This window comes from Carlito syrichta, unplaced genomic scaffold (genome assembly GCF_000164805.1).
Source record: "Carlito syrichta isolate Samal-C Ts95f unplaced genomic scaffold, Tarsius_syrichta-2.0.1 Scaffold309624, whole genome shotgun sequence".
NCBI classification, from domain to species: Eukaryota; Metazoa; Chordata; class Mammalia; order Primates; family Tarsiidae; genus Carlito; species Carlito syrichta.
The window spans coordinates 1,280,765-1,424,943 of record NW_007253720.1 but is presented as its reverse complement, the minus strand read 5'-3'; the positions used below and the strand labels follow the sequence as shown (position 1 = coordinate 1,424,943).

The following is a 144,179-nucleotide window of genomic DNA, read 5'->3' as shown; positions in this document are numbered from 1 at the left end:
GATAACCTGGTTACATTGCCCATCCAGAGGGTTCTAATCTGTACCTCCTGGGGTCAAAATGTGGAGTTCCCCAGCATGGGTGACTGCTGACTCTGGCACAGAGGCTCAAGCAGGTTTTCTTAAACCCAGTCACTGCTGGGGAAGATAATAACAGCTAGCAATGGAACCTGGCCACAGAAGCACTTCCCAGAGCTGGAGTTTGGCCTGAGAGAAAGAGAGAGATGAAAAATAATATTGAAAAAAAAGTTCTATGTTCTATATTATTTGAACTTCTCTTTAATTTCCCAGAGGTTGAAAAAACCTTCTGGAAATGCCTTTTGGACACAAAGGTAAAGTTTTCCTTGGAGTGAAGAGAACTCTTTCAGATCATTTGCAAAAGGTTTTCTTTCAGTTTACCAAGCATTTAACTGCTGAACTTGTTTTTCCAGCTCTCAGCCTCAAACTTCCCTCCAAGTCAGTGTAAAGATACCTAACAGGAGATAAACAGTATGCCATTCAGTCTTATCCTGCTTCCCATGAAACATGGCTCACCTTCTGCTCTGGAAATGCAGGTCCAGAGGGAGCAGACACATGTAAGTGAGGCCAGGACTTTTTATAGGCCAGGACTTTTTAATGGCAGAGGTATTCTGAGAGCAAAACCATATCCCGCTAGCCTCTGAATTTCAACCTTCAGGATCATCTGTGAAAGCTCCCACCCACCCCATTTTATTGGCATTTTGTTATCTTTTTCTTCAAGAAGTATGAATAAAGCAATAATATTCCCCAGCAGAGAAGGCTTATAGAAACCCCTGAAAGTCGAGAAATTTCATCCCCAGTGATAGGTACCCACCTCTGCCTTCTAGCCCTTCTGCTTTCTCTCCAAATTGCCATTTTTAGTCCTTTCATTCACCTAGAAAAGTTCAATGATATTTAAAGAGGGAAAACAACTGCATAATTAATTTAATGAATGCTCATTAGACTCGTTTTGATTAAAAATAAAAGTTTGGGGTCTTAAAGAATGTCTCAATTCCCCAGGTAACTTTCCCATAATTCCTGAATGTGTTTACCGATGTTGTACCTCTGGCCACCATTTCCTAGGCCCCTTTGTACTTCAAGTACCATCTTTCCCTTATTTTAAGAAAGCGTAGTTTAAGATATTGTTTTAATAATAGATTGATAAAACTTCAATATAAGATGCATTTTTATTTCAGAAATACCAGAAAGAAAAACTGTTGTCTTAGTATTAAGGAAATATGGTATCATCTTTCTGCTGATATTCCTGAACTTTTATCTGCACCTCTGATCCTTCTCATGAAGTATTTATCTAAGTGTCCACTGTAAGTCTTCATTTACCAATTATTTACCAAGGACTTATTATGAGCCCAGGCACTGTTCAAACCACTGGGGACACAAGAAGAAATACGACACATAAAATCACTACTCTTCTGAAATTTATATTCTAATGGAGAAGACAAATAATACATAAATGCATGAATCAACCAATAATAGTAATAATAGTAAGTTATATAAAGAAAATGAGCCCTGCTACTAAAATGGACAGTAAGAGGAAGAGGGGGATGTCATAGCTAGGGTACATAGTGAAGACTTTTCTGATGAGGAAACATTTGAGCAGAGATCTGAATCATACAAAGAGGCTAGCTGTAAGGAGATTTGGGGAAGAACATTCCATGCAGAAGAAATAACAAATATAAAGGTTCTGAAGTGGGAATATGCCTTGGTATGTTTGAGAAACAAAAAGAAAGTGACTGAAGGGCGGTGGGTAATGGTGGTCATAGAAGAGGTAGAAGAATTAAGTAATAACCTTATAGGTCAGGGAAGGAAGTTTGTATTTTATTCTAAGTATTATTCATATCAGCATTATTAATAATAGCCAGAAGGTAGTAATGACTGAAATGTCCATCAGCTGTTGAATGGGGTAAATAAAATGTAGTATATCCATGCAATGGTATATTATACAGCTATAAAAAGGAATAAAGTTCTGATAGATGCTACAACTTGGATGGACCTTGGAAACATTATACTAAGTGAAAGAAGCCAGACACATATCACACAATTCACCCATTTAAAATATGCAATTTAATGGTTTGTAGTATATTCGTAGAGTTTTTAAACTACCACCACAATAAATTTCAGAACATTTTTATCACCTCAAAAAGAAACCATGTGTGTGGTGTATTTTATTTAACAATAAGACCAGTAAAGAGTTGGTTTGGGGACATGTTAAGTTTGAGGGACAAGTAGAGATGTTGGGTGGAGATGTCTAGGTTGCGGAAATACGTATCATAAGGTTTTGTTTGTTTGTTTTCCTTTAGCTATATTTCTTTTCTTACCCATTCCTAATGAAAACGGAGTTTTAGTGTAGTGATGCATCAATTAAGAACTCAATATTGGCAAGAGGAAAGGTTTTAAGACTAATTCATGCTGAAGATTATGAAAGACATCAAGGAGGACTCTAATGAATGAAAGGATTCACCATAATACAACAAGAGTGATGATTTCTCAGCACCAACCTGTACTAATTGTTTCTTAAGATTCAATTCACAAGTTCCATTGTGGATTTGCTACATATACCTCTTTGTTTTCATTATAGGGGTTGCTCTAAGGTTTACCATCTGCTTCTTTAACGTATTAGACTTTCCTTTCAAACAATGCTATATCGATTCACATATAATATATTTCTATTTCCCTTCTCTTGCCCTTTGCACTATTGTTGGCTTAAATTTACATCTACATATTTGTAAACTTCTCCTTAAAGTTAACTATCTTTTAAAGAAATTTAAAATGATAAATAATTAAAAATATCTGTTCACATATTTACCACTCTGGAACTCTTTATTCCTTTGTCTATGTGGTATAACATTTCCTTAGGATGAAGAACTTTTAAAAATATTTCTTGTATTAAAAGCTTATTGAATGAAGCCTCTTAACTTTTGTGTGTTAGGTAAAGTCTTCATTTTGCTTCTATTTTTGAATAATATATTCTTTTTTTTTTTTTTTGAATTGAAGTCTCACTCTGTTGCCCAGGCTGAAGTGCAGTGGCACACTCATGGCCACCCCAGCGTCAACCTGCTGGGCTCTGGCGATCCTTTCACCAGGTAGCCAGAACTACAGGCATGTGCTACCATGGAAGGCTAAGAAAAATATTTTCTTAAAGGATATTTGGAATTTTAAAGATAAATTCCTTTCTGGCTTGCATTGTTTCTGCTGAGAAGTCTACAGTCATTCTTATCTTAGTTGTCCTATATATGTTATGTGCCTTTTTTCCCTCTGGTTTCTATTGAGATTATTTTCTTTAGTCATGGGTTTTCAACATTTGTATTATGATGTGTATTTGTGTCGTTTGCTTGCTGTTTATCCTACATGGGCTCGTTGGAATTACTGGATCTGTGAGTTTATAATTTTCATCAAGTTTAAAAACAATTTGGCAGTTATTTCTTCAAATACATTTTATGACTTTCTCTGTTGATTCTTTCTGGAACTTCAATTGCACATTTGTTATATTACTTGACATAGTCCATCAGATCTCTATTCTTTGTTGTTTTGCCATTCTTTTTCCTTTCTGTGTTTCGTTGTAGTTAGATTATCTTGTTATGTCATCAAGTCACTGATATTGTCTTCTAAACTATCTAATGTGCTATTAAAGTATAAACCTTTTAACAGTGTACTTTCATTTGTGATTGTTTTTCATATTAGAAGTTGTAGTTCTTGGATTTGGAAATTGCATTTGTTTCTTTTTTAGATCTTCATTTTTTCCCTCATTATATTCTATATTCATATGTTGTCCTTTATTTTCTTGAGCATGTTTAAAATAGCTTTTTTAAAAGTTATTGTCTACTAAGTCCATCAATGTCCTCATTCTTTTGTTTTATTTTTATTGGCTGACTTTCCTCCTAGTTGTGGGTTTCATCTTCCTGTTTCTTTGCATATCTAATACTTTTTGAATTGAGAGTAGTATGTTCTTTAGTGTCTGAACTTTGTTATATTCCTTAAGAGAATGGGTTTTTTTGTTTGTTTGTTTGATAGACAGTTATGTTAGTTACTGTAAGTAGTTCATTATGGTACTTTTGAGTCTATTTTTGAAGTTTTATTATAGAGGATCTATTGGTATACTTTACTCAGGGCCTGTTTAGACCCAACAGAAGATATGCTCCTTCTTAGCCCTCTACTAAATTCTCTGGGTGTTCAAGATGTTTTATTTCCTCTACCTGGCTGAAATTCAAATATCTCCTATATTTAAGCGCTGTAAATTTTTCAGCTTACTGAACCCTGGTGTTTGCTTTTCTCTGACCACATATAATTTCACCATACATGTATATGTAGGTTAGTATTCATCAACAGACTCAGGGGTACTCCTATGCAGGCTTATGAAGGTTTTTTCCTGCAATTCTCCCTTCTTTCTTGTGCTTTTCTCAATACAGTGCACTCACCTCAGCTTCCCTAAACTCCAGTCCCTGTCTTCTGAATGTAATGTGTTTGCTGTGTTCTGTTCAAGTTTCCTGCGCTTGCAACATAGACAAAAAAAGTAGGACTTACCTTGATTGTTTTGTTCTTTTATGGATCAGAATCTTGTGCTTGAAAACAGTTGTTTCACATATTTTTTCCAGTTTTCTAAATGAATACATTGGGGCAACAAGTTTGGTACCAATTATTTCACCATACTAGAAGCAGAAGCCCTCTCAAAGCATTATTTTTCAAAGTATTATTTTTAAAGTACATTCCTGACCTGGTTCTTTCTGGGTTCTGTACCGTTGCTCTTATCCAAATCATATTCATTCTCCAAGACCCAGTATATGCTATCTCCCTCATGCAAACTTTCATATATCCCTATCAGAAGCAATCTCTCTTTACTTTGTTCTCCAGAGCACATTTATGTTTTCCTTCACTTACTCATTAACAAAATTAAACAATCATATAGTGAGCACTTTCCATGTTCCAAGCAGTGTGGAAGGCTCTGAAAATACAGAAATGCCAAATCCTTTCAAAACTCATACTTAATTGAGGGTGGAGGCCATACATTGTGAAAATATTGTGGTCAAAGGATGCCAACTCTATCACGTGAGCATAGTGAAGGGACACAGAGTCCACTGGCAGAATTAAGATAGGGAAGGTTTCTCAGAGGTGATAATTGCTGGGAGAGATGGGGGGAATGTTCCAGATAGAAGGAATAGCATGTGTTCTTAGCACTTTCTGCTTTATATTCATCATGTTTGTGTAAGTCTAAGTCACACCATTACTCTCAGCTCTCACTACACTGTAAACTCCTGGAGTCCAGAGATTGTGTTTTATTTATCACCTCCCTACTCCCAATGTACATAGCATTTATAGCACAGTGCACAACACATAGTTAGTATTTGGGGTACAATATTTGGAAGTATAAAATTGGAATTGGAATAGTTTATTTTTCTATGATACAGTTACAGTCAGAATATAACTTTAAAATGCCAAATTCTCTCACATAAGGAACACTCACCAAAGTGAAAAGAAGTGTTCCCCTGAGCCTCATTGATCCCTGAGACATAGAGACACACTCTTTTTGAGCATTATAGAAGGAAGAGTCTCCTATACATAGTTGAGAAATGATATCCACATTTGGCTACTGAAAATTTTTCAGTGGCTTCAGAGCTTTCCCCAAACATCTAGAAACCATGTCTTAAGAGACGTTCTCATTCTGGCATATTATCTTAGATCAAAATGAATCAATTGTACAGGACAGATAATCTGGCTAATTCAGCTAAAATACTATGCTTCTATCTTTATCACTTGGGTGGTTGCCTGAATCCTTTTATTGTATTCTGACATGATGAATTTCATGTGTACCATTCATGTCTGTCAGCTTCTTATTGATAACCAACATTCTGATTGGTGTGTTGCACCAGAAAAGGGTCTGTACACCTGGATTCTATTTTCAGCTCTGCAAGTCACACCATGTCTCTGAGTCTCTCTCAGAGGGATGATAATAATACTAAGAAGATTATTAGTATGATCATGCTTCATATTTGATATGAAAATATTTTTAATCACATAAAATACTTTAAGATGTTTGGAGAATGATTGTGCATATATACGTGCATGCATCACTCAATGACAGTTATATGGTCTGAGAAATGCATTGTTAGGCAATTTCATCATTGTGTGAACATCATAGAGAGTACTTACACAAACCTAGATGGTGTAGCCTACTACACACTGAGGCTACATGCTATAGACTATTGCTCTTAGGCTACAAATATGTACAACATGTTACTATACTAAATAAATACTTTAGACAATTGTAACACAGTTGTACATATTTGTATATCCAAACATAAAAAAAGGTAAAGTAAAAATACCATAGTATAATCTTATGTAACTATCATCATATACGAGGTTCATCATGGCCTGAAACATTGTTATGTGGCCCACAGCTGTATGTGTATTCTGGCATTAGAGTCACTGTGGTATGATAGTAAAATTGGTAGCCCTTGGGTGTGACTCTGTAGAAATGGACTTTTTGTCCTTGAGCAAGTAATTTTTCTCCTTGGAACCCTAGTTTTTCATCTTTTCTTTGGATCATTTCTGGGTCCCTTAACTGAAATGCTTCTCAGCCTATCAAATACATAATGCTGTTAAGATACTATCTAGTCTGTTCTTGCTGCTATAACAAAACACCTGTGACTAGGTAATGCATAAACAATAGAAATCTATTTTTCATAGTGTTGAAAACTGGAGAGTTCAAGATCGAAGTGCTGGCACGTTCAGTGTTTAGGAAGGGTTTACTCTTTGCTTCCAAGATGGCCCCTTCTCACTACATCCTCACGTGGAAGAAGGGAGAAGAGATAAATGCTGAGTCCTCATGTGGTAGAAGGAGCAGAAGAGCAAAAGGGACAAACTCATTTCTTCAAGCTCTTTTATAAGGTTTCTATTCCCATCCACGAGAGTTGAGCCCTCATGGCCTAACAAATTTCTAAAGGTCTACCTCTTAATATTATTGAACTGGGGATTAGGTTTTAACATGAATTTCAGAGGGGTACAGATATTCAAACCATAGTATTTCACACCTGATCCTCCAAAATTCATGTCCTTCTCACAGACAAGATACACTTATTATATCCCCATAGCCCTAGAAGTCTTAACTCATTCCAGCATCAACTTTAAGCCCAAAGTCTTATCTAAATATCATCTAAATCAGATATGGGTGAGATACTCAAGGTATTATTCATACTGAGGCAATTCCCCCTTTAGCTGTGAGCCTGTGAAATCAAACATGCCACATACTTCCAAAATGAAATGGTAGGACAGACACAGGTTAAACATTATTATTCCAAAAGGGAGAAGAGGAAAAAAAGAAAGGGATAATAGGTCCAATCTAAGTCTAAACCCCAACAGGACAAGCAACGTTACATTTTAATGGTGGAAAATAATCTTTGATTCGATGCTCTGCCTTCTGGACACACTAATGTGGGAGTTGGGCACACAGGGCTCCAGACAGCCCTGCTCCCATAACTTTGCTGGACACAACCATATAGCAGCTCTCACAGGCTGGTGTCTTGTGTCTGTGCCACACTAATGGTTCTCAAGTTCTGGGCTTCTGGGGGTGCCCCTGCTCCCATGGCTCCAATAGACATTGCCCTAGTGGTGGCTCTCTGTGGTAGCCTTAGCCCCATAAAGCTGCTGGGAATTGCCCTAGTGGGGACTGTACAGTGGTCCCAACACCATGGTTCTACTAGACATCACCCAAGTGGAGGCTCTCCAAGGTGACTTTTTTCCTTATGGCAGTTCTCTGCTTGGGCCCTGAAGCTCTGCCCCCACAGCTCTTGTACTCTTTGTGCCTGCAGAGTTAGCACTACATGGATGTTGTCAAAGTTTACCACATATGCTTCCTTCAGAGATGACCCAAGCTGCACCTGGGCCCACTTGAGCCGCACCTGGAATGGACAGAAGTGTGCTGCACCAGAATACATGGAGCAGAAATTGAAGGCAACCCTACCTAGGCAGCCCTGAAGACCTAGGGATGTTCTGAGCCCTTCTTTTGAAACCATTTTGCCCGTGACAACCTTAAATATTTTTGAAATGCCTTTGGGATCATTTTTCCATTGTCTTAATGAATAGCATTTGAATTCCTTCTATCCATACTATTCTCCTTATCAAAATTTTGCTTTACCACACCTTTGATGTGCTTTCCCAGACATGCTTTTTCATTCTTTACAACTTGGCCAGACGGAGAACTTTCTAACTCTTTAAGTTCTACTTCATCTTTAATTTGTTTCTCTCTTCTCACAATTTACTATAAGCAGTCAAAGAAGTCATGCCACACCCTCAACACTCTGCTTAGATATTTCTTCTGCCAAATATCCTAGTTTGTGGAAGTTATGCCTTCTGCAAAGCACTAGGACACAGGTACAATTAAACCAAGGTTTTTTCTTTGGTCACATTGTAGCAAGGATGACTTTTCCTCCAGTTTCCAAAAACCATCAGAATTGCCTTTATTGTCCATAATTCTATGAACATTTTGTCTACAACCACTTAGATTATTTCTAAGATTTAGGTTCTATCTATAGCTCCCTTCTTCTAAGCCCTCATCAGAATCAGTCTTAATGCTCTATTCATGGCAATCTAGGATTTTTCCAGCATACACCTCTAAACTCTTCCAGTCTCTATCCATTACCCAGTTCCAAATCCACTTTTAGGTATTTTTAGGTATTTTTTTATTGCAGCATCTCACTTCTTGGTTCCAATTTCTTAGTTCATGCCTGGTGCTATAACAAAATACCCAAGATGGGGTAATTTATAAATAATAGAAATTTATTTCTCATAGTTTTGTAGGCTGAGATGTCCAAGATCAAGGTCCTGGTAGGTTTGGTGTCTGGTGAGCGTTTACTCTGCTTTCCACATGGTATCTTCTTATTGTATCCTCACTTGACAGAAGGATGGAAGGGACAAACTCTGTGACTTAATTTGGGAGAAGAGATGGAAGAGATGTATGCATGCTCACATAGTGGAAGGGACAAAAGAGCAAAAGGAATGGTCTTAATTTTCTCATGTCCTTTTATAAGGGCACTAATCCTACCTATGGGGGTGGAATCCTCATGACATAATCACCTCCTAAAGGCCGCACATTTTAATACTGTTGCAATGGAAATTAAGTTTCAACATGAATTTTGGAGAAACACAAACATGCAAATCTTGGCAGATGCTCAAGTGCCCTAGTTGAAGTCTAGTATGTTTAGAGGTCCAGATTAAACATTTAGATCTTGAGGTCAGTATTTTAGCCTTTGGATGTTAACAAAGGTTCCAAAAAGGAAGAGGCAAAAATGAGAAGTTGAGATAAATAGGATGAAATCTGTTGACCCAGAACCCAAAGACCCAACTGAGAATGCCAAGACAGGAATGTCTAGAGAAAACAAAGGAGTGTGATTTTGAGGATTAGGTTTGGAAGCTAGATTTTATTTCTTTTGGAAAGTAGGGCACAATATCCAAAATGGAGGACAGAAATACTTATGCTCAGCCTTGCCCATAAAAGCATAAGCTTTACATTAGGCCAAAAGAATAATAGGAAAATTATTTCTGGGGGCTTTCCCACATGTATGTGAATAACCCAGTGCTACCATTTTGAGGAATACCAAAAGGATCAGCTAGCATCAGTCTATGTAACAGCCTTCCTGGAGATAGCACTTCTCAGAGGGGGTGGCTATTGGAAATTTTGATGGTGGCAGCAGGCATTGGAAGGTTTGGTGACAGTTGGTATCAGCAGCAACAACTAAAATAAAACAATTCAAGCTAAACAGGCAATAAACATTGCACAGCAATGTGTGAACTCCTTAGAACAGGATTTCTCAACCTTGGCACTATTATCATTTGGGGCCAAGCCATTCCTTGTTGTAGGGAACTGTTCTGTGCATTGTAAGATGCTAAGTGCATACTTGGCTTCTATTCACTAGATGACAGTAGCATTCTCCCAATTGTCACAACCAAAAATCTGTTCAGATATGAACAGTTATCCCCTGGGAGGCAAAAATCTTTGGTTGAGAAGCTGTGCTCTAAAGAATGACAGAACACTGAGGGCAGATTGAATTTCAGAGCATCAGGTAAACCCATAAGTTCCTTGGGGCACTTCTTTTTGCACCTTTTTTTGTAGGAACAATTGAGAGGAGAACTGATCAACCTGAGAGTCAACTTTCAGGTGCAAAATGGAGAAGAAAGTAGTGAGTAAGGCAGTTTGGGTTTCTGCTCTCCCTGTAAGCCAAATAGGAAAAATACTGGCTTCAGATTCAGACAGGTCTGTTTCTGATCATCACTGTCACTTTCTAGTTGTTGAGTCCTTTCCAAGTGGTATCACCTCTCAAATTTCAGTTTCCTCAACTATATCTACACAAATTTCATTTTTATTTTGATATTTATAATCACAATTTCCTTCTTTTTTATTTTTTATCTTAATTATTTTTATTTTAAAGATATGGGGTACAATCATAACTTCTTTCTAAGGAGGGTAGAATATCCTTTTAAAGTAGAATATCCTTTTATCTGCTGAGCACCTTGATAGAATTGGCAAAGCAAGAGTGGGGGTGAGAGCCAGTGAGAGATAAAATGCATAAGAAGATTTGGAGTTCCCAAGGGTTTTCTGTAGGAGAGGAAAGAAGGACCTGGAAAGAAAGGGGAAGAAGGGATCGAGTAATATGTAGTGTACAACATGGTCTCATTCTCATGATTATCAGAGCTGCATTACAGCTACGTACTTTCAAATATTTTATGTAAGAGAGCTGTATGTGTACATGAGTGTGTACATGTGTGTGTTTGTGGAAACTGAACAAGAAACTGTATTTTACTTTGGAGTTATAGCTGTAGGGACAAAAACCATGTGAGAAGAAGCAGGAGCCCAGGTGACAGAGGAAGCCCCAGGAGTCACAGAAAATGTAGGTTGACCCTGCAACATCTACAGGTAACAGATATTGAGGTTTGGAGTCCATTTTACCTGGAGTCAAGAGTTATGGGGGCAAAAATACCTCACGAGGCTGTATGACTGTGAGAGATAATGTAAGTAAAAAGAGCACCTGAAACCAGGCCTGGCAAATATGCTGAATTCTATAAAGGCTGACCATTGTTAAGTTGAATATTTGTGATATTTAGTTGATGGTGGTTTAATCAGATACACTGTTTTGCCACCTTTTTTGGTAGTGCTATTTGACTCCCTATTACATTAATAATTTTTCTTCCTTTAATCCCCACTTCCATCTGCCAGCCACATCTACAGAGGGTTATCAGTCTGTGGCCTTTAGACACTAGCAGAATAACCTTGAGGTCTCAGGGTTTCTCTTATCTCAATCTTGTTCCCTTGCTTGCCGTGGCATTTCTTTGATGTGTACCTTCTTGATGACTGTACCTGTAAGATTTTACCCATTGTGTCCTTCTTTGCCTCTTCTCTAAGCCCCCAGCCACCTGGAAGTATTATTGCTTAATCTTTGTGTTCCACCATCAGTTAAAATTAGAAACCTTTGATCTGTCCTGTTCACTAGACACTATATCTTGATATATAAAACTGCTGTCAACTACATTGTTATTAAATTTGCTTTCCTGGGTTTTAGTCATAGAATTAACATTCAATCCCAATACACCACTACATTTTTTTTTTCGAAAAAAATCTATCATCATAGATAATAGCAGTAAAATTTGCACTCAACAGCATTATTACAATTTAGAGAGTGTATTTGATTCATGTTCTAAAATCAACATGAAAAAAACAAACAAAAGTATTGCTATCAACACTACTGCAATTTTTTCTATCCTTAAGACTTACACCGGTGATACATATAACAACAGATTGCCTGTAAACACATAAAAGCCCTTCTCGGAAAAAGTAGGCTTTTTATTTCCATCATGGTGAAACCCAGGTCCTTTGATAGGATGATTGATGGCAAAGATGATAAGAAAGGGTAAGAAGGCTTACCTTTCTGCAGTCTACACCAGTACCCTGTGGACACATTAGGATAAACAGTGGCCCAACTCCTCTTAGCTTCCAAAGATCGAATGACCCAGACAATAATTTGCTACTGATGGATGGAGCAGCCCTGGGCTCTAGCAGGAGCAAGCGGATGATGGAATCTTGCCCACTGTTAATGAATTTTCCATTCTTCAAAGTGATGCTTTGGGTTGGAAGTTTAACGGGATAGTGGACAGTCTCAATGGTTTTCATGCCTGCTACATATACTTGCCAGCCTCAGTTTCCGTGGCTCCTGAGCAGTTGGGTGTCTGAACCTCACCTACTCTCCTTTATCTATAGGGGAGCAGGATCAGCTGTATGGAGGTGGCTAGTTTGGAAGTTGGTTTCTGGGGGATCCAAGCTAGAACTGGGGTATCTGATCTGAAGCAGTACAGAGAACATCAAACAAGAAGATCAAGTACACACTGAAAAAAAGGTCCAAAGGGCCACTGGCAGCATGTGGCAACTTGAGGGTTGTGGGTTTGTATCAGTGTGACACAGCAACAGAGTGGCAGCCAATTAAAAAAAAAAAGTAGTCAGTGAATTCTGTTGGGTCTTTTCTCATAACTTGTAAGGTAGATAGATGCAAGGTGTGTGGATAGATTGGGTTGGCTGTAGTCCCTCAGCATCTAAATGCATAATGACTTCAATTCTGTATATGAGGAAGTCCACTCAAAACCAGGATTTTATTTATTAAAAAATTGTGCATTTATTCTTACATGTTTAAACTTCCTCCATTTGATACAATACACTTACCAAGATGCTTTATTCACAGCTCAATGTTTCCACTTGTCAATTTTCATGCCTTTTAGTGCTTCTGCTGTTTTTTTTTGTTTGTTTGTTTGCTTGTTTGTTTGTTTGATCTCTTCCGTATTGGCAAAACATTTCCCTTTGAGGACTTTTTTCATCGGGAAACAAAAAAAAAGTCTCTTGGGGTGAGATCAGGTGAAAAGGGAGGGTGGAGCATGGGAATCACGCCATTTTTGGCCCAAAACTGCTGAACACTCAGCACAGTGTTGGCAGATATGTCATCATGGTGGAAGAGCCACTCACCTGTTTGCCATAACTTGCAATGTTTCTTCCTCAAATCGTGATACAACCATCTCAAAACTTCCAAATAAAGACTTTGGTTGGCCATTTCATCCAGAGGAATAAATTCTGGGTACACTACAAGGGGCCTGCCCTCCAAAAGTTAATTCCAGCTTTGGGGGATTCCCCTTCATACTGTTGAGTATTAATAAGGGAGGTAATTTTGACATGTGCTACAACATGGATGAAGCCTGAGAACATTATGCTAAGTGAAATAAGCTAACCACAAAAGACAAATACTGTATAATTTTACTTATATGAGATAGTAAGTGTAGTCAATCTCATAGAAAAATAAAATAGAATGCTAGTTGCAAGGAACGGGAGATGGTGGGAAATGGAAAGTTGTTTAATGGGTACAGGTTTAGTTCTGCAAGATGGGAAAGTTCTGGAGTTTGGTTGCACAAAGATGTAAATAACTTAATATTAATGAACTGTACATTTAAAGTGGCCATGAGGATACATTTTATGTCATGTGTATTTTAGTACATCTAAAACTTTTAAAGAAGAGTTTGTTTTTAGAGCTGCAAAATGACTGATCTATTTGGGAGAACTATATTCATATAAAAATACTGGTGAATGATTAGAGGAGAGATAAACTACAAGATGAAAATAAAGCAATGATAATGAACATGGAGAAAAGATTAAAGGAAAAAAAGAATTAGACATGAGATTAAGAATTTAGGCCAGGCACAGTAGCTCAGCCTGTAATCCCAACACTTTTGGGAGGCTGAGATGAAAGGATTGCCTGAGCTGGAGGTTTCGAGACCATCCTCGACAACTTGGTGAGACCTCGTCTCTATGATAAATCACAAAAACTAGCCGGGCATGGTGGCATACGTCTATAGTTCCAGCTACTTGGAAGGCTGAGGCGGAAGGATTGCCTGAGCCCAGCAGGTCGAGGCTGCAGTGGCCGTGAGCATGCTATTGCACTCCAGCCTGCGCAACAAGGATGAGACCCCAACTCAAAAAAAAAAAAAAAAAAAGAAGAAGAATTTTTTAAAAAGTAGTGCAAAAACATTTTCAGTTTGATAAGGTCCCACCTATATATGTTAGCTTTTGTTACATTTGCTTCTGAGGACTTGGCCATGAATTTAGTGCCTACTCTGATGTCCCAAATGGTGTTCCCTACATTTTCTGCTAAGATTCTTATAGTTTGAGGTTTCACATTAAAGTTCTTGATCCATTTTGAGTTAATTTTTGTATACGGTGATAGGTAAAGGTCCAGTTTCACTCTTTTGCATGTGGCTAACCAGTTTTCCCAGAAGCATTTGCTAAATATGGTTTCCTTTCCCCCAATGTTGGATGGTTTTGTTAAAGAGGAGTTGTTTGAGGGATTGTGTTTTTATTTCTGGATTCTCCGTCCTGTTCCATTAGTCTGTGTGTCTATTTCTGTACCAAAACCATGCCATCTTGGTTACTGTAGCCTTGCAATAAAGTTTGTAGCCTGGCAGCTCGATACCACCAAGCTTTCTTCCTTTTGCTGAGGATTGCTTTGGCTATTTGTGCTTTCTTTTTTCTTTCTTTTTTTTCACTTCCATATGAAGTTCTGTATTGTCTTTTCTAGGTCTGTGAAAAATAATGTTGGCAATTTGATAGGAATTGCACTGAATCTGTAGATTGCCTTGGGTAGGGTGAACACCTTGACAATATTGATTCTTCCAATTCATGAGCATGAAATGTTTTTTCCAGGTGTTTGTATCACCCTCAATTTCTTTGAGCAGTGTTTTGTAGTTCTCATTGTAAAGGTCTTTCAATTCTCTGATTAGGTGAATGCCAAGGTATTTCTTTTCTTTCCTTTTTCTTTTTTTGGTGCTTATTGTTAATGGAATTGTGCTTTTTATTTGTTTCTCAGCCTACTTATTGTTGGTGTATAGAAATGCAACTGTCTTTTGCACACTGATTTTTTGGATCCCAAGACTTTACCATCATTTATTAGTGAGAGGAGGTTTTTGACAGATTATCTAAACCATCAAGAGAGTATACAACCTATGGAATGGGAAAAAAATATTTGGCAGGTATGCATCTGACAAAGGCCTAACATGTAGGATCTATAAGGAAATCAAACAAATTGAAAGAAAAAAAAACATTAAAAAGTGGGAAGAGGACATGAACAGATACTTCTCAAAGGATGAAATGCAAGCAGCCAAAAAACACATGAAAAATGCTCAACCTTACTAATCATCAGAGAAATACTAATCATCAGAGAAATGCAAATCAAAAGTTCAGTGAGATACCATCTAATACCAGTAGGAAGGCTATCATTAATAAGTCAAAAACAACAGGTACTTGTGCAGCTGAGGAGGAAAGGGAATGCTTCTACACTGTTGGTGGGAATGTGAACTAGTAAACCTCTATAGAAAGCAGTGTGGCAATTTCTCAAAGAACTAAAAATTAAGCTTCCATACAATCCAGCAATCCCTCTCTTGGGAATATACCCAGAGGAACATAAATTGCTCTACCAAAAAGATGCCTGCATGTGCATGTTTATTGCAGCACTATTCACAATAGCAAAAACATGGAGCCAACCTAGATGTCCATCAAAAGTGAACTGAATAAAGAAAATGTGGTACATATACATGATGGAATAATATGCAGTCTCAAAGAAGAACAAAATCATGGGCTTTGCAGCAACTTACATGCAACTAGAGACCATCATACTAAGTAAACTATCACAGAAACAAAGAACTGAATACTTTATGTTTTTACAAGCAGGCCCTGAACACTGGTCATAGTAACACAAGAGTGAGATTGGCAGACGCTGGACACTGCTAGGAGAGGGAGGGAGATAGCAGGGCACACTGGATACCTGGTCCACTATTGAGGGGAGAGAGGGCCAGTTAGAAACCCAAACTTCACCTGCATGCAACTTACTTATATAGTAAATCCTCACTTGTACCCTTAACCCTGAAATTTAAAAAGATAAAAAATAGAAGTTTTATGTGTGAATAAACAATAGCAATAATAACTTGTGAGGGTATAATATAGACAATATGTATTCAACTGTGAGCCATGAAATACAAGGTATCAGAGACAAAAGTGAAATAAATACACACACACACACACACACACACACACACACACACACACACACACACTAAATGATGTCCCCATGAGAAAGGTATCTGAGATCTGAGGTATCTACTCTATTCCAAGAACAGAAAATACACTGAAAACAACAGCAAATATATATATAAAAGAAAGAAAGAAAGAAAAAGAAAAATAGAGAATATACACAAGAATACAGTTCAGCAGCAGCATTTAGGTATTTGCAGAGTATATACAAGAATACAGTTCAGCAGCAGCATTTGGTAGGTACCAAGATAAAAATCAATTTATATTTACTCACAAAAAATATATCCTCCTCTCAAGTTTTCATTTAACTCATTAAATATTGCATCTACCAAAAAACTAAGATTAATAATTGTGTTCACAATAAAATTAGCAAATCAATCATAAATATTTTATCATAATTATTAAGGTCTACTATATTAGTGTGTTCTATGTGGGGTTATTTTAAAATTTCAGATTCCTGTTGTGAAACAGGTCTATACACAGCTTTTTAGCAGGCTGACTTAATCTGCTGAGTTACTAGCAATGTGAAGGTTAAGGAAAAGTAAAATGTTATTTCTGGCATCAAAGTATTTGCAAACTAACTAGGAAGGGCAATGTATGCATTGAAAATAATCAGACAGTAAGAGAATGGAAAGAAGGGACTAATTTGTGTCATCCCATTGCTAACTTAAATTGAGCTTAAGATGGACAAAGACAGTGTGAGTCAGAAAACCACAAGTGTGAGATGGATGATTCTAGATTTATCAAAAGAAAAGGTATTTTTATCAATAACTTTTTGGTTATGATATAAACCCCACTCCAATTGGCTAAAACTTGTGTGGAAAGAGGAGTGTATTTGCTCACATAGTTTAAAAGTCTGGGGGTCAATCTGGCTTAAGGAATAACTTGGTACTGGTACACAGTGATCTCATCAGGATTTCCCCCGTGTTTCTCCATCTCCATTGCCCTCATCTCACCTCTGCTTTTCTTTATGCTTGCTTTGTTATTCAGCAAACTCTTTGCATATGGTGACAAAGATGACTCCAAGCTTACTTTCTCTTGGTTTAACCCCAGCAGAATGATAGCAGCATCTCTTTTCTAATATTTTCAGCAAAAGTCTCAGGTTTTACTCATATTGGTGCAGTTTGTGTCACCTGCCCATCTCTGAAGCTACCGCTGTGTTCATTTGGCCTGATCTGGGTCACATATTCACCCATGGAACTGGATGGAAGATGTGGTAGGGGTATGAGCTCTGTACAACTTCATTGATTAAGTTTAGGAGAGTTGTGTTTTCCCAAAGCAAATCTGGTTTTGCTACTTAAAGAAGGGGAGGAAGCTGTTGGGCAGGTATAAATAACTGTTGTTTGTTTACAGTATCTATTGACAAGCATATCTCCAGATTTGAGCCACTTATAAACTAATTGGAAATATAAGAAATATAAGAGGAAACCATTTTCTTCCTTATGTCTTCTTTCCAACCTGGGTCTGTAAAAGAGGGGTTTTCATCTTTTCACAGATATTGGATAGAGTTTCTGCTCTTTTTAAAAAACACTTCTCACTGCTTCTATCCAAGAGATGGAGTGACTTATATGTTTGGGGAAATGAGAAAAAAAGAAAGATTGAATATGTGTAGCTCAGACCTGCCTTCTCCTACCACTATCTTGCCATGTGGGAAATGTTCTGTATCTTGATAACAAGTCAGTACAGTTTGTTAGTGTGAAGGGGGATGGTTACTGGTTTCAAGAAGCTCATTTGTGGCCACAGACCCAGGACACATTACTCAATGTAGCCTAATCAGCAATAAAGTGTATATTTTTCTTTCCGACTCCAGTGTCTATTTTTCAAATGTTTCTAAACGTAGATGGGGAAAAGGTTATGACTGGTACCTTCTGAGCTGGGGTGAAAGGGTTAGAAATGCACCAAGCTGGGAATCAGGTAGGCTAGGTTTCAGAACCAGCAGGTAGACCACTTTCCTTTTCTGGAATTCAGTTCTCTCATTTATAAAATGAATGTGTGAGGTTTGGAAGGCTCTAAGGATACTTTCAGATCTAACTCTTGAAGGAAATATATACTTCAGATTTTTAAAGAGGAGGAGAAAAACAGCTGGGGTGAGGTCAGCAGGGATGGAGCATCAAAGGAAGAGTTAGAATGGTGCATATGAAGAATAGAAAGAGGCAAAGATGATTGTCTAGCACAGATATTGTAGACTGAATCACTTTGACAATCATTTAAGATGATGCACATAAAGGAATATAGAGGATTTAGACCTAATCACAGGTAGGAGGAGTTTCACTAGTGTATGTCTTGAAAAATTCTCTACTATTTCTGACAAGATCCTAGGCAGAAAGATGAAAAATATCACTAAATATTAATTTTTTAAAAATCCTATATTCTGATCTTTAAGAACAACAAATGATGGGATCATTAATTAATCACTTATGATTATTTTATTTGCCTGGGCTTTTAATCATAGCAGCTTTTCCCCTTAGACTCCATTTCATGAGTTTAACATTACTTATGCCTGGCTTTTCTAAACTTGGCCTATTTTTAAAAAATTTTAAAATTGTGGCGTACAACTCAGGGCTAGGTATACAAATATTCATTGTGCAGATACCCTTGTTGATGAGGTGTGCCCCCCCTTCCCCAGGCAGATATTGACTGTTGTTAATCCTACCTCCCTGCCCCTCCCTGCCCCCCCAAAGTTTCCCGCCACTGTCAATCCTTTTCTTATAGTATTCTGGTAGTTGTTCAAGGTCACTTATGAGTGAGAACATGTGATACTCAGAGCTTTGTTTCTGTGAAAGATCACTCAGTATTATAAACTCTAATTCCATCCAGGTTTCTGTGAAGTTCATGATTTTGTTCTTCTTTGTGGCTGTGTAATATTCCATTGTGCATATGTACCACATTTTTAAAATCCAGTCTTCTTTTGATGGGCAGCATAGTTGGTTTCATGTTCTTGCTATTGTGAACAATGCTGTGATAAACATATGTGTTCAGGTATCTTTTTTATAGAAATACAAAAGATTACCAGAGACTTCTATGTACACTTGTATGGAAACAAACTTAAAAACCTAAAGGTAATGGAGGACTTTCTGACATCACACAACCTCCCTAGGTTGAAGAAATTGAGACCCTAAATAGACCAATAACAATCCAGGAAATTGACTATGTCATAAGAAAACTACCTACAAAAAAAGCCCTGGACCAGATGGCTTTCCAGCAGAATTCTACAAGACATACAAGGAGGAACTGATACCAATCCTACTGAAAGTATTCTAGGCGATTGAGAAAGATGGAACTTCCCCCAAATCATTTTATGAAGCTAACATCACATTGACACCCAAGCCAGGTAAAGATCCAACAAAGAAAGAGAACAGGCCAATATCTTTGATGAATATAGATGCTAAAATCCTCAACAAGATCCTAGCAAACCAGATTCAGCAACACATCTCAAAAACATCCATCACGACCAAGTAGGCTTCATCCTTGGAATGTAAGACTGGCTCAACATTTGTAAGACCATAAATGTAATGAAATATATGGAATACTATGCAGTCATAAAAAAAGAACAAAATATGAATTTCGCAGCAACTTGGATGGAGCTAGAGTCTATAATACTGAGTGACCTCTCACAGAAACAAAGATCTGAGTATCACATAGTCTCACTCATATAGTGGACCTTGATCATCCAATGCACTACCATAAGAAAATGACTGACAGTGGTGGGAAACCATGGGAGTGGTGGGACTAATGGTAGTAAACATCTGTCTGGGGACGGGGAGACACCTGTTATCAACAAGGGAGCCTAAATGAAGCATGTTTGTATACCTAACCCTTAACTGTACCCCACAATATCAAAATAAAAAATATTGATTAAAAAAAAAGAAGAGAGGACACAAATTGCTAATATCAAAAATGAAAGAGCAGACATCATTACAGTTTTCACTGGCATTAAAAGATAATAAAGGAATACTATGGAAAAAAAGAAATATATCAACAGACATAAAAATAAAAAACACATGATTATATCATTAGATGCAGAAAAAGTTTTTGGTAAAATCTTCTTGATAAAAACCCTCGAACATCTATGCATACGTGGAACATACTTCAAAATAGTAAAATCCACCTACTAGAAACCCACAGCCAGCATACTGCTAAACAGACAAAAATTGGAACCATTTCCCCTGAAAACTGGAACAAGACAAGGATGCCCACTTTCACCCCTCCTGTTCAACATAGTTTTGGAAGTCCTGGCTAGAACAATCAGAGAAGAGGAGGCAATCAGGGGTATCCAAATAGGAAAAGAGGAAGTCAAGTTATCTCCTTTTGCAGGCAACATGATTGTATACCTTGAAAACCCAAGAGAATCTGTCAAAAACCTCCTTGCACTGATAAAAGACTTTGGCAATGTTTCAGGATATAAAATAAATGTGCAAAAGACAGTTGCATTTCTATACACCAATAATAAACCAACATAAACCCAAATAAAAGGCCTATTTTTATTTATTTTTTTATTTTAAAGATGTGGGATACAATTCAGGGTTAGGTATACAAATGTTCATTATGCAGGTATCCTTGTTGATGAGGTGTGTTCCCCCATCCCGGCAGATTCCCACTACTGCCCATCCCATCCCTCTCCCCTGGCAGTTTTCCACTACTGCCAATCCCTTTCTTACAGTATTGCGATAATTGTTCAAGGTCCACTTATGAGTGAGAACATGGTAATCTGTTCTTTGTTTCTGTGATAGATTACTGAGTATGACAGACTCTAAATCTATCCAAGTTACTGTGAAGTCCATATGTTTGTCCTTCTTTATGGCTGCATACTATTCCATTGTGTATATGTATCACATTTTTTTATCCAGTCCAGTTTCAAAGGGCAGCATGGTTGGTTCCATGTTTTTGCTATTGTGAATAGAGCTGCAACAAACATGCATGTACAGGTTTTTTTTTTGTAGAATGATTTGAGTTCCTCCAGGTATATTCCCAATAGGAGGATTGCTGGATCATATGGAAGGTCAATTTCCAGTTCTTTCAGAAATCACTGTTCTAGAAAACACTGTTTTCCAAAGAGGTTGCACTAGATTGCATTCCCACCAGCAGTGTAGAAGCATTCCTTTTTCTTAATCTGATTCCAGATCTAACATGCCATGATTATCCTTGGACAATGGTAAGGAAGCAGAATCAAAGACTGTGTGTGTGTGTGTGTGTGTGTGTGTGTGTGTGTGTGTGTGTGTGTGTGTGTGTGTGGTGCACGTGCACATGTGTGTGTATTCGTCAGCTTATATTTCTTGCTTAATGACTCCAGTTCTGCACCTAATGGCTCTAAGGGACCCATGTGAGGGGGACTACATTTATGCACCAGAAAAGTTATGAGTGTGTTGATTATACCTCTTCATGTCTTCAGGAAAAACTCTTGATTTCTTAATCTAGAATTCTACACTTCTGTCATAGGATGAAAAGAGGACACTAAAGGACAGGGCTACTCAGCTACCTCCAAACCCATGTCCCATGCATTCTATTTTTCCTGTGTAATTGGGGAAATTTGGGGGGATCATACTGGTATCTCCCAGCCCTCAGCACCAGTTGTTCATCTAGGTAGCTGGAATGTGTACACCCCAAAGAGAAGCCATGAGAACCTCTACATTTCCCTTTAGTCTAATGACAGCCTTCCATCACTTTTGGAAGCTTCTTTCCTCCCCTCCCTCAAAGTGAGGAGAATTGGTGTTATATGAGCATTCTAAGGATAGTGGCCTTAAAACAAGCCAAGGAAAGCCCAGAGGGACTGAAATCACTCACCTTCAAAAGAGGTTCAAGTATGCAGTTGGTGTCCACAAATGCCTCTGAAGCTGTAGTATACGATTTCTCCTTCACTAGCCTGTCCCTTTTCTTTAGCAAATATTGCTTGTCGAGTGCTGAGTACTGAGAATGTGGAGTAAATAGACATAGTCCTGCTCTCGTAGAGCTTGGATCTTAGCCGAGGAGAAAAATATGAAAGAAGTAACTGTTACTTGGTGTGATGATAAAAGCAATATGGAAGTAAATAGAAGGGGTGCCTAACCTAGTTTAGAATATCAGAGAAGTTTCTACTAAGAGAATGAAACTTACATTGAAACTCGAAGGCTGAGTAAGATCTAGGTAATCCTGAGTGGGATGAGGTAAAGAAAAGTATTCCACAGAAACATAATAGTATGGGCAAAGATCCAGAGGCATAGTGCTTTCTAGGATTTGAAGGAAATCCAGGCTGGTTTAGAATGATGTTAGAATATAGACTATGGGACTGAATTGTAACTGCTTGGAGTAGAGTAAAAATCGACAAATGTAAGAGAGAAGATTTGCTGTGGGACATGGAGAAAGAGGGAGCATCAAGTATGACTTTCAGGTTTCCATTCTGAACAAATAAGTAAACAGTGGTATCATTTATTAAAATAGAGGGCCAGGTGTAGTGGCTCTTGCCTTGTATTCCCAGCACTTTGGGAGGTGGAGTGAAAGAATTGCCTGAACCCTGGGGTTTGAGACCAGCCTGGGCAACTTGGTGACACCTTTTCTCTACATTAAATCATAATTTAAAAAATAGCAGGCATGGTGGCGCATGCCTGTAGTTCCAGCTACTTGGAAGGCTGAGATGGAAGGATCACCTGAGCCTAGCAGTTTGAGGCAGCAGTGGCTGTAATTGTGCCACTGCACTCTAGCCTGGGTGACAGAGTGAGACTCTGACTGTAAATAAGTAAGTAGGTGAGTAAGTAAACAAATAAAATAAAATAAGGAAGATTGGGATAGAAGCATGGCTGAGGGGGGAGATGTAAAATTCTGTTTTAGACATGTAGAGTTTGAGATGTTTGTAAGACATCCAAGTGAATCAGAAGGTCTGAAGTTCAGAAGTATTTGGGTTAGATATATATTACTGGACTGGATGAGACTGCCTTTGAGTAAAGTGTAGAACAAAGAAGAAAAGAGCAGGTGACCTTGTACTAAACCTCAAAGATTCTTATTTTCTAAGTAGAGGAGGATGAATCATAAAAGTAACGAGGAAAATGAGAAGTGCTGTCATGAAAGCCAAAGGAAGAAGTTTCCATTGATCAATTTTTAATTTATGTATATTTTCATTCTTTGTGCTGTACAGTTCTATGTGTTTTGGCAAATGCATAGTATAGTGCCACCACACCCCCATTAAGAAACTGAATAGTTCCATCACCACCAAAAATTTCCTTGTGATATCCCTTTTTAGTTAATCCCTTGCCCATCCTTGACAACCACTGATTTGTTTTTCATTGCCATAGTTTTTGCTTTTCCAGGATGACATATAATGGAATCATAAAATATGTAGCCTTTTTAGTCTGTCTAATTTCACTTAGTATAATGCCTTTGAGAATCATCCACGTTGTTATACGTATCAGTAATTTGTTTCTCTTTATTGATGAGTAGTGTTCCATTGTATGACTGTGCCACAGTCTGTCCATTCACCAGTTGAAAAGCATTTGGGCTGTTTCCAGTTTGTGGAAACTTTGAATTTTTAACTATAAACATTCATAGTCAGATTTTTCTGTGACTTTAACTTTTCATTTATCTGTGAAAAATACCTAGAAGTGGGATGGCTGGGTGGTATGATAGGTCTATGCTTAGTATTATGAGAAACTGATAAGCTGTTTTCTAACATAGTGATACATTTTTGCATTCATACCAAGAATCTGTGAAAGTTTCAATTGCATTATATTCTTACCAACATTTAATGTAGAAAAAATTTTTATTAGCCATTCTAGTAGGTATGTGGTGGTATTTCATTGAGGTTTTAATTTGCATTTCCATGATGGCTATTGATTTTGAGCATATTTTCTTATGTATATTTGCCAAACACATGTCCTCTTTGACGAAGTGTGTTCATATATTTTACCCATTTTATTTTATTTTTCTCTCCCGCCCCTCCCCCCTATTTTACCCATTTTAAAATCTTGTTTTGTGTTGTCTTATTGTTGAGTTTGAAGGCTTCTTTTGAATACAAGTCCTTTATCAGGTATGTGACTTGCAATTTTTCCCCCAGTCTCTGGCCTATCTTTTCACTCTCTTAACAATATCTTTCACCTAATATAAGTTTTTGATTTTTTCATAAATTTTTAATGCACAATATGGTATTGTTAAGAAGTTTTAAGTTTTAATGAAGAAGTCCAACTTATCAAGTTTTCCTTTTATGCATCGTGCTTTTGGTCTTATATTTAAGAACTCTGTATAAACCAAAGGAAGTTTTTTAAGTCCAAAAATGTTCAAGAAAACTGCTAGTGTCCTTGTTGAGGGAAGTTTTATGAAAGGATGGGGGCAGAAGATAGATAAGTGGGTTAAAAAGTGAATGAAGGGTAAATAAATGAAGGCAGCAAGTATAGACAGCTTCTCCAGGAAACTGGGTAATAAATGAGGAGGGAAATGTAATAAATAGTGGGTCATGTTAGGGTTGAGAGTTTCAAGTTGGAAAAGACTTGGAACTATGCATTTTAATGAGAAGGAACCATCAAGTGGCTGAAGTTTTATCCTTTGTGGCTTTGGTTTATTTATTTATTTATTTATTTATTTTTATTTTAAAGATGTGCGGTACAATTCAGGATTAGTTATACAAGTGGTTATTGTACAGGTTAAAGGGCCTCCCTTTGGTCCTCACTTCGCCTGGCTTGAGATCAGGTATGCTTATTGATGTTGTGTCCCTCACCTCCCTCCTTTGTCAGTATCCTGCTACTGCCAATCCCTTTCTTATAGTATTATGATAAATGTTCAGGGTCTGCTTATGAGTGAGAATATGTGGCACTCAGTTCTTTGTTTCTGTAATAGGTCACTGAGTATGATGGACTCTAAATCCATCCAAATTGCTGTGAAATCCATAATTTTGTCCTTCTTTATGGCTGCATAATATTCCACCATGTATGTGTACCACATTTTTAAAAATCCAGTCTAGTTTCAATGGGCAGCATGGTTGGTTCCATATTTTTGCTATTGTGAATAGTGCTGCAATAAATATGCATGTGCAGGTATCTTTTTGGTAGAGTGATTTAAATTCCTCTAGGTATATTCTCAGAAGGGGGGTTGCTGGGTCATACGGATGGTCAATTTCTAGTTCCTTTAGGAATCGCCACACTGTTTTCCATAGAGGTTGCACTAGTTTGCATTCCCACCAACAGTGTAGAAGCGTTCCCTTTTCTTTGCATCCTTGCCAGCATCTGCTGTTTTTTGTTGTATTAATGATGGACCTTCTTACTGGAGTTACGTGGTATCTCAAAGTGGTTTTGATTTGCATTTCTCTGATGGTTAGTGAAGCTGAGCAAATTTTCATGTGTCTGTTGGCTGCTTGTATATCTTCTTTTGAGACGTGTCTATTCATGTCTTTGCTCACTTTTTAATGGGGCTGTTTGTTTTTTTTTTCCTTTTGGCATGTTTGAGTACCTTGTAGATCCTTGATGTTAGGGCTTTGTCAGATATGCAGTTGGCAAATACTTTTTCCCATTCTGTGGGCTGTCTCCCCAGTCTCTTGATGATCTCTTTTGTTTTGCAGAAGCTATTCAGTTTAATGAGGTCCCATTTGTCTATCTTATCTCTTATGGCATGGACATCTGTGATTTTGATCAGGAATTGGTTGCCTACTCTGATGTCTGTAAGAATGTCTCCTGCGTTTTCGAAGATTCTTATAGTTTGAAGTTTTATGTTTAGGTCTTTGATCCATTTAGAGTTGATTTTTTTAACTTTTAAGTTTTTTAATTCAAAATTGTGGGGTACAATTCAGGGTTAGGTATACAAATATTCATTGTGCAGATACCCCTGTTGATGAGGTATGCCCCCCTTCCCCAGGCAGATTTCAACTACTGTCAATCCCACCTCCCTGCGCCTCCCACACTGCAGTTTCTCTGCTATTGACAATCCTTTTCTTTTCTTTTCTTTTTGAATTGGAGTCTCACTCTGTCACCCAGACTGGAGTGCAGTGGCACGCTCCCGGCCACCGCAGCCTTGACCTGCTGGGCTTCGGTGAGCCTTCTGACTCAGTCTTCCAAGTAGCTGGAACTACAGGCACGCACTTCCATCCCTGGTTATTTTTTAAATTTATTGTAGAGATGAGGTCTCACCAAGTTGCCTGGCCTGGTCTCGAACCCGCGGGCTCAGGCAATCCATTCACCTCAGCCTCCCAAAGTGCTGGGATTACAGGTTGAGCCACGGAGCTCGGCCTCAATTCTTTTCTTATAGTATTACTGTAGTTGTTCAAGGTCCACTTATGAGTGAGAACATGTGACACTCACTTCTTTGATTCTGTGAAAGATCACTCAGTATTATAGACTCTAATTCCATCCAGGTTGCTGCAAAGTTCATGATTTTGTTCTTCTTTATGGCTGCATAATATTCCATTGTGTATATGTACCACATTTTTAAAATCCAGTCCTCTTTTGATGGGCAGCACGGTTGCTTCCATATTCTTGCTATTGTGAACAATGCTGCGATCAACATACGTGTGCAGGTATCTTTTTTATAGAGTGATTTGAGTTCTTCCAGGTATATTCCCAGTAGGGAGATTGCAGGGTCATATGGAAGGTCAATTTTTAGAACTTTTAGGAATCGCCACACTGTTTTCCACAGAGGTTGTACTAGTTTACACTCCCACCGACAGTGTAGAAGTGTTTCCTTTTCCCCACATCCTCTCCAGCACCTGTCATTTTTTTGAGTTATTGATGATGGCCATTCTGACTGGAGTTAGGTGGTATCTCGGTGTAGTTTTAATTTGCATTTCCTTGATGACTAGTGAGGCTGAACATTTTTTAATGTATCTGTTGACTGCTCGTATATCTCTCTTGAGAACTGTCTATTCACAAACAAGTGGAAAAATATTCCATGCTCATGGATTGGGAGAAACAACATTGTTAAGATGTCCATTCTACCTCAGACAATCTACAGATTTAACGCAATACCCATCAAATTACCAGCAACATTCTTCTCAGATCAAGAAACAACAATACAGGAATTCATATGAAAACATAAATGACCAAGAATAGCCAAAACAATCCTCAGAAAAAAAACCAGGAGGTATTACACTCCCAACTTTAAACTTTATTATAAAGCTACAATAATCAAAACAGCCTGGTATTGGTACAAGAACAGGCCTATAGACCAATGGAATAGAATTGAGATTCCACAAGCAAAACCTCAATTTCTCAACCATCTCATCTTTGACAAAATCTCCACCATCAACCAGTGGGGAGATGAGAACCTATTCAGTAAATGGTGCTGGGAAAACTGGCTGACCACATGCAGAAGATTGAAACAGGACCCCTACCTATCCTCATACACAAAAATTAACTCTAAATGGATCAGAGTCCTAAACGTAAAACCTCAAACTATAAGAACCTTAGAAAATGCAGGAGACACCCTTATGGAAATTGGAACTGGCAACCAATTCCTGATCAAAACCCTAAGGGCCCAGGCCATAAGAGATAAGATAGACAAGTGGGACCTCATCAAATGGACAAGCTTCTGCAAAGCCAAAGAAACCATCAAGAGAGCAGGGAGACAGCCCACAGACTGGGAAAAAATATTTGCCAACTCCATGTCTGACAAAGCCCTAACATTTAGGATCTACAAGGAACTCAAATGTGCTGAATAGAGTTGATTTTTGTGTATGGTGATAGGTAGGAGTCTTGTTACATTTTTTTGCACATGGTTAGCCAGTTTTCCCAGCACCATTTACTGAATAGCTTCTCCTCTCCCCAGTGGTTTTTGGTGGAGGCTTTGTGGAAGATGAGTTGGTTGGGAAAGTGAGTTTTTGCTTCTCGAATCTCTATCCTGTTCCATTGGTCATTATGCCTGTTCTTGTACCAATATCAGGCTGTTTTGATTATTGTAGCTTTATAATAAAGTTTAAAGTCTGGAATTGTGATACCTCCTGTTTTGTTTCTTTTGCTAAGAATTGTTTTGGTTATTCGTGCACCTAATGACTATCTTACCTTTGGTGGCTTATTGGAAACCCAGCTCCTAGAGCTCTTATAAATGTAGAAGAGGTAGGGAAGGAGGAAGTGTTTCTAAGGTTCTGAATGTTTACTCCTAAATAATGTTAAGCTATTATTATCATTTTTCTTAAAGCCCGATGACCATCCAAGTCTAGGAATGCCTGAGATCCAAAATACTTGTGTAGATAAGAAGGTAATACGTTCCACTGTGAGGCAGAAGAGCATTAAGATTGGATGCAGGGTCTGGAGCCAAACTGCCTATGGCTCTGCCACTCAGCAGCTATGTGACTTTATGCCACTGGCATAATGTCTGTGTGCCTTAGTTTCTCTGTCTGTAAAATAGGGATAATTATACCTGGCACATTAAATTGTGAGGTTGAAATGAATTAATATATGTTAAACACTTAGAAAAATGACTGATACAAGTATGTGCTCAAAAATATATAGTCTAAGTATTATTTTATCTTGGTACTAAGTGGGGCAAGGTAATTGTTGAGATACTGAGTTTATTTTTCCTCTAGTTTTCCTTTCTTGCATTCCAAAGAGAAATTCGGGCCCTCTGTGCATTCTTTTTTGAGAAGAGAGTGAGATGTGTTTCAGGGCCCAAAGTCTGTCTTTCTAGCTGTTATTTACCTGGAATCCTTAGCACAATGTAGGACTATGCTCAAAGAAAGGGGAGGAAGTGGTTGCTTTTAGAGCAAGCTGAAGGAGAGAGATTTCTCCAAGCCTTGGGAAAGACATCTGTCAGTTTGGGAGTAGTAAAAAACTGGAGCCGCTCCCTTGCAGAATCACTGGCAGTAATGTATCTTTGGTCAACCTTAGAAGGCTAGCTAGATTTTATATGCTGCGGCTTTCACCTAGGAATGGAGAGTTGCAGCTGCTTGCTTTCACAGTATCATCAGACTTGGACTAGAAATCACAATGGCCTGAAGTTTAGACATACTCTCCCTAATTGGCAGTTGACACATAATTGTTATTTTTGTTTTTTACATTTTAGGAAGCTAAATTTAATACTAAGTGATGTACCTACTAAATTGTTAAGAAAGTTGTATTGCCAGAGAAAACTCAAGCCTGGCAAAAATAAAATAAACAACAACAACAAAAAACACCCTGTGATTTTTCAACCCTGAAAGCAAACGGTAAACTACTAAATTCACATCTACACTAAGTAGATTGCTGAAATGGTGGTATCCCCAGAAGCATAAACTTTCGCAATGTCCCTTCAGGAAAACAGACAAGGAAGATGCCACCCGGTTACTAAGTCAGGGAGTTCTTGCTATTTATGTATATGATACATGAATTGATATAAAATTGACTGGTAATATTTATATATTGTTTCTATTTCTTACATTTTCTAATGGTTGGTTTTACTTACTTCATCCTGTTTTCCCTCCAATATTGGACATTGGATGTTTTAGATGGAGTCAAATGTATCATTTAGATGTGGTAGGAAAACTACATCAAGATCTGTCCCAGATGACTGTGAATCACTGAAAGATCTTGCACTTAAAGTTGGATATACTTGGGATATGTGAATTTGGGTTCTATATAGAGGGCACAAGTTCACTTTCATCTGGATATGGTGTAGCTGCATTACATAGTTCAAGTTTCTTTTGTAAACAGGGTAGGCTACCATATAGTGAAATGTAGTGTTCATATGTTGTTTTTGTCTGCCCAACATACATTCTCAATCGTTATGGAAAAAGAACTGTGGTTTTCTTTAAGGAATCAGCTCTCACACGTTCCCTCTTTCCCTCTCACTCTATATTTCATTTTTGATCCACAAGGTTTGAGTGAGGATGTCCCACTGCCTAGTTAAAACAGTAGGCACATAAACTCAAACCTGGCCAATCAGAATGTTCTATCCTCTGGCTTCAGGAATGGACACATGACCTCAAACTGGTATACGCATCTGGCTAAAATTATATGAATCAGCCCTAGAAATTATACTGGAACTATTGGGAACAATTAACTCTTCTTTTGAGTTGCTAGTCTGGTCAGATGCAAGGGTTAACCTCCCAATGAAAAACACAGCTGAAGTTACAGCTGAGAAATGGAGAGAGGCTGTTTCCTAATGTCAGTTTGTACAGCAGCGTGTGCAGTTGTGCCTAAAGTCAAACCACCCATGAATCTTTAAACTGTTTGACCTAGTATATGTCCCCCCTTTCTTAAGTCAACATTTTTTGAATTTTGCCCCTTATGACAGAAGAACCCTGACAAATAGGCTCCCATATTCTTATAATGTACCACTCCCCAATTTGCTTATGCTAAGAATCCTTTACTAACAACAGGCTGTGTTTGATTTCTCTTCTCGGTGCTTTAGGAATTTTTCCCTCCTGTATCACAAGAGTAACCAAGACTTTGTTCTCCCTTTTCTGATCTACTTTGACCCAGGCATGAGAAGCCAAGTGCCATCCTGTTTGTTCTTGCTGTTAATTTGCTGGTTGGTTGTTGCTTTTTAAAGCATTACCATATTTAGAGAATTATTCTGGATTGTTCCAGAGGGGGAGGGAAAAAAGGTGAAGGCTTAGGGATGGGGACAGACAGAAAAGACAAAATGGGAGAGAGGTTTGAAAGACTTTCTGAAAGATCTAGAAAACCAGGAGGGGAGTTTATTGTGTTGTGTATCATGTACCTTCCTAGTGCTCTGGGAGACGTGGCAGAACCTCCAAGGAAATGACTGGGTGATTCAATGAGGGAGGCTGACCCTTCCCAGTCCTGGAAGTGGAATTCTTGTTTCCAAACTTAGCATAGAAGCATTGGAATCATATGCTTTTATTTTTTTACTTGTGAAAAAGTACAAATAAAATGTACCATCTTAACTAGTTTTAAGAGTACAGTTCAGTGCTATTAAGTATATTCCCATTGTGCAACCATCACTACCACTCACCTCCAGCACTCTACATCTTGCAAGGCTGACACTCAGTATTCATTAAAAACTAACTCCACATTCCTCCTCCCTCTAGTCCCTGGCAACCACCGTTCTACTTTCATGAATTTGATTACTTCAGGTACCTCATGTAAGTGAAAACATACAGTATTTGTCCTTCTGTGACTGGCTTATTTCACATGATTAATGTTCTCAACGTTCAACCATGGTGTCAGATATGACAGGATGTCCATCTTTTTTTAAAGCCAGAACTATTCCATTATATTTATATCTCATAGTATATTAATTTGTCAATGGACACTTGGATTGCTTGAACATTTTAGCTATTGTGAATAATGCTGCTATGAACTTGTATATACAAGTGTCTACTCAAGATCTTGCTTTCAATTCTTTTGGGTATATACTCAGGAGTGGAATTGATTCATATAGTAATTCTCTGTTTAGCTTTATGAGGAACCACCAAACTGTTTTCCACAATGGCTATATCATTTTACATTCTGAGCAGCAAAGCACAAGGGTTCCAATTTTTACATCCTTTCTGACACTTGTTATTTTTCTGTTTCTTTTCATTATAGCCATCCTAGTGAGTGTGAAGTAATAGCTCATTGTGATTGTGATTTGCATTTACCTAATGATTAATGATGTTGAATGTCTTTTTATGTTCTTGTTGACCATTCATTTATCTTCTTTGGAAAAAATATCTGTTATAGTTATTTGCCCATTTTCCAGTTGGGTTTTGTTGTTGTTGTTGAGTTGTACAATACTACTTTTTAATCACTATGCCAGGTGCTGGAAATGCAGCAATGAATAAGACACAGACCTTGTTTTCAAGAAACTCACAGGGTAGTGGGAGAGGCAGAGAAAATATTTTAACACAGTGTGGTAAAGTCCAGTGACAATCATATGCTCAAAGTATTGGGAGAGTTTCAAAGACAAATACGTCAGTGGAGGTGGAAAGCAGATGTGGAAGCTTTTTGGGAGGAATATGGTATTTAAACAGATTCTCAAAGGATGCTAACCAGGGAAATAGAGAAAAGGTAGACATTCCAGGCAGAAAGAAAATCACAAGCAATGGCTTGCAGGCATGAAACAGCAGGGTGTGTGCTGGAAACTACAAGCATTTACCTGCTGTTGAAGCAAACCCAAGGCAGGTAATGGCAAATGATGAGGCTAAAGAGGCAGACAGAGACTGGATCGTGCCAGATGTTATAGGCCGTCATAAAGTTTGTTTAGACTTTATCCTGAGACCCATGGGGTATCCCTGAAAAGTTTTAAGCAGAGGAGTTACATACTTTTGTTTTAGATCTGAGCTTCTCAGTCCTCTTTTCATATTACATCTTAGTATACATAGCATGATCATTTTTGTATGGCACTGAGGGAAGTAGACTTGCAGCTGCATGCTGCCGAAGATGACAGGCCCAGGCTTCAGTTGCCCCAGGCCCCATACAGTTATCCCAAGGACTAAGGTTGGGAAGCTTTTTCAGATATACATGACTCTGACAGTCACATGAAGAACAGTTTGGAGAAAAACAGCTCTGGAGGCAGAGTGTCAAGTTAAACTAACCAGGCACAGTAGGGATAGAGAAAATAATTAGATGAAATTGACAGGACTTGATAGGTTGGATGTAAGGGCAAGGGAGGAGAAGTCAAACCTGTTTCTGGGTTGCACAACTGGGTGAAGAAACAGCATATTTGAGAGGGAAGATTAGGAATTTAGGGCTGAACATAAAGTTTTGATTCACTTTGAGATGATTGGCTGGAGATACCCAATGGAAGATTATGTTTCTATTGGCTCCATTGGCACTGGAGAATTGAGCTGCATGGATCAAGGACCTAATTCAGTGTGGAAATTCTAATGGCTTTGAAAACAGCCATGGCAGTGACTGTACTAGGTATCTACCTTCTTTGAAAAGTTTCCCAACTCACAGCCTCAAAGAGGCAACCTGTTTTATGTACCATGTGACTCCAACCTCTTGACCACAACTGACCGTAATAGGAATCACATATGACTTAAGTTGGGTCAATCAGATTCTCTCTCATGAGACTCAGGCATTGGAGCCCAGTGACTGAGTCAATTCTTTGTGGGGAATCAAGCTTGAAGATCATATAGATCAGTGGTTCTCAAAGTGTGATCTTCAGATGTTAGAATCAATCACCTGAGAACTTGTTAGAAATGCAAATTCTCATTACTTACCATATCTGCTAAATCAGAGACTCTAGTGTGAGTTCTCCCACAATCTTTGTTTTTTGTTGTTGTTGTTTTAAAGTGAGAAAGCAGGATTTATTGAGAGGACAGAAAAGCTCCACAGTGGGAGGGGACCCGAGAGGGTTGCCCAATCTTTGCTTTACAAGCCTTCCAGATGCTTCTGGTGCAGGCTATCATTAGTGTAGACTCTTGACCATGAAGCTACCATTCTGGGAGTAGCCCTGATCAATCACTGGTAAGTGATTATCAGTGCTGATAAGTAAGCAGAGAAAGACAGACAAAGACAGAGAGACCGAGGCACAGAGACAGAGAGAGGAGAAACAAACTGACAACCTTCCAATTTCATGAGGCCCAGTTGCTCTTCTTGCAATTGGAATTTGCGAGATTTTCCTGTACTGTTACATAAAATCCCTTTTATTTGAATGGATTTGTTTTTCTTTACAATAAAAGTGCCCCAACTCCTTAGTTATTTCTCCCAACATTTTTATTGTGTTTTTACTGTGTGGCTACTGTTCCAGGTATCATAAATGATATCAAGATCAACTAGACCTGGCTCTTGCTTTTGAGAAGCCCAATTTAATAGAGGAGGCATAGAGACAATGTTAGAAGCACTCTAGGGAAGGTGGGTACTGAGCGTTGAGATCACCTGGTAAGCACTAAAGAAATATTAGTTGCATCTCAGTGGTAGCAGGCAAGGTCAGAGAAGACCTCAAGGAACAGTTGTTAGTTGGTATATACCTTGAAGGATGAGTTTGCAAAACAGAGGACGGAGAGGGGAAGGTGTTCCAAGGAAATTGCAGAGATATGGGAAACTATGGTATGTATCTGGGAAACAGGGTGTTGGTCAAGGGCAAACACAAATTAAAAATAAGAAGCTCAATTCTCTGTTGAACACAAGGGAAGAGGCTTCTCTCCATACCATGCCTGTTCCCTTTTCTTTTAAAATTTCTTTCTCTGTCCTTTTCAAATGTATGCAAATCTTCGTAATGGCTACATAAGTAAGTCTCTCAATCTCACAACTCCTGGGATTCATCTTTTTGGAATGCAAAAATCAAGAGAGCTAACACCTCTATCTTCCAGTTTCTGTAGGAGGGTAGGAGCCTAACTTCCAACTGGGCCTTGCTCCAATCTGAAAAAAACTACCTCCTGCCTAGAAGATAAGAGAAATTTGTTTCTTCTCCAAACAGAGCCAACACAGGTGGTCTTTCCAACTATCATCATGAAATTAGGCCAAAATTTTGTGTGACAAAATTTTCCCTCAAATTATCTTTTGCTGCCGGGCGTGGTGGCTCATGCCTGTAATTCCAGCACTTTGGGAGGCGGAGGTGAAAGGATTGCCTGAGTCCGGGGGTTCAAGGTCAGCCTGGGCAACCCGGCGAGACCTCATCCCTACAATAAAATTTTTAAAATGAGGTGGGCGTGGTGGCATGTGCCAGTAGTTCCAGCTATTTGGAAGGCTGGGGCAGGAGGATTGCCTGAGCCCAGCAGGTCAAGGCTGAGGTGGTCATGAGCGTGTCACTGCACTCCAGCTTGGGCGATAGAGCAAGACTCCTACTCAAAAAAAAAAAAAAAATTACCTTTTGCTTTTCTTGAAAACACATATGGAATGGGTTGTATCTATGTAATGGGCTACATTAGAAAATGAGATTCCTTTTTGTCATTGCAATCTTTTAGCTGGTCACCTGTGATGTGCACCATATTCTGATATAACATTTATTCAATAATAAGAGTGTTTTCTTTCTCTAGTGTCTTTGGATTGGGAGACTTTTTGTTTAATTATATTTCCCCAGCCATGCTTTGATTTGTCTGGAGTGAACGGTGACGAAGTTTCTCCTTGACCCAACTTGAATCAGCTTTCTCTGAATCCTCTTCCCAAATAGGCCTCCATGTTTGTACTTTCATGTTTGTCTTTGCATTCACTGCCCAATTTTAGAAAGAATCTTGCTAAGTTGGTTTAGCCAAAATCCCCCACCCTTGATATCTGATCAGGTTCCTCATCCCCCACAACCCCCTAAGTGATGCCGATCATTCTAGCCTGACTTCGGCAAGAATCCTTTTAGGTTTAGCCAGAATCTTCCCCTACCCCTGATGTTTTTTGTTAGTAATTTTCCATCCACCAGTTCCCCACCCTGCTGCATGGCTGTAAATTCCCACTTTTCCTTGTTGTATTTATAATTTAGCTCAGTTCAGTACTGAGGGCTTATTTCCCCTATGGCAATAGTCTTGAATAGAATGTTTTTGCTGTTTTAACTGCTGTCCAGCCCTGGTTTGCTTTGACAACAGGTTACAGAAGGCAGAGGGGAAAGATAAAGTAAAAGGGTAAGCCTAAGGCCAGAGCATGAAACAGTGCTGTGTGGGAGTTTAAACATTATTCCATAGGTATTGAGGGACTGTGGAAGATTTTTAGTCAGGGAAGTAAAATAATCAGCATTTGACTTTAGAAAAATGACTCTGGCAGTAATGTGGAGGATGGACTTGAAGGGAGAAGAGTCAAATGGCACAGCACTGAATGCATACACAATCATCATTTTCAAATATATTCTATTGTTACTCAGAAAGTTATTCCTGGACTGACTTTTCCCTAAGCCACCAAAACAATATCTGGAACAGTACGTTTTTTAAACCACAGGGATAACATTTCTCCAGGATGTGGAGAGTAGAAGATGAAATATCTGGATGTTGGACACTCCTTGGACATACTTCCTGAATTGTTTGGGTGTTCCTCTGGCCCCAGAATCTCATCCCAATGACTCTTGAGATTCCAAGCATCCTTAGGATCTGGAAGTTTTCTGATGGAGAAATCAGGAGAAGGGAGTTGCTTATTACAGTGTTCTCTACTGTTGACTGGTGGTTCAATTTATGGTAAAAATTTGCTTATTAGTAAGGTCCTGCACATTAATTGTGAAATTGGGGTATGACTATTAGCACAAATGCCTCATGTGTTGGCAGCCCCTACTGAGAGCTCCCAATTGTGACCATTGACTGCCTGGATTCATATGAGTTCAGGTTTTCCCAGTATAACCACCCATAAATAGATTTATTTAAATTGGGACTTTGTTAATAGAAATTGAGAAGAAACAAAACACTTTGAGTAAACTACACACACATTTATTAAATAGTTAACAAAGGCACATCAATAATCACTATATATATATACACACATATATATTTTATATATATGTATATATATATATATATACATATATATATATAATCAACACAGGTACAACTATCTCTGAACTGTTAATTTTTTCCAACAAAGAATTGTTCAACTCTTCACGTCATGAAGGCTAAAGACAAAGTTTCAATCCCCATCTTATTTTTTTCCACTCTCTTCTTGAGCGCTACATAGAACCTTGATGGGTTGATAATCATCTTCTGTAGCCATAAGGTCTCTAGAAGCATGCTGACTGCAGTCTCCTCAGATTCTTTCTGCATTTCCCCAAGACCAGTTTTTAATGAACAGGCTGTCTGATTTAGCAGATACTGTTGCTGCTATTCATCCACTATTACTCTAATTTTTCAGCAATCTCTCTTTTCACTTGTACATGCACACATTACTTCACATCACTTATGGTGAGACACTTCCCTCTCTCTCATCAGAAAAATCTGTGAGAGAGAGAGAGAGAGAGAGAGAGAGAGAGAGAGAGAGAGAGTTGCACTTTGTACTGGGTTCCCTTCCTGCATCTATACTGTGCCATTTTCATGCACAACACACAAATGCTGGACTACACTGACCAGAGAACGTCCTTCTTTTGCTGACTTCTGCATCCACTTTAGAATGCTGTGCTTTTGCTTTGAATGTCTTTTTGTATGAATGAGAACCAGATATTCTGTACTTCTCACACACTTTACCCCATGTTCTGGTGGCTACCCTTTCCATCTAAAACACGCTGCTTGGAGTTCTTGGCTTTTATTCCCCAGATACCCACTGTTCTCCTGCCTACGCAAGTACTGTGAATCAGGTACTAAAAGGAAGATCTGGCAGGGCTCAGTTAAATGGGCATTTCTAATACAGGGAAGAACCAAGTAAAAAATCAGTGTGTGTGTCCATCAGTTGAATTTTAGCAAGTATAGGCATTAGATTACCCTGGAAATGTAGTCATGCATCAGGTCTGTCATTGTGTCATGCTCCCTAAAGATGCTGACCATATGAGTGAACTCTAGTTCAAGGAATTTTGAGATGTTCACTGTCTAGGTTCATTATTATATCAGAACTTACCTGACAATACTTTTTTAGCCTTCTTGAAGTGGTGAGTGACTACACCACTCATCCATAGGAATTCCATTGCTGCACCTAAATGCTGAGAAGTTTGCTTCAGTAAAACACATCTCTCTTATCCATGAATGCAGCTGGCTGATATTTGAAAATTGGAGAGTCATGCCTTTTTAAATACAAGCACTCCCAGTAGGGGTAGCACATTAAGAACTACCATTTTTGAACACTATAGTGTGATTTTTCTCTTAGGTGTCAACTATGAGCTGTTCTCCGTGGCCTCAGCTGCCCAACAGAAAAGTTCTGAAGGGGAAAAGTCCAGATCTACCTGAGGAAGCAGGCCTGATAAGTTACTATCTTGGGGTTTTTAGAGGACCAGAGGCCACCATGAGGGATGAGGAAAGGATGCCATGAAAAGAAGTTAAAAAGTACCCAAAACAAACTTGGTTTACATCTGGTTTTACCTGTGGGTCAACTTTCTTCCAGCCAACAGAAACTTCAAGTCTCCATTTTGATGATGGTTGGGAATGCCTGCCCTGAATTCTTGCCTATCATTCAGCAGCTTCAAAGAGAAAGGTATCAACTGAATTCTTAAGAAGCCAAAGATCTCTTGTAAATGCCTGTATACTGAACTGGTTTTAGTGCTGGGATTATCAGACTTGCAGAAACACATACAACATATCAAAGGGCTTAAAGTTGGCTTATCGAGAAATGCCATCGTGGAAACCACCTTACAAATAGTAAAGAAGGGCACAAGGGGCAAGGGATCGCTGTATGGGACTGGTGACACTTGCCAAGGACTCAACCTCCTCCCTGGCCCTCTTTATTGTTAGAGGCATATCAGTAATACCTCATCCTGCCACAATCTTTGATCCAAACTCTCTTCACTTCAGTTTTCTATCAGCCTGACTCCGGAACAGTGGTCAACACAGAGAAGTTCCAAATTAGTGTTTTCAAAGTATTTCAAGATCTGACAGAATAAAGTATTACCAAGTTACATTTGCTTTTTTTAAAGAACAAAAATGATTATCCTTTTATTCTTGTGCCATTTGTTGAAGATAACCAATTTTAAGTAAGAGAGAATATTTTCATGGGACAACTTAAACATCTCATTGTTATGAAACAACTGATGCCCATCTGGTAAAGAATGAAATGGCCGGGCTCGGTGGCTCAGCCTGTAATCCTGCGCTTTGGGAGGCTGAGGTGAGTGAATTGCCTGAGCCCGCGGGTTCGAGACCTGCCTGGGCAACTTGGCGAGACCTCATCTCTACAATAGATCAAAAAATTAGCCGGGCATGGTAGCGTGCACCTGTAGTTCCAGCTACTTGGAAGGCTGAGGTGGAAGGATCGCCGGAGCCCAGCAGGTCGAGGCTGCGGTGGCTGGGAGCGGCCACTGCACTCCCGTCTGGGTGACAGAGTGAGACTCCAACTCAAAAAAAAAAAAAAAAGAATGAAATGAACAACACTGGTTTCATATGTTACACGGAGGATGGAGGACATAAATGAACATAAATGGATAACTGGGAAATACAAACTTCTAATAATGTATCTTATAATACGACTTAGGATTCCCGAGGCAAAATAGAAACCAGTAAGCATTATGTCAAAATTCTTAGTTTTCTTTCACTAAAACAGAAGTGTCTTTCCTGTGTTAGTAACTCCACTCTTATAGGAGTAAAACATCTAACACAATAGATGCTTTATCTATATAATTCAAAATACTGAAGGTATATTTGGAAATAAATTTACTCAGTGTATGAAATATAACATTGAACCAAATCACAAATTTAAATTTTATATTAGAATTACTAAATATGCTAGAACATGAATAGCTATTAAGTGAACTTCCTAATGTGTAAATATGGATTCATAAAAAAGACATAGCCAAGAAATTTACACATTTTATTAAAAGAACAAAAAATAAACATAGAAGTAGCATACTAAAATGAGTTGCATAATGCACACTTTTAAACACAAGCAAGCACTACAGCACTATAACTTGAAAAACAAAATAAAATCAGCGCATCTGCAGTCGAGGGAATGAGCTACTGCATTTTGGAGGAAAAATATGGGAAGAGATTATATTAATGAAATATTGTGGTCACTATTTAAATCTATAACTGTTGTACAAGGCTAAAAATTTTCTTATATATAAGGTATTTTTAAATTACCATTTTCCACCTAAAATACATGCTTCCATTTCCCACATTATTCCAAACTGTAGTTATATGAATACGTAAAGTTAGTCCTTAAAAAGAATATATTTAGGATAATCCTTTTATTTATCAATTTAATTTAAATTATTATAATTTGGGAGAATGGGGACAAATGGCTCATTTTCCAATAATTAAAGCAGCAGCAGCAGCAACAATAATAATATAAGGAAACATTTTGAAAAGGTCGTTCATTCCCAGGATCCAGTGATAAGATGGTCATATCATTCTCTCAACTGCTAGACACAAGACATAGCAACAAAATAATTTGCTCCCATCACTAACAAACAACATCTATATACAGAAATAAAGCTTTGGAACCATGCAGTTTTATGACAGATAAATCTTTAGGTTGTGTGTTTTGGGAGAAAAAAAAGCAATACTTAATAGTTGGGTTACTTTTAGAGGTTTTTTTTTGTTTTTGTTGTTTTTTAAGTAATACAACGTAGAAGATGACTGGTGAGGAATTTTGCAATATTTTCAAAGAGCTGATAAACATAGTGATATGTTTTTTTTCTTCAGGTATGCCATAACTGAGGATGGGTTCTATTAAAAGATAAAATTTCTCTGGAATAATCCAGCTTTTGAGTATTAATGCACAATTCTCTTCCAGGCAAGAACTAGTAACGGGGCTAGAAACTGTATGAACTAGTCAAACTAAATCCTTTCTTAGGATTAATAATAGAGGTTATTTTCTGGCCTCAATTACACACATTTTTAATACTTAATTCCCTAATTTGTTTTACTTATTTAAACACAGCCACTTTGTTTAAGCTCCAGTGAGTGTGACCTGGTGGCTGTCAGCATGCACACCATACCACCAATTAATGGAATATCTTTTGTGATGCTTCCGGGGTCACTCCCACTATATGATTTTCCTAACTTACAATTTAATATCACTACTGACCTTATGAAAATATATTCCTGTGACCTACAGATTCACAAGGAAATGTCCACATAAGAACATGGGTTAAATCAAGAAATTACATTGGGGATAAGGCTGAAGTTGGAGTTCCTAACTACTAAATGAATGACTGTACTTATATTTTGTATCAGTGAAAATGCTGGTTAGATTGTCAGGCTGCTTGTTGTAAGGCTGACTCTAAGCGATTGTAGGCTGAAGGAAAAAAAAAATTCTAGCCAACTTGCCCTGAGCTATTGGACAACTGTAAGGCTTGGAATGCTTTCCGGCTTTGGCTTAGTCTTCTTTCTCTGTAAATGAGAGCTATCAAAATGGGTAGCAATACCAATACCAACTCCACCAACCCCAGGATGGGCTCCTCTAGGGCAAACAGCAACGTGTCCCAAGATTTGAAGGATTCAAAGTACTTGCGATGATCAGATACTTAACCTTTCTAACCTCAGCCGGTTCTAGGCCTCATTGCCTGGGGGCAACAAGATAGTTAAGTAGGTGTTGTGGGAGCTAAAATTGGCAGAGATGGTCAGATTGAAACATTCTCTTCCAGCTCTTACGTTATGTAAGATTTTGGCTGGTTCTCTTCTGTTTAGTTGAAACAAAACAGTGGGAGGCTGAAGTGGCACAGTGAAGTACTTTATAATCTGGCAAAGGTAGGTCAGAAAACAGCTTCCACTGAACAGGTATAATGTAAATAATGCCATTTATAAAGTTGTGCCAGGAGCATTTTTTTCCTTTGTTGAAGGGGATGAACTGCCCTATTCTGGCCATAATTAACTGTTAAATGAAATCTTACAATGGTTGCCAATTTGGTTTTGGTTACTTGATCTTAAAGCAAGAATAGTAGTCAACAACGTTAACAATTTGATTGTCAGTTAAATACATATCAGCTGGTATACATATTAGCTGACATATATTAGCTGATCCTTTTCTGTGAAAGATGAAATCTGATTCAATCATAATGGGAATATCTATCTTGTAATTTTCAGGGTATTTCACTGCTTGCAACCAATGAAAAAAGAAAACCTCTGTGAGAAACCTGCCGGGTGTGTGTGTGTTTACACTGAGGATTAATTTTAAAAGTAAACAATCGTTGCTAGTGGTCTCGCTAAAAGATGAAGTACTTTTACTCTTGTTCAGTGCTGTTAGCTGAAGTTGACCTGTAACCTGTTCCTAACCTTCTCTTTTGGTGAGCTGTAGCAAATTACAAAGCCTCCACAACAGCAAAGCAACATCATGCTTTTGTTAAGTCTTATAGCAAAAACACCCCTTTTCTCAAAGCCTTAGAAAAACTCTCTTACTAACTTTTCCACTATTATCAAAGACTTCTTACATTTTTTTTTTAAAAAAAAAGCTCCAAGAATTGCTTTCATGGACTATGTACATAAGTGCAAAAAAGGTGTGTCTCACACATTCGCACCCTAACTGAGACGATCAGTTAACTGCAGCATATGTTTCTTAAACACTGTTAAGGGGTCATTCCACAGTATCTTTGTGTATGATTTTAAAATTAAGAATTAATTTCAAAATAGGCTTTAGTCATGCTTTAATCCTCATAGAAATACGTTTGTGTACGTAATTCCAGAAAACAGAATTGTTGCAGCTACAGCTATGCACTTGAGTGGGATAATTTTGAATAAAGATATTTCTTAAATGTCAGGTACTGTATTATAAATGCATTGATTATGTTTGAAATGTAAATACTGTGGAATAATCCTATCCACACAACAAATTCTATAAACTATAAAGCTGATTCTAGAATCCATGTGTTGTAAACTTTTTGACCAAAAAGTCACACAAGGACACATATTCAGCTTTCAAACATGGGGCTTTAGGATTGAAAAAATTCAAACATATTTGTTTTTTGAGTTTTCAGCTGTATCTTATAGCATGCTTATACTGTCACAAACCATGTGTAGTTTACAAGTAAAATTTTCACACACAAAAAAATTTCTAAAGGTAGCCATGTTGTAGTTTGTTGCCAAAGCAACAACTAAATATAATTAGTTAACAATTATTATTTGCATATAAAGTTAAATTTGTTCTTAAACTGTGAGTTGTAACGAACAGTTTTGAACTATAATCTCTATCTTGTAATGCTTCAGTGTCAGTTTAGAACCTATCTAGGCAGGCTGAATACGTGTAGTAAAAACTTAAACTTTCTCTAACTCTCCTTCAAAATGAAATCCATTAGTTACTTAGATATATAAAAAAGTAATAAAATAAAAACCTTAAAAACTAACACTAAGAAAAATGAAAACATGGCACCACTTAGTGAGTTGGTGCTCAGAACCTATATTTGTAGTTATATTTACAGTTTGATTAGGCTATCAACTAAATTTGCAAAAGAAAGTTGTTATACTTTTGGAAATGCTGTTTATTCTATTGCCTTTGACAGGCATTTGGTAAAATTAGGCCACTATCTTATTAAATCTATTCATCAGAATTGGGAAATTGAACTTCCCTCATAAATTTTACCAACTTCTATTTCAATGTGTGTGGAATGTATGAGAGAGAGAAAAAGAATGAGGACTCCAGTTTCTAATCATTCAATGCTTCACAGTCTACCCTGCAGAACAAAGGAACTTAGAAAACTTGCGGCTCTTTACCTAAGAGAATCCTCATCTACACTCTCCAAAGAGGGGGGAAATAACCAAATAACGTTTCAAGTAGCACATGAGCCTTTTCTCTAATTTAGTAAAATACAATGTAAGTGTTATTTTTTATTGATGTCACTATGTTTGTTGGAAATGTCAGTTAAAACAGATTCAAGTTGTGCATTTTAATTTCACTTGGTTCCTGCTGATAGCAGGGAGGAGGTACTTGCTTTTTTCCAAATTGGAGAGCAGGTGAGCTGAGGCCTCCCATTAGTGGACACAGCCACGTGGAGTAGGACAACACTTATGGCAAGATCAAAGTGCTTAGCATGTTCAAAAATGAATGGAGAAGACTGATGGAGTAGGGAGAAGATGATTTTCCACATAATGATTAACTGCAAATTAAAAGACTCTAATCTAGAAAAGTGAAATGAAATGCAACAGTTGATTGTGGAAACATGCTCCAATTGCAAAAGTAAATACTGTATTTAAATAAGCAATTTTATGAATCCATTTATTTAAATTTAATTTTAATCCCTCTCTAAAATATACTTACGTTACGGTCACATAGTGCTTTTTATTAAAAAACTGATACTACTAAAACCCTCTTAAAAGATAACTTTTAGATTATTTTCTCTGTATACATGACCCGTTTTATCCAAGTTTCAGCACTCTTGCATATTTTTGCAAAAGGCTGAGAGAAATGGACAAAAACAATAATTTTGGATAAATAAAAATAGTGGCCCTTATAAAGTACAAAGCTTATAAAATGTTAACTAAGAATCACGAGTGGTTAGAATTTTATATATACAGTTAATCCAGTAAATTTTTGTTTAGAGTCACTGATTAGTTTTGTGACTTGTCTTTTTAACTGGAAATTTATAGTCTAATGACTTATCTTCTTTTCTTGAATAAAGATAATTTGAATAAGTCATTGCACAACTAGTTTAAAGAGTGCTATCTTAAAATTGCATTTTTTCTCAAAACTCTGTTGAACTTCATCAAAACTTTAGGGCTTTGAGCTTTCTTTCTTTAACTTCAGTTATAAAGCAAATTTTAAAATGCCAACAATATAGAAAACTGTGGCACCAAAAATACAACTACCCTGAATATCCCTCATTGAACCTTTTACTAAAAAAATAAGTCATTATTAATGTCTTCCAGTGCTTAATGCAACATGAAAACAGCTGTGCTCTAGGTTTATTGTTAAATGGTCTTTGTACATCTTTGCCAAAAGTTGAAAAAGTTAAATGAGATAGTACGTTGTATGAAAATATCAAACTACACAGAAGTTCATTTTGCACAAAAAATGTTCTCGTCTCCTTTCAGGACTACATACAGACTAGCTCAAGTGCATCTATCCTTTCTGGATTCTTGTCGTCAGATCTGTCCTTCTGGAGAGGCACTGGCACAAATTACACAAAACTCAGTTCCATACACAAGGAATTTCAAAAAGGTACACTCTACTTTCTTCTATAGCAATGCTAAGATTTCAGGAAACAGAAATTAAGTGGTCCAAAGAGTTCACAGGTAAAAGTCAAGACAACTCTTCATCTCTAACTCCAGGCAACACTATTTACAGATGACAGTGTCTCAATACAAGAAAGACTGTTTAGAAATCACTGTTGATTGGGCTTTAGATGGATAATTAAGATCAACAGGATATCAACTACCAAACAGCTAATTTTGCTCTCTTGTAGTATTCTGAGCCAAACTAATCTGTTCTCAGATAGTCTCAAATGTTCTGAAGCACAAACAATGTGAAAAAGAGGAACAGTGGGAGTCAGGAGATATTTCTGGGTCCTGCAGTGGCTAGGTAGCCTTGGGCAAATCATATGCCCTGGGCCTTAGTTTCATCAACTGTGAAAAGGTTTTTGCCAACTCCATTGTTCTGTGATTCAAACACTACTAGCCAGGTTAAGGTATCAGAAATCAGATTTTCTCTCTGCTTGTCATTTTCATGAAGGAGAAAAACAACCTGTTTATATATATCAAATTTGATGGTTTTATAGTTTCCAGTGGAAGAATATATACTGGGAGGGCCAAAAAATGCATACACATTTTGAGAGAGGTTAAGAGACGTTCACTTTAATCAGAATTGTCTGGACATTAATGGTAACCACTCTGAGTACCTCTTGTAAGTGCAGAAGTCAAACATGACTTGTATTCATCTTATTGAGATTACAATTTTAATACGACTTTTTCCTTTCTTAAAATGTGTGTGTATATATATATTTGGCACCCTCTGTATTTGCTAGCAAATATTAAAACTATCTAAGTTGATGTAAAATATGTTTCTACCACTGTATAATAATAGTAACATTAATAACTGAGTAGAGTGGAGGAGGTATGTCACACACCAGGAATTCCTCAATTACTATTTTACTTGGTTGTAAAATTATTTCATAAGTGTTAGTAATGTAAATTCAGCTGAACTCTGTTAAATATAGTCACTATGTCTTATGCAAAGGATGCCAAAACCTTCCCTATCATAATCTTAAACATATATAAAGGCAAATGAATCCATACAAAGAGGCTTGGTTATAATGCAAGAGACTCTGATGTTCAAGTTTGGGCAAGGAAACACTTGCCATCCATCACAGGTGCTTGCTCCTTCACTGAAGTGTTTGATAAAACCGGAAACAGTTGAACCAAAGCTAAAGATAACTGTGGACATCTTCTCTAGTTCTTTTGAATAAATCAAAGAATAATTTGAAGTGCTTCCCTGCCCCCTGTCCCTGCCATTTCTCCAAACCTGTACTCAGGCTTCCTCTGTGATCAGCAGAGAAGATTGTCCATTTAGGGAGGAAAGCCCCCATTTGGAACCAATTCTCTTTCACCCTGACTGCCTTTTGCTAGATTGCATCATACTTATTATTCAAAAACTAGTCTAAATAGCACGAGCCATTTGCATTTGGAAAATGGCACTTGTGTAAAAGGTGACATAGCCATGGTTTTACACACTTTCCTCCAGTATATAAAAACTATCTCCACACCCCCATCACTCTTTTGATTTATAACTTGTAATTAGCATACCTTTACACCCCCAAGTACCATTTTCTCAGCTGAAGATGACAGATGGCTCAGTTTTAGACACTCAATCTAGGAGACAGGATCCTTGAGCCACAAAAACATGTAATGAGTGCTTTACATAATTTTTAGTATAAATGCTGAGAAGTTCAATTAAAGGTAAATTCTTATTTTCCAAGCTATTTAACAAGAGTGAATTAGGGGTTAATGTTTTAAGAAGTTCCCTACTTTGTGCAGACGATTATTTCTGTCTCAAAAAAATCTATTAATTTGATTGTATTAGGCAATGTCAGATCTGCAGGTACAAATTATACACATGCATGTTAATGAACAGGTTTTGTGCACATTCAAAAGTGAGGCCTTTTAAATGTCTGTGCCAAGAGACCTACAGAAATATTCTAAAGAAAGACAGCATATTGAAAACATGAACCTGTCATGTTTTCAAGCACATATTCTTCTGTTCCCTACTGAAAACATTTTAATTGAAATCAAACATCACATATATATAGTAAAACACTACAATATGTAAAAACCTAACACAACACAACACAATACAATATAATAACAGGGAAGAATAGTACTGGATATATTTGTTACATTCTAAATCAACCCAATAGACTACCTTGTAAACAAAATAGTAAGGTAACACTTCAAAAACAGAACATTTATCCACCAAGCGTATATAATAAGCCAACAGTTCACTATGAAGTTCACTTAGCATGGTTATTAGGAAATCACAAAGAGTAATGTAACAAGTTACAAAATCTTATGATCATGTTCTACTTAATAATTCAAATAAGATGAATGGTAGTTGTTACTTTTCTATTAATTTTTTCAACATTTGCATTGATTCTTAATGCTTTATTTTTTATTTGATGGTTGGTATGTTTGTTGGCTGGTATTTTTGCTTTGTTTAATATGTTGATGGCACCATGCTTATTGTTGTGTTGGTAGAAGAGGACATATGAGAATATATATAGACAGGCCATATGGAGGTTCTTACAGCGAGATTCCGATTCTCCATAACTCTGCCGTTCAGAATTTCGACTGAAATGGAAAAAAAAAAAAAGAGAGAGAGAGAGGAGAAATAAAGATTGAGAAAATCTGCAGGGTTATTGATCTACGAGACAGGAGAGTGTAGGTCTTATTCCAGTTCTGTGTGTGAACTGTACCAAGATATTCCCCACTCTGAATATCAGATTCAAAAGGGACTATTAGGAACAATCATGAAAGAGGTATAGAACTATGATAGTCTATGGTTCTAATGTGGAAACTGTCCAAAATTAACAGAGATGCACTCCATTGTTTGGCATTATCTAGTCAATACCAAAACTTTTTGTTAAATAACCACTCATGTGTCCATCTCCTTCAATTGGCATGCATTGAGCAAACATGTTTGATACCAAACATTTTGAAATGTGCAAATATTAAACTTTAAACCTTTTATCTGAATGTTTAAAAGTCATAAAGAAATAGCCAAGTGTGAAATCTAGGTATGTAGTATTGTACAAAATTACACTTTTGAACTTTGGAGAAATTTTCAACACCTATTGCGTATTGACGTGATTGTGTTCTTCCAAACACCTTTACATTTTCTAATGGAATCAAGCAAAAATAAATCATTTGTCCCAAACATGTTCTGTTGGAAAGTTAATTATATTTGACAACTTTTGTTTACTTTGATGGGAAACAGCCCATGAGAATTGGGCAAGTATTGGCAAAACCTACATCCTCATGCTTGTGCTGTTCTCAAGTTGCCACTATCCCAAATGACCCCTGAAAACTACAACTTATAGTTTCTTTGGTTATCCCACATACTCAAAGGTGTATTTTTATAATGTTCCTTATGATTGAGGGGACCTATTTATTTAACGTACAGTCAGCTCTGTCCGTAATAGTGTTCTTGGCCTGTTTGTCTTCAGTAGGAAAGAAGGCCTAGCTGGGACCTGGAGAACTAGTCCATTAGGGAGCATGATACACTCCAGGTGTGAGAACTTCCAACTTTTAATGACTAAGGAATGCAATGCACAGTTGGTACACTATATTACTAAGTCCCTAGAATTCATTAAGATACTTAGGAGTCTTAAGTGGCTTCAAAAGTCACAAGTTCCAAGTGAACGATTGTTCAAATTAAGTATGTGCCACTATGGGAACCAGGCAATGAGAACATAAAGGGTGAAGGGGGGAAAATCCAATAACAACAACAATTTTTACAAAAGACATTCAAATAAACATAATGATTAAATTACTAAGTTATGTAATGATTTTTCACTCAAAATTCAAAACAGCTAACGTAATTCTGATTGACTTACATAAGAAGCAACACAATGCAGCAGACTGTAAAAGCAATATTTTCTGCAATTTTATCGAAGCACATTGCTTACAAAAACTGCTTTAACCTCAATAAAATAAAGAAGCTATGAAATTGTAACAAATTAAAATTTAAAAGTGATCTGTCTGTGCCTTTGGCTAACAAACCATATTCCTTTAATAATAAGAAAACATTTCAGAATTTGTAAGCTCATTGGGAAAATACAGTACCAGCTGTCATTTCCATATTTAAAAATTGCATATTTGCTCTCAAATTTAAATTTGGAAATTTAAAAATGTGTAAATGAAGCTCTAAGTTACCAACAATGTCTATTAATGAAAATATTTACCAAAGCCTTTATCAAATGTGTATATAAAATGTATAGCCTATAAATATTATTTATATTAATACTTAAAGAAACTTACTGTTCTACCGGTAACTTCTACATCTGTGAAACAAACATGCTGCTATTCAGTTCATCTATTGATAATTGGGGTATCTATAGTAGTAAAAAAGATTGTAGATTAAAATAGTTTCTTGAGAGAATTCTGATTATTTTATTCACTGCCTGGGCATGGCAAGTAATAACCATAATTAATTTCATAAAAATTCAGACATGTTAACTATTTTTACTAAATAAGGCACAGATTAGAAAGTGGGTTGTTTCCTCAATGAATTAATCACTCAGTATGGCTATCATACTTATAATTTAAATGACAGTGGAACTTATAGTCTATAAACACAGTTACCACTTTAATAAGCCAAAATGGCCACAATATTATATAATAATTACTGTATGTATCTCCTTATAATTTCGAAACTCCCCCAAAACTTGTAATTTGCCTTGTGACTCTGCCTGGGAATGTCTAAAGCAAATTAGTATCTCAACAACATAAGCACATCTAATGTCCATGAGAAGGAATTTATGTTGTAATCACTGGGGAATAATAAGGATATCTGTGTTTTGGAAAGAAATATGGTATCTTGCTTTCTTTCCAATGGATCTGAAAATAAGGGGGATGATTGTGATAAGTCAAAGTTCAAACCCCAAAACCAAAAATGGCAGTAAAATAAAATAAAATTTTCTTTTGACCAATGAGAAAGCATTTAAGAAATATTTAGTATACATATTTGAGGATTGATTTGGTAGCGATAATCTGATATAGAATATCAAGAGTGACATCTGGTAACTGATTAAAAATGAGCAAAACTCTGCTGATTAACCTCTTGACGAATAGCAAAGCACACACAGCACTCTAGTATGTACACACAAATAAAACTTCTAAATGTAACAATTGCTTAAGAAACACGTACAAATATGAACCAATGTTTCTCATCAAACCAAAAAGCATATACTGTACCTTACCAACACATTGTAGTTATCTAGGTCTGAACAGGTGAAATAAATGGTCAAACCTGATTGCCTGTAGCTGTTGCAGCGAAGGGAACGCTGGTGGCAGGTGTTGTTGCTGCAGACACAGTGGTAGGTGTAGCACCGTGCATCATGGGTACTTTCAGTTGGAAACCATGGAAGCAACACACAGGAGGGTGGAGCATTTATGCAACCATGACATATACGATGAAATGGGGCGTGGTAGGTATCACAGCAACAAGCCATGTGACATCACAATGACGAATACACCAGGGTGCAACATGCAATCACAGTCAGTGCAAAGCAATACAGCATGGAAGGGAAAAAATTAAAAAGAGAAAAGGGGAAAGCCAATTATAGTCACCATTAAGGAAAACGGAACCATTCTCAACATTTAGTACGTTTTTGGGCAGAATCACGTTGTAGTTGACTCAAAAGGTCAAATTTTCAGAAGGGGTTATAAGGAGTGCATATGAAAGAAAATCTGATGTTATGAGGGCTATCTATCTGAAGGTAGTTCAGCATATAATTAATTAAGTGGACTGCACATTCAAAAGGGGATTAGGGAATTGTAAAATGGTGTTTGGGTTCACTGACTTACGGATATGAGAGCTGTCACTAGATATGCAGGTGCAAAGGGACAGTTATATATATACTTACCCGATCTGCATGCAAAAAAAAAAAAAGGTAGTTCAATTGATGGGTATGTGGTAGGGGAGCAGGTATGAGGAGTACAGTAAACTCTGCATGCAGGTTTTTAAGTACACTTCTAAAGAACTCCTTGGAAATTTTGGCTATTTATCAAACAAATATATGGAGTACTTCATAGGAGCTCTTGTCTTCACAGCAAGTATTACAACTACAGTGGCTGGCAGCTGCAAAATCTCTTTCAGGATGTTTTCCCTTTGCCTTTTCTAGTTTCTTTCTCATTTTGGAGGCGTTTAAAGATACTTTTCTAATATCTACCTCATTCTGAAAAGTAAACCAAGGAATTCGTGTATAAGTGGCAGTGTGTGAATGGCAAGCATGCATATATCGTAATTTATCATGTCTATATTGATTGACTTCAGATTTTCTGAAAGTCTATGGTGAAAGCGAATGGCTGGAGAGAGAAAACGTGATAGATGCAATGTCACATAAACCAAAAATATACCCCAAAGGGTGATTGACAGAAATGCCATAGTAATCCCTTCCACTCATCTCTAGTTACCCATTACTTATAGCTAGCCCTTATTGTCTCACATGTCAATTTTAAAAACACTCGTTTTCCCTTTGGGAGTACAGCAACTGTACAGTCAGCAGCCCCACCAAAGCATGCAGTGTGCATTCCTAAGCAGAGCTCTGAAGGTTTGAAAGGACAGGGGAACATCTCCGAGGAAACAGTCACAAAATGTGAAGACAAAGACACATCTCTCAAACTTGCAGAAGTCTGTTCTAATAGTTCATATAAAATACTCCTGTTAGTATCAATGGAAATGTTGTTAATTCCTACAGGGGCAACTGAAACCTCAATAACAGAAGTCTTACCTTTGTTGCCAGGGTTCAGACCTTGCTATGTTAGTGAGTGCTATCTATTAGTGCCTTTTGGACTCTGCATCTACTCTGTTTCATCAATGGGATGGAGGTCAAGCTGTTGCAAATTCTCAAAAAGGATGGGAGGAACTGGAATGATATGAGATGGTGGGGTGGGATAATCTTTCCTTGCATAAAAGAGAGCTATTTTCTTTTGGTCTTTTCCTGGTGCCCACAAAGACTATAGGAGCTGTGAACTCCCAGTTACTTTCTCATCCTCTTCAGTATTAGTGATGTACAAAATGGTTTAGTGATGGCTACCATATTGTGCTGGTGGCTAAATAAATGATCTGTATGCAACTGGTTGTTCAAAATCACATAATGCCCAAAGAGTCATTTTGAAATTATTCTGTGGTGCCTAGTTTCTGTGCAGATGACACTTGAGCCCAGAACACTACAGAATTCACACAGAACACTGCAGAATGCTCTAGCTTTGTTTAACTAATTATTTTTCAGCATCAGAGTATTGAATGGTTTAGGTTATATGGATAACTTTTTCAGCTATGAATTGTTTCATTGTACTTTACAAATTAGATATTTGAATTAATTTATAATTTTTAAATTAAAGATGTAAAGCTAAGAACAAAACTGTCCAGTATGGATGATAAAGAAACATTTTAAAATATTTTAGTTGCTATTTTTAGGGTAGAAATAGAGAAATGACAGGGTCAGTATTTGGCCACAGTGGCAACCAACTTCAGAAAGTAGGACTATTTTGATTCCACAAAGATATGAAACTGAAAGCACCATGTTAAACCTTAAATACTCGGTAAATGTCCAGCCACATCTTTCAGTTATTCATCTCTTTTATAGTGACAACACAAAAACACATTTTTCAGTTTAGAAAAAGTTGAGAATTTTTGTACAAAACCTACCAAAATTTGAAGCGGGTGCCATGCACAGTATTGGCCCTGTACACCATGCAGAAAAGCGTGGAAAGTAAAGAAAAAGAGATATTTCATTATTAAAGCTTTACTGATAGAAATAAATTTTAACTAGAAAGATATTTTCTTTGCAATATCCATTAATCAGCACATGCAAATCCAGTATTCTCCCATGCTTACAATTGCAGATTAGCTTGAAGATCACAAACCCAGGTAATCAAAGTAATTCCTGGATCCTTAGGTACAAAAGTGGTCTTTAATTTTTCTTTAAAGAAATTACCTCACTAAAATTACATGTTTATTTTAGACAAATGTATTCTAAATAATTTTTATTTATTAAAAAAGGAGAATTTTATTACACATATTCTTTTCTTTTCTTTTTTTTTTTTTTGAGTTGGAGTCTCACTCCATCGCCCAGGCTGGAGTTCAGCAGCATGCTCATGGCCACCCCAGCGTCGACCTGCTGGGCTCAGGCAATCCTTCCACCTCAGCCTTCCAACTAGCCGGAACTACAGGTGCGCGCTACCACGCCCATCTAATTTTTTTGATTTATTGTAGAGATGAGGTCTCACCAAGTTGCCCAGGCTGGTCTTGAAGCCGTGGGCTCAGGCAGTTCTCTCACCTTCTCTCACCTTGGCCTCTCAAAATGCTGGGATTACAGGCTTGAGCCACGGCGCTCGACCACACATATTATTTTCAAAATAAGTTCCAGGATCTCGTGTCCGGTTTTTATGTTTCCATTTAGAGTATTAAACTGTTAACATTGTCTTCTTTACCTCTTTGTAACTGGGGACTTAACTGTGAACATACACTACATAGGCTTTCCATTACAAGGGGGCTTTCATCTAGACAAGTTTTTATTTTACTGTTAATTAATGAGAAGGGAATTTTTCTTGCATTTTTTATTATAAATCTAGGTTTTTATATTGGCCAAATCCATAAAAAAAAGTCTAACTTCTAAACAAAGTAACTGTAGTATTAAGGACACTTAGAATGACCAATGTAAATTTCATTACACTCAACCACCTTGGCTAGACTTCCTGGGCTACTGAATTCATTTCATACTTATAAGACAAATTTGAATTAGCCATATTGGACCCATCTAATATGTAGATAAATTGCCACAATTTTTGAAGAAAAAAAATGCCAGAAATAAAGTCACATCAACTCATACTGTTGACATTATTTTTTTTCTTCTTTATTCTGTGGACATTATGTTTTTTTCCTTAGGTTTGGGGAAAAAGTTCAAATTGTTAGATATAAGTAGATACTTATAAGTAATATTAAAAAGTGCCAAAGAATTGCATTTGACCCCACAGAATCTATTATATAAATGTGTAAAAATTGTATAATTTAAATGATGTCATGAAAAAACTATTGTGGTTAGTAACTAAAGACTGTTTTTAGTGGCTTCTTTTAAAATTAGCTGATACATTTATTAATGAATGAATGGTTTTTTTTCAAGTCCAGGCATACATTATGTGTTTAGCATGTTTATATAATTAACAAGGCTTTCTAAATTAATTTTTAAAACATATATTTCTCTATTTAATAGTGGCCTCCAAACTAGGGCCATTTATATTATTTTAGGCAAAAATTCTATTCTACTCCCAATGGTTAGTATTTTCAATTTATTCCTAAGAAATTATATGCTCATTCTTAAAGTCCTAAACCACTGGAAGAAAATGATTTCCACCCATATATGATATTTAATTGAACAAATTGTGGCTTAAAATTTTCTATTCAATTTGGTGCAAAGTAGTTTTGCCATTAAATAGAGTTGAGTGTAGAAAGTAACGTAAAATATGTCAGGAAATATAATAAACTGCCATTTTTTTCTATTAACTGTTTCAAGAGTTAGAGGCTATAGCTATCTGTTTGATATATACTATACTGCATTATACTGTACTATACTTTTAAGGGTAGTTTTATTTTAACTACCTTTGGCATATCAAGGATATATGAACTACAGGTTTTTGTAATATTGAAGGTGGGATTTGTTTTGTTTTGTTTTGATAGCAGACCACTATCTGTGAAAGTGATACCTAAGAATCAAGGAATTAATTTGAGAATGAACCAAGTGAATTAATCATAAGGAGCAAAAAAAAAAAAAAAAGAAATGCTAAAAATAAAAACGTTGATACCTTTTCATAGTTTTATTTCAAACCATTAATTTTCAGGAATTATAGTAAAACAGGTTGCTCTAGATACTAGCAGATCAAGCATAGCTGCCTTGCCTTGCTTTATTTCTAATTAAAATACATGTTGATAGCCCTTCCCTAAAAGCTCTTTGGAAGTTGTTTTGCATTGTATACATTGACAACATTTCTAAACTCGCTGCAGCGCCAGAGCTGTGTTCTCACCTGCAGGGATAAATGTCGGCTGCGCAAGTGGCAGGTTAGCCAGAGGTGGTTGGCAGTGAAAAACACTGGGATTGAAGACCGGGGTGGCGCCATTGGTCTTTTCGAGTGCCGATCTTTTTGGTATCAGTTGCAGTGCACCAGGCTGAAGGGCCTGTTGGGGAGGGATGTTGGGGAGGGATCACTAGTACCAGAGACAGTTTTAAAAATGTATATAAACCAAGCAAGCACCAGTTATATAAGGTATGTCCTGGGAATCCTCTGTAAAAATATCCATTGAGTGAGACATTGAATAAGCAGTGGCCCCGTAGCCAGGTAACCAACTGTAGAGATTAAGCAGTTCACTAGATGAGTAGTTAGTCCAAAACAACAAAAAAAGTTAAAAAAAAAAAAAAAGCCTTTCCACTTCACTAACGTAGACCTCATCTGGGCAGGATGCAACAGAAAGCTATTACAACAAATAATCACTTAAAATTAACATCTCAGGGATGCACATCGATTAATCTATTAAAATAAGATTAGCAGAAGCAACAGATATAACAGGAGAGCGATTTCTGCCAGTTAAAATTCTTATATGGATCTAGGAGATAAATGGCATAGAGGTGATAAAACAGATGTTGGTAGATCAGAGTCTGACACTGTAGCCCCATAAAATAAAATCCAATTTATACAAAGACTTCAGGTTCAAACCCTACAACTGTATATTTTCTAACAAACATATAAGAAGAAAGCAAATGAATCATTTCTCCCCCACCACCTACCTCACTCAGGTATTATAGATAGTTAACAAAATGTATGCAGTTCTTATTTATAGAGGTTTGCTGTGCACTTTGGTGTGTATCATTTGCCTTATGTTCTTATAAAGTTTAATTGTAAACACGTATTAGCATTTTTAAACCTTCCTTTCATGTCTACAGTCCTTTCAAAATCCCACTGTGCTTATAATACTCAGTCAAACCTGCCTGCGGATCAGATTCTTTGGAGAAGTTCAGCATTACTTTACACATTTTTTTCTAAGCAAATTGCACATTACTTAAAAGACATGTCCCAGCAACAATTAGGTATGCTCCAAATTCTTAAGGAGGCAGGAACAAGGTGCTAAGTAACTAGCCTTCCATATGTGCAAAAGGGTAATGCCATGACCTCGTTCCTGTGGATAATGAAGACCTCAAGGTAGCTCTATTATCTTTTAAAAACTGCTATCAATGCACACATTGTCACAAATCTGTTTTTTATTTCACCTAAATAAAGAAAACCATGCTTAAAAAGTGAAATAAAATAAATTGAGTACCTTCAGAGAGATAAAATTTCCAAATTTATCCTAGAGGACCATATGGCAAAGGTTACAACTAAAATCATAAATGGTAAAATGTAATTTATCATTTTGAACACCTTTCTCGCCATGACGGGGGAAATGGTTTCACTAAAGATTTTACCTGAATAAGACAGGACACTTACTTATCTGGTTATTTAAGATTTCCCTTTGGTATAATTAGAGTGTATCCTTTTTCTCTAGAAAGTCAGAAGTATGGTTGGACTCATCAGAGGTAAATTTATATTGCCAAGTGAACAACAATTGGGGACAAGGTCTAGATAGACATTCAACTGGTAGACCCTGGTAAGGTAGTACTGCTTGTTTACTGCTGGGGTCTACCTTAACGGGTCAGTGCCCAGTTCTGATTGGGTGGTGCCTGTACTATTAATACATATTTATGTTATTAATACTGGCCAGACCTTCAATAGCCTCATCACAAACTAACAAACTTGCCAAACAGGTATGAAAGTGTGAATGAACTAAATACTAACTTCTTCAAGTCTTTTTTTTTTAACAATTGTTTATGAGATAGGATATCACTTTGTTGCACAGACTGAAGTGCAGTGGCACAATCATAGCTCACTGTAATTTTGAACTTTTGAACTCAAGTGATCCTCCTGCCTCAGCCCTTCAAGTAGCCAGGACTACAGGTGTGCACCATCACACCCAGCTATTTTGTTTGTTTGTAGAGCCCGGGTATTGCTATGTGCCCAGGCTGGCCTTGAACTCCTGGCCTCAAGTGATCATTTTGCCTCAGCTTCCTAAAGTGCTGGGATTACAAACTTTAACCACCACACGCCCACCCATTCAACTTTTTAAATGCAGAGAAGATGCTTTCAATATATGAAATCATATATATATGATGCTTTCATACATATGCTTATATATGTGTGTGTGTGTGTGTGTGTGCGTGCGCACGCACACATGTGAACAGGGTGAAAATCTCTCTTTTACAAAGCATTGCCACTCTGAATCCTTAAAAATAAAAGCCTTAAACTTCTTCATGAAGCCCTTCTTTATTTAATCTCACCTCCATCAAATTCCTATGGCACAATTTGACCCTACCACTAAGACCCTGCTTTGATTAGTTACTCAAAAGAAAATTTTATATTGATAGTCACAAGTACCAATTAAAGGCCTACTATATACTATTTAGCTCTCGAAACGAAATTTAGGGCTGACTTGTAACATATGCATTCTACCAAGCACAGTCCCCCAAATCATCAGAAATTGGCAGATACTTAGAAAGGCCCCATGCTTAAGTGTGGGAACAGGTGCACAATGACATGAGTAGGCCATTCCTCATACATTCATGTGTATGAGAACCTCTACTTTTAGGAATTCTACTCCTTTAATAGGCTCACACTGTTTCTGAACTCTATGAAACTAACATAAATAATCAAAAATCGACTTAAATTCTGCATTGAACATTCTGGATGCCTTGGGATTTTCATAGCTTAAAATTTCCCTCTATGAAAGCATTTCAGACAAAAAGCATTTGGTAAAGCCTTCATTTAACATTCATTAATAGATTATTATGTTGTGTAGATCAAGGGAGAAAGTAAGTTTGTCCTACTTTAGTGCTCAGTTCCTTCATGAAGTAACATGTTCAGTTCTGAAAGAAAAAAGTGAAGCCAGTCCCAAATTGGTATTGTTTCCTTGAGGACATAATCTACTAGGAAATGTGGGATAAATTTGGTATATTTGGTTAGCACAACCTCAATTGATTCATTTTCATAATTTTTTCCAACTATATTTTCTTCAATGTGATATAGAACGTTCAGGGTTTGCAAAATAGTTTACTTGGAAACAGCACTGTCTTAGTCCATTTGCATTTAAATAAAGGACCATCTAAAGCTGGGTAATTTACATAGAATAAATAACAAACATTCAAGTAACCGAAGTTTTTTTTTTTTTTTTTTTTGAGTTGGAGTCTCACTCTGTCGCCCAGACTGGAGTGCAGTGGCCGCTCCCGGCCACCGCAGCCTCGGCCTGCTGGGCTCCGGCGATCCTTCCGCCTCAGCCTTCCAAGTAGCTGGAATTACAGGCATGCGCTACCACGCCCGGCTGATTTTTTGATTTATTGTAGAGATGAGGTCTCGCTGCCCAGGCAGGTCTCGAACCCGCGGGTTCAGGCAATCCACTCACCTCAGCCTCCCAAAGGCACGGGATTACAAGCTGAGCCACCGAGCCCGGCTGCAACCGAAGTTTTTATCTGGAAGTTTTGAGAAGGTTGTGTCACCACTTGCAGAAGAAATGTCCTGAGTCGTGGTTCCTTCACCAAGACAATGCACCTGCCCACACGGTGCTGAGTGTTCGACAGTTTTGGACCAAAAATGGCATGACCCCATGCCCCACCCTCTCTATTCACCCAATCTCACCCTGAGCTACGCTTTTTTCTTGTTGTTGTTTCCCCAGATTTAAAAAAAAAAAAAGTCCTCAGAAGGAAATGTTTTGCTGATGTGGAAGAGGAGTAACAAAAAACAGCAGAAGCACTAAAAGGCATCAAAATCGACGAGTTCAAAAACTTGTTTAGAGCAGTGGAAAGAGTGCCTTGATAGGCATATCACATCAAATGGAGAGTACTTTGACGGTGACTGAAGTTTAAATATGTAAGAATAAAAGCACAATTTTTTATAAATACAATCCAGGTCTTTTTGAGTCCCACTCGTATGGGCTAAGGATTGACTTACTTTGTGAAGTTTCAGTTGCAACAAGATCAATTTTAACTCAGTATGAGGAAAAGCATATTGATAAGGATGTCTGAAAATAAATGTATCTCTCTTGTGAAAAGGCAAGGTCTCTGTCATGAAGTCTGAACTATAAATGTCCGTGAGGAGATTTAGTTCACACTTCATCTCCTGGGCTTCAGGGTCATTTTTTAATAGCCAGGGAACATGTGGTTTTCTCAGAGTTTTGTCCCTTATTGGGGTTGTTACACTCTATTACATGAGGAAAGGTCCAGAAAGAAAAAGAAATAAATAGCAAGCAGCACATCAAAAGAATTGACAGCTGTGACAAACTGAAGTAGTCATAATTCCTGGTTCTCAACGTATCACACTGTAGTATAACACAAATTTTTCCTGCTTCTTACCTTTCAGTGTTATTAAGCAAAACTAACTTCCCTTAAACTTACTTGCTAGGGTAAGTCAAAAGCGAGATCTTTTCTCCCTATTATGTTGAAATTTCCCCTCAACCTAAGCAGGCTGCTGCCTCTGTCCTCAATACTTGTTCTCCAGAAAGAAAAAGAAATCTTAACCTTTGAAAAATTAGAACCAACTTAATATTTTATCTTTCAAGTGTTCTGTTTATGAAAAGCATTAAAGATGTTAGTAGCAAAGTGCCTATGAAAGTGGCACACAGAGTAGAGAGGCAACTTTCTGTCTTTCTAGAATATAGAGGGTAGTTAGACTATAAAAGCACTCAAAAATAATTTACTGTTCAAATCGTATCATTTCCCCTTTCTCTGAAAATGGAAGAAAGAGCACAGTAGGTTAAAATCATTAGTAAAGCTTTTAAACAATTAGCTTTAGAAAATCTTAGTAAATAAAGTAAAGTAAGTTCTTTCTTTTCTAGCTTATAACCTTGACTGTTCATATTGAGAGGTCCACTCTTGACTATCAAAGATTATGGTTACAGGATATTAGACTAATTGAGAAATATATGAATCATTTACCCTAAAACAAGCCACAAGTCCAGACCTGTTCTTACCATGGCGGTGGCAGCTGAATGGTTCATCTGGTGATGAGCTGCCTTGAGTTTGGCTTGCAAGTGTGCAGGAGGATGAAAGTACTTGCATTTTTCCCGGGAGCATCGACCTCTGATGTAATCCATGCAGATCGTCACAGTATTATCACTCACTTCAATCATGGAAACATCTGTAGGGTGAGCATAGCGGCAATCATTCTCCCCACGGGTACAATTTCCACGCTGAAATTCTCGGCAAACCTTAAAGAGAAACACATACACACACACATCATGTTGATGTCTGGAAGACGATTGGCTTTCATTTATTTTGCCATTGAGTATAAGAGTAATTGATACATTTTGAACATATTATTTAGGAAAAATCTAAAAGGTAAAGGATAATGTAAAGCCATATTCACTATGAGATGTAAACATAGACAAAATTTCTATTCCTAGAAAAAAAATTCTATTCTCCCCAAATGAAAGTTGTCTATTTTCCTTACATTGAAATAAAAGTGCTTAAAAGTATTATTGAAAACGAGTTTGAATCTTCTAGTTAATACACAGTCTTAAGCGTAATTAGTTTGTTTGTTTGTTTTTTTCCCCAGGACTGAAATGAGTCTTTATCACACAGCAATGCACTGGTGGCTTTACACAGTCAACTTATGAACCATGACTAGGTTACATGTATAATCAGATTCCATTCCAATACATTACCAGGCATTTAAGGGGCTGCAAATGGAGCTGTCTTTGTAAAGAAGCAACTAGTTATTTATTTCAATGTACAGAGAATGCCAATTAGGGGAAAATTGAAGGACTTCAATAAATAAAAAAGCTGGTTGACATTTCTTTTAGATTTTCTTTTCTTAAGCATCAAGGGATATTTATTATCTAATACATCATACTTAAAATGGATAAAAAGGTTTAGCACTATGAGAGTCATTTATATTATGCATACGTGTAGCTTTACATTCTGCCATAATAGAGAATTACATTAAGTCTACATTTTCTCACTTTGGTTATTCTGGCAAGTACAGACTCAATAAATACAGTAATCCCTTTCTATAAAGCTGGAGCCTAGGTTCAAGGAGCGTTCCCACCAAGACTTCCTGTGCCGTGGTATGGTCTGTGGCTGGGCACACTTGAAGCTTTGTTTAAACTACTGTACAACTGAGTCAGTGCACTTCATAACAGGGCATGATTGCAGTAGTAAAATGTTTAACATTTTTCTGAGGTTATACTCCATAGCTAAAACATCTCGTGTACATGTATTTAAAACATTCAACATATTGAGCTCTGAGAATATTTATGCCTAAGGTTAATATCTATCCTACAGATGCTTATATATGTCTCCACAAATACCTCCAGTTTATCTGAACGCATCGGCTTTGGACCAGCAGCTCCTGGCAATGCAAGAGGTGGGTTTCCAGGAATCAGAACAGGTGTATTTGGTACAAGTTCGGCAGGAACCAGGCCCATCCCAGGATGAGGTAAGTAGGGATTGAAAGCCATGGCAGGATTTGTTACAAGAGATGGAGTCACAGGAAAAGAAGTCTGTATATTTAAAGAAGAAAAAAAAAAGCATTAGAGATAAACAAATTCTCTCTATCATTACCTAAGAAGGCATTCTTTCAGAAATGTCAGAATTCCCTAAGGCATATCAAAATGTACTATTGTTTCCTCTAATTTATTTTTAGTCTTACACTAATTCTCATATAGAAGTGCCTTTTAAACCAAACAATCTCTTTAAGTAACAAATTTATTGGTAAGCTGATAAAACAAGCCACATTTTAACAGTCATAACTTAGCCAAATTCAATCTCATTGCTAGAGTCTTTTCCAAATGCATTTTCTTTTCTTCCCTAAAATCCATGTTACCACTGATACTGCATATATGAATGGTCTTCCTTGTCTCCTTACAGAGGTTTGGCCTTTGCAGTAGGAATTCAGGTACTCCCCAAAGCCCCCTTCCTTCCACCCTTGCCGCTCCTCTTCCCCCTTAGTACTGCTTGGTTCTAAGCCTATGTGTCCTACTACGGGTCCTACCTGTACTACCAAACACTGGCTTGCTCTTCTCTTGGCCCGCTGACAATTAATGGAAAACAGCAAGGAGGTGAGGAACAAAGGGATACATAAGAAAAAGTGAGCGCTTTAACAACTTCTTGCCACTGACCTAAATTGTGATTGATATGAGCATCAAAATAAACATAAATTTTGTTATTTTCTAAATTAGTGGTCCTGTTTCACAAACTAATCTGACTTGCCTAGCTTTGTCTTTATCTAGGGGGCCAAATGATACTTACAGTTCAAAAGAAGGCCCTAGAAATGCTACAAGGATTCCTGTTAAGCAGGAAGAGATAAGATAACAGGATTATATGGCACATAAGCTACAGCATAGCTTGTAAAGAAAAGCCTCAGAAATGTAAAGGGCTAAGACTGCTTTTTCTGTTTTCTAAAGTCCTGTACTCAAATAGTTGAATATGTGTATTGCCCTTATTATATGTAACCACATAATTTATCACTTTGCTGCTTTCCAGTTTGTTCCACATGTGAACATCTTTTCTTCTCAGTGTGGTTATACTCTCTTTGATAGTTCTCTTATCTCCTCTATAGTACCCAATACTTAGTGAATGACTGATTGACAGATAATTAATGATAAATTTTAAAAATAAATTTTAACAGTTAAATGAGTGACATAAATCATGACTAAATGTAGTACATTTCTAATAGGGACTCTATAAGGTAGTTATGGTGTAATTGGTGGTGTCTCACTGTATATTACTCATCATGTGTTCTTTCTTGCTCTTGAAACTTTGTTTCACTAAAACATAAAAAATCTATTGCCTTGTTAAGCTGTGCTCCTACCTGCTAAATCACATGAATAGGAACAGCTCTAAATACAAGTTGTGGAGTACAAAGTGAGGGGAACTATATACTCATTGCCCCCACTTGAAATTGTCACCAGCAGTTTTCCAAGAAGCCAGTGCTGTAAACCACATTCCACTTGGAAGGAAGCACTCCCTCATTAGCACTATATTTCGGATGAATTTGTCAAATTAACTGATTGGTACATTGGAAGGGCAAAAAGAATCTTGCCCCAGAGAACTGGCAATACTCACTAAGGTGAGTATAGAAGGCATGGTGGCCAAGAACCTTAAAAAGAAAGGGACAACACAAGTGTCAGGAAAGATAATGGAGTGGTCAGGGGAGGAGCTTTGAGGCTTGGAGTAAATAGCCAAGGGCTGACCCAGCCCAGCTAGGTAATGTGATATAAGAAGCTACAGGGATATGGGCTACTTCTCATCAAATGAGATGTGATGCTCAGGAATTCGCTTATATGAATTTATTTTATATAATGAGAAGGAACTCTCTTGGAAACAGTCACCAAGGCATGTTTCAGCAATAAGGCAGGCATTATCAATTTAATGATTCACAGGTGTCTCAAAATCAGCAAGAATCTCAGATGGTAAAAACTACATTTTTGACCCATATAACAATGCTCTCTGCTTTACTTTTTGTTTTCTCTGACTTTCCTGGTAAATTTCTCACTGAAATCACCATCCCATTCTCCTGGATACTTTTTGCTTTTGCTTTTTACAGAACTGAAAAAGACCATTGATTACATCTATTAATTAAAGAACTGAAAGAAAAACCTGGAGGTGAATGAATTTTCCAGATTAAAAAATCATTAATCACTGGGGGAAGTGAGAGCCAATTGGAGTCCCAAACCTCCCCTGCACGCAGCCTACTTGTGTAGTTAATTTTTACTTGTCCCCCAGATCGCTATAATAAGATAAATTTTTAAAAAATCATTAATCACTAACAAATACCAAGCAAGTAATATTATTTAAGTCTTATGTACATATAAGCAATGCTGTCTATTTACAATAGCTCTGAAATTCTGTAAATTTTTTTCTTTCCTGTTTTGGAGTGATTCACCAGGGAAATTTTCCTGGTTAAATTGTTTTCTTTGGAATACATTTTAACCTTCCTGGGTTTGTTATATGCTCCAAGTATATGAAAAAGCTATAAATCAATTATTAGTCAATATAGAAAATTATTGCTAAAAATATTTAGATTTAAGGTTTCACCACAAACGATACTGTGTTACTTTTAGATTTTAAAGTCAGTAATGTAGCTTTTATAAGCGTTTCCTCCTTGAGTATAAATCCCATTCTATAACACTTTATTTAGAAGAAGCAAGTTCTTCCATTCTCAACCTTGGGGCAGAGGCAGGAACTCCTGAGCTTGTTATTTATTTTCAATTGGACATTTCTGTTTCCTCACCACCACCTCTGCCCCAGGGTAACTACTCCATTTCATGAATTTGAACATTCAAAGGCTTAGCTTTGACTAACAGCCATGGGTGAAGTCAAGCAGCCTGCAAACTCACAAGCTAAGCTTTAATAAACAACTTTAATCCTGCCTCTACCTATATCTCAGCCCTTGATGTCAGTTGAGCTAACACAAACCTATCTGTGGGTTAATCTTTATTTTAAAGAAAAATGTTTTTAATACATTGAATCTGATTTCTGTTTACAGCCTGAAATAGCCTGGACACTTAAATATGTGCCAGATATTTAAATCCAAACCTACATTTTTACTAAATACTTAAAAATATGAGAAGGGTTTTCCTCCCATAATCAGAGGTGTGGATTTTCATTTTTCTGAGTCTTGTAAAATCAACAAAAATGGTAGTGACAATGGGCTTCATGAAGAAGATCACCTGACAATTATTTGCCCTCAGTGTCTCTAGCAGTATTAGGTACTACAGTAAGAATTCCAATGCATTTCCAGTGACTCCCAGAGTGCTAAAAATTAATAAACTGTCTCAAGAATAGTAGCTCCTGGTCTTTTTTGAGTCTAGGACTTTTCTGAGAGTCAGATGAAGGCTGCAGACCCTGTCCACATAAAAAAAATTATGTATGCACAAAATGTTGCATGTGATCTCAGGAAGTTCAAGGACCCATAATATGTACCTCTCATGCAGGGTTATGGATTACTTACTGTTGAAATCTTGCATTCTAGAGTAAAGATCTGCAAACTAGAGCCCCTAAGCCAACTCCTGTTTTTATATGGCCAGCAGCCTAAGAATGGGTTTTACTGTTTTGAATAACTAAAAAAATTTTTTAAAAATAATATTTAGTAACACACAAAAAATGTGCCTCTTGATCCATTCAGCCTAAAATAATTATTATCAAATCATTCACAAAAAAAGTTCACTGACCCCGGGACTAGAGGATCCCAATAATAAAATATACCATCAATTTCTGGAGTAAAGCACCAATTATATATAAATCTATTGACATGAATTAAATATTTGTGGCAAGATTCAACAAGGTGAACACATTTGGCTTTATAAACCAATACTAAGATAGTCACTGAAATGTTCTTTTAGTTATTAAAATTAGAATTCTTAAGCATTTATTTATAGAGCAATCACTATACACTGACTAAAAATGGGGTGATAGCAGTTGGAATCCTGTAAAGGTAAAAGTTTAGGAGCCACCATATATTGGTTGGTCTTAAAGGATTCTGAAGCACCTTTGAATAATGCAATTCAATGAAAAACTATGCCTTAAATAAATACGCCTAGTTCGCATACATCTTAGGAACACTGACCTATCACTTAAAACAGTTTATTCCTCAAGCCAATATAAGGAAATGGAAAGTAAACATTATGCCAAACCAACCTTTGTGTTTCCCCAACAGTCTAGATCTATTTGTAGTTTCCTCAGTGATATCCAAGGTCAGTTACAATTAATGTTGAATAAATGTGAAATACTTTCAAATCCTGGCCTGAGGTCAGCAGAATAATCTGGGCCTTCCATCTCTGAACTCCTGTCTAGAGACGGATGACTAAACAGTTTCTTTTACAGAAGGGTAAACATTTGGTAACAATTTGTTGGTTTTATTTTAGTACCAGAAAAACAGCACTCTTAAATTTTACTAAGTATTCATAATACCTTCATTTTACTGCTCATTTGCAAGTATTTATAAAGTATAAAAGGAAGCCCCTTTGACAGTCATCATGCATATTTCCATCCTTAGATAGTCCCAAAGTGCACTGAAGTGCATGATTTTAGTTTCCATTAGACTTCGCTGTTCACAAACAGCACAACTAAACAATCTTTGTTTCACAGGTTTTGCTTGGTCATTTCCACACTCCTTGAGTGATGTTCTGTGGGAACTGAAGTGACCAAAAGGCAGGCTGCCGGAGGCCCACATAACCTTCAGACTAGTTAATTGGTCCCTCAATAATTAAGAGTTAATCTTATAAACAGACACAAGTTGATAATGATGTTTATATACTAATGATACTTGTTCATGAATAAATCATTGAGAGAGCTAAGAAAAAAAATTCAAGGATCAAAAATGAATAACTGTCCTCACCTAGACCTGGCTTTTTTGACTCTATTAGTCAGAGAAGTTTCCAAGTAAAAGAAAGCATTGAAGGTAAGCAGACAGGCAAAAGACGAGTAGATTATTGTGAGTATAAAAGGTATAAAAATAGCAGAAAAGAGAGCACAAATAATGGTTCAGATCTACCCATATTTGGTGGGAGGAGAAACTGCAACAGTAGACCAGGAATTCTAAGAGTACTTAAACACAAACCAGCATGACATGCAGGAAGAGAGCAAGGGATTGAGACTTCATGAGCAAGGCAATTTTGATTTTGTTTCTGAGAAGTAAACAAGAACTGACCTAAAAATTGTTGGTGGCCACCATGTAATAATAACGACAATTCAATTAATTTTAGTATTCCAGTAGGAAATGAATACCATTTTAAAAAAATCAAGTTTGTGGCATGGATTGCAGTGATGGTATCACAATTATATGCTTGTCTCTGAGCTCGTCAAGTTACATACATTGAATATGTACAACTTTTTATGTGACAATTATATACTAATAAGGTGTTGTTTTTTTAGTCAAGTGGTTACCCAATTTTATCAAAGGGCATAAACAAAATGTGAGTTCGGGGAGGGAGGAGCGGAAATGAGAAGAGCTAAGTAAAGCAAGAAACCAACAGGAAACCTGAAGACTATAAATATGTCAAGACTATTTATAAGCTGTCAGTGCAAGTCCAGGATAAATGTGTGCTAAGAGTTAAAATTATCAGGGGCTTGACAAACAACTACCACCACCACCAAAACAACAACAACATAAACCAAAACAAAACACTGTATGGCTAATAGAAAGAAGGTTCAATGGTGGACAAGAAAATTGCAAAGCTATAAAAATATGAAGGATCAGGTACAAATCAGAGAAATTAAGGGGATCAGAAAAATAATCATTCAACATCTCACTATTGTTAGATCACAAATTTCTAGAGGGTAGAGACTGTTTCTTGTTCATTTTTTAACTACTCCTTATACATTTAAATACCTAACACAGACTATATGTTCAATAAACATTTACTGATTTGAATGAAAAAGGATTCCTAAATCATTGATTAATTTTTGGTTTACCAAATAGAATAAGCCAATTCAAAAATCACTGTGCAAAAGAAAGTAGTGGCAGAGAAACTGAATAAATCCATCAGTGTGGCTCTCTACTGAGGAAGACTTTTAGGCAGATGGCTAGTCCCACACTGTTCTTCTGTTTGTTTGTTTGTTTGTTTGTTTTTTGAGTCAGGGTCTCACACTGTCACCTAGGCTGGAGTGTAGTGGCATGATCATGAAAATCATGGCTCACAACAGCCTCGACCTCCTGGGCTTAGGTGATCATTCCACCTCAGCATCTCGAGTTGCTGGGACTACAGTTGCATGCCACCCTGCCCAGCTATTTTTTTTTTCTAGAGATGAAGTTTCACTATGTTGCTCAGGCTGACCTTGAACTCCTGAGCTCAAGAAATCTGCCTGTCTTGGTCTCCCAAAGTGCTGAGATTGTACAGGTGTGAGCCAATGCACCCAGCCCCAAACTGTCTTTTGATAAAGATGTGAAACGCTAGATCAAATAATATGAAAAGCACAGAATACTTTACACAAACATATAGACATGAATCCCATATATGTATGTGTATATTTTTTTCATTGGAGTGGCTAAATCAATACCAGAAGTTACATAAAGAGTTCTAAACAAATGGTTTAGTGATACTATCATAGATCAAAATATGTAACATCTTATTACAAAGTGTGTAATTCACAAAATGTGAATCCAGGGAATTAGTGAATTGCTAATGTGACTGGTATTCACAAAATAGTGCAAGAGAGTAGACTACATAAAGAAGGGTTTAAATTAATATTTAACAGATCCCTAAGGGCTATTTAGGCAAATCAGCAATGTTTGGGGGACAACTTTAAAATTATCAGGTGGTGGGGCAATCAGAGGTTTTTACATGAGGTCCTTCTTATTGATAAACTACTGAAACATATCGACCTGCACAAGGGGATGGTTTTGATAATTAAAAAAAATCCTTTTTGAATGAAACTGTCAAGCGTTGGCTTTTTAATTGTTGTCGTTTTGTTTATCCTCTGTCAGGGAAAAAGATTTTCAGCGAGCTCTCCAAACTCCCAGGCTTCATCTTACTTGTGATCGATAGCATGCAATTTTGAGCTAGCTGCCTATATGTTAGACTATGACCATGAAGAGTGATGCTAACAGGCCCACATGGTCTCATTAGCACCAGGGTCTAACCAACTGAGCTAACTAGCCCCAGAGGAGAAGAACACAAAATGGGCCAAGAGAAGATTACATTTAATTTATCCCGTGGGAATATACAAGGGAGGATAAAGGGAGACTGTTGAAATTTGTTACTATCAAAGTAACTGGGCACTGTAAAAGATAACATGTACAAGTGTCTTCTGTTTGGCTGCAAAAGTGTAGCATTTTCATTTAATTTTTTTAAAAAGCAGATTTCATATTCTGTATTAACAGAGTTGGGGGAAGGCAGTAAACCTACTGCCAGTGGTTTTATTTTGTTTTACTATAAAAGGAGCTTTAAGCTGTGTGGCATACCTAGTTTCAGGAAAGGGCCTGAATAACTACTCTACTTTGGACCAGTAATTGCAATCAGGAGCAAATCCAGGATCTGTGAGGCCTAAAGTTTAGACTACTGGGTGGAGGAGGGGAGCTTTAGGAACAAAGAGCACATAGATACCTTTTGACAAATTTACAAACATATTTTAAAGACATTGCTAGGGCTCTCTCAGGGTCTTGGCAGGAGATCATGCAAATAAGGGTCACTGAAGTCCTCAAGATAGTCTCAGGGTAAGTCCACCTTAGGAAAAAATGTTTGTTGAACAAATAAATAATGTTAGGCTTCTGTTGCTACCTCTGGAAGTAAAATTGTGTCTAATCTTTTAAAACTGTAGTAAAATCCAGAGGAAATTTTGACCTCATAGCATATTGCACTGCAGGAATTCCTGTGATATAATTTGGTCAACCTCAGTCAATGTGGAACTTCACATGATAATACCAATTATAATTATATTAAGACCATGTTAACCTTATAATTACATAATGCCTGTCTTTTACTGACTTGAACATTTTGCAAAAATCACTTTACAAAACATTTACTGTCACCACATCAAGATGAAAGAATTAAATGCCATCATTCATCTTTCCATGAGTAGGTAAACAGAAAAATGTGCTGCAGGACCTTCATTACAATATAACATCATTTCTGTATTGACCATGATACTAGTAATATGGACATAGTATCCTTTTCCATTAAATCTACAAGGTGTCTAACCCACCTTGTTTTACAATATTTAAAAATAAGAGCTATGACAATAACTACTCTTTTGATAGCATAAATACTTTAATCAATAAAGTAAGTTTATGTGAATTAGAAAAATTATCATTATAATAGGAATTTGCAAAATGTAGAATATTCTTGATAAGGGAAGGATATCCATCCTCTTGTTTTCAACTACTAAATCATTAAACTAATTATTTTCAAAAAGAAAGAATATTTTCCTACTAGTCCCTTAAAATGGTTCTAATCCTAAATTTCATAGGTGAATATATAGTACCTTATAGTCCTAATTTAATTAAAGAAGAAAGACATTTAAAATATTGGAGTCTAAAAATAATGATATCATTCATTACTTAGTACAGCTCCCTTTTTCCTATTTACTACTAACTTCCTTCCATCCTTCCGTCCTTCCTTCCTTCCTTCCTTCCTTCCTTCCTTCCTTCCTTCCTTCCTCCCTTCCTTCCTTGGTGCTGAATTGTTACATCACCTTTATTCCTTACTATATTAACATTAGATAAACATATATACCTGTTTATGAGAAATATATTTGGTAAACAGAATTGTAAAAATGATTCAATTTGGCTGGGCTCGGTGGCTCAGCCTGTAATCTCGAGCCTTTGGGAGGCTGAGGTGAGTGGATTGCCTGAGCCCGCGGGTTCGAGACCCGCCTGGGCAGCGAGACCTCATCTCTACAATAAATCAAAAAAATTAACCGGGTGTGGTAGCGCGCGCCTGTAATTCCGGCTACTTGGAAGGCTGAGGCGGAAGGATCGCGGGAGCCCAGCGGGTCGAGGCTGCGGTGGCCAGGAGCGGCCACTGCACTCCAGTCTGGGCGACCGAGTGAGACTCCAACCTCAAAAAAACCCAAAAAACAAATGATTCAATTTGAGGTAGAGGAACACCTGGAACGGAACCTTTGTTTATGGCCTTCATGGTTTGGAACTCCAAAACTTGGCCATAGTAATGCAAGCCATGAAAAGCACACAGCAGAACCAGAGGACTTGGCACACTTCAATGGAACATCAAATGTGCTGAACCAACAATCTCTATATAAATCATCAGGTGAATACAGTTGACTGGGTCAGGATCACCCGTGTGTCAGGATCTGCTTTCATGTCAATCACTACATTCAAAGAGAAAACTAAAGGAATTTCCCAGCTATAGACAGGTCTAGATATGCAAAATGTCCAAATGAAAATATTTTAATAGCCTATAACATCTTATCCATTTTATATATACATACATTGCATATAGTAGTGAGAATCTTTCTTCTTCATAACTAAAATTCCTAATTAGAAAACTGAAATTTTAAAACTTTCACTTTGCTTGAGAGTAATCCAGTGTATCTACTTTTCCTAGCATTCTTCTGCAGTGCTGCTACTTGCCTTCTAATTATGCCAAGGTGAGCACTTCAGCTTATAATTTTTGCTGGGAACATTAGAAACAATCTTTCTTAAATTGCATTTTAAAATATTCGGATGTCACACCCTTGTTTCACTTGCTAAACTTCCTTAATAATGCCAACAAGAAGCTTTCAGAAGTGGACTTTTATACTAGCAAAAGTCAACTCAGACCTGTTAGGTGCAGTGTACAAACTTGCCTGCTCCAGCAAGCATTCCACTCAAATTGACTGGGTGTGGCTTTTATTCACTGTTCAGTCACACTCAACAAAATCTGTTCTCTAGCTACCATCCCGTTTACATTGACATTCCCTTTATCTAGGGGCTTATAATAAGCAAACCATATTCAATTTTGCAAACATGATGTGCTCTTCTGGTATCCTGGAAACAGATCAAAGTATTTTTTGTGGAAAGACCTGAAGTTCAAGCCACTGATACAAATGGGTCTTAAAATGCAACCATGTAAATGCCAAGACTGGAATTTTTTTAAACAAAAGCCTGATTATTTCATGGATGAGAATCAGATTATTGGGTGGGAATGACTAAAAAAGATAGAGAATTGTTTGGGGGAGGATAGATAACAGGGAAATTAAGTAAAATCATATGTTACTTCTGTAGTAATGTCAGAATCTATAATAAAGATTTTTTTTTTCCAAATCAGACTGGTAAATGCCACTTAAAATTGTTCACACTAGCTCAATTACACCACACCTATAGTTTCCTAGCCCACAGAAGAGGACCATATCAGTCATGTAAGGGTTAAATTTTTGTACACATAATAACTGTAGAAAGTAATCTTTTATCATTTTATCATATCACAACATTGTTAAATAATCTACAAGGTGGAAAAGCAATTCTCAATTGTTCTCTGGGGTCTTCTAGGTAATGCCTTGTATCTTGTGATATGCTAGTAAATAAATTGTACTCCTGTGCATCATATCAGTCATCTTCTGCAGTTTGAAATATGAAATTACCCTTATTGAGGAAAAGAAAGGGAAATGTATTCTATTATAGAAGGCATGAAGAATAAAATTAGAAAGCACAAATGAAGAGGTTGGAAAAAAGCAATGGATTTCTTATTGGATTCCCAAAAGCCACTCTATTGTCCAGTGAGAGCCAGCATGATCAATAATACATGAAGCGTTGAAACTTAGCATGAAGAGATACTAGCAGAGGCTGACTAGAAGTAGCATATTCCAACTTCCTTCTATACCCCTACTTTACCCCATGCATCGTTCTATCATTACCTGAAATAAAGCATTTGGTGCCAAGAAGCTGTCCCTTGACTTTTAAAAAGATATATACTCCAGCTTTGTAGAAAATGCTGGGCTCAGATGTCTGATTATAGAATCTGGCTCCTGTTTGCTCAGTATGAAAGTGGGAAATTCCACGAGAGGCTGAGAGTAGTAAGGGTGAGTTAAACGCTCCCTTTATATAGTCATCTTTGACCAGCATCCCCTGATCCCTTCCATTCCTAGTCCCTGACAACCACCCCTCTACTCTGTTCCTATAAGTTCAACTTTTTTAAGATTCCACATATTAGATCACATGGTATTTGTTTTTCTCTATGTGGTTTATTTCACTTGGCATAATTCCCTCCCGATTCATTCATGTCATCTCATTTCATGATGCATATGTGTATCAAATTATCATGTTGTACACTTTACATACCAACAATTTTATTTGTCAATTATACCGCAATAAAGCTGCAGACAAAGCTCCCTTGCTTCATTCCCCATCTACTCACATCTTCTGGACTCGCCAAGAATGTTCTCTCTGGCTTTGTTCATATATATCAGTATCTAGAAGTCTTTCTCATCCCTATTCCCTTCCCTAGTCCCTCAGGAGGAACTAAGGTACTACATTGTGTGAAAGCCCAGGAAAGCGTTTGAACAAGGAGTTCAACCATGTAAAGTATTACTGAGGATCAAAGAGAAGCTTTCAGGAACTCACTGATAACCTTCTGGGAACTAATTTTCAATGTAATTAATCAGCACTGAATTCCAAGGCAAATATTTTTGGCAAATTAATAGTACAGAGCATGAAATCTATTTTACTTAAATCTGTCTAGACATTCTGGAAAGATAGCATCATGGTACAAAATTTTAGTGACTCATCAATGCCTTGCCCACCTGTTTTTGCATTTATCTATAAAGATGTGCTAGTTAAAGGGTATCATATCAACAGAAATCCTGAAGTCTGAGAATCAACTTTATAACGAGATAGGCTTTACTGAGAGTAGATTTTCCTACTCCCACATTCTCATTGCATCTAAATACCATATACATATTTTAGCTTTCAGTGTTTTTTTTAAAACAAATTATTTTAAAGATGTAGGGTAAATTCAGGGCTGGGTATACAAATGTTCATTATGCAGGTACCCTTGTTGATGAGGTGTGCCCCACCCCCGGCAGTTTAGTGTGTTTATTACATAGTCACAGATAACATGGGTAACAAATAAAAGTAACATAGCCCTTTCAAATTTATCTTGTTAATGATTTAAAGGAAATAGGTCAGCTAGAATTAGAATGAGGCAACACTGAGCTAAATTTGAAACCTGAAGAACTATAGCAGAAAAGGGACAGTTTTCAATTCTCCCTGAGAGGTGTAAGAAAAAAACGCAACTTTATATTTTAAGATCTCAGGACAAGATGACTTTTCAATAGGACAATATGAACAGATATAGCTTAATTACTTTTTTTTTTTTTTGAGTTGGAGTCTCACTCTGTCGCCCAGACTGGAGTGCAGTGGCCGCTCCCAGCCACCGCAGCCTCGACCTGCTCCGCCTCAGCCTTCCGAGTAGCGGGAATTACAGGCATGCGCTACCACGCCCGGCTGATTTTTTTATTTATTGTAGAGATGAGGTCTCGCTGCCCAGGCGGGTCTCGAACCCGCGAGCTCAGGCAATCCACTCACCTCAGCCTCCCAAAGGCGCGGGATTACAGGCTGAGCCACCAAGCCCGGCTTTAATTACTTTTTATAGGATTCATTTACACTCACTGATCCACAAAAATACTAAACACATGTCTAGAATGACACCATAATCTTATTAATTTCTGCAAAGGGAAACTCTATAGCTAGGTTAAAGTAAAAATGACCATCACCTGGCCAGTATTTCTTAAGACTGTCAAGGTCATGGGAACTTGGGAAAAACTGAGAAATGGTCACACACCACAAGGGAGAAGAGAGATAGAATTCAAACAAATGCATTGTGGTACCCTGGATTAGACACTGGAATAGAAAGAATGCATTCATGAAAAACCTGGTGAAGTCTGAATAAAGTCTGGAGTTTAGTTAATAGTTATGTGCAAATGCCAGTTTCTTGGTTTTGCCAAATCTACCATGGTAAGATAAGATATTAACAGTGGGGGAAACTGGGCAAGGAATAATACAGGAATTCTCTGTACTATCTTTGCAAATTTTCTGTAAATCTAAAATTATTTCAAAATTAAAAGTTTATTAAAAAACAACAGCAACAAAACTCCCATCAAAGAACAAGGAAATTTGTTTGAATTGATGTCCTAAAATTCAAAGGTTTCCATGTAATAGCAAACCCTCTGCTCATCTTAAAATACTCCTGCTCCTTTATTCATATTCTTTGATAAACTTAACTCATGTATATATGCAACCAGGTTTTCAATCTGACACACTTGATTGCTCTCTTCACATGCACAGCTCCATAGTGTCAATTAACATATTAGCTTGTGTCCTAAATCCTGTTGCAACTAACTTCCCCAAGTCTCAGCAAGGTTATTCCAATTTAGATATATACTCTTTAAAAAAGGTACACATAGACAATTTTCAAAGACATAGCTGTGACTTACAAGTGATGACATTTGAGCATTTTGGAGCATAAGCTGCATTTGCTGGGCGAACATGGCTGCGGCAGTCTTCTGTTGAATCAGATTGTTACGTCCATTAATCTCCAGCTGAGTTTTTAAATGTGGAGGAGGGTGAAAGTACTTGCAGTTCTCTCGAGTACACCGACCCTAACAATGAAGAATTAGACAAATTTGCATTTATTATTTCTAAAACTCTGATATAATTAAGAAAATAATAAGTGTATTTATTAAGCTCTTAGCACATGCCAAGAACTATAATTAGCACTTTGCATGAATTAACTGATTTAATCTCCATGCCAATCCTTTAGAATTGATAATTTTATAATCTTCATCTTCCAGGTGAGAAAACTGAGACTAAGAGAGGCAAAGTCACTTGTGTATGTATACATAGCTAAAAAGTGACAAATCTAGAACTAAAACCCAGTTAGTCTGATTCCAGAACTCATTCTCTTAGCCACTCTGCTCTGCTCTGCTTTGATAAGCATCAAATTATATTTAAAACAAAAATATTAGCAAGTGTATCAAATATTACAGATATGAATAAAAACTTTTCAACATGAGATGTAAAATAATGTATGTTTAAATTAAACAAGACTCAGGATTTGAATCTACATGCACATATTCAAGAAAACTTTTTTTTTTTGAGTTGAAGTCTCACTCTGTCATCCAAACTGGAGTGCAGTGGCACGCTCACAGCCACTGCAGTCTCGACCTGCTGGGCTCAGGCAATCCTTCTGCCTCAGCCTTCCAAGTAGCTGGAACTACAGGCATATGCCACCATGCCCGGCTAATTTTTTGATTTACTGTAGAGATGAAGTCTCGCCAAGTTGCCTGGGCAGGTCTCGAACCCATGGGCTCAAGCAATCCTCTCACCTCCGCCTCCCAAAGTACTGGGATTATAGTCGTGAGCCACCGTGCCCGGCCAAACAAGAAAATTTAGGGAAAATATTTAATAACTATATGCACATCAATACATGAACTTTGGGCTCCATTATTTGGAACAATCTATGCTCCAAAGCTCTTTTTCTAGAATCCATATAAGGTGAGAAACATCCTGAAATCCACTGACATTCTAGTAATCAAAGAATACATTCCTATACATGGCAGCTATACTACTCCTTAGGTTCCGGAAGCAATGGCCTGAGATCACTTGCATAATGGAGATCAAACTGTATTTTAAATTCTCAAAATTCGAATGTTTTACTGATGCCTTAAATACTTTCAGGACAGGATAATATGTCAGTTCTATGGCATCAAACATGCCTTTAGTGTCATCTAAATGCTGACATGGCTGCTGCTGACGGTGTTTCTTACGTAGCAGAAAAAGATATCACTAGACTAGTTGTTTATCACATTGTCATAAAGCTACTGCATTCAACTCATGAGCACTATACAAAGCAGCTAATGATTTTCTTATTTGGATTACTAGATCCACCACAATCCTTTTAAAACAGGCACAACTGCAAGCAATTCTCTTTCCCACGGGTGGTAAGATTCTTCATAGTACATGAGGTTATGTACAGGAGGAGGAGGCGGAAGAAAAAAGGCAACTTTTTTTGGACCCAAGAATGCAAGTTGCTAGGCCACCTGAATTCCCTGGAGAAAAATGAGTTCATTCACCAAGTGTTTTCATTCAACACATGCTATGCATTTTCCTTATTTATGATGCCTAAACAGTTTACGTGGTCACTTCTACATGTTTATTTTGTTATGAAAGCATTCCTGTAATTTCACTGAGAATCAAGGATGTCATTCAAAACTTCTATAGATCTACATATAATGCAAACCCAGATGCACTGCAACTGCTCTTTTTAAATATTAGATCACTGGGACAAGGAGACTCAAATGTTTTACCTTCCCTGGCAAGTAGCTGAGCATAACTTAAAACAGGGTTGAAAATTAAAAGATACCTTACTGTTTTCCGCCAAGTCTGTTGTTGTCTTTCTCCTATTGCTCAATTTACTTTTAATCAAATTAAAATAATTTTACAAAATAAAATAATATCTTAGTTTCAATGTATCTTTGTACTTCTATGCAAATCCTGAAAAAACACAATTTATTGGTAGTACGAGTAGAGAACTGTATTAACTGACTCTTCCTAAATTCTTAAAAGTAGTCTAGGAATAAATCCATAATATCAGCACGTGGACAGACTGTGAGGAGATCTTCATATGTGCTAAAAAATCACAATAATGGAGGTCTTTTCCCCATTTATGCATCCCTAAGAGAAACCATAAGCTTCTTTTTACACTTACCACAACCTGCAACAAGGCAGTCACAAGGATTTTAGTCCCTAGACTCTCCACCCTCGACCCACATAACTGTGGTTATCTGGCTCAGAATTAACAACCAAAGAGGCACTTGGTGATTTCCACAGCCAAGCATTCTAGTTTATACCCCTACTTTACTGTTTTTCTGTTTTTCTTCCTCCCCCCACACCCTAGCATTAAAGATTTCCCCAAGGCCCAGTTCTAAATCCTTTGCTCTCCTCTCTAATCTCTTTTCCCTGGAGAAATGAAGTTGTTCCAAAGTTTCATCTATCACTGCAATTGCTTAGATCTTAAATCTTTATCTCTACCTCTGACCTCTCTTTTGAATTTCAGATCTTTTTATTACCAATTGCAGCTGCATTTGGAGATCCTGCCCCCTAACCAGGTCTAAATAACTTACTGCTGACCTTCCTTCTCCTTTGGCTGTTTTTCATCTTGCTGCATACTCACATTTAGGGCCACCCCTCAAATTCTTATGCTTTGGCATAGTTACATAGCAGTAGTGAGAAAAGAAATTAGGCAGCTGTTGAGCAGTATTGCTTTAGGATTGCAAAGCCACCCAGACAGCTTGTTCAGTCATAGAACACAATTTGAAACCCTCTTGCAAAAAAAAAAAAAAAAAAAAAAAGGCTATATAATGAGGACTGTCCTTTATATTCAGGAATTCTAAACAATAGATCCGTTTTTTAAAAAAGAATAATTGAAATTTCACCATTTGCTGCAATTTAGAGTTTTAATATCATTTACATCGAATGCAATCAGAGAGAGGGGAAGAATGGGAGGAGAGAACACAGTATATTTGGTACATTTCCTGCTAATCTACTGATAAAGAATTGAACATGCGTTTGTGCTTTAATATCACTGTCCTTTACATATAGTAACTTTTCTTAAGCTTTTTCTTGGGAAATTAATGACACTTTTACAAAGCAAAAACAGTACACAGAAATAGAAAAAAGAGAATTCCGCTTTAAAAATTGCATCAAGTTGGGCTATAAAACTAAAGTATGGAATATGAGGCAGGGTTCAATTTAAAGAAACTTACTCATCTTAATTATGAGATTTTACTTGATTATAAAGCATCCTTTTTGAATGACAGAATTCATAATTTAATTCTATAACAATGCAAATGGATAGCAATAACACCTTCCTAGAGGCTGCTGCTTATGTTAAAGAAAGCTTATAAAATTAAAAAAAAACCTTCATTTTTTAATCCAAACAATAGGAGACCAAGTAATTTAATATCTATGTTATCTGTGGAATACAACGTTTCAAAAGAAAGCCATGACCTTCGTGTTTTCTCAAAATGACTTTAGAATTCAGGATAATGTATTTGTATATACAACACTTGGTGATAATAAATCTCTGCATAGCATTCATTCTTCAAGAGGCCCAAACTTGGTTATAGGCCAAAATACTTTAATCGGTATTTTGGAGAGAACTTTGTTTTTGACATTTGTTAGCACTTGTTTTTAATCCTCGTGGAGGATTAAGGCTTTGGTAAAGCATGTAAGGATGGAATGGAGTAGAGGAAAGGGAGGGAATGTCCTGGCAGGGTTGGTAATCATCTATTAATTTGTCCTTTGGAAAACCAATGACTATGGACTAGAAAGGTTCCAATGATTTCCCTAGGCTAGCTAAAGAACTCTGAGTGGGCTACAGGATACCCTATTACACTGAGTCTATAACAGCCCACTGTGATAGGCCATCGTGGGTCTGAAAAATTACCTGTCAGGTTCCCCTCGCCAAGTCAGTGGTATCTCAAGTGCTCCTTCCAGTCAAGGCATACAGGTTCAGAGTTGCCATGTACTAGTGCAATGGACCAGACCATGTCATAAATGACTCTATACATGTTGAACCGATGACAGTTGCCATCCTCTGGCGGAGGAGGCTGTATTCTAAATAGAGCAGCTAAGGCTAGTCAAGACATGTAACTCAACCTCTCCCTCCACCCCCCACCACATCCACACAAAATTAAAGAAACATTGAAGAGATCAGAGTGCGAGTTCATTTATGCTTGCCTCAATTTCCCTCCTTTTCCATTTCCTTTTGGCTTTAAAAACTTGTCATTCTCATCTGGTCTCTCACTGTGTTACTGAATTAAGAAAATAGCAAAGTGATTCAATAGGAAAGTGATTCTCTGCTGAAATAAGTGCTACTATACCTAAGAATCTTCCAGCTCCCCTTTCCTATCTACTATCTGAAAATGCACCCAAAAAGCAGCAGGGGGAGAAAATGGCCAATGGCATTTCTGAACTACATCTGCATCAGAAAGTTGATGACAAAGGAAAAAGTTGCAGAGCATTTATAAAACTTTCCAAAATCAATCTATTGCCTTTTTCCCTACCTTCAGGCTTTTCACAAAGGAGTACAAAGCCTTTGAGTAAAAGAGAAAAGTAGCATTGCAGAGATTCAAATGCCACCTAAGTCTAGGGAGTTATGAGAGGCAGAGTCTGTCAGATATAAGACTTCCCATGCACTTGGTGGCAGAAAAACCCTGTGAAATGTAATTTTTATGTTCATAAGAGAAAGCCCTACCATCTATCAGAATAAGAAAAGGAACCTAGGAAGCTGAAAATTACCCTTTGTCAGTCACAGTATCTTAACAAAAACAGCTGTTTGCAGAATAACTTACTTCTTTAAATACATTTGGAGTTATAGGGGGGGAAATCCTAAATATCCTCTCTCAAATACAATAACTGGATTATCTTTTCAAAGACACAGTTTCACTGATCTGCTAGACTACCAAGAGTTAAAAGTGAAGCATTAAATAAGAGCCCCAAACAGATTATTTGTTCTATGAAGAAAAATGTTGTTATTGCATTTTAATGCTCATGTATTAAGTGAAAAATTCTATTGAACTGTAATTTACATGCACAGAGGTGGCTTCTCAGAGGAAGCAACAGTGATTTTAGAATTACAAAGCATATGTACTAAGTTTCCTCATTCCTGCAAGCATCACAGACCTATTAAAAGCTAGTGATAAACTGAAAGAGCTAAAAGTTTTTGAGTCAACATCAAAAATTAGCCAGATATCAGCATACTAGTGGCACATTTCCTACTTTTTTTCCTCTTAGAATTCTGTATTTACAAAAATGGATATACTGTGCATCATTTTCTCTTCCAAATATTGTATCCTCTGTAAGTATTGATATATTTGCACAGAAACATCCTTAAAATTTAACTTTTAATTTAAGTTTGAGAAACAGGTAAGAAATTTAGGAGGAAAAAGCCTTTAATAAACCATTTCCTAAATATGTTGAAGGCAAAATTAATGAGGCTAGACATAGACCCCCATGGAGAGGGTCAGCCAACCAAGTACCCCCTACCATAGCAGCTAGCACTGCATCCTCTTCCTTGTGCTCTCACAACTCTGTTTTCTTGACACATCCCCCACACACATATACAGGGCAATGACTTTATCAAGTTTGAATAGGCGAGAAGCTGGGAGGAAGAGCATAAGAATTTTTTGCCTATCTGCCCATAGAGAGAGAGCTTTTAAATTGTGACCTCCAAATGATGATGGGAGGACTGGGCTCAACAATCACACTGTTGTTCTGAAATAGCCCACTAAGATAATTTGATTCCTAGAATTGAAACATTTTAGGACTGAACTGGATTTTAGGGAACATCTTGTGCACCTTTATCTTAAGAGAGAAAGAACGTGAAGGCCAAAGGGGTGAGGTGACTTGTCCTAATTCACAAGCACTCAGTAAGCATAAAAGCCAAATTTCCAGACTCTCACTACCTGATATGGATTCTCAGTTCAAATGACTTTTCCTCTGTAAAGAGTTTCCTGAAACCATCTCCCCACCCCCAACTCCATTTATCTCTCCCTCCTTTGTTCCTCCAACTGTACCTTGTACTCAGTTTTATCCAAGCTCTTATCATTGTGTACATCAATAAATTGTTTGCATACCTGTCTCTCCTATTAGACTTTGAGCCTAATAAAGGCAGAACTAAATCTTCCACTTCTTTCAGTCTCCAGGGATGTGTCTGTGTCTGGTGAATAGTAACCATTCCAAACAAGTTTGTTGAACTTTGTGAGAATAATTTTATAGACCATAACACTAAGTCAGCCTTAGAAGCCTGATTGCTCCTCTTGCTATTTTCTTCTCACTCCAAGAAGAGAACAATAGTCAGCACATGACTGAGGCTGTTCCTGGTTGTTCCAAATGAACCGTTATTCTATGCAGGTCCAGAAAATAGCTAATTCCTAACTTTTTTTTTTTGCTGTGAATATATACCCTGATGAATATGTGGCCATCATGACTGAAAAATCCTGGTAATTTAGTATGACTTAACTAGAAGTTACACGAATCCATGAGGCATACAGACAGAAACCCTGGTCTAATTCCAAGGGTCTCCAGCCACAAGGACCCCCAGGGTATAGGGCCCCCTTGGATGAATAAAGAAGCCAGCAACAGATCCATATCTAATCAGCACCTGGACCCGCTCATGTAGAGTCAGCTTAGAAAAAAAACTGCATTCGCCAAATGCCCCGCCCCCACCCTGAATTTCTCTGAACAAGCTGCAAGTCAAACTCCCTGAAGCTACTTAGACAAAGGTGGAATACATGACTTTCAGAAATTCACAGCATGTGGGGCCTTCTTGTGGCTCTCTAATGCATATGCTAACTTACAAAAAAATATTCCTGGCTTTCCTTCAGGACCCATGTTCAGCTTCATTTACATTAATAGTTTATTTCCAAATAATCACGAGCTTGAAGTTTTAAAACAGTTTTTGAAGAGCAGATACTACAAATTCTAGCTGATGTTCACAGTGAAAGCAAGCCTGCCTCGATACCCCAAATCTGCTTCCTGCCCCCCTCCACCCCACATACACACTTTCTTACTTCTGCTCTAATCAAATACTTTCAATCGCTTTAGAAAAATATTGACTGTTTGTATACCTAACCCTTAACTGTACTCCACAATTTTAAAATAAAAAATATGTTAAAAAAAGAAAAAGAAAAATATTAACTGAATGACTAGTCAATAATAAGCTAATCAAGAATGGATCATCTCTGTTTACAAACCAGCCAACTAGAATCAAATTTAGACCCAAAGACAATGAAGCACATTGGTACTAAGTTATCAAAAGTCAGAAGGCATTCTCGATGATAAGGCACTATCTTCAGAGCAGCTGAGAGTTGCTAACATAAAATGTCATTAAACACAGAAAAAAAGGAGAGAAAAGTAATGGCATTCAACTTGATACTCCAAGAAATAAAACACACATAAAATCATGCAACTTCAAAATGCTGCTTACTACTTAGGCTTTGTTATGAAACAGCATAAATGGGTGTCTCTCTCTGGCCCATAACTCAAATCTCCTGCTCCTAGGGTTCCCTCACTTCCTTCTTCTGGACACCAGATCTAGTCATTGCCCCAGCAATTTAGAAGCCAGGACAAAGAAGACACCAGCACCTTGCACCTTTTCTTCCTGGCTAGGGCTTCTGCTTAGGATCCGATCTAGAGATGCTAGATTTATCAAATAAAAATACAGGACTCCTGTTAAATTAAAATTTCAAGTAAACAATGAATAAGTTGTTTTTGTTTTTGTTTTAGTGTATGTTCCATTCAATATTTTATCTGGCGATCCTCTTCTCTGTTCTTTTACCTTGGTGAGCTAAGCTAAATAAAGGCAAATCCTCGAAACCCATTTTACCCCTTTACCTTAAGGTTCGGAGCAGCCCTCTCCATGGAATCAGCCCAGGCTCTCCTAGGCCTTCGTTGCCCAGAGTAAAGCAGAAGGCACTCTTAGCCCCAGCTTACCTGACCAGCTGCGAGGAATTTGAGGAAGTTGACTGTGGGAGAAAGCAATTTTTGATCCCATAGCTCCTCCCACCAAAAGCTTCACACGGCTCGCTGCCCAGTCAGCCACTTCACCCTTCCACTCACAGTGGCGCAACTGTATATTTAAATGTCCTTGATGTCTGCTGGAGCTCCCCCTTTAGGCTAGGATGAAGGGGGGCATGGTGTGGAACCAAAACTTGCCTAGCCGGGACTCCAAATTTATAAAACAGGTTTTTGAGCATATAAAGCATTACATAAAGATGAGGCTTTTATGTTTTTTTTAAGGTTTTTAATTTATTTGTGTGTGCATTTTTTTTCCTTCAGCCCTGTCATTGGAATACTCAAATTCAAGCAAAAGTCAACCACTAAAGCCCAGGAAAATGACTGCTTAGCATCGTACTTCTATATGCAAACCTAAACTTGATCTAGGTACAGATTCAAAACACACAAATGAATAGCCATTATTTGCATAGATAACTTTCCCAGTCAATCCTTGATTACTTATATTAGAAGAGAGTAAGAAGTAGAGAGGCATGACTAATTCTAATGAATCAAATAATATATTCAGGAAAAACAGCAATCCCTAGTAACCCCATATTACAATCGTGGACATTTAGGAATCAATTGCTAGATACAGTCCTGACTTTACTTTTTACTCATTAGGAATGCAGACTCTTTCATTGGAATTATCAAAGATTCAGCATTAGTAAGGTGAGAAAGAATGAAATTGTACTATGTTGAGGAAATTTGTAAGTATATAGACATATCATAGAGACATCAAATGATAAAGCTGGAAAGGCTTAGTCCAGCATTTGCCAGAGCATTAGACCACTAATCCCAAGACAGAAGCCTCAAACACTAAGTTTGCTGGTCAAATGGTTATAAGAAATAGCACACTATCTTCCTCTGTTGGAGACTGACAATACACAATAAGGGTTCTCATATGTCCTACAACCTGCTTACTTTTGTTAACCCAGCATTTCCCAACACTGCTCAGCATAGAAATCATCTCTCCCCTTTTCATCAAATACCTGTTAACTTCTCTCCTTGGTGTACCCTTATGAAAATACTGATCTAATAATCCAACTTCCTCATCCTACAGATAAAGATACCAAAGCTGAAACTGAGGAGGCATGGTGTTTTATAGGTCAAGTTACTTTTCCTTCATACTTTCGTTTTGATTTCTCTCCTAAACAGAAAAATAGAGTTAACTCCGAAAAACTGGATCTTCTTTTGAAGTGACGTTTTGGCCTATCCTTGATCTCCCAAAAGCTAACAAAATGTGTGTTTTTTTCTTATGATTGCTATAAAGTGACATCCCACAATCATCTTCCCAACACTCCTTTCCAAAGCTGTTAGTTTTGTCAGATCTTTACAAATGGCTACTGCGGCTTTCTTCTTTTGTTTAAAGGCTTCAGTCAAGCAACTTCTGAAATAAGAACACCAAGTCTTCTCTAATTGGCTTTCCTACATCAGGACTTTTATCCCTTGAAAACATGCCAGTTACTTTAAGTTTTCCATGCCTTAAGGGTCTCAATGAGTTTTAACTGTACCCAAACTTGGGAATTCAGAAGGTATTGGGCAATCCTCTCAGTTCCTAAGGGTTTCGGTTTTGCACTAAGTGGGGTTTCCACTTGGCAAAGTTGAATTTCTTATCTCTAAGTAAAAAAGAAAGTCTCAAAGAAGAATCTAATTTAGAAAAATATCTTACAAATATATAAGGCAAGCTTAAGGTGAGAGAGGCACTGATTATTGTTCAGATTTAAACAATTTTTCTTTGCAAGTCTCAAAGTATGTAGCTAGGAATAAGTCATATACATATGTCTCCATAGCCAGTCATGTATCTCTTTACTCAAAGGTTATATAAAGGGCAGACACAGTTATTGATTTACCTCTGCCTTTTGAAATTAGGGGGTACAAAGATAAAAACCAGTCCCTCTTTTGCTAAACATGAGCCTTCTTTCAGATAAAGAAATGTGAAGACATGATGCCAAAATAGCTGTTTACAGGGTCTTGCTAAATTTACAAGTGTGAAATCCTACTTCAAACCCCAAACAAAGTCAAACGTATCCACTTTAAAATAAGCATGTTCTTCACACACCTACCCTACTACCAAACTAATATCAAAAGTGGAATTTCCAAGCAGAAAGTTTTTACATAGTGACATGGACTGCCATTAAAACATTTTTTGAAGCATGGACTGCCTACATTTTGTTGGTGACATTATATATTTTATCACCAAAAGTCTTGTTGAAACCTTTTGCTAACTTGTTATTAAAATTGCAGGCAACTGTTGGTAGGAATGTAAATCAGCACAACCACTATAGAAAACAGTATAGCGCTTCCTCAAAAAACTACAAACAGAACTACCGTGTGATCCAGCAATCCCACTGCTGAGTATATACGCAAAAGAAAGTAACTCGGTATACTGAAGAAATATCTTCACTCCCGTGGTGTTTACTACAGCAGTATTCACAACAGTGGATATACTGACTCAACCTAATTGTTCATCAGTGGATTAATGAATTTTAAAAAGTGATATATATGCACAGTGGAATATTATTTAGCCAAAAAAATGAAATCCTGTCATTTGCAGCAACACGATTGGGATCGGAGGTCATTATGTTAAACAAAATAAGCCAGGCACAGAAAGACAAATATCATACATTCTCACTAATATGTGGAAGCTAAAAACAAACAAAGAAACAATTGCACTAATGGAGACAGAGAGTAGAATAACTGCCAGAGGCTGGAAAGGGTAATGGGGAAGGGAGATAAAATAGGGATTGTTAACGGGTACAAAAATACAATTAGATAAAATGAATATATCTGGTATTCAGTAGCACAATAGGGTGACTATAGTTCATGGTAATTTATTGTGTATTTTAAGATAACTAAAAGAGTAGCATTGAAATGTTCCTAACAAAAATAAACGATAAAGGCCTGAAGTGAGAAATATCCCAATTACTAGATTTGATTATTACACATTGCATGCCTGCATCAAAACATCACATGTGCCCCATTAATATATACAACAGTTCTGTTCCCATCATAATAAAAATTAATTTATCAATTAAAAATAAAGTAAAATTATAGGCAGTTTAGAGTACCAGGCAAATTCCCAAAGAAAACTCTAAACTCCGAATGTGTTGTGTATTTAAGTGGCAGTTTTAGAAATGTGATTCTTTTTAAAAGCATCTAAAAATTAGCTAACTTACTGTATGTTTTGTTCTACAGACATGAAAACAAGCAATTTATTGTTACAAATTCTTTCTCTTTTAAAAATAAAGATCTACTCTGCCTGACCTGAATATCTACCAAGTATATTTTCACCCAAAATGTATTTCAGAGATGTGAACATAATTGACAAAGTTCTAAATGAAACTGCTGAGATTACTTTGTAAAAAAAAGTTTTAAAATGACCCTTTCCCAGTCTAATTTAGTAAATATAGCGACCTCGTTAAGCTCACCTTCAGCTTTCAGTGAGCAGTTAATATTTGATGATGACGAAACCGTTCCTAGTATTTAAAGAACTAAACAAGTTCCTTCACAAACAATATAACTAAAAATGGGTTTAGTTTAAAGAAAATAAAGTGATAAAGGGAGGTTTTTTTGTTTGTTTTAAGATAAAACAATTCCTCAACCATAAATATCTCATGGCCTTACACAGAAGTTGAAATATGATCATGGTCAAAGAATGCCTATCTTCAAATCCAAAATAAGGAAACAATAAAGCAAAGAGAAAGTTAATTAATTAGCTTTAAAATCTGTGAGTTATAATAAGTCAATTCAAACAGCTAGAACAAGACTTACTGGAAGAGCAGTACACGTGTAAGGATGTGGTTGGTGTTCATTAAAAATGTGTATTCTCTATATTAAGCCCCAAAAGATTTCTGGGTCATTCAGGCCATGGTGATAGCTTAATGAGTGCCTTTTAATAAGTGGAATCCTTATTTTGGTGAAGAAAAATAAAGTAAAATAAAATAAATCAAATCTACTAAGCTTCATTGTGCCTTCCCTTAAATCCAGTATATATTAGAAAACCTCAGAAAACATGTTTCTGAAAAAATATAAAATGAGTCCATTTTTGTCTCTTATATAAGGTAAATCAAATCCCATTCTAGAAAATATTTGATGAAATAGACACAGTGAAACAAGCTAGATAGTGTAAAATATTAGTGTGCCTTAAAAAAATTTTTTTTTTTAGAAGCAGGGTCTTGCTTTGCTGCCCAGGCTGGAGTGGCATGATCATAGCTCACTGCAGCCTTAACCTCCTGGGTTCCAGCAATCCTCCTATCTCAGCCTCCAGAGTAGCTGGAACTACAGGAGCATGGTATCATGCCCGACTAGTTTTTGTTTGTTTTTTAAATTTGAATAAACGGGTTCTTGCTATGCTGCCCAGGCTCGTCTTGAGATCCTGGTCTCAAGCGATCTTCCCACCTCAGCTTCCCAAAGTACTGGGATTACAGGCATGAGCCACTGTGCCCAGCCAGCATTCCAATCTTTTATTACTTTTATTTTTTTACTATAGATAAATGGAATACTAATTTAGGTTTACATTGTTTCATGTTTTGCACTGACTTTATATACTAGACTCTGGTACATAAGGACAAATGACCCTTTAGATATGAACTAATTCAGGCCATTTCTGAGTGTGCTGGAGAATAACAGCTTTACCTCTGTTACTTTGCATGGGACATTTGTTGATACACATTTAGAGACTAGGTTGGGGCCACTGTAAAATTATATTTTCCATTAATATCATGAAAGTAATCATAAAAACAAAACTCATTTGAGAGATTTATAGAATGCTGTGATCTGGTTTGCATTTTTTCATACCATGCCCATCTTAATATTAATGGTATATTTACCATGCCCCACACACTGTTCAAAGTGCCTTCTATGCAACATTTCATTTAAGGTTTACAATAGAAGAAACTGAGACTTAGAGAAGTAAAGAAACATGGCCAAGCTGATAGAACTAATAAGCGACAGAGCTGGGATTTGAACCTATGTGATCTGTGTCCAGAGGTCACACTCTTAACCAATACACTTTGCTTCGTAATACTTTGATAGTGCTAAACTGGGAAATGAGATGATACAAATAGTTCTACTATCTGGGGTGTTATTTTCACTCTAAGATTATAACAAAGATTGCAGATCAACTGGCGGTTAGGTATGTCCAGAAGCTATTTAGTAGCCCAAACTTATGGCAAATTTATTTTGTTAAATGCCTAAAGATCTTGAGTTACTTGAAAATGAATAAGACATGGTAACTGAATGTTAAAAATAGACTTCCATTACTTTCTGAAGCAGAAAAATTAGTTAAATATGTTCTCTCTTAACACAACTTTTTAGTAAATGTCTGCATAATAGTATTTTGTTAGTTGGTTTGGGAGAAGCAGTGTTAAATTATCAGAAGTTGGGTCATGAAAGTTTAAGATAATGACAATGACCTAACAAAAGTAACAGTGTAGCAATATCCCATGGAGACAGAGAACCAGTGGAAGTAGGACTCAACAAAAGATTTGGTCTGTGCACTTTGTGACTAATATCATCACTCTAACAGAAAAATCTTTTAAAAACACAGTAATGTCGTTCAGAAGCCAGTTTACTCAGACTACAAATGTCTGAGTGCTGTAAGTTGGACACAGTTACAAAGCAGAGAAAGCTTCCATATGATGACAAGAGAGCAACCTTATCACAAAATGGTACAAGGTGTTCTTCTGAAGCATTTCATTCTCCAAAGAACAAAGAAAAATGAGGACTCAAATAAAATCACAGACCACCTCACCAATTCAGTTTCAGTGGGTGTTTTATGTAAATTATCATAAACTTGGAGATACTATAAAGTGGAGGTAATGATATGTGGACCTCAAAACTAGGATTTAACCATGTCAGTCCTTCAAATATACAAGAGTTATGTTTATTTATTTTATATTGCCAATTTATTTTTGGTTAAGTAAGTATTGTTCAAAAAAAAACCCTAAAGGTTTTTAAATACAAATGAATGTGCAGTTGCATCATATAACCATGTCAATAATATAATCATATCAATTCTAATCTATAATTTATCATTTAGGTTTTTCCACAGCTTGTAAAAGATGAAGTGTTACAGACATTTGCTGATGACAGTAGGGAAATCTAGCTCTTATAAAAAGTGACTAGACAACTGAGTATGCAGAATTAAAAGTGTACTTATACTTCTAAAGACAATATAATATGGAAAATAATAACAAGAACAAATAAACCTATTGTTATGTGAATCAACTGTTTGGAACAAGGTCACAGACTATTCATACTCTGAATTCTAACGTATTTGTACCTACACAAAAAGGAATAAATTTAAATTTTAATATGAATACTATATTTTATTAGAAAAAGTGCTAGGTGAAGATTCAAGTGCCCTAAGTTCTAATTACTTTTAGATCATGGGTAAATTATTTTCCAATCTGTTAATTAACTTCTCTAGGAATAATTCCTCCCCTTATATACTTTATAGGTACTTTGAAAGAATAAAGGAACAAAGTAAAATTTTGTAAGCTTTGGAAGTAAATTCAGTTCACAGTGTAAATAATATTATATTTATTTTTCTTTATTAGTTCTTTACCACAGAACTAAAATATTTATTGAAAATTAAATATAAAATGTCTGACAGACTATAACTGCTTTTTTACCATTTTACTGCCCCACAAAAGGTAATGCATTATCATATGAGTAATTCTCAATTCTGTGAGTAATATAAATTACCATGTGCCTAGGGAGGGAATTTATATATGTATTATGTTAGAAAACTGAGGATGGTTTTCTTATTACAACAGGATATTACTGTTAAATAGTTGCTGCACCCACAGCTTAGTGGTAGAGTAGGTGAAAGGGCAGAAGATAAAAAAGCAAATCCAAGCTTTAGTTTCATCCTTGCAAATAACTAAAAAGAGAAAAGACATATTGCTCATTTGGCTTTTTTCAACTGGCAATAACCCAGCGCCTACTTAGGAGACTATTTTATCTAGTCAAGAGACATTCTTTTACTATCACAAGCTTCTTACTTGGAGATTTAGCATAACGAAAACACACTTTACAATCATAATGAATAAAATATTCAAAGTCATTTCTATTATATAAAAAAGCATGAAACATCACACTCTTTGGTTGATACAGTTTTTATGTTAACTGAAGTAATTACTGTTATATTTTGCGTATAACATATATTAAAATGATAAAAAGAAATCAGGCAAGTCATTTTTGTTGGTAAGTTAGGATACAGCAAAACAAACAACAGACTGTAAGAGAAGATGTTAATGATGCTTAAAATACTAGCAAATAATTATAGATAAGGGATTTTAAATATCATTTACACAAATTGGTAAAATAATAAAATTGAATCTCATTTGAAAACTTTATAAATGTTTGAGCTAATTTTCCATTAAAAATTTTTTCATCTCAATAGGCTAACCTCTTGGAAGCCAAGACAGATTCAGGTAAATGTAAAACATGTTTGAATACAATATACCTACACACACACATGCATATATGTGTTTTTTGTCCTCACACTTGCTGCTTATGACATTTTGAAAATCCTCTTGTGGCAGCTAGCAATGCCTACAATACAGCTTTGGTATACAAAAAGTCACTAATCTTTCCAAAAGGTTATAATAGACAAATGACTAAATAATTTTATTTCTTTTTGGTTTCATACATTTAGACACCAATGCAATTCTTACCTAATCACCTGTCATGTAATGTTACATGAGAAGTTTCTATATGATCCACAAAAATAGAGTTCTGTGAGCAAAGAATTTTGAAAACTTCTTGGGTTAAACAGAACTAAACTGCTGTCTTTCTTTTTTTCCCCCCATGTTCTGCATCTTTATTTTTTAAATGATATTTTCATATCGATACACATAGATCTATATATTTCTTCCTAACTACTTCATAAAATTCCTTCAAGATAGTATTTGATAGGTGTACTTTCAGTTAGTTTTTAGGGCTTTGCTATCTCAAACAGGGCTATGAGTAGAAATTATTTTTTTGTTTTGTTTTGTTTTCCTCTTTTAATTTTTATTTAAAATTGTGGGGTACAATTCAGAGCTAGGTATACAAATATTTACTGTACCTGGTCTTTCATGCAGTACCTCTCAGAGCCTTTTCTCAGCTAATAAGTATTGTGACATTCCTTGGGGGGAAATGTTAATAGGCCTTCCAAAGATAAATAAGTCTTCCAGAACAGACACCATTTCCCTTCCACCAGAACTGAATATAAACAATAACCCAAGAAAGAAACCATTCGAACAAGTGGAAGTAGTGAGGAAGGAAGAGTCACTGGGAGAACACCAACAATAACACATTGGGGTGGGGGAGAGGGGGAGTAGTCCTGGGAATTCTGAAACTTGGAAACATCATTCTTAATTGGCACTCTCTTGAACCATTATGGTTTTCTCTAAACCAATGGTTCTCAGACTTTAACATTCATCAGAATTATCAGGAGAGTTTATTGAAACACAGACTGACAGGACTCTACCCCACCCTCCTAGGCCTACCCTCCCCGTCACAAGTTACTGATTCAGTAGGTGTCTTACGTAGAGCCTTAGAATTTACATTTCTCACAAGTGCCCAGGCGATGCCGGTGTTACTAGTCTGCCTGTCATTGGAGAGCCCCTGCTCTAAGGAAATACTGTTCTATCCAACACTGGATTTAGCTATTTACTAAGTATTTTGTCATGTTACTGATCATTCAGTTTCGAAAAGGTCATATTGAAGGGATTTGAACATCTTCATTCCACACCTCTGAAATCAGTAATGATGTTAGTAGTCAAGTAAACCAAGACCAGTCCAGGTCATGAAAAAGAAAGACTGGGCTTCTCAAAATCTATTCTACATCTCCTAGGAAGCAATCATTTTCTGTTTACAAACTAGGCCTATTAGTTATAATGGTAAGTACTTATTAAAATAAGAGCTCTGTATTGCATGTTGCTCACATTTGCTTTACAAACTTTTCCAGTATTTTCTAAATGTTTGCTATGTACCCCAATTTAACAGAATAAAGGATTTTCTAATAAATTCCCCTTAGCTCTCCAATAAATTCATACCTTTACTCATCACAAAATCCTCAATCATTTGAAAGCATTACCCTTTTTCCTCACATCACCAAAAAAAGATATCCAGGAAGAGATAAGCTGAAAGGAGGAAAATACTTTTCACATCAAATAAGCAAACAACCGAATGCTGAGGGGCCCTAGGACTTGACACCTCTTTGGGGCTTGTGAACAAAAAGGGAGAAATCAAACGTGCTGTTGAGAAGGAGGAAAAGCAAGTTTGATGGGGAGAATGACTTCTCTCTCTGGGTCATAATCACAGCTCTTCATTTTTGTTGCAAGGAAAGTAGAGGAGTTTATAATAGAAAATGAGTGATAAAAATGGCAAAAACAAACACTCTCTTGGCAAGGAGGAGTCTCTATATATCATCCTTCATTCATTAGTATGTTATTTTATTCATTACACCATTTGCTTCAAATACATTATTACTGGAATGGTACTATTTCAATAACTATCTCCCAATTCCCTTTTTTACTTTTCTTTCTTTTTCTTTCTTTCTTTCCTTTCTCCCCCCAACCCTTTTTTCTTTCTATCTCTTACTCAGAAGCAACGTCAATTTTTCTTCGATATTTCTGTCATGGGAGAATAGGAGAATTTGTGGAAGAAATAAGTAACATATGTTCAAATATGTTTTATCATTTCAAAGATGAAGAAAATGTCATGTGCCACCAGAGTGAGATCTCGAGAATTTGAAGAGTGAGGTAGTCTTGACTCTGTTCTACCTGTCAGTTGCCTATTGACATATGTAAGTCACAATTATGGAAATCATTGCCACAGCTTGATATCAACTGAATGTTGCTAAATAGCTAAAATCATTGTAAGTTTCTTTCTTTGTTCAAACACCCCTCTAAAATGTTCCAGACACCTTTCTTGTTTTTGAAAGCAGAGTCAGTTGTCCAAACCTGAATCGTATCTTGGTTACTGAGAATGGCACGAAGACCTCAGGATCACCTCCTCTGAAAACCAGCAATTACTCTCTAGAAATGGAAATGAAGATGAGGAAGATATACTTCATAAGCTTAGAGATACTTTCTTAAACTTCCATCTTGAAATTACCTTTTTATTATTTTCTTTTTTCTTTTAAAAGCAGATTGCTTGGACTGAATTCTAGTTATTGAGGTTTTTTTAAAAGCATCATCACTACATGGGCTCTCGCAGTTAGAATTTTTCTTTGCCTTTCTGTATTTAGAATAAGAGTTATTGATTAAACTTTAAATATATATTTTTATTGGACTAGGCAGTCATCTTTTTCAGAAAACTCTTTTCTGCAGACTATGACCTTGTACTTGACTCACAATGACCTTATTAGCATTAATCATGCTTCCAAGAATACCTTGATTTGCAAGCTACCCATCTGCTATAAAATTCCATTTCAAACATTTTAGATGGAAATAATGAATAATATTGAAATGAAAATATTGCTAGATTATCACACTAATTATTTAAAAATAATATTTAACAGTTGCTACTTAGCAATTTTTTTAAAAACCTACATAAAATTAAAAACACTTAAAATGTAACAGTTGGAGAATATCCAACAACATTTGGCCAAAGAACATTTCTATAATTCTAAGGGACAGAATTAAATTTGCAAATATCAGCAATCTGTAGGCTATCAAATCTAGGTTAAAATGTTGTTGAGTGAGAGAAGTTGGCACATGGGCATATAAAATTTTCATCCATATTTAAATAAAAATCAAACTGAGGGCGAAACTACAGTTGCAGATGAAGAACTTACTGGGCACCTCTCAGTTGAGCTCATATTTGTTCTCCTTCTCTCAAAGTGGTTCAATAAACTCATGTTTCATTCAGAAAATATTTTTCAAGGTCCTAATAAATGCTGGACCCAAACAATATGGTGGTAAACAAGATGGCATCTAATGCAAAACAAACAAAAAATGTATGACAAAACTTTATTTCAACTTTAGCGAAATATGATATTGAAATGAGTACAAGAGCAGCAAGCTGAAATGAAATGACCACCACTTCGTACTTAACCATGTTGGTTTCAACTGTTTCTCAACTCCATCACAGGCTTTCTCTTCCCACTGTCACCACCTTATCATTTCATACCTTGCAAATTTCAACCGCTTTCTGCAAGGTCCTTCCTCTTGCCAGTCTCCTTTTTTCTAACAATTTTCTTGCATAGACTGATGATGTCATTTCTCAGCTTAAAATTTGTCAGATTGCCCTGAGCTACAAAATAAAGTCCAAACTCTTCACTGACTTGTAAGACCACTGCTCTACAACTCAAGTTCTATGCTTCAGCCATTCTGACTTAACACCCAACTGCCCAAATACATCATTGTTTTTCTTTTCTATCTTTGCTAGGTTATCCCCTCCGCCTGGAATATCTTCCTATCCCTTCTTCAAAGAATACCTCTCTGACAACTGTGTCTTTAACTACCACAGCTGGATGTAATCCCAGTCCCTTCCTCTCCCCTTGGACTCTTAGCTTTTGGGTTGTAACTAGTTTATGACACATAACACAAACAACCTTATACTAAAAGGTCAGGCAGGAACCATGTCTTCCATAACTTTGTATTCGGCACAGTACGAAGCCCAGTGTCTAACAAGTAATAGGTTTCAATAAATGTTTGTTGAATGACTCATTTCTTTGGGGAATTGAATGTACATAGAATTCTTAACGGATTTAACAGGACTTTCAGCATTAAATAGCTCTTGACATTTATAAAAATCCTTGCAGTAAACCACGACCAATAGTCCTACAAATTGAGTGCTGCTGCTTGCTCTTGTATGAAGAGAAACAGAGACAGTAGGATTCTTATGACTTGCTCAAGGCCACACAAGGAGCCCTTGTTCTGTTTATGCTACTTGCCGATACCATGTTTCATTCCAGATACTCCAATGATTGCATCTGCAGTTCACCCAAAAAGAAGGCATTTTTCAAGACTATGTCTCAGGATTCTTTGAAAAATAAGTCAATATTCCAAAGTGAAGTTCTTCCTTCAGTGAGGTACTGGCAGAATAAAGATGGACATGGTTTTAATTTTTTGCTTGCACCAAAGACTGAATTTTTTTTCTATGTAGAATGCTTTCTTGGCTAACAAAAAGTTAAATAGCCAGGGAATTACAGAAACTATAAAGATTATATTTTTATAAAAGCTGGAAAAAATTAAATTCATTTAAGTGGAGCATGTGATAAGCATAAACCATAACAACAGAAAAACAACTCCTGGGATAGGTATTTGTCAAACACTAAAAGCAAAAACACGGAGTTCATGGAGATATTAAAAATTTTCAGATTGTTACTTCAGTTTTACTATCTTTCACAAATAGGATGATGAACAAAGGTTTGTGACAATGTGGTCTTAAAACAAGGTACTTTTAAAACAGAGCAAGACTCCATCTCTAAAAAAGTAAAAATAAGAATGCGATCTCTAAAATGTATTTGAAACTGAGTAACAGATTATTGATACTACAATACTATCTGCTCAGTGTATTTAGAAGCATATAAAAGATGGTAAAAGAGTTTAAAGTCACAGAAAAAGTATTCTATTTGCAGTTTTGCATGCTAAAGTCCGAAATTAGAACATTGCTACCATGTGGTTAGCTAGGAAATCATGACTGACACACAGGACATGCCTCGGTTTAGGGAATGTGTCATATTTAATGCAGCTATATAACTGTGGACTTCATGTTTTCAAATTTATGGATAGTTTTCACAGTGTGGGAACTGCCTTCACTGTCTACTGTCTACCTATAAGAATACTGATAGAAGCAAAGGCTAATTTCTTGTCTACCAACTTCCAGTGGGTAAATAAAAATTTGAGCTTCAACAGAAAAAAAGCCTACTTATGATAGAAAAAAATCCAATCCAGGGCACACATTTACATGCCTATAACCAAGTTATAGCTGCAAAACTGTTTTTAACAGATGGATAGTATAGGCATATCTATTTAATTAAATAACAAATTAGACATGACATTAACAAATATTATACAAACTCATCATAAACCTGATACCAAGAAATTATTTACTCTAGAGACAATATGGTTAAGCTCAAATAGTGGAAATAATTTATAAATTAAAAGGTTGAAGAACAAATGGAAGTGTGCACTGACTTTTAAGAAAACAGTATCACGAAAGATGGCAAAAAGTGAGTTAAAATTCTAATTTCGGGCAATCCCCTAGGGTCCCCTCCCATTGTGGGAACTTTTTTGTCTTCTCGATAAATCCTGCCTTAAAAAAATTCTAATTTCATCTAGCAGGAAAACTTGACCTTAGGATGAGAAATGGAGGCACAGAAATGGGACTATTGAAAACATAAGCAGAATTATAAATCTGGATTAGACATAATCAACAACAAAGCCACAAAATTAAGAAACCAAAGAATGATTACATAATGGAAGAAGCACAAGAAAATGAAAAGATTATTTAGAGCTAATGAGAAAAACGCAAATGGTTAAGATTCCTCTGAAATAGTCTCATAAGTCAAGGATCAAGTGACACACTGAGATGGAGGAAAACAGGGTCACCTTAGGGACAGTACATGCAGAAAGCTCATCTGTAAAGGCAAAAGGATCAATATGTAAATGATGTTCTATGAATAAAGTCATGTTCTCAGAAGAACTAATTTCTATTTCCAGATGTACCTTTTATCCATATTTCACAAAAATCTGATAGAGAGAAAAAGACAATATTTGTAATGACGTCATACAACTATGCTATATAAAGAGAAATATTTATTGACCAAGTAGGATCAGGAATATATATTTTCCTAACATGTAAGAGTTTCTTCCAAACAAAAGAATTGACATATGATAGACAGTTCTCAAATTTCAAGTTTTCACATCTCTCTTACTTAGTGGAGTCCCTCTGGCAAACAGTCAGTTTTACTTGTATCATCAAATTGTAGTTGAGGAATACATCTCTGGCCCTATCCCAAGTCCTTTCTCACCAGATGCCCAATTGCAACTTGGCTGTGAGGTGGAGAGAAAAAGGATCTTGAGCTATGATCCCATAAAGCAACCATTTTAAATAAGCTGGGCTAGATTCCACGTTATTTTACAAAAAAAAATTGACCCATAATAAAGCTGAATCGCTACTGTAATATTTTCAGTTAACCTATGAGAGGTACCTTTCTAGCTGGCCAGGGCATTGGACTAATTAGTATATAACAAAGTCAGACACCAAAGAGCTTTATGCAGTGAAAATGTAGGTGACCCACAGTCACTGTTATAACCCCCAATTCTGGCTGGCTAATTCAGTGCAGTGTTTGGGACAAGGATGGACAAAAGAACAGAGACAGCTCAGTGTTCTGACACTCAGTGATTAAACAATGTTTAGTATCACAAAGTTAGATGATTTTATTTTAAAATTCAAAACACCCTGCTACTCTTCCTGCTTTTTACAAAACAAATTGTTCAAGTGATTGTCAATGAACTAAATATAAATCTTAAAGTCTTAATCTAAATAAACTATCCTGAAACATTAAAGAGGGAGGGATTAGCAAATAAAAAGTTTGCCTCTCCATGCTCCACTTTCAAGTACAAAAAGTAAAGGAGAACCATAAAGTTTCACAGGCAGTGCATCCCACTGTCAAGTGGAGCAGAGTGACCATGATAAGAGCCAGATGCTTTTGGTTTAGTAAGACAGTAGCCCAATTGATGTTTTTCTCCATTTCCTTCTCCTACATAAGGAAAAAAGACTGAAATAATCAGAAGAACATTGAAGTCATCAGGCTCTTTTGATAACTACATATATGACCTCAGGCAAGTAGCAAGAGTTATTCATTGAGAGAGTCTCATTGGGTCTCCATTTTATTCATTGTAAATGATACAATTTTTGAATCGAATGTTCTTCCTTCTACAGTTAAAATTCGTGATTTGCTAGGTTTGTGAAGTGCTGTTCTTAACTATTTAGTTATCTGAGTCATCTATCTTTTGGGGGTCAGTCCAGCATCAGTCATTGAATGGATTTCAGAATTCTCTTATTACCATACCCAGAGTTGTTGTTTTTTTTAAAGAAGAAAGAAAAATGAAAAGAAACAACAATATTCCACTGTATTTCTAAGCCTCAAAGGACAGGAGATACATGTGAAAGACTTTCATTATTTAGTTGGTTGCTCAAGTTGTTCCAACTTTAGCCATTGGGAGCTCCTTCATATTGGCTCCTGTGTCCTCATGAAAGCATGAATTTCTAGCATTTCCTTACTTTATGGCACCAAAAGACATTATAGCTTCATCTTGTATTTTCCCTGCCTCAGTTCAGAATCAGCCTTTACTCCAAGGAGCTCTGGCTTCTTTATTGGAGAATGGTATTAGACAACAAGATGAGGGTACTGGGTGTGCTCATTGCTGTTGGGGTATCATTGCTTCTAGGTCCTCTCAAGACAAACCTAGGAAGTAAAAGTATGCATACTAACCTATGCATACACACACATCTACATATATTTCTGAATCTGCTTATCTGTATATATACACAGATGTCTCCATTCTAATCTATACCACAGAATTCATCCTAACCTTCCCTCCTTTCTTTAACTTTCTCTGATGGTTAGAAAACAGATTCTCATTATCTGTTCTCTTTTCATTTATTTGTTCTACCCTAGTATCCACATAAAATATTTATGTATGCCTGTGAGGAACAGATTTCTTAACTAGAGTCCAGCATTCCTGTGTAATTCTTTTTATCCTGATTATAAATATAGCACCATTAGGTTTCTTTTGATTAGCATCAGCATGATACTCCTTTTACATTTTTTAAATTTTAACATTTTTAACGAAAACAGTCAAGGAGAATAGTGCTGTTATTTGTGTAAAAAAAGAGAGAATACGTATGAACTTATTTGCTTGTATATACATAAAATATCTGTGAGAGAGGGAAAACTAAAAATATAGTTGGGAGGTAAACTCTAGTGAACTGGGAAAAGAGATGAGGAGGAAATTTCACTAAATATTCTTTTATGCTTTATTTTTTAACTTTTATTGAGATATAATTTACATATCCTAGAATCATCCCTTTAAAGTATATACATCAGTGGCTTTTAGTATATTTATACAAGATTTAATTCTTTTAATTCACCACTATTTAACAACATTTTCATTGTTCCAAAAAGAAATCTTGTACTCATTAGCAATCACTACCCACTGTCCCCAACCCATCCACCCACTATTCTGGCAACTACTAGTCTGTGTTCCATATCTACCATGTTTCATGTAAATGAAATCATACAATATGCAGTCTTTTGTGACTGGTTTCTTTCATTTAGCATGATGTCTTCTTTTTGTTTTGTTTTGTTTTTTGAGTTGGAGTCTAACTCTGTCGCCCAGACTGGAGTGCAGTGGCCGCTCCTGTCTACCACAGCCTCGACCTGCTGGGCTCCCACGATCCTTCCATCTCAGCCTTCTGAGTAGCCGGAATTACAGGCACATGCTACCATGCCCGGCTGATTTTTTGATTTATTGTAGAGATGAGGTCTCGCCAAGTTGCCCAGGCGGGTCTTGAACCCGTGGGCTCAGGCAATCCACTCTCCTCAGCCTCCCAAAGGTGTGGGATTACAGACTGAGCCACCGAGCCCGGCTGCATGATGTTTTCAAGCTTCATCCATGTTCTAGCATGTATCAGTACATTGTTCCTTGTTATTATTGAGCAATATTCCATTGTATGGACACATATACTACATTTTGCTGATCTTCATCAATTTATGATTTGTTTTCTAAATTTTTGAACTGTGAGAAAATATTATCTATTCAAAATTTAAACTTTAATAGGAGAAAACGTAAAAAGCAGGAAAAATTAAAAATTCATCAAGTAAATATTATAACAGCAATAATGTATGAAGGACTTTGTTTAGTAATTTGTCTGGACTCACAGACTCAATAGTAACTTATACTCACACTAAAATTTATTACAGCAAAAAATACAAAGCAAAAAGTATCAGGAAAAAGATGCACACCAGTAGATTAAAAAGAATCCCAGAAGAGGCTTCCAGCGTCCTTTCTTGATGAGGGCCACACAGGAAACACACAGGACTCTCTCTAGCAACAAACTACAGAGGTATGTATGGAATGCCTCTGCCCTGGGAAGCCCATGTCTAGTCTCAAGGTCTGAGGCTCAGATGGGACTGAGCCACATATGCACATCCTGCTACCAACTGGCCATGGCAACTAAAAGTCAGGACCCAATCAATGGATCTAGGTTCACATCATCAATCTTGATCTGGAGCAAAGCAATCCTGACAAGCTGTTATGGCATGGTCCATTGTTTCAGGTGTATACAACACAATCACCAAGAAGCAACAAACTGAACGAGGGCCATATTCCCAGAGGATGGCTAAGGGTTCCCTTGGAGATATACAAAGACTAAGCCACCAGACCTGCTGTGTTCACTCTTTCTTCACATGAGATTTCTTTATTGCTAACTCCTGGCATTGAGGTATGAATTGTAGTTGAACTACAAGTCTTAAAAATGAGGGATAGTCAAAGAAATGCAAATTAGAACTACACTGAGATGCCACCTAACTCCATTCAGGATGGTCATCATCAATAACTCAAAAAACAACCAGATGCTGAAGAGGATGTGATGAAAAAGGAACACTTCTACACTGATGGTGGGAGTGTAAACTAGTACATCTTCTGTGGAAGACAGTGTGGCGGCTCCTAAAAGATCTAAAAATCTATCTTCCATACGACCCCACCAACCTCTTACTGGGAATATACCTGGAAGAACACAAATCATCCTATAAAAAAGATAGCTGCACATATATGTTTATCACAGCATTGTTCACAGTAGCAAGAACATGGAACCAACCGTGCTGCCCATCAAAAGAGGACTAAATTTTTAAAATGTGGTATGTATACACAATGAAATATTACGCAGCCAAAAAGAAAAACAAAATAATGAACTTCATAGCAACCTGGATGGACTTAGAGTCTATAAAACTGAGTGATCTTTCACAAAAACAAAGAACTGAGTATCACATGCTCTCACTCATAAGCAGAGCTTGAACAATAATCGTAATGCCATAAGAAAAAGGATTGGCAGTAGCAGGAAACTGCCAGGAGGCGGGTGGGGAAGCAGGATTGGCAGTAGTGGGAACCTGCCTGGGGAAGAGGAGGCACACCTCATCAACAAGGATACCTGCATAATGAGCATTTGTATACCTAACCATGAATTGTAGCCCACATCTTTAAAATAAAAAAATTAAAAGTTTAAAAAAAAGAAATGAAGGATAGTTAGAAATTAGATATCATTTGGCCTATGCTTTACCTATAAATAAGAGCTGTTTGTCTTCATGGAAATCAGTCTTTTCCATTTAAAACATAAAGAATAGAAACTCCCTTACTTTGTGTAGGCTTGCTTTCTCCTAATTATGTCAACCTTTCCAGCTCTTAGAATAGAATCCAAACTCCTTAGCATAATACACAGAGCCCTACCTAATCTTTCCATTCCTGCTACTTCCATGAACTCATCTCCTACTGCTCTCACCCTTCATCCCTCTGCTCCAGCCATGCTGATGACTTTGAGGCTCCTCATACACACAAGGCCCCCTTCAGCTTCAGGACTTTTGCTGTTACTGTTCTTGTTGCCTGAAGTGTTCCTCAAAATCCTCATTGCTCACTCTCTCCCCTCCTGCATGCTTCTCCTCAAAGATCTCCTCATTAGGGTCCTCCCTGGGCATGGTATCTAAAACAGCAGGCCCTGCATTCTCTGTACCCTTTCCCAGCTTCATTTGTTCTCACACCTGACAATGTATCATTAACCTGAATATTTGTTCCTTTTTTACTTGCCCCTCCTCCAACCCTCAATGAGAACATCTGCTCCATGAAGACAATGACTGTTTCTGGTTCACTGCTAATGAACACAATAGGGGCTCACTCAGTAAGAACCTATCAAATGAATGAATGAATGAACGAATGAGGTGGATATAGACAGACAATGGGTGAATGAAGAAAAATATTTGGAACCCAGCAAAATCTCTTATTTTTAGTTCCAGACGATAAACACTCAACTAAATTATTAATCTTTCTCTTAGGATTCAATTATACAAATATTTAATATAATAAAATGTATTTTAGAGAGATGATTTTGGTTCCCCTTAAAGAGACTGCCTTTGTCTAACAGTTTATTTATTTATTTATTTATTCTTTTTCTGTTTTTTGCTAGTAACATATTTGTAAAAGAAAAACAATGCAGAAATGAGTAAATAAACAGTGAAAGTACTCTGGAGGCTAGAGAGAGGGGAAGGGCCAGGGATCACGCATTTTGAAGGGGACAGCTGAAACACATGGCTGCATCATAGCAGCTGTGTCAATAAGGCTCATCAAAATGTCCCCATCAAACTGTCTTCTTGCATTGCTGTTTAAGTCCTTTGCCTATTTTTCTAGGAAAATACCCTTGAATGTGTATTTTTTATTATTAAAATTCTTGGTATATTAAAAAAATTTTGTCCATCAAATATGTTACTAATTTTTTTCTAAATTAGCACTTCATTTCTGTGATTTTCTCGCCAAAAATGCATGACCTAATTGTGAGAAAACATTGAAAAAGCCCAAAGAGAATCATTCTAGAGAGTAACTGACCAGTACTCATCCAAAGTGTCATGGTTGTGAAAGACAGGAAAACTGTCACAGATTGGAAAATAAAGACACATGAGGAGTGATTGCCATGTGGCATTTTGGATTGGATCCTAGAACAGAAAGAGGACATTAGGAGGAAAACTAGTGACATTCAAATAAAGTTGAGTAGTTTAGCTAAGAATATTGTACCAGTGTTAATTTCCTGGTTTTGATAACGGTGCTATGCATAGTATGTAAGTTGTAGACACTAGAGTAATCTGGGTAAAGAGTATAGAGGAACTCCATGTATTACTTTTGTAAATTTTCTGGAAGTCCACAATTATTTCAAAATAAAAAGTTTAAAATGTGAGGCGGACCTATAAATATATATTGTTTGGATACTATCTGTAATTCCTTATTTCTTTCAAAAGAGGTTTTTGGAATGTCCAAATAACATTGATTTTTACCAGTCAAGAATACGTTCTTTAAAAGATCAGCATTATAGAAGATAGAGATCCTTAAATAATGTTATTTTCCTTGACTCTCAGAATGACAAGTGCTGCCTACATGTCTTTATAATGAAAGCAGTTCTCTTTGATAAGGCTTATAAATGGTACTAAGTCGTGCATAATCCAAAAACCCTTGGGATTATGTTGCTAGGAGCCTAGCTTCTGGTAAACTTTCCCTTAGCAAACAGGGGTGACTAAATATTCAGTCAAAAATAGTCAAATATGGAAGGAGAGCCAAGATGGCTGACTGAAGACATCCCACAATTGCTGCTCTCAGAAAAGAAACCCATATGGAGGAGCAGACCTAGGGCCTCGAGGATCAGCATGAAAACCAAAGCTGAGTGTGAGACAGTCACCTGGGGGTTTGGTGGACAGACAGTTCTAAGTCCTGGACACCCCTAGATGTGGCCCCATGATGAAATTGGGAGAGTACTCTTGGAAAAGGAAGAGGTAAATGAAAGCTACAGCTTTTTTTCTCTACACACCTCATACAAGCCTCTGCAGTTCCAGCCAAGGGAGAGACAACCCAGGCCCTCCCTCTGTACCCCTTCTGCACTGGCCAGGGATGGATAACTGCCCCGAATTGGGACAGACACCAGCGGGATCCACATGGATCCCATCTAACTCCAATTCCCAAGGAGCCCCAGCCTCAGCAGCCACCAACCCCTCCCATGGAGAGGCTTTGCAGGAAACAACCTTCAGGGACAATTTGTGCCATGTGAGCACTCTCTCTCCTTCCCTCTACAGGACCCAGCAGGGGTGACACTCCACTTCAGGTAGCACCGACATCTGATGCAGCCCTAGATCAAGGTGGCAGATTTGGCTTATCCTCAAGGTGCCACCATCACAATAAAAGCCCCTCTCATGGAGCAGGGCAGGAACTAGGAGGCAGGGCACCTCTGTGCAGCACGGCAGGGGAAGTCCTGCCCACCTGCAGATTGAGGCTGAAATATCAACTCTCCGCTAACAGAACAGCTGCTTTGCTTCTACCCCTGGGAGGAAAGGGCTGTCCTACCTACATGGAAGGAGGCCACATCATACCACCAAGAGCACCTGTGTCAGAGGAGAGCTGTGGAACCCCTCCTGGCTGCCTCCCAATCCTGCTGACAAGGTATGCAGGCTAGGGAGAAGGCTACCAGAGCTCCTAGACAGCCAGAGCTCCTGGCACTTGTGTCAGAGGGAGGGGAAAGCCTCTGAACTAAAGAAAAGGACTTGCCCTGCCCCCACTAGACTGCACCAGTGAAGCAGTGCCGGGAGGTTTACCCCCAGTTCACAATCCTGCCCTCTACCACTGCCTCGCCTACAAGCAGACCAGAGAAGGGAGGTCAGCATAAAAACAACAAAAACAACACACACACACACACACACACACACACACACACACACACACACACACCACACTGATACCCCAATAGTAGCAACCATATCTAATGAAAAAATAAATTAAAAAATAAAAAGAAAAGAGACTGCCATCACAGGATGAGGAATAATACCAACAATTCCCAAAGTCTTAACATGTCAACACCCACAATAGAGCTTTCCAGATCCCAAGTAATGGAACCCATCTAGAATGTAGAATGTAGAATGTAGAATTTTGTTATGGATGGCAAAAACACTCAACAAGATCCACAAGAAAGTGGGCATGCAATTAATCCAAGTCACAAAAACAGTGCATGAAGTGAAAGCTGACCTATCCATTCTAAGAAAGAAACAATCTGAACTTCTGGAAATGAAGAATTCTCTCCTGGAATCTGAAAACACAATAGCAAACACTAACAGCAGAATCAACCAGGCAGAGAAAAGAATCTCAGAGCCTGAAGATCAAATTACTGAACTAACTCAGTCTGACAAAAACAAGGAGAAAAGACTTAGGAAGAATGGGAAAAGCTTAAGAGAGTTTTGGGATTTGTAAAGAGATGAAATCTACAGTTGATTGTCATCTTTGAGAGAAAAGAAAACTGGGAACACCCTGGAACAAGCCTCCCAAGAAGTCATCCAAGAACACCTTCTCTATCTTTCTAGAGAGGCAGCTATGCAGATGCAAGAGATTCAGAGAACTCCTGTGAGGTATTAACATGAAAAGACCATCCCCAAGGCACATAATAATCTGGACTTGCCAAGGTGAGCATGAAAGAAAAATTCTTAAAGGCAGCTAAAGAGAAGGGATATACAATCTACCAGGGACGTCCCATTTGAATTTCAGCAGACCTTTCAGCAGAAATGCTACAAGCCAGAAGGGACTGGAGTCTCATCTCTAACATTTTTCAAAAAAATCAATTCCAGCCAAGAATTTCCTACCTTATCAAGCTAAGCTTCATTAATGAAGGAGAATTAAAATCCTTCCCATACATCCAAACCCTAAGAGAATATGCCACCTTCAGATCAGCTTTTCAGAAGATGCTTAAGAAAGTTCAACACACAGAAATTAAAGAATGGTTCCACCTAACACAAAAGCAGAAGAAACTCAGTAAGCACAGAGTTTACAGACCATAAAAATCAACCACAAAACCTAAAATGCAAAGCAGCTTTTTAATAGCAACATGAGAGAAACAAACCCCTACAAATCAAAAATTAACTTAAGTGTGAATTGACTGAATGCACCACTCAAAAGGCATAAAGTGGCAAATTGTATAAAGAAGTATGATCCATCCTTCTGTTGCCTTCAGGAAACCCATCTCACTGCAAATGACATCCACCAGCTCAAAGTAAAGGACTGGAAAAAGCGACTCCAGGAAAATGGAAAACAGAAAAGAGCAGGAGTAGCTACTCTTATATCAGACAAAACAGACTTTAAACCAACAAAAGCTTAAAGAGACACAACATAATGACAAAAGGCTCAATCTACCAGCAAGAAATATCCATTTTGAGTATATACGCAGCCAACACAGGAGCACCCAAATTTATAAAACAATTGCTAATTAAACTAAGAGAGGATGTAGACAGTCATACAATTATAGTCACAGACTTTAATACTCCACTAGCAGCCTTAGACATATCATCAAGGCAAAAAAACTAACAAGGGAATCCAGAACCTTAACTTGGCACTCAATCAATTGGACCTAATAGACATCTACAAAACACTTCACCCAAGAACCACAGAATATGCATTTTTCTCATCAGCACATGGAGTGTACTCCAAGATCAACCACATACTTGGACATAAATCAAGCATGAACAAAATAGTTCTCAAGGAAACAGTCTAACGTAGCACCTAAAAAAGCTTGTATGTCAAGAGCAATCTAATCCCAGAATCAGCAGATCAATGGAAATCATCAAAACAAGTTCACAGCTAAATGAAATAGAGACTAAAAAAAAAATCATACAAAGGATCAATGAGACGAAAAGCTAGTTCTTTGAAAGGATAAATAAGATTGACAGACCTCTAGCCAGATTAACAAAAAAGGAAGGGAAAATTAAAGCAAACACAATTGAAACAAAAAGGTGATGATAAAATTGATGGTAAAGAAATACAAAAGATTATCAGAGATTACCACAAACATCTGTATGTAAGTAAGCTAGAAAACCTAAAGGAAATGCAGAAATTACTGGCATCATATAACCTCCCAGGATTGAAACAGGAAGAAATTGAAACCTTAAATAGACTAATAACAATCCAAGAAATGGACTCAGTAATAAGCAATGTCCCTGCCAAAAAAAAACCTTTGCCAGACACTTTCTCAGCTGAATTCTACAAGACATACAAGGAAGAGCTGTATCAATTCTATTGAAAGTATTTCAGGCAATTGATAAGGAAGGAATCTCCTTAGCCCATTCTATGAAATTAATATTATCTTGATACTCAAAAATGGCAAAGACTCAACAAAGAAAGACAAGTTCAGGGCAATTTCTCTGATGATCATAGATGCAAAAATTCTCAACACTAGTCTAGCAAATTGCATCCACCAGCACATTACAAGGATCATCCACCATGACCAGGTGGGCTTCATTCCCAGGATACAAGGTTAGTACAACATATGCAAATCAATAAATGTAATCCACCACATAAACAAGTGTAGAACCAAGAACCACATGATTATCTCAATAGATGCAGAAAAAGCATTTTACAAAGTCCAACATTCCTTGTTGATAAAAAAAACTTCCAGCACCTAGGCATCAAAGGAACATTCCTAAAAATAATAAGAGCCATCTATAACAAACCTGTAGCCAATATCATACATAATGAGCAGAAGCTGAAAGCATTCCACCTAAGAACTGGAACGAAATAAGGATGCTCACTCTCACCCCTCCTATTTAACAAAGTACTGCAAGTCCTACCAACAGCAATCAGTCAGGAGAGAGAAATTAGGGGTATCCAAATAGGAAAAGAGGAAGTTAAATTATCCTGTTTCACAGATGATATGCATCTATACCTAGAAAACCCAAGAGAGTGAGTCTGTCAAAAACCTTCTTGCATTGATAAATGACTTTGGTAAAGTCTCAGGAAATATCAGTTGCATGTGTATATAACAAAAACAAGCAAGCTGAGAGTTAAATCAAAAGCACAATCCCATTCACAATAGTCACACACACAAAAATAAAGTATCTCAGCATTCATCTAAACATCTTTCAAAATGAGATGTTTACAATGAGAACTACAAAATACTGCTCAACTAAACTGAAGATGACACAAACAAATGGAAGAACATCTCATGCTTATGGTTTTGAAAAATCAATATCATAAAGATGTCCTTTCCACCAAAGGTGATCTACAGATTCAACACGATCCATATCAAACTACCAGAAATTTTCACAGACCTAGAAAAGACAATACTGAAATTCATATGGAAGCAAAAATGAGCCCAAATAGCTAAAGTGGTCCTCAGCAAAAATAACAAATCTGGAGACATTACACTCCCAGACTTCAACCTTTACTACAAGCCTTCAGTAACCAAGATAGTATGGTACTGTACAAAAATAGATGCATAGACCAATGGAACAAAACAGAATCCAGAAATAAAACCAAAGGCCTTCAACCAACTCATCTTCAATAAAGCTCACAAAAATAAACAATGGGGAAAGGAAACTACATTTAACATTCGGTGGTGGAAAAACTGGCTAAGCACATGCAGAGGAATAAAACTGGACCCATAGCAATCACCGTATACAAAAATTAACACAAAACAGATCAAGGACTTAAATGTGAAACCTCAAACTATAAGAATCTTAGAAGAAAACTTATGAACACTCTCCTGGCCATTGGTCTAGGCAATGACCTCATGGCCAAGTCCTCAAAAGCAAATGTAGCAAAATCTAAAATTGACAGGTGGGACCTTATCAAGCTAAAAAGTTTTCGCACAGCAAAAGAAACCATCAAGAGAGTAAAAAGACGTCCCACAGAATGGGAAAAAAAAAATACTTGCCAGCTAGGCACCCAACAAATGCCTAACATCCAGGTTCTATAAGGAGCTCAAACAAATTGACAGGGAAAAAAAATAATACCATTAAAAATTGGGCAAAAACCATGAATATATATTTCTCAATGGAAGTCATATCATATAAGCAGCCAACAAACATGAACAAATGCTCAGCTTCACTTATCATCAGAGAAATGCAAATCAAAACTACAATGAGATACAACCAGGATGGCTATCATCAAAATGTCAAAAAACAACAGGTGTTGGCTAGGCTATTAGAGAAAAGGGAAAGTTTCTACACTGCTGGTAGGAATGTAAGCTAGTTTGATCTTAGTGGAAAGCAGTATGGTGATTTCTCAATGAACTAAAAATTGAGCTACCATTTGACCCAGTAGTCCCAGATTTGGGAATATACCCAGAGGAACATAAATTGCTCTACCAAAAAGACACCTGCATGTGTATGTTTATTGTAGCACTAGTCACAATAGCAAAAACATGGACCCAACCCAAATGCCCATCAAAAGCGGACTAGGTAAAGAAAATGCGACACATATACATGATGGAATTACTACACAACCATAAAAAAGAACAAAATCATGGTTTTTAGCAACATGAATGCAGACGGAGACCTTCATTCTAAGTGAACGAGCACAGAAACAAAAAACTGAATACTGTATGTTCTCACTCATAAGTGGGCACAAAACATTGGGCATGTAGGAATAAAGATGGGAACAACAGATGCTGGGCACTGCTAAAGGAGAGAGGGCAGGGGAATAAAAGATACACAAACACTCATTTGGTACCATGTCCACTACTGGGCAGGGAGAGGGCTTACTGGAAGCCCAAACCTTGCCTCCATGCAATTTTTTCATATAGCAAATCCTCACAAATACCCCACAACTCTAAAATAATTTTTTTTAAATAGTCAAATTTAGACTAGCTAAAACTGCTGTGACTAGTGGTACTAGTGCAGAATATCCTGGTAACATGGGCCAATGTGAATTACAAGGATAGGTTCTTATCCACATGCTTATACAACAGGTTATATTTGTCAACATATTATTATTCTTGTGATTATATATGATGTCTGAAGACATGGTGTGTGATTGTTTTATGTGCATGCCCCCACTCAGTTCCCCTTTTTAAAGAATGTATATGGGTTGTTATTAATATCTTCTGATTTTGCCTGTTGCTATGGCCTTTACCAGGAAGTTTTATTTTATTTTATTTTATTTTATTATTTATTTATTTATTTATTTATTTTTGAGTTGGAGTCTCACTCAGTCACCCAGACTGGAATGCAGTGGCCACTCCCGGCCACCACACCCTCGACCTGCTGGGCTCCTACGATTCTTCCGCCTCAGTCTTCCAAGTACCTGGAACTACAGGCACGTGCCAATTTTTTTATTTATTGTAGAGATGAGGTCTCGCCAAGTTGCCCAGGCAGGTCTCAAACCCGTGGGCTCAGACAATTCACTCACCTCGGCCTCCCAAAGCGCGGGATTACAGGCTGAATCACCGAGCCTGGCCTTCTTTTTTTTTTAAAGATAAGAAAATGTAGTTTATTTAGAAAGTGAATTGGATCGGGAGACAGAGAGAGAGAGAGAGAGAGAGAGAGAGAGAGAGAGAAAGAGGAGATTCACCTCCCCAAGGTAGGGAAGGGGGCCAAAGCTTAAGAAAACATGGCCACTCCATAGCTTAGCAAGGCAATGGCGGTGATGATCTAGCAATGGCCACCAGGAAGTTCTTACGACAAAACTACCTCAAGTGGTGAGCAGGGAGGACAGATGTGATAGGTGTTGATCTCGCATAATGAAATAATGACATTTATATCCTTCCTGAATAATAGGTGACTGATATCACACTCTTTAAGTATGGAAAAGAAGGTTCAAGACATCATGATATTGCTGAAGCAGAATAGCTGGGCTATGAAGACAACAACAATGATTGATTTCAGTTTTAAAAATGATGATCCTTTGCTAAATCCAAGGGACATTTACTAAGATACTAACATAGATAAAAAAATAAACTGTAATATCGATAAATTGGCATAGAATGGATCAAGTGAAACTTTGAAGAGAAATTTGGAAACAGGTGCCAAGCAGACGAGGTAATTGAATCAAAAACAGCTGCATACCAATATGACACGAGACTCTTCTATGTAACTGGAAATTAATCTATAGGCTGCACTAGATTACTACCTGAAGATGATACAACCTTCATCACTGAACATTCAACATTCATGTCGTGATGGACACAGTACTTCAAAACAATACACAATCAGACATCCAGTCTGCTCTTCTTATTTTCATAACATTCTCTCATTATGAGGTGAGTATATGACATTGTATCTATCGTACCTATTAAGAAGGCAAAGAATCATCATTGGTAGAGTAGCTAATGCTAATAAAACCCTTATAAAACACACACACACACACACACACACACACACACACACACACACAAAAGCAGCAGCCCCTAACTCATCAAATGATTGCTTCAGTTATTTAACCACTCATGGAAGAAGAAATAGTACATAGATAAATTTCGGTGGTGTTTCTAGTATAAAAACACAAGAGGGGTAGCAAATGCTGCAGTAACCACTGAGGTATGTTATTTGTGTATTATAGATGTGATAGTAGTACAATCCACACAGGTCAATTACCCTCAAGTTAATATAGCTTTCATGCATATCATGGATAAAAAATAATATAAAAGAGATCCACAAAGATTTTGTGCAGACAAGGAACTCTGATGAATGTGCTACCTAAATGGCAATTTAAATAATTGTCTAAAAGGCTTTGTATATTTAAAATATTGAAGTTTTTGTTAAAATTTGAGGATGTAAAGATTATATAAATCATCTCTATCCTGTGTGACTGGTCATCAAGATATTAACAAAATGCAAAAATTATTTTAAAAACGGTGGGCAAAGTGAGTAGACATCTTGCTTAAATCATTAAGTGGTTCATTAATATTCATTGTTCATTATCTATTTTGACTCTGAATTAAACATTTTTCAAGCTTTAAAGTGGTAGTACAGTATGTATTTTGTAAACAATTATCTTCCATATCACTTGTCATCAAAATGTTTAGTTTACGGTATTCTTTTGTCTTTAAATGGGAACCCTGACCTACAGTATATCAATGAGTAGGAAAATCACACATCTCTTTACACATTCTAAGATGCATTAAAATAATTTACAACATCTGCAAGAAATTCTGTATCACAGAGTAAACCATAAAAACAGTGATACTTAGCTTGAAGAACAACTGAATTTGGGCATGTGTATTTGGAACATAAGTTTATATTTTAAATAATAAACCCTAACTAAACAGAACCTTTTTGAAGAACTCCTACAACAAATACTTAGTTAATACAAAGAAGATAGCCTTCATTTGATTCACTTTAATAGTGATACACGGTTTTTCACTTGTATTATCTCACTGGATCTCCACAGTAATCGTGGAAATTCGGTAGAAGAGAGGACATTACCCATCTGTTAGAGATGAAGTAACTCAAGATTTGTGAGATCTGCCTGGGGTCAGATACAGTAGTGAGGCTGAGACTGTACCCCAGATCTCCTGAAGCAACATATGCAAAGTGCCTAGTGCTGCCCCTGTTCCTCTGTATGGACTGGATGAAAGATACCTCCTTTTCCCCCTGACTAGCTCAGCACTCTTTTCCACTCCAAGGCACTGCCCAGTCTGATAGCAATAGATTTAATTAATACACAAACTAATTTTAGAGGAAACTTAAATGATACAAAAATAAAGAAAATACAATAAGCCATTTAGTCATAATATCTGCTGTAAATAAAAGGATTTCAGAGATTTTCTGTGGTAGAAATTATTTGTATTTTTGCAATAACAAGTTTCCATTTTTGAATTGGAATGCTTTAGTAACCCATAAGAAGTAAAAGTAACTTCTGGCTAGGCTCGGTGGCTCAACCTGTAATCCCAGCACTTTGGGAGGCTGAGGCGAGTGGATTGCCTGAGCCCACGGGTTCAAGACCCACCCAGGCAACTTGGTGAGACCTCGTCTCCATAATAAATCAAAAATTAGCCGGGCTTGGTAGCACGCGCCTGTAGTTCCAGCTACTCGGAAGGCTGAGGTGGAAGGATCGCCGGAGCCCAGCAGGTTGAGGCTGCGGTGGTTGAGAGCATGTCACGGCACTCCAGTCTGGGTGACAGAGTGAGACTCCAACTCCAAAAAAAAAAAAAAAGTAACTCCTTAGGTGGTACAGGTTGAGCATCCTTAGTCAAAAAATCTAATACCCAAAATACTACCAAATTCAAGACTGTTGGAATACTGGCATGATGTCACATGGGTGATTGAAACAGTGACACCTTTGTTTTCTGATGGTTCAACGTACGTAGTTTTGCTTCATGCACAAAATTATTTAAAATATTGTATAAAATTACCTCAGGCTATGTGTCAAAGATATATATACGAAATATAAATGAATTTAATGTTCACTCTGGGATCCTATCCCAAGCTATCTCATTATGTATATGTAAATATTCCAAAATTCAAAATCCGAAGCAGTTTTGGTACCAAGAATTTCAGATAAGGAATAGTCAACCTGTATATCACTAGAGAAAATGTTTTCTGAGCAAACTATCACGTGAAGGTGCACATCTCTGTCAGCCAATACAGCCATAAATAAAAATGTTAATGAGGTAAAATTAGTCATGATGAGGACAAAACAATATCAAGAAATTGAAAAGTTCTTGTTAAGCTTAATTCATTTTGACATATTTTGAAAAAAAAAAACCCAACAGCATCGTAGCAAATCTTATTAATTAAACCAGAAATCCATTACCATTTTTTGCTTCTGTGTTTTAATTTGTACATCTTTATTCTTAACTTAAGGATAACTATAAATAAAACATGAAAATCAGTGCATTTTCTTGCTCTGCAATAATATGTGTCCTAATCTACATAATACCTCATCTGCCCTCATATTTTGTTTATACTCTAGTACATAACATTAGGGTTTGATGACCTGGGCAATAGGACTTTCCTTACAAAATATATTCATAAATCTGTAATTGGTCAATCAGCTGTTCAGGGAGAAAATTAATGAACCTAGTTTTTTAGCAATATGTTTAAGTTAAAGATTCAAAACATACTTTGAGAAATTTCAAACTGCCAACATTTCCCCCCTGGATGGTCAGATTTTCACCTTATACTCCCTCAGTTTGACTTTACTTATCCTCTGAAAGCTGATTGGTCCTTGCCAAGTACATTTTGAAAGTATGGATAATAAGCTATAATTCAGTAAAGAGCTTCTCTAGGTTATATAAGAATTATGATCACTGTATTTAAAATCTGAATCATATGCAAAAAAGTAAACTATAGCAAGGCTGAAATCCCTCACTTCTACAAAAACTTAAATTTTTATTCTTTATGCGTATCCATTTTGATAAGTGGGTGTTGGTGGAGTAAGCTTTAGACTTGGCTTAGTTCTACAAATACAAAATCTTAAGACATTTTGTCTTCAAGACGTTCTGTCTTTAAAACTCTCTATCTTTAAGACATTCTGTCTTAAAAAACAAAATGTACCACTTCCATGCTATTTTTAATTCTACTCGTTTCATGGCACATTATTTCAAAAAAACATAGAAATTAACACATTTAAATTATGTGCATTCAGATGGGACTCACCTTTAGAGAATCAAAACAGGCCACCACACGACCATTTTCCACATGGCAAAATCTTGGTGGATGGGCAAACTTGCAATCTGCATCAGCTCGAGAGCAAGTTCCTCTCTGAAATTCTCTACAGACTTCTAAAGTCAGCCACTTGGTATCACGAATCAGGGCAACATTGACAGCCGTCATATTGAAAGTAAAATTATAATCAAGCTCACTCTCTTTAGGACAATATTACTGCAGATTGTTAAAGGATTAAAAATGAATTCAAGCTAAATGTGAAGAGATAACAGGTTGCTTTGGTGAATTGTCTATTTGCTAGCACTTAGGTTTTCATTTAAGTCAAATCCGATCCAAGCAAAAAGCCAATCATAAAATAAAAATTGTATCAGAATAGCTAAAAATCAAATTAGAGACCAACTCCTAAGAAGGCAACTCTAAAGGGTAAGATGTTGGACGTTTTATTTTGTTCCTTTGCTGAATTTACTTCAAATACTGGCAGACTTTCAAAAGAATTCTGTGCTCTCCAGTTGATGTTTTCAATTATTCTTGCAAAAAGCATATGCTGCTGGCAGCCCTTCAATTTGTGGAATGGTCTCAGATCAGGGGGAAAAAAGTTTTTCTCCCTATTTATTAGCTTTAAAGAGTAAGATTGGGAAGGATGTTAAAACCTAAAAAAAGTTTTTGTTGCAAAATCAAGGGGAGGGAAAATGACTAAGAACACTGAGAATCACAGAAAAAAGAAATGGACAAGTTGCTGACAGTAAACTACAAGCACACCAGGTTGTGTGGGGGAGGAGGCGAGGAGAGGGCAGGGAAGGGTGTGGTGGGGAAAGGGGTTTATAAAGAGACAGTTCTAGAGTAGAATCCAAGCAGCAGAGTTTTCAGAAAAGGCACTTTTCAGAACCTGCAAGAAAAAAATAAATAAAATTAGCTAAAATAATACAATGCTTCCGTTTCAAACTCTAGATTTGGAAAGAAGTAACCATATCCTATTTAAAACAGGAAGCATCTAGATACTGACAGTGCAACATAGTACAGTCAGCTATTGTCAATGAAAAGGGCATTTCCCAGCATAAAACTGTGTATGTATAGTAAAAGGAAGCAACTGCTTCGATTTGCTGTTGTAGTACAAGACTGGGTAACAACCTCATATGGTTGGGAATGAACATGTAAAATGTGCTTCTGAGACTTAAAAATTTTCATTTAAAAAGATACTGGATTTTTTTCTGTGTGGGCTCTCATAGTCTCTATGAAGAGAAATTAGAACAACTCAGAAGGATGTTTCAGCATATACAAATCACCGTTTGTGAATGTGAACCACTGTTCAGTAATATATTAAATATTGTGCAGCTTTAAGATTTGCAGTTTAACTTAGTGTTGACCAGCAACAATTTTGAGCAACTCAGCTGAGAAGATACATGAAAGGTTAATTTACTGGCATTAAGTCATGAACACATACTGAAATAACACTAAAGCAAAAGTGAGCTCAGAGTATTACAAAAATCAACTAATTGTTAACTTCATAAAAAATTAAAATTCTTTAAAATATTTCATTTAATTTTTGGATAATATTTTCAATAATTTCATAGAATCTGAATTTTCTGTTTGTCTTTTTCATACTCCAGATGAAATATACTATCACTTGATTTTTCAAATATTGAGAAATTAAGATACTAGAAAATTCAAGCAAGCTTATCTATTCAAGAGCAAAACATGTTTTTCTCTGAATCATTCTTCATGGAAAATTTTCTAGAACATATTATATAAAAATGAATACATAAATAAATAGAATGTATTATATGCAGCTTTGCCTTCTTAAAAAATATTGAACATAATTTGGCCTCTAGTTAAAGACTTGGGGTCATTAATATATTGGGAAGTGTTATAGTTGTACTCTTTCAGTGGCACTGTTAATTGTCACATCCACGGTCATTTATCTTACTGCCACAATATCTTCCATAGCGCATTTGCCAGTTCTCCTTTGAAAAACCTAATAGCCAATCATGAATGTTGAATAAGAGTTAATTACCCACTGAAGGAGGGGCCTAAGGGACAAGATGCAGGGCTCTCCTGTAGAAATTCTATGACTGCTCTTACTGCTTTGGGGGCCCTTTGCATCAAATTACATGAAGGACTATGTTCTAGAGGGTTAAGTTTGCAGGCAAATGATCTCTAGAAAAATATTATTTAAAAAAATAACCTGACAGTGGAAATGAAAATCAAAACCACAATGGGATAAGCACTTAACACCCACTAGGATAACTATAACAAAAAAGACAGAAATTGGAGCCCTCATACATTGTGGGTGGGAATGTAAAATAGTGCAGTTGCTGTGGCAAACAGTCTGACAGGTCTTCAAAATGTTAAACAGAGTTACCATATGACCTAACACTTCCACACCTCGGTATATACCCCAAATAATTGAAAACAGGAGTTAAAACTTCTTGTATAGGAACGTTGACTGCAGCATTATTCACAATAGCCAAAAAGTGGAAACAACTCAAGGGTCATCAACAGATGAATGGATAAGCAAAATGTGATATATCCACACAACGGAATGCTGTTTGGCCATAAATAAGAATGAAGTAGTGATACATGCTACCATCATGGATGAACTTTGAAAACATTGTGTTAAGCAAAAGAATCCAGTCGCAAAAGGCCACATATCTTATGATTGCATTTATATGAAAAGCGCAGAGTAGCCAAATCCACAGAAATGGAATGTAGATTAGTGATTGCCAAGGGTTAGGAGGAGGGGAGAAAGTGGAATGACTGCTTAATGGTTATGGGGTCTCCTTTGGGGATAATAAAAACGTTCCGGAATTAGATAGTGGTGACGGTTGCACAATTTTAAAAAATATGCTATAACCCATTCACTGAATCATATACTTTAAATGGATGAATTAGATAGTACATGAATTACTTCTTAATAAAACTGTCTTTTTTTTTTTAGTCTTAAGAGACACGACAACCAAAGAAAAGCGTGATGAATGATGGGATTAGCTATCTCAAGATTTCTGAGGTTCTCCTTAGACACAGACTTTTCTCAGTAGTGTTACTTAGTTAACTATCAAGAGTAAATTAGTTCTATACTGTAACTGACAATGTATTATGAAAAGTACTCTGAAAGTATGTTTATATTCAAAGACATATTCCAACTTAATCCTACAACTAAATTATACAGGCTGCCTGAACATATTTGAAAGAAAAAAGAAAAATAACAAAAGAAAAGGAGTGTGTGTGTGTGTGTGTGTGTGTGTGTGAGAGAGAGAGAGAGAGAGAGAGAGAGAGAGTTTCTCAAAACATAAACAGTGAGAGTCTGGAGAAAATTTTTCTTACAAAGGTCTGTCAAGTATAGAAACAGATAATAAATAAGAAATTTGACTTTTAAACTTTTACAAATGAAAAATGCAAACAGGAATTGGCCTCTGGTCTTTTTATGTGAGATTATAGATGGGAGAAGAAGGAATTTTCTTTTTCTTTCTTTTTTTTTTTTGGCCTGTAACCTCTGATGGGACCATGGCCAATTCCTCAAAGCTGTTCTAGCCAGCACGTATCTTCCTTCAAACTGAAACTATTTGGGGAGCTGGTTCAGAAGAATCTAGGTGGAACAACTCAATGGGGCTAGCACAAGGATAGGAAGAAGTTCTCTCATGCAGCTCTGCTTGTCAGGAGAGATGACAGTCTTCCCTGTATTAACTTTGAAGATTAACTTTGTTTGGGACATAATACAGCTTTATCTTTAGTACCTTAGACTTGTGTAATAGGAATACATTTTTGCTTCTTATGATTTATAGTCCCCTAAATTAGACCAGGAAAAGTCACCACTTCTTAGTGCATTTGTACTTTATTGTACTTGCAGTATACAAGTACTTATATTTCGTTGATCTTTGGGTCTCTCAATAATGCACCAAAGCATGAGTGAAACCCTGAAAATGTAGATGACTGAAAGAGCTTATAAAGGTTAAATTACTTATTTGAAGTTACAAAGCCTGAAGTGGTAGAACCATAACTCCAGGCAAGATTGTCTGATTCCAAATTTCATGCATAGATCTGGCAGAGATATGTCATAGAGATCACTTCTTATCTCCCTCTGCAATCGTAAACAAGGAAAATCAGTCGTTTTTCTGAAGTACTTATGGTTCCTTTTCAAAATTACATTCATGCCTGATGTTTCACTATTTTCATAATCTCCCTGAGTTGTGCTGGGCCAACATTTATCTAGCATCTACTATGTGCCAGGCACTGTTCAAGATGCTGAACAAGATTGATAAGGTTTCTGCTCTTGTGGAACTTCCTGTACACATTTAAATAGAGAAGTAACCTAGGGGCACAGAGAAGTGAAATGATTATTAGAGCTTCTGAAAAACTGGAAGCAGACACTATACATTCTGACTTCAACACAAATCTTTAATTCATTATGAATGATACACCAAGCTCCATGACTTAAAAATACTCTTAAACACGCACTCAAACACTACTGCATAGAAGTTAGTCATTCAGAGATATACCTTGAAATTACTCCTACTAAGTCTGTTGCTCTCTAGATTCCTCTTGGAGAGAGTACTACTGTTCTCACCTTACAGACGGGGAAACGGAGGTGGAGAAATTGTAGGTAATTTAACTTGCACAACTTTATGAAGCTAGTAGGAGATGAAGCCATAGTTCAAACTCACAGAGTCTGACTTCAGAGCCCCTGCCCTCTTAACCATGCCACAATACTGTGTTACTCTTACGGTATGTATCACATTCTTCCTCATTCTAGCTGACTGGGCCCTTTACTTTTCTCCTTTTTTCGACTGTAAACTCCGGGAGAGTAGAAGTAATGTCTTACTCAGTTTTCCTGGCTCTATCTTGTCATTGGAAGATAGAATGCTATGGCATTTCCCAGAATTTTTATTTTGAAAGCTAGAAAGATTAACTGGTAACTTAGCATTAACCCTTCTGTTGTATAATGCTAGAAAGGAGTTTTGTCAGTTGAGCACTTTATAGGCTGGCTGAGTTTTGGTCATCTCTGTCAGTTTTAAAGCAATTGGACTTGTAAAGTTGAGTATTTTCTCACCATTCTAGCCTTCAAATTGGAATGAAAAGACCTAGGATTCTTGATACATAGCATTCACTCTCCATAAATAATTATCTATTCCTGCTGATTTGATAGCAGCAAGATCTTATAAAAATATGGGATACTCAAATGATTTATGTTTATATCTTTGGATAGTTAATTTTTGCCCAACTATGGGTGTAACGAAACTGAACTGGTGCTAGGAGTGAGGGCAGGGGACATTCCACTCTGAGCCATAGAAGAAATTTTCCCTAAGCATTCTTCCTTAGAAATATAATGGTTGATATTTACTTTTAATTGATATTCATCTACAAACATCTTAGATAAGATACAACATAAGGAAAATGTAAACTCTATTTTAAAATTACATGCATACTAGAGTCACTATTAAGTACATGTTTTGAAGAAAAGTACTCTAGATTCTTCTTCTTTTTTAAGGATTCATGTCTTTTCTCATGGATGTTATCTCAAAGGGAAAACAAAAGAACAAAATGTTTTCTGCTGATCTCATGGAAATAGTAACTTGTTCCAGAGTGATTTGCAAGGCCACCGCCGGCAGCTATCTTTGCCTTACTTTTCCTATACTTTTCTTGTCGCCTCCTTTTCTTTTACTTTCCCTCCATAAGTCAACCCATTACATGAAACACTGCCAATGCCTTGTCAGAAGATCACAAAGATATAATTTGGCACCTAAAGCAATCAATGAAGAGGTCTTCCTTTAAATGTATTTATTAGCCTCCTGAATAAACAGCAAAAACAATGTTTTCTTTCTTTCCATTTTAAACTGTCCTTACATCTGCATTACCTCTGAATTTCTTGTGGACATTTATTTTGGCTCTACAAATATATGACACACCTGCCATACACTGCTTGAATTGGCAGGCTGACAAGATTTAAAAGCCTTCAAGTTTTAAAATTTGCTTCAAGTTCTATTTTCCTCATGTGTTTTGGTGAGTGGTCCACCACAACATGTACTTTAAGGCATACAAGAAATGCTCGGCACTGCAGAGGGAAACCATGATTTCATAGTCATCCTATAGAAAACCAAGTCTTCTGCCCGGATAAAAATAGTCATAAAAATAGGGATATTTTGCCTATGTGCAGAACTTTTTCATTAAGGGTTTTTTAAAAAGCTTCAATGCATTTTTGTTTTCAAAATACTCCCAGGATAATAAATCTCATACTCAAAACCAGGTAAGTCAAGTTATTCTATTTCATAAAGCAATTAAACAACCCACCTCAGTTCATATTATCATCACAGATGAAAAAAAAAGGCACTACAAGGTCTCTTTTCAAAATAGTTTTAGGAATGGATGTTACTGGCATTTTTGACAAAAGAGTTCATCTTTTTTTAAAGGTGTGTCTTTTTTAATAATATGAGAACTTGCTGATAAATGCCATTTGAATATTTAAAATGAACACAATTCATTTCGCAGTAAAGCAAACAAAAACCTGGATTCTAAATGTCATCATTATTAACTAATACTATTTAAGTGTTTGATTATGGGCATGGGACAGAAATCCCAATGCCATTAAAGGGTCTTTGTCTCCAACAACTGAATTTAAACTTGAAGACAACAGCAACTTAACATATTTGGAAATTACTATCCTATAATGCTCAAGCATTTGAGATAAATGAAATACAAAATGAGTCACAAGCTTCATTTAATATAAGGATATTTTGCCTATGTGCAGAGTGATTTTGTTGATAATGCATTCAACAAATTATTTACTATGACCCAGGCCCTGTTCTAGATGCTGAGGAAACAAAGTTGAACAAGGCAAGATCCTTGTCCTTTGACTTGTACATTCAAGTGGTGGCTTGTACATTTAGGTCGGTGAGGATGAAGGAGAGGGGCAGAAAATAAACAAAGAAATATAACCATTGTTCATTTTATCCATTCAACAAGTACTAATTATCAAGGCAAAGGAGACCTTCAAAAATGTTCATGTGGGAAAATATCAATCAACAAATATATTTTGTACACCAACTATTTGCACAGGCCTGTGTCACATGCTTCTTGGTAATCAGAAAGACTTTAAGGCACTGCATCCACACCCATGAAGTCCCTAATTTAGTTGGAGAGGTAAGAACAGTATATATGAAATATAAGCAAACAACACAGACAAGAGCAAAATTTAGTAATGTTAACAAGTGTGATGAGAGTTCTGAGAAGAGAATTATCACTAAGGCCTAGAGTAGTCAAGGGAGTTTTCAAGGAGAAGAAAAGGGCAACTGGGCCATAAAGAATGAGAAGGACGTAGGTGGGAGTGGAGGGGCAGAGAGCATTCCTGGAAAGAGGAACGGCATGACTAAAGGCTGGAATATCCAACTGGGCATAGGCATGTGTAGGATGGCGAGCATACGTGGGCTGGTTAGGATGGCAGGTTTATCCTGGGAAAAAGAAATAACATGTGGGTGGCTTCTGATGAACCTGGAAAGTGACCCAAGGAGGGAATATTTACTATAGAAATAGGAGCCTCTCTCAAAGACTTTAATCAGAGTAGAAATTGAGTGGCCATAAATGCAGAATGTTAACAATGATCTGCCCTTGGAAAATTGTTTTATTTAAGGAGCCCACAACACACAATCAGAGTAAAGTTCACATATCCGATATACTCTGGAAGAGCTAAAGATGAAGGGAAAGTGGACAAAGGTCAGAGTATTTCGCTCTACTTTACAGGCCCCATGAGCCAGGAAAGACAGTGATTCAAGCCTGGCATAAAAAGCAGATTGAGAAACAAACTGAAAGTGAAGCTTCTTGTTTACATTTTGCTAACTATCCATTTATCAATGACTCCAGTTATTAAGGACACATAACAGCATTCTTATTTTCTGAATTAACTGAAATACTTTTCAATCTTAACAATACAATACTAATTCTTTAAAAATGTATTTTAAATTTCAATTAGGATTTTTTTTCCAGTTAGATTTTGCTAGAGAAATAAGTTCATGCCTGGAGCTAAATGTAGACAATAACTTTTTAGCTATAATGGCATCCTGTAAATTCCTGCTATAGGGCTTTAACCAGCACCCCAGTGGTTTAAAAGAGCTCATGCTTCTCCCAAAGTACATATTGAATTAAATAGAATTGAATTTTTGGGGCCAATGTACTCACTGATAAGATTTGTTTGAACATGCACTGTTCACTTACCCCATACCAACACACAGGCACACATACACACACGTACATACACACACATTGCAAAATAATAATCAAATGCTATCACTAAATGTTTATTCACCCTTTAAATACTTATAAACAGCCCAAGTAATTCTCTAGTCAAATATGGATCACATAAAGATGACTATTTGTCAGAGAGGTAAACTAAGTTAGCATCTATATGATTTAATTGCATAAAGGAGTAATCACTGTTTCTAGTAGGCATCTAGTAAGGGCTTCCTCGCCTGAATTCATCACTAGCATTATAGCCAATAAATTCAGATTCCCAATCTCAATACTAAGCACCCACTCTTTATTAGGAACACTTATAAAACTAGTGAAATGACAGAGAAAAAAGCTTCGTGATTGAAAATGTTGGGAGAGGAGCAAATGTACTCTGATATCAAAGACTAATGCCAACGTGCTAGTAGATTTAAAGGAGGTTTTCTGAAAAATAGCATTTTCTAGGACAGTGTATACAAGTGCTCTCTTTATGTCTGAAGCTTCTGTTTCTAGAAGCATTATTTCACATTCATATCATGTATATGACTGAAATATATATCTATAAACCAACTGCTTAGAGTTCACTGGAGAGCTAGATGCTTTGCTAATGAGTTAAGAGTGAAATGTTGGGGGCACAGACAGAACAGAATCTTAAGTTCTACATTTCCCAATCATCACACAGGCCTGAGAGTATCCTTCTTTAAAGGCTTCAAAAATAAGAATTTAATTTTTCTCTTGATATTATTAAGTGATTTATGCTGGACTGGAAATTACAGGCCTTTCTTTATAGAAAAATTAGAACTGTTAAAATATCTTTTAATTGAATTTTTGACAAGTAGTCAATGGTCTTGTTAACACTAAAGAAGGGTGTGTAAATATAATATAGTCATTATAAAGTCATCTTCCTGGTCCCGAAAGAATAGTTCTCTTCTATCTTCCAAGGTCAATCTCAACGAATCTTAAAGGAAGGATTTTTTTTAAAAAACCCTGACTGGGGACGGGGAGACACCCCTTATCAACAAGGGTGTCTGAACGATGCATATTTGTATACCTAACCCTTAACTGTACCTCACAATTTTAAAATAAAAAAAGTTAAAAAAAAACCCCAAATACAGTAAAGCTGCAAAGAAGATTTTAATTATACTATGAGGTTGGAAAGCAACACCTTAACCCCATAATGTACTACTCATCTTCAATAAGAACAATTCTATGAAATCTATTTCAATTCTAGTTTGCCTCAGTAAATGAGAGAATAACTTATGTGCCTACTTTTGCAAGACATGTAATTTAAATTAAGATTTTAGGTATTAAAAAAAGGGGTGTGGATAATCAAGTACACATTAAATCTGAAAATACTCCACATAACTCTAAATGAGTTGGCAACGGAGTTATCAAAGCAGTGTGGGACAAAGCAACCTATTGATTACTTCAACCTTGAACGGAGGCCCAGAAAAGTTCATTGACTTGGCTAAAATGCCTGAAATTTTTAGTGTACACATGAAGAGCTCATGCTCTAATTTCATCATATCTGATATCTTGGCAATTCGTGATCAGAATAAATAAGCAGAGTCCAAAAAATTTAACCCAGTTTTCCTGGTTCATTTAGTTTCCTTCATTGACAGCTCATATTTATATTGGAGCTTAATTCCTGGCTACAGAGGTATTTTTGCACTACTAAAAACCAGAAAAGCACTCTCTTCAGCTTTAAATCCCTGGGGGAAACAATCCCTTACTACTGAGGTTATAAGGATTCATTCACCTTTGTGGGTCTGTGTTTTCCATTAATTCCAATGCAACTGCCTTGACACCCTCTTTCAGTTTCAGAGAACACCACCTTCTTTGCATACATGGCTTTGTACCAACTGCCGCTCTACTGTAGGTTGACCAAACGTTGGACTCTGCTTTTTTTTTTTAATCATGCTCTATCTAATCCTCTCTATTTTCTAAAGGCTGTTAGAATTAGATACAGTTTAGTTATTTAAGACCAAGGGACTCTCTTGGCCAGAGCTTGTTACAAAACTTGTAAGATCTGGCGCATTTCTTCTGACAAACAAATACTTGTTTTTGTCCTCTGTTTTTCCTGTTTCTACCTCTGAGAGCCCATTTCTCCTGTTATCCTCTGGTCAGGATAAACAGACTACCTGCAAAATAGTATGTATGTTAATTTCTAATCAACTAGGATACTGGAAATTTTACTAAGAATTCCAAGAGTGAGTTTAGGACCCCCAAAATAACCACAAGAATACAATAAAGAAGATAAATTTGCTTTGCTAAGCACATTGTATGATGTATTTTAAAGTCAGTATATTGGTTTTTAACTAATAAGTATTTAATAATAGCTAACATTTATGGAGTTCTTATTCTGTGCCAGACACTATGCTGGACATTTTATATTAATTATCTCATTCAGTCATTCCCAATACCCTATGAGGTCCACACTATTAAGGAACAATGTTAAAGTCTCATTTATAAACAAAATCTATCTCTCACAAATTTCATTTCTAGACTTGTCACCAAATAGTTGTACTGTATTTTCAGTATTTAAAATTCTCAGAAATCATAATAGAGTCATCAATACAAATAAAAAGACTACAAATTCTTAATTTTCTTTCCAGCTTTCTGTAATTGCAATATGAAATCTTACTACTCCCATCCATAGAAGCCAGAGGAGACTGAATTGCTTATAATTTCGGGCATATATCCTTTCATGTATGTCTGGCAAATAAGTTAGAAAATGCTTGACACACTGAGTTTGAAATCACCATTCCAAAGAACATGTGGTCCACAAATCTGGCACCCAGCTGGCAGAAGGGAAGCATAAAAGCCTTTAGGTATAGTAAATTCCTCCCCCAATAATAAAATTATCCTACCAAAAAAATGGTTATCCAAATCAAAGTTTTCAATTTGAGCCAAGATTTAGAAAATATGAAAAAATATGAAGTTATAATTTTACAATGAGGCTGCCAGTGTCTTCAAAATGTCTGTTCTCTCTGTTGCTAACTTGTAAATTTGCTATTTTGAAATCTGGAGTATGCAAACATAAAGAGAAGACAAAGTTAAAAATATATATATATTGCCACAAGAGAATCTCAGGACAAGATCTGAGTAATAGCCCACACAAAAAGGCAGGGTTTTGAAAATAAAACTCAAGAAAAATGCTGAAGTCAAACCAGCAAGAAATAGTATGTACATCAAGGTAAGTACCATCATATATGAAAAGTAAGAAGATACCTGTAGACTAAGAATCCTTGCAAAAAACCAACTCAGCTTAAGTGGTCAGGCAAAAAAGAAGGAGGAAGTAGAGGAGGAGGAGAAGTGGTGATTTAAATAGTAGGTTATAGAGAGCATTTACATTTATATTGAGGTGAAGAGAATATCCATCAAAGCTGATGAATTCCTATAGTGTAGTTACCATGCTGTTTTCACCCTTTTTTTTTTTTTTTGACTCAGAGTCTCACTCTGTCACCCAGGCTGGAGTGCAGTGGCACACTCATGGCCACCACAGCTTCAACCTTCTGGGCTCAGGTGATCCTTCCGCCTCAGTCTTCCAGGTAGCTGGAATCACAGGCATGCGCCACCATGCCTGGCTAATGTGTACATCAATTTAAAGTCATGTGTACACATTATAGGGGTGATGAGAAAACTAAGGTTAACATTATGTCATCTATATCACCAATTACTGAATGACTTAAATGATTAAACTTGACAGTGATATAATTCTATATATACACAAGGGGAACGAAAATGCCTTGATTCTGTTTAAAATAACAGTATAATCCCATAAAAGATCATAAAGGTTCTCAGCAAATACAAATTTCTTCAACTCATGCTGACATAAAACGACTTAAATTTCCAGGATCCTAATATGAATGGTATTATCAATTAAATGTACTACTAGACACTTGTTCCACTAAAAATACTCAAGTTTCAAGCAACAAAGCAACTTTCACATTAGTAATCACTGAAACAACACAACTCAGGTTTTCAAGTTTGTGAAAAGTCAAATAAGACTCATTCCAAGGAAAAAGAACTTTAAGAATTCTAGAATTGGAAGTAATTCTCAAAGATCAATGCTAGCTCATTACCTTTAGGCAGGTACATGAAGACCTGTAAATTATTCAGGGTAGGTGGCTTACATCCAGTTATTGAATGCATATCAATATAGTTATCCATAATTAACCTTTCATAAATATAGTCACTGAATAAATATATATTAAGGACTAACTCAGGATGTCTAGAGCACAAAAATGGCTAAGTCACAGTCCCTCATGTTTACATTTTATTTTCAAAATTTCAAACACATTTTTCAAAAAAAAACCTTAGTGGATAAATACATGATTTTAGGAATCCTCGTGTTATATATCCTTAATTTATTTTAAATGCATGTTTAGGTCCACAAGGTTATTAAAGAATAAGATGAACCATAATATCATTAGAAACTTGTCTTGGTCCATTTTTTTGTTGCTATAACAGAATTCGTGATACCGGGTAATTTAATACAGAAAAAAGTTTATTTTGGCTCATGGCAACCCTTCTGGTGAGCGCTTTGTGCTGCTTCAATTCATGGTGGAAAGTGGAAAGTGGAAAATGGAAGGGCAAGTGAACACATGTGAAAGAGGGGGGCAAAGGGGCCCACCTACTTCATAACAAACCACTTTCGTGAGAACTAACTTAGTCTTAAGAGAATTGCATTAATCCATTCATGAGGGTGGAGCCTTCATGATCTAAATCTTAAAGACCCCTTAACTCTCAACACCATTACATTGGCCATTAAATTTCAACATTAGTTTTGGTGGAGACAAACCCCATCCAAACCATAGCAGAACCCATGCAATCTTTGACTGTGTAGTTCGGGAATCTTTCCATTATCTTTTGAGATATAATTCTGTCTCTCCAACAAGCATTCATGTGATTTTCCTACAATTCAAAACTGACTCTCTAAAGAAAGGTTTCCAAAGCCTTAATTACCGAAATACTTTCCTTGTAATGCCTCCTCTTCATCACCCCCTATCATTTCAGCATGTACTACAATATGACTTCCACTTCCATCATTCTATTATAACTGTCCTTGGGCCGGGTGTGGTGGCTCAAGACTGTAACCCCAGCACTTTGGGAGGCTGAGGCAAGGGGAGTGTCTGATCTCAGGGGTTCGAGACCAGCCTGGGCAACACGGCAAGATCTCATCTCTACAATAAATCAAAAAGTTAGCTAGGCGTGGTGGCACATGCCTGTAGTTCCAGCTACTTGGAAGGCAGAGGTGGAAGGATTGCCGGAGTCCAGCGGGTAGAGGCTGTGGTGGCCGTGAGTGTGCCACTGCACTTCTGTCTGGGTGACAGAGTTAGACTCCAACTCAGAAAAAGAAAAAAAAAAAAAACATTGTCCTAGATTCAATGACTGTATTTAAGAATAACACTAATTTGAATTAAATATTACTTCCCCAAGCACAATATTTGGTACAACTAGGTTGTCAATAAATACTAGCTGAATTGAAAATAATATAAATATTAAAGGTGGTATGTACATCACATAGTAGTTACCCATGAAACAAAACTTCAAATTGTCAGTTGTATACACAAGTAAGGATCTGTAATTATTTGCAAAAACTATTTTTTTCTTTCATTTGTTTCCCAAATATTTAAGTACTATGTACAAGGCATTGAACATGTTTCTTGTTCGTATAAATTTTAATAGTCTAACAAGCTATAATTTCCATGCCACACACTTAATAAACTTGTTTACAGAAAGAGGAGTACAACATAAATTTACATTTTAAAAATATATTTTAAGGTCTCATAGAATTATAGAATGTGCTTCCTTAAAAAGGGAGAAATACTACTCGATCTTCTAAAACCAGCTTCTGAATTTCATCAAGCAAAAAATTCAATGTGTGCTTAAAACACTGTTCAAACAGATCTCTCCACCATAAACTCTTTATATCATAGTTGTGTATTTATTTCTGTGAACTCTATCAGAGCAGAACCTAGCCTGGTGCCTGACATTTAATAAGCATTTTATCCACTTTTTTTTCCACTTTGCAGATGAGGAAACTAATACCTAGAAAAGTGAAGAAAGTATGTTGTTGTGTAGTGCATAAAATAAGGTTTAGAATCACAAAGACCTGGATTTGACTCTTTGTCAAGATATTTAATTTCTGTATCGCAATTTCCTAGCAGGAATAAACCATATGACAGATGTGCAAACACCTTGTGTGAAGTAGGCACTCAGTAAGTCCAAGATCCCAGTTAATGACATCAAACTGATATTAAACAAGGTAGGTGGGTGCTTAGGAATTGAAAGAACTGAAAAAAAATGAGCAAATGGTGGTATTCATTTGATATTTTAGGCTTGACTTTAGCCAAAATAAACATTTAAATAAACTCTATGTGGGAGAGTGCAAAGGACCTAGATGGAAAAAAGCAAACAGTTGCCCTAGGGACACAAAACAGAGCTGATGTAACAGCATCCTTAGAGACTAGAGTAAAACTTACTCAGATATTAGCAATATCAGTTAATTAAATAGGTAAAAGTTTTATATAATCAAAATAAAAGTATAGTGCTTCACAGTGGCACAAACAGAACAAATGAAAGCAGTACTTTTTCTAGATCCTTCTAAAAGAAAAAGTAATTTTAAAATAAGTCTCATGGAAAATGGGAAATTTTGACAACTTGGTACTGACTTATAAGAACCAAAGAGAAAAAAAAATAAGTGTCCCTCTTCTGTGAAACTCAAAAGATATCTCGTATAGCATAGAGGTTGAGAATAGAATTCTGGAACCAGAAGGCCTTGTTATTAATTCTACTTCTTACCTACTAATTGAAAGGCTCGGACAAGTTACTTAAATAATCTGGACTTGAGTTTCCTCATCTAAAAAATGGTGTCAATAATAGTATCTATTTCATAGGGTTGTTTTTAGATTTATAGATTGGAATTAGTTAATGTTTATAAAGGGCTTAGAACAGTGTCTGGTACAAAGTAAATACTCATTAAGCGTTTCTGAAATAAATCACCTGAACTCCCCTTGTTCAATATGAAAACAGATATCTGACAAGCCTCATCTCACTACTTTACAATGACTAAGTTTTTTAAAAACGATTATCTATGTATTTGTTCTGAAACCATCAAGGTCCTTATATAAACACATAAAATGAGAGACTCTGGAGATGAATGGAGACGAACAAGAAAAATATGAAGGTAAGCAGTTCATTTGTTTTCTATTTTCCAGAAGGATTTATAGGTAAAAGCTATATAGAGACACATTTTAGCTTAACATAGTGAAAGGCCTTCTCACGCCTTGAGCTTTTCAATAGTGTGTTGAAATGCTTCACTGGGTGGTATACTCCTTCTCATTGGGTTTCTGCCACACTGGTTGGGAATACAGATTAGAAACCTCAAAATCAGCACACAAGGCTAAGATATTATGAGTCACTAGCTTATTATTACACTATCACGAAGGAAGTATATCTCTAACTTGTATGCAATGCATTTGATTTTTGGTTGACACAAAATACAGACAAGACAGTCTCTTCCCTCAATGAGCTTATAATCTAATTGGAAAGATACCTCCCACGCAAAACTATTAGAAGCAGCATATCATTCAGTAAAAATATAAAATGACAAGCTGTGTTCTCTTAGAATACGCTTTCTTATCCAAAGGTAGTATTTCTCGCTGGGCTCAGTGGCTCAGCCTGTAATCCCAGCGCTTTGGGAGGCCAAGGTGAGTGGATTGCCTGAGCTGGTGGGTTCGAGACCCGCCTGGGCAACTTGGCGAGACCTCATCTCTACAATAAATCAAACAGTAGTCGGGCGTGGTAGCACACGCCTGTAGTTCCAGCTATTTGGAAAGCTGAGGCGGAAGGATTGCCGAAGCCCAGCAGGTTGAGGCTGCAGTGGGTGGGAGCGGCCACTGCACTCTAGTCTAGGTGACAGACTGAGATTCCAACTCAAAAAAACAAAAACAAAAAAAATTACCAAAAAACAAAGGTAGTATTTCTTGTAAATCATAATAACTATATGTATTTGAAAAAAAGAAATAATCACTGCAAAATTCCTATTTTCCCTTAACATAAATGGGAGTATTTTATATATGACAAGATCTCCCCAGTGCAAAACATTACATTGACAGCAGAAGATCCTAAAAATGGAGGAAATAAGAGTAAAAATAATGAACTTACATATTTATATTATGTATAAGAATCTGTGCTTTCTATCGGCAGTTGAGTTGTTCAGTCATAAACACAAGCAGACCTGAAGCTAAGATGCATTCCCTCACATTTTTGCTTTAATATGAAAGCCTGAGTCATAGACTTACAAGGTGGGCAGTGATGATCTACAGTCCAACTCCTTCATTTTTCAGAGAAGACAACACGACTACAAAGAGTAAATACTGTGGTCACAGTTCAAAGAGTTAGTGACAGAGTCAGCGCAAGAGCTAAGTTCTGATAACTAGAGTTGAATATTTTGTTCTACACTTTGGAGAAAGTTCCAATCTTAATATGTTTCCCAATCTCTTTCTCTCTCTCCCATTCTCCTCCTCCTCCTCCTTCTCCTCCTTCTTCTTCCTCCCTCTCCTCTTTCTCTTTACAGATAAACTCAATTTTCATGGCTCGAGAATACTTGTGATCATAAGAACTGAAGCAACTATGTCTCTATTTTAAAACCATTGTGTTATTTGAATGGGAAGGTGAAATAAATGCTTTCAAAAGTTCAGAAGAAAGAGAGTAATAGCCTCATTTTTCATGACAGACTATAAAACTGGGAACCTACTAAGGAAGTTATTGGTACTCTTCACATTTGATGCAAATTAGCTTTTATGCCAATGCAAGCAAGCATCAAAGTCCAAAAAAAAGCGGAAGTTAGAATGAGTGACAGATACTGGCAGCCAACTGGTGGAAGAACACTGCAAATTTTTTCAGATACCAAGGAAAGACACAGCCACATATCAGTACATGTATGCTATACTGCCATAAACTTGTGGGGGGGGGAGGTATTGTTGGACTTGGGGATGGAATCTTATGTTTGTTGACTGAAAAGGAGTTAAACCTACCAAGAAACTGTACTGAATACATGACACAGTTCTTTCCTATATAAAAAGTTCTAGCTGGGCTCGGTGGCTCAGCCTGTAATCCCGCGCCTTTGGGAGGCTGAGGTGAGTGGACTGCCTGAGCCCGCGGGTTCGAGACCCGCCTGGGCAGCGAGACCTCATCTCTACAATAAATCAAAAAATCAGCCGGGCGTGGAAGCGCGCGTCTGTAGTTCCGGCTACTCGGAAGGCTGAGGCGGAAGGATCGCCGGAGCCCAGCAGGTCGAGGCTGCGGTGGCCGGGAGCGGCCACTGCACTCCAGTCTGGGCGACAGAGTGAGACTCCGACTCAAAAAAAAAAAAAAGAAAAACCAAAGGAAGTACATGAGGTGATTTACATTTAAAGTTTCATGAAAGAAAGGAACTTAATTATGCACTTTCATTTACTTAAATATTACTAAAACGTGTGTATCAATATGCCTATAATTGGTAGCTAACTATATATATACATTGACAATTAAAATAAGGGATTGCTTTTCATAGAAAAGGAATTTAATTTAGTTGGATATTATAAACCTGTTCTCACTGTTATCCATACACGGTAAGCCCAAATGGTTAAAACTTATGACCAGGCACCACTTAGTGGCAAATAACAGAATTGCAAGCATAGTGGTTGGTTGAAAATAAGCAGCCCATGTAAAGATACTTTTGCAAACACAATTTAAGAATAAATACATCCATAAGGGTGCCTCATCCTAATCCAGGTGAAGTGAAGTCCAATTGGAGGCCCAAAACTTCACCTGTATCTAAACCACCTATGTACACAATCCTGACTTGTACCCCACAACTTTAAAATAAAATTTTAAAAATAAATAAAATTGTAATACTCAATAAAAAAGAATAAATACATATCCCATAAAATGCCAAAAATAACTAAAGCCATGCCTTTACCATGACTGCCTTTTTCTTGTTTTATTTTTCCTTTGCTTATTTAATATATATACAGATTATTAAAACTGAATTGCAAAGCCATTCTTATCAGTGTGTAAGCTTTAGAAATGAGTGGATTTCACATTCATAATCTATCAAACATTATTTGTATATATACTAAAACTAACAAAGGTTATGTTGTCATTGTACTTAAAAAAGAAGTTGACTGCAATTGTTTAAAGGGTTAAAGAAGAATAATGTGGCTTGAGATTATTAACATAAAAATGAATGCATTAGAAGAAATAGCTTATCCTCATCAGTTTTATGAAAATTAGAAAGCTTTCAAAATCAAGTTCTATTGTCCAAAATCAGTAGACATACAATAATAGATTCAACTAATAAAAATACTGAGTGAATGTTTGAAAAATCGTGGTTACTGGAAACCACTTTTGATAGAAAATTTTTTTCAAAGTACAGTCCGTTTTTTTTTTTGTATCAGTAAACAGCATATAGTAAGCCTAATTAAATCTGTCTTTCATTACTAAAGAACTTGGGGAATGTTTTCTTAATCTGAATCCCTGGTAAATTCATATTTTAATTTTCCTAATGATCAAATACAAACAAGATTCATGTCGACTATGAGGTTCGGACAGTTGGGTTCCAATTAATTAATATCTCACTATATTTGACAAAATGTATCAGTGGCACCACTGAAAAGTAAAAATACGATCCTACAATGTAAATAAATATATCTTATGATGCCAAGCTAAAATCAAGAATATCTGCTCTTCACAAATGCAAAGGTTAATAAAATAACAATAAAGAATGAAGGAACTTTTGACTTTCACATCTAAGTGGGAGCACAGAAGTGAGACTTAAAACCATAGAAAAACATTAATTCCATATGCCATTTATTTGCTAAGTTAGTCATGATAATAAAAAAAATTCAGGAAGACCATTAGTGATAAGTGAAATGGTACTGTATAACTAAAGATGGAACCACAAAAGTATTACTGCATTTGCTATCCAAATACACTGGTTATGCTTAAACAGAGGTTAAAAATGCTTGTTTTAAAACCATCTGATGCAACAGAAATGCTATTTTCTAAAAGAAGACGAAAAATGAAATGATAAAGCAAGAGGAAAAGAGAAGGAAACAATTTAGGAAAAAGGGAACTAACATAGACTTTTAGTGTTGAGCACATGGTAGGTTTTCAAAAATATGTTAGCATAAAAATGGGATTTAATACGGAGCCTATCAAACAAACTTCCTCTGGTAAATCACCTTGAGGGAGAGAGACAGAGACAGAGACAGAGAGAGAGAGAGAGAGAGAGAGAACCCCCAAAAGCCTGGAATGTCTTCTGGAGGGCAGACTCATTAGACTCATTGTAGTACAGGCTTCCCCGGCTAAGTAAGTGTTCTAGGAACCCATTAACATCAGTGTACCAGCTAGCGTTGTTGTGAGAGGCTGTATTCAGCATCAGTGAATTTTGGGGGGAGATTCTTTCAACACATTTACCCATTTCATAATGAATGGTTTAGGAGCACACACCTGCCCATATCGCACTGAGTGTTCAATAGTTTTTGACTAAAAATGGCATGGCCCCCATATCCCATCCTCCTTATTCATCTGATCTCGCCCTGCACGACTTTTGTTTGTTTGTTTGCCTCCCCAGATAAAAAAAGTCCTCAAAGGGAGACATTTTGCCAATGTGGAAGAGGTGAAACAAAAAAACGGCAGAATCACTAAAAGGCATCAGAATTGATGAGCTCAGAAACGGTCTTAAGCAGTGGAAAAAGTGACTAGATAGGTGTATTGCATCAAACGAAGAGTACTTTGAAGGTGAAGTTTAAACATGCAAAAATAAATATACAAATTTGTATCAATAAATTCCAGGTTTTGGGTCCCCCATATATATATATATATATATATATATATATATATATGTAAACAAACATATATATGCATATATATTTGGGGCACATCTTATAAACTGTAAGCTACTACGTACTTTGCTACATTCGTGGTAATACTTTTAAATAAATTAGAATATTTACTGCCCATTACACTGTGAATGACACAAAGCTCAACTTGATTTTAAAAGCTATGATTGTGAAAAATAAAATGCTTATGGTTAGTCCCTAAGCACACACGTAACATCTGCATCTGTATAGTATTCTTTTCTGCTGTAGAACACAAGGTATTGTAAGTATCCACATCCACACACTTGAAAACCCTCATTTGACAAGCAAAGTGTTACTAATATTTTTTAAATCCCTCCCAATGCAAATGTATATTTATTTTTTAAAGGTTTACATGTAAAAATACAATGGTTTATTGAATTTTTCCAGTTCATTTTAGACATTTCCTCAACAGGCCCCCTTATACTATTATTAGCAAGATATCTAATAATTCTTCAATCATATTTTATTTAAAAAGAGACGAAGGTTAATATTTTGTATTCTTTCACTTCACAAATTCTGTGAGCTTGCAAATGTTTTCACTGAGACTAGATATTTCTTTATAATGCTGGCTCTGGTCCCAAAGTAATTTTTCAACATCATAATTTTTATGGCAAAAAATTTGTACTAATGTTGCAGGTCCATCAGACACTACAAAAGTTCATAAGTTCACATGAAGGTCTTATTACAATAACACCTCATATATTGGGAAAATGTCAGGCAAGGAGAGGACCAATAAAAATGAAATTTCAAGAAACAAAACACTTATAATGTTTGTCTTGTTTAATCAATTTGGTTAGAAGTCTTTCTGAAACATTTTGTACAACTTTGTTTCCCCTTTAGACATAACATAGTGAAAAAAGTTATGCTTTTTCTGATAATTCTAGAATCATCATTAAAAAGAAGCATTAGTAATGCCTTGAAGAATATACTGGGCACTTTGTTAAATGGTTCCAAATACCTGTGTGTTTGGTGTCTTTATGTCTACTTTGTACTGTTTGTCAGTTTTTTTCCTCACTGGCAGCTAGTTATTAGTCATGATTTCAATGTGTGTCTGCCTCTATTAAGTACCCCCCACCACCCCAAACACACTGATTAAATTTTCTGTATTTGCAAAGCCAGATTCAATCAAATAAACTGTAGCAAACAATTGTTCTGTGTAAGGTGTTGAATCAAGTGTGTGAGATTTGTGTCTTAAAATAATGACAATGGACTCTGGAGTGTTCTTAGAGAGGGACCTTGGGGGCTTCCTTATGAGTACAGTTTAAAAGCTTTAGGATCTGGCCTTCATGAGATCTACAGTGCCTGTTAGAAGCTGAGGCCTGGAAGTAGTATCCTATTTCTTTATGGGATACGACTCTTCTCTCAGAATCCTAGCTGATGTTTAAAAAGCAATAAAAGAAAACAGTTCAGGACAAGACTGTGAAGGTCACAGAGCTCCAATAGCATGGATGGTGGAGCAGAGATTTGACTTCACAATAGGCTGTGAGCTAGGAATTATATTCGAAATATTATACTACCCTTAAAGCATGGACACATGCTAATTGGAACTGATGATTTTCTGCCAGGTGTTGTGATTTTTGTTGCTGAATCATGGGGGGATGTCTGGGAAGTAAGTATTAGAAAGGGTAGTCCGGTCAGTGTCTATTTACCAATCAGTAAAATAGTATTTCAATAAGTTTTTCAATACTATATGGTCATACTCATGCATACTACCAGATTATCACACTGTTACTTTGTGCTGGGTGCTTGCTAACACACACCACATAGTCAAGTCCCTTGATATTATATATACAACATGAAGGGATATACAAGAGGTTAGTTAAACTCGAGTCAATGAGCCAAAGGGAGGATTAGATTTTCCAGGGAGCCAATTAGGAGAAAGCAGAGTTTGGATTCCTAAGAAGAGACAGAGTCTTTCTAAAGTTTAAGATACAACGAAAAGGCATGCCAATAATTAGGAAATACAAGAGAACTGGCTATTGCTGCTTCTGTGTACTTATCTTAGTAAAAGCTCTGGAGAGTCAGTCACTGAACACATGAAGATTTCTAGAGATAATTACAGTAGGTTATAAAGACTCTGTTGGTAAGTTTCTAAACTCAATTCAACTGCTTATACATTTTATTCAAAAGATCTTCTGATTAGAAATTAATAATCATACATGTAAGAACCACAATTAACTCATTTACTTATTGGCACTGAGGAAGTTTCTTGGTGAGCACAACATTTATATGTTTACATTTAATGACAAAGATTAAATTGTGATTTAAACACAATAATAAGACATTGTTAACTATTTGGTCCATAAAGGTCAAAAGAGCAAAGTGAATCTCCCCTAAATCCTGGACTGAGCTGCACTTGGTATAGCGTCTTCTCCCAACATGCTTCCATTTTCTGTGCCAAACTGGCTCTATCACTCTTCATGCCATTTTCAACGTTTTTACCTGTGCTTAATCCTGAAAATAATGACATCATCAGTGTACTGGAAATAATAAATGTGAAACAATATAGAAAGATGAAAGGTTATCAATAATCTGCACTAAGGCAAAAACAGTCATCTCAAGGTTAATTTGTATTATTCTAAATGACTGTATGTGTCAAATTTTTTTTGCCAAGTGGAACTCCCAAACACTGCCAAAAACATTTGCCAGCAAGAGAAGACTGAAAGTCATCACTAAATTTTGGCCCCTAGACAGCACGCTGGCCAATGATGCTACTGACTGACTAAAAAAAGTCCATGTAAATCACAAAATTGGCAAATAGAATGGCATTGATATAGTCAAGAAGTGTAAATCTAACTCTATTGCATGCTTTATTTCTTGAGGATTTGTAAGCAAGCATCAAACATTCTAACACTGGCATGGAATAATGTGTGAGCTATAGAGATTTTATCAAGCTAACTGACAGGAGATAGACATGTGATTTATTGTATAATTCCATGTAAAAATAACAGAAAGAAATGTCAAATCTGGTCTCTCCTTTCTAAGTACAGACACTAGGGAACCTAGTTGGCTTTTGGTGTGAGAACATTCAAAAACTGTAGATCCCTGTAACAGAAACTTGATATCCAATGACTTGAATGTCATTTAAAGGTAAGTGTGTATGATTTATGAAGAACAGACTAATAAAGCATGACATTTTAGCCTAATTGAAAATATAATAACAGTAAATATGCACACTATGTTTTCTATGTGCCAGGCATTATTCCTAACACTCTCACATATGTTAATTCATTTACTGTGTACAACAATCCTTTGAGGCAGGTTCTATTATTGTATCCAATTTATAAATGAGGAAACTGAGATGCACAGAAATTAAATAACTTGGTTCAAGGTTACACAGCAGTCGAGGGGAAGAGTCGGGATCAAATTCAGGCATGCTCCAAAACGCTTGCTGTCAATCACAACTCTGTAGTGCCTCTCATGGGCATGAAAGTATATAACAAAACCTAAAATTTATAGACTTATTACCAGAGATTTGTGCACAAAAAGAATCAATAAAATTGTTAAGATTATTCAAAGTTCTATTAAAATATAATATCATATCTAGAGATGTCCAGCAACATTAACATCTCTACTTAAGTTTTATTTACAGACTATATATGTAATTGCAATGTATCGATTTGATGTCTAAATACATGGGCATCTGGTAGTTTAGAAAAATGCAGTTTAACTTCATTGTCTTAGTAAAAGGTGAGTGTCTTGTTATTGGAGGTGTTCAAATGTAGGGAAAAATGTCCTAGATGGGATGTGCATATCTGATAAGTGAATGAACTTAATCCAGACACGTAAAGGATTTCAGCATCCCCAGCAAACATATCTGCTGGTCTCCACCTTAACAATTGTCACACTGTAGTGAAACTCCTGCTGAGGTGTCTGCCTGACTGTGAGCTCTATAAGGGCATGTCTTAATCATTTCTAGTATCTGACTGAATGTCTCATATTAGTAAGTTCTCAACAAGTATGTGCTAAACCAGTGGAACTAGTGAGCATCTTCTATATGGAAGACATTGTGCTAGATGATGGGAGGCAAAAATTTGGTCCACGTGTAAGGCAGCATGGCAAAGTCCCCAGTACAAGGTGGGACCAAAAAGGGGAGCATCCCTAAGAACAGAGATGAACAATGTGAGTCTTCAGGTAACAAATCAACTTCCTCCATAAAGGTAAAAACGTAAGTGGACTCCAAAGCTGTTCCAATCCATTGTCTCTCTTTAAAAATAGATCAACAGCCCCCTCGATTTAGCTATTAACTTTTGTAATCCTTAAACTTTCATTATATCTAAGTCAGTACAATTTTTAGTAACAGGTTTATTGGGATATAATTCATATAACATAAAACTAACCATTTGAAAAAGTACAATTCAGTGGTCTTTAGTTACAGATATTTGCAACCATCATCATGGTCATTTTATAACCTTTTACACTCCCCTTCCCAGAAAGCCCATACTCTTTCTTTAGCTGTCTGCCCCTACCCCCACTATTTCTAAGCAGGCACTAATTTGCTTTCTCTTTGTATGTATTTTCCTATTCTGGGCATCTTATATAAATGGAATCATACAATATGTTTCTCACTTTTTTCACTTAATATAATGTTTTCAAGGTCCATCCATGCTGCAGCATGTATCAATGTTCCATTCCTTTTTATTCCTGAATAATATTCTATTGTATGGGTATATCACGTTGGGTTTACCTACTCATCAGTTGAACATTTGGGCTGTTTCCATTTGTTTTGACTATTATGACCAAGTCAGTGTAATTTAAAATAACACATCCAGTCGGGCTCGGTGGCTCAGCCTGTAATCCCGCGCCTTTGGGAGGCTGAGGTGAGTGGATTGCCTGAGCCCGCGGGTTCGAGACCCGCCTGGGCAGCAAGACCTCAACTCTACAATAAATCAAAAATCAGCCGGTCATGGTAGCGCTTGCCTGTAATTCCGGCTACTCGGAAGGCTGAGGTCAAAGGATCGCCGGAGCCCAGCAGGTCGAGGCTGTGGTGGCCGGGAGCGGCCACTGCACTCCAGTCTGGGTGACAGAGTGAGACTCCAACTCAAAATAATAATAATAATAATAATAAAATAAAAAAATAAAATAAAATAGAATAACACATCCAAGACAATAAAGATAATGATGTTTTGTGAATCTCAATTTATAGAAAAAGGTCTATGACCCTTAATTTAATACAACAATTCACTTGATTATTTGCTCAGAGCTATATCCTCAGACTGAGAAATATGACTGCCTTATAGTATGTGCTCAATAAAGTATGCTAAATGAACAACAAATGCAAAACAAAAAACAAACAAACAAACAAAAACAAAACTGAAAGTGGATGGAAAGGAGAATGAAATGGGAAAGTCGTAGGGGGCCAAATATTAGGGGAAAATCAACCTGTGATTTAAATGTGCTGTGGATAGCCCCATGCATTCAACAGTTTACATTATAATCTCCTAAACAAAATATTCACATAAAGATATCAGGAACTACTACTATTAAAGAATAGTAAATCCCACTATTATACAACTTTTAAAATCTGAAACATTTAGGGTTCCTGTTACTGACAATAGTATGCCAAGCAAGCTTATCCCATACAAGTGTATGAATTAAATGATACTCATAAATGATACCTCCCCTCACTTCTAACAGTTTATAATTCTATAACTAGGAAGAGAGTTGTAGCAACTGCAGCATTTGGTCATTCCAGATGTTTACTTCATTCAAGCAACCCTATCTTTATCCAGTGTTCAGTCCTAGGTGGTTAATAACATTGTGAACAAGACAAGCAGCAAACTCAAGTTCCCATGCTCTAACGCCAAAATCTATGCTTATACCGCGAGAGTTATAAGCATAGATTTTGGCGTTAGAGCATGAAGTTCAAGTTTTGACACTGCCATTTATTAGGAGAATGTCTTTGGGCATGCTAATTCCTCTCTCTGAGTCCCAGGTTCCCCATCTGTAAAAAGAAGATAAATAAGAAACCAACCTCACAGAGTTGCTGTGAGGATTAGATGAGATAATGTGTGTAAAGTGCTTACCACAGAGAGTAGCACAGAGTAAGTAGCTGTTACTACTAGAAAAAAATACAAAACTGCATCACCTCTTCCTGCCACTTCTTAATAAGATCTCAGCATTCCTTTTATTTTCCTTTTTTTTCTCACTAGTGGATTGTTCTAGAGTTAGATGCTCTCTGAAATTAAAAAACAAAATGCATTTTATATGTTTTTAATATTAATTCTTCTAACTTTAATGTGTAAGTCTTGGTTGAAAAATATAATTTTACTGGGCAAAAGTATTCTAAGAATGTTGATTCTTGATACTACTCAAACCCCAAAAGGACCTATTTGCAAATTCACTTCCTTTACTGAATACAGTAAAGAAATATCAATAACAATTAATATCACATTTAAATAAAAGGTATGATTAACTGATTTATTTTAGATCAGTTATTACTAGGGAAGATACAATTGAAAGAGATTCACAGCTACTACACATCTATAATATATCTTCAAAGTATATGGAACTCTGGTTTAAGTATCATTAAAAGCTGCTCCTATGTATATTTGTGTGTATGCATGCTGCATGCTGCAGGAAGGAAGAGAAGGCATTTAGCACTTAGGATGCCCTATTATAAACTCAGGATAAATATGTAGTCTGCAAATATGCTTTTCAAACAAAAAGAAGACGCAATGTCTTATATATTTTGTTGCTGAGGCAATTTTCCAAGGTTATAAGTATAGTGATTTCCTGGGCAAACACTGCATTGGAAGGATGCCAGGGTTGATATGCAGTAGGTCAATTGTAGAAGTCATACACAACTGGTATACCTGACTTTTCTCCATGCATTTTCTAGATTTGCTTTTGTCGTGTGAAGTTGTGTGGCCTTATTGACTGGAGTAACATAAATTAGCCCTTTTCTCCCTTGTGCCAACTACTTGACATATACAAGGGTACAATTTTCAATGTGAATATTGGAAGAATCAAATTTTTGCCAAGAATAGAAAATACAGACCTTTGGATATCAATGTGGATATTTAGGAACACTAATGTTATACCAGGAGCTGAGGCTTAAAAAATTAAATGTAACCTGGCATTTTGAGAAAAAAAGGAGTTTCAACAATAAACACAAGAGGAACTGAATGGAATTTGAGTCAGAAGAAATGAATAAATACCGCTCAAAGATCATAAGTCCTAGAAAACCAGACTTCCCTAGCTTTGAAAAAGGCAAGATAGTTGGCATCTCAAAGTAAATATTTCTCTCAGCTTTAATGCAGCTGGGCAGAGATAAAGGTAGAGGCTTTTACTGAAAAGCCATTTTAAGGGGGTTATGTTTGGAAATGCTCTCTCATCACTCACTTTTGTCTCCCTTTTCCACTTTAAGTTCAACAAACAAGTCGTTATTTCTTTGGTATTTATTGCAATACTAATCATACACACACAGCCCAAAAGATAATGCAGTAAAGAGTTTTGAGGAAAATATATTTTTTCTATATGTTTTCAATTTTAATTCTTTTAATTTCAGTATATAAACCTTGTTGAAAAATATAATTTCACTGAGCAAAAGGATTCTAAGAATGTTTTTTGTTGATACTACTCAAACCCAAAAAGACTCCATCTGCAAATTTAACTTACTAACTGAATCAGGTAAATAATCATCATAATAATAAATCAGAGAACAGACCCTGAAAGAGGGGCTGAGATTTCTATAAGGTGTAGTTAATTGGCAAGATGGATCAAGACCGTTGAAAAGATATCAGACTAAATTAGTTAGTTAAGAGGTACATAGAGTTCACAACTTGATTACCAAGTTGTTTGATACCCTCAAAACAATAGCCTCAATTTAAACCAGCCATATGAACTTGCCTTCCTTTGCAATCCTTCCAGTTATCCAAGCAAACAGCTACAAGTTGCTGATCACAGGCTTAATAAGCTCATTTATATTATTTTTCCAGAGTTTGGATCTGCTGAATATTTTTACTTGAACAAAGTAAAAAGATATCCTCAATAACTTAAATGTGAAACCATTTGACTTACTTCTCTATTCAGGATATTATGAAAATATATTTTCTCTAGTATAAAATAAGGAAGAAATTTAAACTAAAAACCATCAACAAGAAATTAAAGGCCAAATTTCTGTAGTCATTTTAGGCGACATTTAACAAACATTTTCCCCTTGCACGGAGGAAATCTTTTAATCTAAGTTACTGTTAATTTTGTGCAATGTGTTATCTTGGCATGAAGATATCATTACACTATTTTGATTCCTGTTGATAGAATATTCTTAAATTCTTATCAACAAGTAATGTTTGCACAGTAAACTGAAATTCAGCACAAAAGTCAAAAGCTGCCATTTAAAAGGATACACACATGTACACATATAACATATGTTTACATATGTTTACATTTTTAGGAATATAGGAACTTAATCCTCAGAATGTGATATTTGTTTTAATCACCAATTCTCAGTCATTCCACCTAGGAAACCTTCTTCCGCCCTGGAACATGTAGCAAAATAAACACAGTTTGGGAAATACTAGTTTAGATCACTAGTACCTCTACAATAACCTCAAAGACTTAGGTTTTTCAATGTGTAACAAAATTTTCATCATTTTTCTTTTCAGAGTAAAAAGGAATTTGCCGAACCTCAAAGCAGTAACATTTTCTGTTTGACTAGAATCAATCTATACATTAAATTCAAGGCTTAAGTTAGACATACTTTGTACCAGTAATCATCCACTTCTAGGAAAGGAGGAATAAAACGTATTCTTCTAGATGACAGAATGTGGAGGGTGATTAAAATGAGGGCGACTGAATGTAGACCTGAGATTTAGTTTTTAAATTACATGTTGAAATATAAAATCCACAAAGAAACTGTAGTTGTCAGATGTGACACAGGGGAGGTGCTGCCCACGGTCAATTTCTAACTTTATGAAGAACAGATACTGAATCATAGTCAAAAGGCAAATCATAGAGTAAAAGTATATTCTTGGTAGTTATATTTGAAGCCTCACTATTTTTTATAGCTTTCCCCACTTTGCCTTTCATTTCCATTGAAACCGAGCTATAAAAAGATGTCAGTCACATTTTCACTAATTCAGTAGCACTGTCTTGTCTCTGAAGCCATTTTCAAACAATCCTATATGTTATTTTGGCTGAATTCCACTAAAAAAAAAAAAAAACTTATCCCAGTTATTTTATGACAATCTTGTATCTTAAGTGCAAAAAATAAACAGGACTCAAACTCAGGCTCACCAGAGTTCTGTATGAATTATCTAATCAGACTGCACAGATAATACTGAATACTGGGCATATTAACAGAGATGTTTGGAAAGTAGGATAGCCATCCAGTACATATTTTATACTTGACAGACTTTTTGTTTTTATTTTTTATTTTTATTTTTTTTGAGTTGGAGTCTCACTCTGTCGCCCAGCCTGGAGTGCCGTGGCACTCTCCCAGCCCCCGCAGCCTCTATCTGCTGGGCTCTGGCGATCCTTTTGCCTCAGCCTTCCAAGTAGCTGGAACTACAGGCGCGCGCTACCATGCCCAGCTAATTTTTTTTTTTAATTACTGTAGAGATGAGGTCTCGCCAAGTTGCCCAGGTGGGTCTCGAACCCGCGGGCTCAGGAAATCCACTCACCTCTGCCTCCCAAAGTGCTGGGATTACAGGCTGGGCCACTGAGCCCGGTGGACAAACTTTTTTTTAATGTTCCCTTCTGCCTCTTTCTCATCAGCCAGTAAGCACATCTAAGTCATCTTTCTTCTAATAACAACAAATCCTTTCCTTGTCTTTATCCAATTTATTTGTGAAGTTCCAACATTTTTTATCCTTCACCATCAAATATCTCCAAAAGGCCATCATTACCACTTTCACTTTGCAACTTTTCATTTACTCTTCAACCCGCTGGAAACTGGCTTTTGGGCACTTAAAGGTCATCAATGACCTCTTCAAGGCCAAAGCCAGTAGCCTCAACTTACATAATTTTGTGGTATTTGTTAATTATCCCCCTCTTCTAGAAACTTTATTTATACCTTGCTTCTGTGACACAAAAAAGTCCTTCTTTGTTGCTCTCCTTGGGCTGTCTTGGGGTGAGGAATTGTTTCCATGTCTTGTTCTGTTTTCTCTGCATTCTGGAAAAGTTTGATTCAACTCTGTTCTAGATTTTTCTACATGGCTTTCACTAGCACTTTATTCCACATCATTTCACATTCCTGGTTCCCCAAACTTCATCCACCTCCTCAGACCTCTTCCTCTTTCTCATCAGCCA

General features: G+C 36.7%; 1 protein-coding gene across 5 annotated transcripts; it reads right to left on the bottom strand.

The window, feature by feature from the left end:
* Positions 1-45,641: 45,641 nt before the first annotated feature.
* On the bottom strand, positions 45,642-114,046 carry MBNL3 (muscleblind like splicing regulator 3). Of its 5 annotated transcripts, none has more exons than XM_008067445.1 (8): positions 113,791-114,046; positions 74,555-74,719; positions 60,994-61,185; positions 59,656-59,892; positions 54,633-54,783; positions 52,261-52,296; positions 49,858-49,952; positions 45,642-47,177 (listed from the first exon to the last, which is right to left on the bottom strand). In XM_008067445.1, exons 1-8 carry the CDS (start codon positions 113,965-113,967, stop codon positions 47,166-47,168), a joined length of 1,065 nt encoding a protein of 354 aa, XP_008065636.1. In that variant the 5' UTR covers positions 113,968-114,046; the 3' UTR covers positions 45,642-47,165. The 5 variants fall into 5 exon arrangements, with proteins under 5 accessions (XP_008065636.1, XP_008065638.1, XP_008065637.1 ...); XM_008067447.1 differs by lacking the exon at positions 113,791-114,046 and adding an exon at positions 82,518-82,609; XM_008067446.1 differs by lacking the exon at positions 45,642-47,177 and having other exon boundaries at positions 49,852-49,952; positions 113,791-113,967.
* Between the last annotated feature and the right edge of the window lie 30,133 nt (positions 114,047-144,179).

What these genes read in the sequence shown, in the direction of transcription:
- MBNL3 (XM_008067445.1), bottom strand. Translation starts at nt 113,967, where the DNA reads ATGACGGCTGTCAATGTTGCCCTGATTCGTGATACCAAGTGGCTGACT. An exon ending in ATGCTCAAATGTCATCACTT is followed by an intron (nt 61,186 to 74,554) that starts GTAAGTCACAGC and finishes TTAAATATACAG; the next exon opens with ACTTCTTTTCCTGTGACTCC. An exon ending in GGCACCCGCTTCAAATTTTG is followed by an intron (nt 49,953 to 52,260) that starts GTAGGTTTTGTA and finishes TCCAACTGAAAG; the next exon opens with TACCCATGATGCACGGTGCT.